Source organism: Rhodnius prolixus, unplaced genomic scaffold (genome assembly GCF_049639745.1).
Source record: "Rhodnius prolixus isolate KJV_2025 unplaced genomic scaffold, Rpr scaffold_8, whole genome shotgun sequence".
NCBI classification, from domain to species: domain Eukaryota; kingdom Metazoa; phylum Arthropoda; class Insecta; order Hemiptera; family Reduviidae; genus Rhodnius; species Rhodnius prolixus.
In genome coordinates, this window is record NW_027411593.1 from 31,902,383 (window position 1) to 32,046,561 (window position 144,179).

General features: G+C 35.1%; 1 protein-coding gene across 1 annotated transcript; it reads left to right on the forward strand.

Moving 5' to 3' along the window:
• Positions 1–126,478: 126,478 nt before the first annotated feature.
• LOC141451205 (uncharacterized) lies at positions 126,479–129,193 on the forward strand. Its single transcript, XM_074122405.1, has 3 exons — positions 126,479–126,777; positions 126,859–126,930; positions 127,007–129,193. Exons 1-3 carry the CDS (start codon positions 126,757–126,759, stop codon positions 128,345–128,347), a joined length of 1,434 nt encoding a protein of 477 aa, XP_073978506.1. The 5' UTR covers positions 126,479–126,756; the 3' UTR covers positions 128,348–129,193.
• Positions 129,194–144,179: the final 14,986 nt, after the last annotated feature.

A 144,179-nucleotide genomic window follows, 5' to 3' on the forward strand; every position in this document is an offset into this window, starting at 1 on the left:
AAATTGTGTTGCATTGCTCGTTTGGATGGAGTGAACAACAGAAATTTTAAAACAACCCGTTCTGAGTACGTACTTCTACGCTAGATCTGCATGAAGTTTGCAATCAGCATTCTAACCAAGTAAATTAATTTAATTAGAAATATCTACGAAAGAAGAAACAGTCTATAAAATTGAATCCTCTCCTCCTCTTTGTGTAGTTTGCAATGAGGAGGAGGATTTCAAACATATAATAATCATATGTCCACGTTTTGTAGTAGAAAGGAAACGAATGTTTGACGACATATACAGGTATTTAGATGCACCATTTCGCTACGAAGACATAATATTCTCCACCAACATCTATGTGCTTAAGTCTATAGCAGAGCTAGCAATGAAATATGAATATATTTAAAAGTTATAGCCGATTGGAATGAATGATAGAAAATGATTAGAGAAGGATTACGTGATTTTAATTTCGGTTAAGCTATAAGGATGGCAGGAGTATAGAGTACTGATCCATCCTTTAGCTGTAAGTTTGTATGTAAATAGTTGTTATATAGTAGAGGGATGAATGAGTGAAGCGAATGTGTTTATAAGTAAGAATGGAGAGTGAGTGATATTCTAGTGATAAGCACCTAGACGATGCTGGATGTATGGCGAAAGCCAATGCCAAACTCCCCCCCAAAATTGAATCCCGTACAATGAATGAGAAATGGATCTATCAAAATTAGATAAAGTAAACAGCTTTAACACTCTGATTTCCTGTACCCAAGTGGTAGGTTACATCGGCAGTAGAAAAGTGAAAGAGTAAGCTTAAGAAGTAACTGGAATGTTGAATTTTGTCTTATGCATCACAGCATTGAAAGACATATTTACCTAGCAGTCAGTAATACCAAGTATCGTGTATTTACGCCCCAGTACTTAGCGCAGAGAATATTGTTCCACGAGAAAGATCCGCAGAGAAAGGAGAAGAAATATGAAGATAAGAACAGTGAAAAAGCAGTATCAAAAACAGATATGATTCCGCTAAGTGAAACGAATCCTTGGGAATATAGTGAGTGCTTAAGAATGTAATCAAGATTGATGAATTCTGTATTGACAATTTTAAAGTATACAGTAAGTAAAGTGAGTTCAACTTTCACAAAGTATAATTGGCGAGTTATGGGGAAGAAAACATCTCTCTCGGCAGAATTCTAAAAATTTTATGAAGTTAAATAAAACTAAAAAACCCACGAAATATTACATCTATTTCCAGTTTGTTAACAATAAAACATATAATATTACAATCACAAGAACATATTCCAAAATAATGTCATTTGTCAACTTTCTAATGTCACGATATACATCCTACACCTTCTTTTGATGGCCTCGTCTATGTATGTATATATATTGTAAAAGCTGACATTATCTCGCAATAAATAACAAATTATGATAATCGTATTCCGAACAAGCAGGAGAAAAGATCTAGAATACTGTGTTGTATGCCACTTTAATGGTGCACTCCCTGCCTACATCGGGGCTCCTTCTTCCACAGCCACCCCCTAATTTCTCCACTCAAAATAAGAAAATGTACAAAATATTCAGAGCATTATTGTGTAATGATACTTTCTTTTTTTTTTTTTGCAACAGTTCCGTTACAAAAGGAGACATTCTTTTGGTTAGTACTGCCATTTGAATATATTATTATTTTCTAAAATAACAATCAAAGAGCAAGATTCCACTCAGAAGTCAGTATGTTAATAATTTTAAGTTTAATTTCAACAAACAGAAAGTAATAAACTCAAGCAGACAAGGAACAATAAAAAAATAAGTTCGAATTCTATCTTGAATACAGTTAAGACAAATTATCGTTATTTTTAATTTAAGGCGCGTCAATACGAGGTGTGGCTATTAAATAACGAGACTGATGCAGCTACAGAAGATATGCATACGCCAAATCCTAACGACCGATAGCTGTGCAGCGTAAAGCCTTCTCTTTCGATTGCAGCGTCTCACAATGTTTGTAGAGAAATCTGTCTGACCGGAACCGTCGTTTGTGTAAGAGCTGTTAGTTTCGTTTTGCCGAAAACATAATACTACACATATAGTAGAGCCAGAAGAAGTCGGAGATGATGACCGCCCGGGTCCAAAACGGATGAAAATATCGATTATAATTAATCAACATTACTACCGTGATGTGCTTGCTTAACTCCTTGAAAGAGTAAGGAAAAAATGACCCGATTTGTGGAAGAACAAGTCATGGGTTCTCCAAGACAAGACATCGCGCCGGCTCACACTGCATTGTCTGTCAAGACGTTTCTAGCCAAGTACAACATCCCAGTTTTAGGCCATCCGCCTTATTCGCCTTACCTGGCCCCATGTGACTTTTATCTGCTCTCCAAAGTTAAATCTGCATTAAAAGGAACCCAATTTCAGTCCGTTGAAGCTGTGAAAGAAAAAGCAGCACGCGTCATGCAGGAGCTCACAGAAAAAGACTTCCAGCACTGTTTCGAACAATGGTAAATCCGCATGGAGCGTTGTAGGTATAGGGGAGGGGTGTATATTGAAGGTGATAATAACTAAATATGTTTAAATTTAAAATAAAATGTTTTACAGCAATAGTCTCGTTATTTAATAGCCACACCTCGTATATGACTTCGTTGACGCACGGAGCCTTTTTCAAAGCGAACAATGTTCACCCGTTTTCAGACAACAATTTCTATCATGGGACAGTGGGGCTGAAAGAAGATACTTCCTAAAACAAAATTTAAAGGCCGGAGGTTACGAAATTTGAATCCGGAATTTCCGCTTGGGAATTCACCACTCTACTTAGCTAAAAATCCCTTTCCCTTCAAGTCGTTGCTACTTATAATTCGATTTACGCCTCCCCTGAGATCGAAAATTTTATATAAATATATATAAAAATTACCAAAGAAAAATTATTGTAGTAAGTTTATTTTAACGGATAATTTAAGAAAGCACAATCGATTAGAATCAGGTTCATTAAACTACTACATCCTAGCCTGATAGTTCACATCTTCTTAACAACTTTGAAAAGATGGAGCCAAGAAGTTGCATTATTCAGATTTTATGCAGGTTCAACTTAAAAGTAAAGACTTACTGAGAACAAAGAGTAGATGCTATTATTCTCGTAAACTATAATACTGATAAGGAAACCTTTTTTTTTTTTGAAGGTGCCTACATTTAGTAGAGTATTATAAAAATATACTCAACCAACTATGTTAAAAGCATGTTTTCTATTGTGTAAACTTTATTGAATATACAAGTCCATTGTGTTCATTATCTTGGTTCAGAGAAAACGCTTCTATTGTGGAATATATTTAAAATTTTAGGCATTAAAAATAATGGTTCATCTATTTAAAATATAAAAAACTACTTCGAACGCCCCAAACGGCATTCTCCTGCTAATAATTCTGGATTTTACTACATATACTATACATTTTTTTTTAGAATTCTCCACTATTAAAACGAACTAAATTTATACCTCCTCAAAATGTCCCTAAAACTAATTTTCCTAAAAACATTAGGCCAATAAAATGTAAACGTCTGAGTGCACGTTTTCGTAAAAGTATGATTTTAGCGAAACAAATGTTCTTTAAAAGTATAAAAAGTGCAGGATCGTACATTATGTTGAAATAGTGCTTCAAACGAAGGTATTTACCCATCTCCCAAATGTTCCTCTAACAAACTTTTGCGAAGAAATCTCAAATATACTTTTTTGATAGACTGTATTACAGGGTAGTATAATATAACAAAATATATGAGCCATTAAACTGAGTTTATAACTGAACAGAACCAATTCTTCGTTTTCTCTCTTCACAAGTTTGAATTATTTGACCACTTGTCAAACTTAGCGAGGCCATTGGAGTTGAAATGCACATTACACTAGGCTCAAACGAACTTGCACCATCAATCAATGTTTTAAATAATTACTTATAGTTAGTAACCAAAGTGTAAAACTAGATTTTATGAAGTAAACTGTGTACATTACTATGTAGTGCAGCAGGCTAGAACTGTGTGAAGGAACGAAATGGATTTATTAACAACAGAATTCAAAACATGCTCTGGACTAAACTATGCACAAAATACATTATTTACAGAATATCTAACTAAACTCCTACACTCAATGGTATGACACAACTAAAAAAAACGAATCAATAACGATCTCACTGCTTTTGGCAAGAGGAATTAAAAGAAGTCTTTTCAGGTGTGTGACTTTGAACAAATAGTGAATCATAGGGTGCAGGAATATTACATTTAGTTTGTTAAAAACTATAGTGAATCATAGGATGCATATATACTATATTTAGTTAGTTAACTACAATCGATTTTCAACAAAAGAGTGCAATGATGTATGATGAGGTTTCCAAAATCTCTATTACAAACCTTCCAATCCAAAAAAAAGAGTCACAAATACCACCCTTATCTTGACTCACACAGAATCTACTTGCGTCCTAATAAAATTCTGACATCAAAGACGCTATCAGTTCTTATCCTTGACATAGGACAGCCATCGCACTTTTGTACTTCCTCCGGTGTATCCCTGTGCGTATTTCATCCAACTTTTACTGATTTCCATTTCAAGTTCTTTTACTTTATTTTCAGTATCAACATTGTAGGATATACTGATACGTAAAAATATCTAAACCTTATTTTAATTTTCACTACAATCATCGTCGAATTTGTTATCACTGCGGAATGTTGTTAGTAACAACACGTATTTGTTCTTAGATTTGTAGGAAAAAAGGAGTATCTTTTGAAAAGTCAAAGATTTTTAAAACATGTTTTCTTTTACAGTCAAAAAAGATTCTAGTATCTTTGAGAAGGAGTACCAACTATAGATATAGTTGTTCTCATTTGAAGTAATTTGAAAGACAATTTGTTGATGTTAATAAAACAACGCAATAAAACAAAAATGTGGTACACAAAGAGTGTTTCTACCAGGAAAACCTTGCTGTGGGTTACTGGTTACTAACAAAACTGGCGTAATTATCTGCAACAGACCCGAGCATGAATGAACATGTTTCGACAGGCCTTTCCACTGTCTAAAGTTTCAAGTTCAGTTAAAATATAAAAAAAGAAAAGTACAATGCATTGAGTTGTAATTACAAGCAAATTTGTAATCTGTGTAAAGGATATACTCTTAGGAGACACCACCCGGGGGTTACCTCATCTTAATCCACAAGATTTTTGATCAATATCTTTCCCAAATCAAATCATACCCGATACAACATTCAAAACATCTGATGCGCCAGTAATGAATGGTAATATAATGTTCAGAAAAACATTCTTTTTTTGGAGAGGCTCTTATTTCTTTTTTAGGTTTGGAATCATATGAAGACTAAGCGCAGACATTCTAGAGCTAGAAATACTTTATAGTTCTAATTTTTCGGCAAAATAAAACGGTAGAATTATATAAACTAACTGCAATTGGCTGTTGAATCATCAGCTCCCTCACCATGTTCTTACTTCATTTAAATTCATTTCATTAATGATCTGGTAGTTAATTAGGAAACAGGAAAATGCTATCAACTTGCTACACTGCCTCTTAAAGTAATTATATACTTATATTATCAAGAGCCTATCAAGAATTGTTGCACGCCTTAGGCTATATAAGGCACCTGCAAGGAAGGTTTCCGATGAAAGAGGAAAATAAGCAACATCCGGTGTCACTAGGAAAGCCGTAACAAAATTAAGTTTTGATATTTTAATAGTGTTCTTAAGGAAAACTGTTCTTTTTTAAAAAAATAAATATTTTAGTATTTGTTCGAAATTTGAAGGATTTTATAGTGGTTTAAAATGCAGTAGGAGATTATTCTTATAAGGCAGCGTTTCCAAAACTTTTTTGGCTCTCGTACCACTTGTAGTTTATCATGCTAAATTGTACCACTTCGTAAAAATGATTGTGTTTCGTGAAATTTGTTGTTCCAAGTGTGTTATCTTTATTTGTATAGAGATACAATGTATCTGTTACTAAGGAGTTCATGTTCATTTTATAAACTTTGTAAAGTTTAAGATCTTAGTTTTAGAACTTTTTTTTAAATAATTAATAACTGCGTACCAATTTTTCTCTTCAAAATTATTAATTAATTTACAAAGTTCTTCTTTAGAATTATTATATTTGTGCCCAAATCTTCTAAATTAATATCTTTTAAGCATTCAACTACCTGTAAATATTAATTAAATTTAATGTTGCTTGGATAGAGCTTACTCATTACAATCCAGTCTCTTTAAGCAGATTTTTTCAAAGTTATTCAAGTTCTGTCACATGACAATTCTATTAAATTTTCTTTATCTTTTGTTTATACGATGTAGCTTTTCCTAAATTTTCTTTATAGAAGGGGTTTGAAATCAAATTATCATTTGTGTTTTAGGATTTTGGAAAATTCTCCTTGAAAGACAATTTTAATGTACTATTACATTTTCTCGTATATCTTGAAACAGACCAACCTTATTACTGTACATATTAACAACTTTACTGTATAATATTATTAATTAAAATAATTTGTATGTATTATAGGGAAAAACGTTTCTATATTTTTGATTTTGATTTTTTATGTCCGCCATTATAGGTTATTTTTCGCGTACCACCAACCAGCAACTCGCGTACCACATGTTGGAAAACGCTGTTATAAGGAAAAACCTTTCTACGAATTAATAATTAGAAAAATTTTCTCATTGTAAAAACAAGATAAAACTCACAAAATAATGCAATCTGACATTCAACTTATTGCTGTCTTCTTGAAAGTTTGGGTAAAGTTATTTTTTTAAAAAAAACTTTTTAAAATTACAAAAACTGTAAATAAGAAATTCATCCCTAGACATTTGGGTTTTTAGGCAGATTGTAATTGGAATTGCTTCAAAATGTTTAAACAGCAAAAAGCCAAAAGTACCACATGTTGGTTGGTAACGTGTGAATGAATGAATAAAAAAAAAAAAAAAAAAAATACGACGGATGGCCTAACATTGGAACTCTGCCATCTCATTTCCGTTTGGACGAAAACTCAGTTGGTCATAACATCGTGTTAAATTAACCCTGGCTATATGTGAGGCGCTGGCCAACTTAAAGAAAACAAAGACGATATTCATTGCATCAAAAGAATAATAATTTGCTTTGAAAATTGGTGTCATCACACATTTAGAGCTATAGCTAACATTCGAACTCGGTATTCTTATTAGGTAGAACGCTTGAATTCTGTTATTTGCTGAAATATCAGCGCTGTTTAGTTTATAAAAGAGATTTTCTTAAGCAGACCAACGCTTCGGCCAGAACTTGGTTTCAGTATGATAACAACGTCGAAGGGAGCACCTTTTAAAATATTTAAATGTAATTCTTCCGAAGTACCTACCTTTTTGCTAGCCCAAATTTTTCTCTTCATTTTTTTAACTGTTATGAGAGCTCGAAATAAGGCAGCTGGACTCTATAAGTTTCATAAATTGGGATTTGAGTTTGGTCCATGCTTTGAGAAAGGCCAGTAGAGAATTAGGAAAAATGAAGAATTGTACCAGATGTAAAAGGATGAACATATTGTGACCTTTATAAAGAAAGACGTCTCTGCTGGTTAGATCATGTGGAGAGAATGGAGGAAGACAGACTGCCTAAAAGCTTCCTTCTTCCTGTATGGTCGAACCAGTGGGGCTGGCCAGAGAGGAAGACCTCGCTTGCACCGGGCTGGACAATCTCAAAGAAGACCTCTCCAATGTATTGACAAGGGATGGGACAAGTGATTGACAACAAGTATATTCCTGAAACGACCTAAAAATTCAAAATACCTAAATCAATGTAAAGTAATCGCCTACTTTTTCAGGCGGGGCTTAACGTCCAACTACTAATCAGGTGTCATGGACGGAACCTAAATCACTGTTCCACTCAGATTTTTAACCAAAAAAAATCAACCTTATTATTCATAATTAATAACAATCGGTTTTTAAATTGGCCTACCTAAATAATGTAATATTTTTCAACATTACGCTTTTTCATGCAGATATTGACGATCAAACCTTATACAACTATCCTACCGGAGAGTATTAATTTCGTTCAAACCTTCTAGGGCATCTGCGCCATTCAATTATCGAGAAACTTCATTATACAAAATGTTCAAACTACGTAGTATTGGTTACTTTGGCTCAAGAAACAGTTCGCTTATCCTTCTTGCAATGATAGGATGACGGTTCCGGAATGCTTTCTACCAAGATCTAGCTGGTAGGTTATTATTGAAAGGGTTCGGTATATCTAGTTTTTTAATAAGTTGCCACACACTCATCAGTAGATGGCTTTTATTGATGAGAATCCCAGCTCTGGCAACGGACGTGATCCACAAAACTAAAAAAAATCCACTTCCGCAGAGGAGAGTACACTACATGGCTCCATTCGTCTGCTGACTGTAGATTTACCTTTCACTTTGTACAGTAGGGTAACTCGAGAGACTGGGTGCTTTTTAGCAGCTTTACTAATTGATGTTCCTTGACCTAAAACTACCTCCCGCAGTTAACAACACAATATTGGCATGAAATTTTGTTCACTTATATACTACACTTTACTGAGTTATAAGTTATATGCTGAAGTTTCCTTGGGTATAGATCCGTAAGTTGAGAAGATATTGAGAGTTGAAATTTTTTTGGGTCATGGTTTTGCTGTGAAATGGGGCCCACAGTAAACAACAGATTATTCGTATGAAACTTTCTGCTCTTACACACTCTGTTTTACTGAGTAGTATGCTATAGTTTTCGTAAGTACAGATCCATTAGTTCAGAAGATATTGAGAGTTGAAATTTTTTTGGGTCATGGTTTTGCTGTGAAATGGGGCCCACAGTAAACAACAGATTATTCGTATGAAACTTTCTGCTCTCACACACTCTGTATTACTGAGTAGTATGCTACAGTTTTCTGAAGTACAGATCCATTAGTTCAGAAGATATTGAGAGTTGAAATTTTTTTGGGTCATGGTTTTGCTGTGAAATTGGGCCCACAGTAAACAACAGATTATTCGTATGAAACTTTCTGCTCTTACACACTCTGTTTTACTGAGTAGTATGCTATAGTTTTCATGAGAACAGATCCATTAGTTCAGAAGATATTGAGAGTTGAAATTTTTTTGGGTCATGGTTTTGCTGAGAAATAGGGCCCACAGTAAACAACCGATTATTCGTATGAAACATTCTGCTCTTACACACTCTGTTTTACTGAGTAGTATGCTATAGTTTTCATGAGTACAGATCCAATAGTTCAGAAGATATTGAGAGTTGAAATTTTTTTGGGTCATGGTTTTGCTGTGAAATAGGCCCCACAGTAAACAACAGATTATTCGTATGAAACTTTCTGCTCTTACACACTCTGTTTTACAGAGTAGTATGCTATAGTTTTCATGAGTACAGATCCATTAGTTGAGAAGATATTGAGAGTTGAAATTTTTTTGGGTCATGGTTTTGCTGTGAAATGGGGCCCACAGTAAACAACAGATTATTCGTATGAAACTTTCTGCTCTTACACACTCTGTTTTACTGAGTAGTATGCTACAGTTTTCATGAGTACAGATCCATTAGGTCAGAAGATATTGATAGTTGAAATTTTTTTGGGTCATGGTTTTGCTGTGAAATGGGGCCCACAGTAAACAACAGATTATTCGTATGAAACTTTCTGCTCTTACACACTCTGTTTTACTGAGTAGTATGCTATAGTTTTCATGAGTACAGATCCATTAGTTGAGAAGATATTGAGAGTTGAAATTTTTTTGGGTCATGGTTTTGCTGTGAAATAGGCCCCACAGTAAACAACAGATTATTCGTATGAAACTTTCTGCTCTTACACACTCTGTTTTACAGAGTAGTATGCTATAGTTTTCATGAGTACAGATCCATTAGTTGAGAAGATATTGAGAGTTGAAATTTTTTTGGGTCATGGTTTTGCTGTGAAATGGGGCCCACAGTAAACAACAGATTATTCGTATGAAACTTTCTGCTCTTACACACTCTGTTTTACTGAGTAGTATGCTACAGTTTTCATGAGTACAGATCCATTAGGTCAGAAGATATTGATAGTTGAAATTTTTTTGGGTCATGGTTTTGCTGTGAAATGGGGCCCACAGTAAACAACAGATTATTCGTATGAAACTTTCTGCTCTTACACACTCTGTTTTACTGAGTAGTATGCTATAGTTTTCATGAGTACAGATCCATTAGTTGAGAAGATATTGAGAGTTGAAATTTTTTTGGGTCATGGTTTTGCTGTGAAATGGGGCCCACAGTAAACAACAGATTATTCGTATGAAACTTTCTGCTCTTACACACTCTGTTTTACTGAGTAGTATGCTATAGTTTTCGTAAGTACAGTTCCATTAGTTCAGTTGATATTGAGAGTTGAAATTTTTTTGGGTCATGGTTTTGCTGTGAAATGGGGCCCACAGTAAACAACAGATTATTCGTATGAAACTTTCTGCTCTTACACACTCTGTTTTACTGAGTAGTATGCTATAGTTTTCATGAGAACAGATCCATTAGTTGAGAAGATATTGAGAGTTGAAATTTTTTTGGGTCATGGTTTTGCTGAGAAATAGGGCCCACAGTAAACAACCGATTATTCGTATGAAACATTCTGCTCTTACACACTCTGTTTTACTGAGTAGTATGCTATAGTTTTCATGAGTACAGATCCAATAGTTCAGAAGATATTGAGAGTTGAAATTTTTTTGGGTCATGGTTTTGCTGTGAAATAGGCCCCACAGTAAACAACAGATTATTCGTATGAAACTTTCTGCTCTTACACACTCTGTTTTACAGAGTAGTATGCTATAGTTTTCATGAGTACAGATCCATTAGTTGAGAAGATATTGAGAGTTGAAATTTTTTTGGGTCATGGTTTTGCTGTGAAATGGGGCCCACAGTAAACAACAGATTATTCGTATGAAACTTTCTGCTCTTACACCCTCTGTTTTACTGAGTAGTATGCTACAGTTTTCATGAGTACAGATCCATTAGGTCAGAAGATATTGAGAGTTGAAATTTTTTTTGGGTCATGGTTTTGCTGTGAAATGGGGCCCACAGTAAACAACAGATTATTCGTATGAAACTTTCTGCTCTTACACACTCTGTTTTAGTGAGTAGTATGCTATAGTTTTTATGAGTACAGATCCATTAGTTCAGAAGATATTGAGAGTTGAATTTTTTTTGGGTCATGGTTTTGCTGTGAAATGGGGCCCACAGTAAACAACAGATTATTCGTATGAAACTTTCTGCTCTCACACACTCTGTATTACTGAGTAGTATGCTACAGTTTTCTGAAGTACAGATCCATTAGTTCAGAAGATATTGAGAGTTGAAATTTTTTTGGGTCATGGTTTTGCTGTGAAATGGGGCCCACAGTAAACAACAGATTATTCGTATGAAACTTTCTGCTCTCACACACTCTGTATTACTGAGTAGTATGCTACAGTTTTCTGAAGTACAGATCCATTAGTTGAGAAGATATTGAGAGTTGAATTTTTTTTGGGTCATGGTTTTGCTGTGAAATGGGGCCCACAGTAAACAACAGATTATTCGTATGAAACTTTCTGCTCTCACACACTCTGTATTACTGAGTAGTATGCTACAGTTTTCTGAAGTACAGATCCATTAGTTCAGAAGATATTGAGAGTTGAAATTTTTTTGGGTCATGGTTTTGCTGTGAAATTGGGCCCACAGTAAACAACAGATTATTCGTATGAAACTTTCTGCTCTTACACACTCTGTTTTACTGAGTAGTATGCTATAGTTTTCATGAGAACAGATCCATTAGTTCAGAAGATATTGAGAGTTGAAATTTTTTTGGGTCATGGTTTTGCTGAGAAATAGGGCCCACAGTAAACAACCGATTATTCGTATGAAACATTCTGCTCTTACACACTCTGTTTTACTGAGTAGTATGCTATAGTTTTCATGAGTACAGATCCAATAGTTCAGAAGATATTGAGAGTTGAAATTTTTTTGGGTCATGGTTTTGCTGTGAAATAGGCCCCACAGTAAACAACAGATTATTCGTATGAAACTTTCTGCTCTTACACACTCTGTTTTACAGAGTAGTATGCTATAGTTTTCATGAGTACAGATCCATTAGTTGAGAAGATATTGAGAGTTGAAATTTTTTTGGGTCATGGTTTTGCTGTGAAATGGGGCCCACAGTAAACAACAGATTATTCGTATGAAACATTCTGCTCTTACACACTCTGTTTTACTGAGTAGTATGCTATAGTTTTCATGAGTACAGATCCAATAGTTCAGAAGATATTGAGAGTTGAAATTTTTTTGGGTCATGGTTTTGCTGTGAAATAGGCCCCACAGTAAACAACAGATTATTCGTATGAAACTTTCTGCTCTTACACACTCTGTTTTACAGAGTAGTATGCTATAGTTTTCATGAGTACAGATCCATTAGTTGAGAAGATATTGAGAGTTGAAATTTTTTTGGGTCATGGTTTTGCTGTGAAATGGGGCCCACAGTAAACAACAGATTATTCGTATGAAACTTTCTGCTCTTACACACTCTGTTTTACTGAGTAGTATGCTACAGTTTTCATGAGTACAGATCCATTAGGTCAGAAGATATTGATAGTTGAAATTTTTTTGGGTCATGGTTTTGCTGTGAAATGGGGCCCACAGTAAACAACAGATTATTCGTATGAAACTTTCTGCTCTTACACACTCTGTTTTACTGAGTAGTATGCTATAGTTTTCATGAGTACAGATCCATTAGTTGAGAAGATATTGAGAGTTGAAATTTTTTTGGGTCATGGTTTTGCTGTGAAATGGGGCCCACAGTAAGCAACAGATTATTCGTATGAAACTTTCTGCTCTTACACACTCTGTTTTACTGAGTAGTATGCTATAGTTTTCGTAAGTACAGTTCCATTAGTTCAGTTGATATTGAGAGTTGAAATTTTTTTGGGTCATGGTTTTGCTGTGAAATGGGGCCCACAGTAAACAACAGATTATTCGTATGAAACTTTCTGCTCTTACACACTCTGTTTTACTGAGTAGTATGCTATAGTTTTCATGAGAACAGATCCATTAGTTCAGAAGATATTGAGAGTTGAAATTTTTTTGGGTCATGGTTTTGCTGAGAAATAGGGCCCACAGTAAACAACCGATTATTCGTATGAAACATTCTGCTCTTACACACTCTGTTTTACTGAGTAGTATGCTATAGTTTTCATGAGTACAGATCCAATAGTTCAGAAGATATTGAGAGTTGAAATTTTTTTGGGTCATGGTTTTGCTGTGAAATAGGCCCCACAGTAAACAACAGATTATTCGTATGAAACTTTCTGCTCTTACACACTCTGTTTTACAGAGTAGTATGCTATAGTTTTCATGAGTACAGATCCATTAGTTGAGAAGATATTGAGAGTTGAAATTTTTTTGGGTCATGGTTTTGCTGTGAAATGGGGCCCACAGTAAACAACAGATTATTCGTATGAAACTTTCTGCTCTTACACACTCTGTTTTACTGAGTAGTATGCTACAGTTTTCATGAGTACAGATCCATTAGGTCAGAAGATATTGATAGTTGAAATTTTTTTGGGTCATGGTTTTGCTGTGAAATGGGGCCCACAGTAAACAACAGATTATTCGTATGAAACTTTCTGCTCTTACACACTCTGTTTTACTGAGTAGTATGCTATAGTTTTCATGAGTACAGATCCATTAGTTGAGAAGATATTGAGAGTTGAAATTTTTTTGGGTCATGGTTTTGCTGTGAAATGGGGCCCACAGTAAACAACAGATTATTCGTATGAAACTTTCTGCTCTTACACACTCTGTTTTACTGAGTAGTATGCTATAGTTTTCGTAAGTACAGTTCCATTAGTTCAGTTGATATTGAGAGTTGAAATTTTTTTGGGTCATGGTTTTGCTGTGAAATGGGGCCCACAGTAAACAACAGATTATTCGTATGAAACTTTCTGCTCTTACACACTCTGTTTTACTGAGTAGTATGCTATAGTTTTCATGAGAACAGATCCATTAGTTGAGAAGATATTGAGAGTTGAAATTTTTTTGGGTCATGGTTTTGCTGAGAAATAGGGCCCACAGTAAACAACCGATTATTCGTATGAAACATTCTGCTCTTACACACTCTGTTTTACTGAGTAGTATGCTATAGTTTTCATGAGTATAGATCCATTAGTTGAGAAGATATTGAGAGTTGAAATTTTTTTGGGTCATGGTTTTGCTGTGAAATGGGGCCCACAGTAAACAACAGATTATTCGTATGAAACTTTCTGCTCTTACACACTCTGTTTTACTGAGTAGTATGCTATAGTTTTCATGAGTACAGATCCATTAGGTCAGAAGATATTGAGAGTTGAAATTTTTTTGGGTCATGGTTTTGCTGTGAAATGGGGCCCACAGTAAACAACAGATTATTCGTATGAAACTTTCTGCTCTTACACACTCTGTTTTAGTGAGTAGTATGCTATAGTTTTCATGAGTACAGATCCATTAGTTCAGAAGATATTGAGAGTTGAATTTTTTTTGGGTCATGGTTTTGCTGTGAAATGGGGCCCACAGTAAACAACAGATTATTCGTATGAAACTTTCTGCTCTCACACACTCTGTATTACTGAGTAGTATGCTACAGTTTTCTGAAGTACAGATCCATTAGTTCAGAAGATATTGAGAGTTGAAATTTTTTTGGGTCATGGTTGTGCTGTGAAATTGGGCCCACAGTAAACAACAGATTATTCGTATGAAACTTTCTGCTCTTACACACTCTGTTTTACTGAGTAGTATGCTATAGTTTTCATGAGAACAGATCCATTAGTTGAGAAGATATTGAGAGTTGAAATTTTTTTGGGTCATGGTTTTGCTGAGAAATAGGGCCCACAGTAAACAACCGATTATTCGTATGAAACATTCTGCTCTTACACACTCTGTTTTACTGAGTAGTATGCTATAGTTTTCATGAGTACAGATCCAATAGTTCAGAAGATATTGAGAGTTGAAATTTTTTTGGGTCATGGTTTTGCTGTGAAATAGGCCCCACAGTAAACAACAGATTATTCGTATGAAACTTTCTGCTCTTACACACTCTGTTTTACAGAGTAGTATGCTATAGTTTTCATGAGTACAAATCCATTAGTTGAGAAGATATTGAGAGTTGAAATTTTTTTGGGTCATGGTTTTGCTGTGAAATGGGGCCCACAGTAAACAACAGATTATTCGTATGAAACTTTCTGCTCTTACACACTCTGTTTTACTGAGTAGTATGCTACAGTTTTCATGAGTACAGATCCATTAGGTCAGAAGATATTGAGAGTTGAAATTTTTTTGGGTCATGGTTTTGCTGTGAAATGGGGCCCACAGTAAACAACAGATTATTCGTATGAAACTTTCTGCTCTCACACACTCTGTATTACTGAGTAGTATGCTACAGTTTTCTGAAGTACAGATCCATTAGTTCAGAAGATATTGAGAGTTGAAATTTTTTTGGGTCATGGTTTTGCTGTGAAATTGGGCCCACAGTAAACAACAGATTATTCGTATGAAACTTTCTGCTCTTACACACTCTGTTTTACTGAGTAGTATGCTATAGTTTTCATGAGAACAGATCCATTAGTTCAGAAGATATTGAGAGTTGAAATTTTTTTGGGTCATGGTTTTGCTGAGAAATAGGGCCCACAGTAAACAACCGATTATTCGTATGAAACATTCTGCTCTTACACACTCTGTTTTACTGAGTAGTATGCTATAGTTTTCATGAGTACAGATCCAATAGTTCAGAAGATATTGAGAGTTGAAATTTTTTTGGGTCATGGTTTTGCTGTGAAATAGGCCCCACAGTAAACAACAGATTATTCGTATGAAACTTTCTGCTCTTACACACTCTGTTTTACAGAGTAGTATGCTATAGTTTTCATGAGTACAGATCCATTAGTTGAGAAGATATTGAGAGTTGAAATTTTTTTGGGTCATGGTTTTGCTGTGAAATGGGGCCCACAGTAAACAACAGATTATTCGTATGAAACATTCTGCTCTTACACACTCTGTTTTACTGAGTAGTATGCTATAGTTTTCATGAGTACAGATCCAATAGTTCAGAAGATATTGAGAGTTGAAATTTTTTTGGGTCATGGTTTTGCTGTGAAATAGGCCCCACAGTAAACAACAGATTATTCGTATGAAACTTTCTGCTCTTACACACTCTGTTTTACAGAGTAGTATGCTATAGTTTTCATGAGTACAGATCCATTAGTTGAGAAGATATTGAGAGTTGAAATTTTTTTGGGTCATGGTTTTGCTGTGAAATGGGGCCCACAGTAAACAACAGATTATTCGTATGAAACTTTCTGCTCTTACACACTCTGTTTTACTGAGTAGTATGCTACAGTTTTCATGAGTACAGATCCATTAGGTCAGAAGATATTGATAGTTGAAATTTTTTTGGGTCATGGTTTTGCTGTGAAATGGGGCCCACAGTAAACAACAGATTATTCGTATGAAACTTTCTGCTCTTACACACTCTGTTTTACTGAGTAGTATGCTATAGTTTTCATGAGTACAGATCCATTAGTTGAGAAGATATTGAGAGTTGAAATTTTTTTGGGTCATGGTTTTGCTGTGAAATGGGGCCCACAGTAAGCAACAGATTATTCGTATGAAACTTTCTGCTCTTACACACTCTGTTTTACTGAGTAGTATGCTATAGTTTTCGTAAGTACAGTTCCATTAGTTCAGTTGATATTGAGAGTTGAAATTTTTTTGGGTCATGGTTTTGCTGTGAAATGGGGCCCACAGTAAACAACAGATTATTCGTATGAAACTTTCTGCTCTTACACACTCTGTTTTACTGAGTAGTATGCTATAGTTTTCATGAGAACAGATCCATTAGTTCAGAAGATATTGAGAGTTGAAATTTTTTTGGGTCATGGTTTTGCTGAGAAATAGGGCCCACAGTAAACAACCGATTATTCGTATGAAACATTCTGCTCTTACACACTCTGTTTTACTGAGTAGTATGCTATAGTTTTCATGAGTACAGATCCAATAGTTCAGAAGATATTGAGAGTTGAAATTTTTTTGGGTCATGGTTTTGCTGTGAAATAGGCCCCACAGTAAACAACAGATTATTCGTATGAAACTTTCTGCTCTTACACACTCTGTTTTACAGAGTAGTATGCTATAGTTTTCATGAGTACAGATCCATTAGTTGAGAAGATATTGAGAGTTGAAATTTTTTTGGGTCATGGTTTTGCTGTGAAATGGGGCCCACAGTAAACAACAGATTATTCGTATGAAACTTTCTGCTCTTACACACTCTGTTTTACTGAGTAGTATGCTACAGTTTTCATGAGTACAGATCCATTAGGTCAGAAGATATTGATAGTTGAAATTTTTTTGGGTCATGGTTTTGCTGTGAAATGGGGCCCACAGTAAACAACAGATTATTCGTATGAAACTTTCTGCTCTTACACACTCTGTTTTACTGAGTAGTATGCTATAGTTTTCATGAGTACAGATCCATTAGTTGAGAAGATATTGAGAGTTGAAATTTTTTTGGGTCATGGTTTTGCTGTGAAATGGGGCCCACAGTAAACAACAGATTATTCGTATGAAACTTTCTGCTCTTACACACTCTGTTTTACTGAGTAGTATGCTATAGTTTTCGTAAGTACAGTTCCATTAGTTCAGTTGATATTGAGAGTTGAAATTTTTTTGGGTCATGGTTTTGCTGTGAAATGGGGCCCACAGTAAACAACAGATTATTCGTATGAAACTTTCTGCTCTTACACACTCTGTTTTACTGAGTAGTATGCTATAGTTTTCATGAGAACAGATCCATTAGTTGAGAAGATATTGAGAGTTGAAATTTTTTTGGGTCATGGTTTTGCTGAGAAATAGGGCCCACAGTAAACAACCGATTATTCGTATGAAACATTCTGCTCTTACACACTCTGTTTTACTGAGTAGTATGCTATAGTTTTCATGAGTATAGATCCATTAGTTGAGAAGATATTGAGAGTTGAAATTTTTTTGGGTCATGGTTTTGCTGTGAAATGGGGCCCACAGTAAACAACAGATTATTCGTATGAAACTTTCTGCTCTTACACACTCTGTTTTACTGAGTAGTATGCTATAGTTTTCATGAGTACAGATCCATTAGTTGAGAAGATATTGAGAGTTGAAATTTTTTTGGGTCATGGTTTTGCTGTGAAATGGGGCCCACAGTAAGCAACAGATTATTCGTATGAAACTTTCTGCTCTTACACACTCTGTTTTACTGAGTAGTATGCTATAGTTTTCGTAAGTACAGTTCCATTAGTTCAGTTGATATTGAGAGTTGAAATTTTTTTGGGTCATGGTTTTGCTGTGAAATGGGGCCCACAGTAAACAACAGATTATTCGTATGAAACTTTCTGCTCTTACACACTCTGTTTTACTGAGTAGTATGCTATAGTTTTCATGAGAACAGATCCATTAGTTCAGAAGATATTGAGAGTTGAAATTTTTTTGGGTCATGGTTTTGCTGAGAAATAGGGCCCACAGTAAACAACCGATTATTCGTATGAAACATTCTGCTCTTACACACTCTGTTTTACTGAGTAGTATGCTATAGTTTTCATGAGTACAGATCCAATAGTTCAGAAGATATTGAGAGTTGAAATTTTTTTGGGTCATGGTTTTGCTGTGAAATAGGCCCCACAGTAAACAACAGATTATTCGTATGAAACTTTCTGCTCTTACACACTCTGTTTTACAGAGTAGTATGCTATAGTTTTCATGAGTACAGATCCATTAGTTGAGAAGATATTGAGAGTTGAAATTTTTTTGGGTCATGGTTTTGCTGTGAAATGGGGCCCACAGTAAACAACAGATTATTCGTATGAAACTTTCTGCTCTTACACACTCTGTTTTACTGAGTAGTATGCTACAGTTTTCATGAGTACAGATCCATTAGGTCAGAAGATATTGATAGTTGAAATTTTTTTGGGTCATGGTTTTGCTGTGAAATGGGGCCCACAGTAAACAACAGATTATTCGTATGAAACTTTCTGCTCTTACACACTCTGTTTTACTGAGTAGTATGCTATAGTTTTCATGAGTACAGATCCATTAGTTGAGAAGATATTGAGAGTTGAAATTTTTTTGGGTCATGGTTTTGCTGTGAAATGGGGCCCACAGTAAACAACAGATTATTCGTATGAAACTTTCTGCTCTTACACACTCTGTTTTACTGAGTAGTATGCTATAGTTTTCGTAAGTACAGTTCCATTAGTTCAGTTGATATTGAGAGTTGAAATTTTTTTGGGTCATGGTTTTGCTGTGAAATGGGGCCCACAGTAAACAACAGATTATTCGTATGAAACTTTCTGCTCTTACACACTCTGTTTTACTGAGTAGTATGCTATAGTTTTCATGAGAACAGATCCATTAGTTGAGAAGATATTGAGAGTTGAAATTTTTTTGGGTCATGGTTTTGCTGAGAAATAGGGCCCACAGTAAACAACCGATTATTCGTATGAAACATTCTGCTCTTACACACTCTGTTTTACTGAGTAGTATGCTATAGTTTTCATGAGTATAGATCCATTAGTTGAGAAGATATTGAGAGTTGAAATTTTTTTGGGTCATGGTTTTGCTGTGAAATGGGGCCCACAGTAAACAACAGATTATTCGTATGAAACTTTCTGCTCTTACACACTCTGTTTTACTGAGTAGTATGCTACAGTTTTCATGAGTACAGATCCATTAGGTCAGAAGATATTGAGAGTTGAAATTTTTTTGGGTCATGGTTTTGCTGTGAAATGGGGCCCACAGTAAACAACAGATTATTCGTATGAAACTTTCTGCTCTTACACACTCTGTTTTAGTGAGTAGTATGCTATAGTTTTCATGAGTACAGATCCATTAGTTCAGAAGATATTGAGAGTTGAATTTTTTTTGGGTCATGGTTTTGCTGTGAAATGGGGCCCACAGTAAACAACAGATTATTCGTATGAAACTTTCTGCTCTCACACACTCTGTATTACTGAGTAGTATGCTACAGTTTTCTGAAGTACAGATCCATTAGTTCAGAAGATATTGAGAGTTGAAATTTTTTTGGGTCATGGTTGTGCTGTGAAATTGGGCCCACAGTAAACAACAGATTATTCGTATGAAACTTTCTGCTCTTACACACTCTGTTTTACTGAGTAGTATGCTATAGTTTTCATGAGAACAGATCCATTAGTTGAGAAGATATTGAGAGTTGAAATTTTTTTGGGTCATGGTTTTGCTGAGAAATAGGGCCCACAGTAAACAACCGATTATTCGTATGAAACATTCTGCTCTTACACACTCTGTTTTACTGAGTAGTATGCTATAGTTTTCATGAGTACAGATCCAATAGTTCAGAAGATATTGAGAGTTGAAATTTTTTTGGGTCATGGTTTTGCTGTGAAATAGGCCCCACAGTAAACAACAGATTATTCGTATGAAACTTTCTGCTCTTACACACTCTGTTTTACAGAGTAGTATGCTATAGTTTTCATGAGTACAAATCCATTAGTTGAGAAGATATTGAGAGTTGAAATTTTTTTGGGTCATGGTTTTGCTGTGAAATGGGGCCCACAGTAAACAACAGATTATTCGTATGAAACTTTCTGCTCTTACACACTCTGTTTTACTGAGTAGTATGCTACAGTTTTCATGAGTACAGATCCATTAGGTCAGAAGATATTGAGAGTTGAAATTTTTTTGGGTCATGGTTTTGCTGTGAAATGGGGCCCACAGTAAACAACAGATTATTCGTATGAAACTTTCTGCTCTTACACACTATGTTTTAGTGAGTAGTATGCTATAGTTTTCATGAGTACAGATCCATTAGTTCAGAAGATATTGAGAGTTGAATTTTTTTTGGGTCATGGTTTTGCTGTGAAATGGGGCCCACAGTAAACAACAGATTATTCGTATGAAACTTTCTGCTCTTACACACTCTGTTTTACTGAGTAGTATGCTATAGTTTTCGTAAGTACAGTTCCATTAGTTCAGTTGATATTGAGAGTTGAAATTTTTTTGGGTCATGGTTTTGCTGAGAAATTGGGCCCACAGTAAACAACAGATTATTCGTATGAAACTTTCTGCTCTTACACACTCTGTTTTACTGAGTAGTATGCTATAGTTTTCATGAGTACAGATCCATTAGTTGAGAAGATATTGAGAGTTGAAATTTTTTTGGGTCATGGTTTTGCTGTGAAATAGGGCCCACAGTAAACAACCGATTATTCGTATGAAGCTTTCTGCACTTACACACTCTGTTTTACTGAGTAGTATGCTATAGTTTTCATGAGTACAGATCCATTAGTTGAGAAGATATTGAGAGTTGAAATTTTTTTGGGTCATGGTTTTCCTGTGAAATAAGGCCCACAGTAAACAACCGATTATTCGTATGAAACTTTCTGCTCTTACACACTCTGTTTTACTGAGTAGTATGCTATAGTTTTCTTAAGTACAGATCCATTAGCTCAGAAGATATTGAGAGTTGAAATTTTTTTGGGTCATGGTTTTGCTGTGAAATTGGGCCCACAGTAAACAACAGATTATTCGTATGAAACTTTCTGCTCTTACACACTCTGTTTTACTGAGTAGTATGCTATAGTTTTCATGAGTACAGATCCATTAGTTGAGAAGATATTGAGAGTTGAAATTTTTTTGGGTCATGGTTTTGCTGTGAAATGGGGCCCACAGTAAACAACAGATTATTCGTATGAAACTTTCTGCTCTTACACACTCTGTTTTACTGAGTAGTATGCTATAGTTTTCTTAAGTACAGATCCATTAGTTCAGAAGATATTGAGAGTTGAAATTTTTTTGGGTCATGGTTTTGCTGTGAAATGGGGCCCACAGTAAACAACAGATTATTCGTATGAAACTTTCTGCTCTTACACACTCTGTTTTACTGAGTAGTATGCTATAGTTTTCATGAGTACAGATCCATTAGTTCAGAAGATATTGAGAGTTGAATTTTTTTTGGGTCATGGTTTTGCTGTGAAATGGGGCCCACAGTAAACAACAGATTATTCGTATGAAACTTTCTGCTCTTACACACTCTGTTTTACTGAGTAATATGCTATAGTTTTCTTAAGTACATTTCCATTAGTTCAGAAGATATTGAGAGTTGAAATTTTTTTGGGTCATGGTTTTGCTGTGAAATTGGGCCCACAGTAAACAACCGATTATTCGTATGAAACTTTCTGCTCTTACACACTCTGTTTTACTGAGTAGTATGCTATAGTTTTCATGAGTACAGATCCATTAGTTCAGAAGATATTGAGAGTTGAAATTTTTTTTTGTCATGGTTTTGCTGTGAAATGGGGCCCACAGTAAACAACAGATTATTCGTATGAAACTTTCTGCTCTTACACACTCTGTTTTACTGAGTAGTATGCTATAGTTTTCTTAAGTACAGATCCATTAGTTCAGAAGATATTGAGAGTTGAAATTTTTTTGGGTCATGGTTTTGCTGTGAAATGGGGCCCACAGTAAACAACAGATTATTCGTATGAAACTTTCTGCTCTTACACACTCTGTTTTACTGAGTAGTATGCTATAGTTTTCATGAGTACAGATCCATTAGTTCAGAAGATATTGAGAGTTGAATTTTTTTTGGGTCATGGTTTTGCTGTGAAATGGGGCCCGCAGTAAACAACAGATTATTCGTATGAAACTTTCTGCTCTTACACACTCTGTTTTACTGAGTAGTATGCTATAGTTTTCATGAGTACAGATCCATTAGTTCAGAAGATATTGAGAGTTGAATTTTTTTTGGGTCATGGTTTTGCTGTGAAATGGGGCCCACAGTAAACAACCGATTATTCGTATGAAACTTTCTGCCTTTACACACTCTGTTTTACTGAGTAGGATGCTATTAGTTTTCATGAGTACAGATCCATTAGTTGAGAAGATATTGAGAGTTGAAATTTTTTTTTGTCATGGTTTTGCTGTGAAATGGGGCCCACAGTAAACAACAGATTATTCGTATGAAACTTTCTGCTCTTACACACTGTGTTTTACTGAGTAGTACGCTATAGTTTTCATGAGTACAGATCCAATAGTTCAGAAGATATTTCGAGTTGAAATTTTTTTGGGTCATGGTTTTGCTGTGAAATGGGGCCCACAGTAAACAACAGATTATTCGTATGAAACTTTCTGCTCTTACATACTCTGTTTTACTGAGTAGTATGCTATAGTTTTCTTAAGTACAGATCCATTAGTTGTGAAGATATTGGGAGTTGAAATTTTTTTGGGTCATGGTTTTGCTGTGAAATAGGGCCCACAGTAAACAACAGATTATTCGTATGAAACTTTCTGCTCTTACACACTCTGTTTTACTGAGTAGTATACTGTAGTTTTCTTGAGTACACATCCGTTAGTTGAGAAGATATTAAGAGTTGAAATTTTTTTTGAGTTTACAGTGGGATTTAAAGGGCCCCATTTCACAGCAAAACCATGACCTAAAAAAATTTCAACTCTCAATATCTTCTCAACTTATTGATCTGTTAGTTTCGTTGTTAGTTAGAAAACTAACAACGAAATGTTGCATATTGAAAGCTCGTGACTACTTGCGCTATCTTTGAGGCACTGTTTTACTTAAAATATTCTACTTTTTCATTTGGAGGTTACAATAAATACGATAGGTTAGTTTATTTACGTACATGACGGCATTTTCTTTACTAATCGTTCATTTTTAATGCAGAAAATTCTAATGACGTAATAACAATAATTTATACTTCTAGATAAGGTGGCCATTTACTTATCCTTAAGGTTGCAAAGCGATATTTTATTATTATTTGATAACTACTAAACTTAACTTTTTATACAGAAAAATATTGCTTTTTTTTTGTTATTAGTTAATAATATTTAATTACATTGATATTCTTTTTGTTCATCCAGCAATACACTATCGATACTCAGCAAAACGGATATTTCGATTAATTCTTAAAATCGGAAATTATATTAGTTATATCTAAATATCTTAACTTAATTGGTATGGTCAGAAGAAGTAAACAAGATTTTGTTTTGATGAAAACTTTAAATGGGAAGAAAGAAGTGTTTCAAAAAGCAAGTTAAATGAAAAATGTTGAAGCTAAGAACCATCAACAAAAAAAATTTACTTTTTATTTCAGAAGTTTGAATGAAGCGATAAAACAAAACAAAAAGTGAACTATGTTACAACAATATATATATGGCAGTGAAGGTGAAGGTATACTATAATTCAGAGTGGCTCGTGTGTATGTGTATGTGGGTCCTTTGCCCATTTATTGATTGGGTCAATATTGGGGTTTCTATGTGTACGTACGTATGATACCCGTTTGCACGACTTAATGCACCACCCTTTCCGCCACAGCCCCTTAGTTGGTAATCTACAATAACAATAATATCTGGCAGAAAGTTGGCGACATTGTAAGTAAAATAACTAAACTAAAAACATAATTTAAAAAAATATTTTTTATTAAAAAATATTTAATAAATATTTTAAAATCAAAAAAGTGATTCACTCTGAAAAAAAAAATAAAATAAAAAAGATTTTAAATACTTAATAAGAACCAATTTGCTGACATCCTTTCTAACAAACAAGTTTAACTACGTAATCAAAGGACAAATTGTTTGGATGGTTTTGATCAACGTTTCAGTTAACACCACCTTTTAATTACTGCAGAGTAAATATTAGAGATAGGAAATTTAATCCTAATAAATTCACCCTTTCATCTTTTAAGAACATTATTTGCCAAACAATTAAAGTAACAGGTATAACTAATTATTATCAATTAGCCTGCTATTAAATATAATAAACACAATTATTATTTAATTTATTTTATTCTTTTATTGTTTTTAAAGTCTCGCATTTCATGTGATTTTATTATAAATAATATAACAATTATAGCTCTTTGAAGAAAATGTTTGGAGTTCTTTTTTCTCACATTTATACTTACATTTTCGGTAATCAGATTTGAGTGCGAACAAGGGGCGAGAGTCTCCCATAACAGTAAAGTGGCAATCGATACCCTGGACTGTCTGAATTTATCGACACATTTTATGTCGGGTCTCATGGTGGCCCCTTAACCATCAAATTTGAGTGATTTCTCTGTCAAACTCACGAGTTTATAAATATTTTGTAAAGACCAACTTCTTTGTTTTAAGAAACTTTAGAACGTGCTTTCACACACCCTTTTGACTTTCAATATTTTTTTCACTTTCACAATTTTATAATACAAATAGAAGCATTTGAAAGACAGCATTTGTAATCAATGTAAAAAGAGCATGGGCGTTTTGAAAAGTATTACCTAATTGACGAATATTTTAGTTGCAAATAGTTAGCTTATAATTTTTGGTTTCAACAATACCACAATATCAAACAGTATTTCTTTCAACAGTAGTTGGAACAAATCTAGCGATCCAAAATCTCAAATGAAAGATTTATTGAGGAGGAAAGCATAATTTTAATAAAATATCGGGAATGATCTCAAGAGATTAGTTTTTTTGGTGTACCAAGAACAGAACACAAAAATCTCCACCACATAGATCATCAAATTCCACAGTGTTTTTCACTAAAGATTGCTTATCGAAGCATTGCGTCTTGAATTTTAGCTACTGATTCCCCTTAAAAGAAACTTAATTTGATAACAAGTTGTTCTGAAAAGTAATTGATCAAAAATCTCCAGGCACCTACTGGCATGAAGTTGAGTCCAGATCAAATCCTCAAACCTTCAAGATTATTTTCAAGATTTGCAAACAGTAACTACGTTGTCTGTGTCAGGCCAGAGGTCGCCGAAGTGGTCTACGAGGTCTGTAAATTGAGTAATGAGACTGATTTTTTTAAATTTTTTTTTATTCAAAAAGAATTATAATTCTATATTGTCACCTTCAAAATAACTTCCTTCTGAAGCCACACCTCATAGCAGTGCTCGAACTCCGATACTGGAATAGCCTTCAGCTGGTCGGTTACAGCCGTTTGAATGTTTTCGACTGTCCTAAAATGAGTTCCCTTGAGGTGATTTTTTAACTTCGGGAAGAGAAAAGAGTCACAAGGACTCAAGTCAGGCGAATAAGGAGGCTGAGGAGCCACAGGAATGTTTTTACTGGCCAAAACACGTTTATTGAAATTACTGTGTGACAAGGAGCATTATCGTGATGCAACACCCACTTGTTTGGTTCCCACACGTATAACCTTTTTTCGAAGTTTCTCAAGAACCTCAATCAACACTTTTACCGAGAGTTTTTGCTATCGAGCACTGCTATGAGGAGTGGACAGCGCTGTGTGGCTTCAGAGGGAAGTTATTTTGAAGGTGATAATATAGAATTGTAATTCTTTTTTAATAAAAAAAATTAAAAAAATCAGTCTCATTACTTAATTTACAGACCTCGTATATAGACCCCTAGGGGTCTATTTAACAAAAGTAGGGGTCGATCTGAGCCAGGGGGGTCGAAGGAAAAACAATTTCGAACCCAATATAGCGAACCTTGCAAAGAAACACCAGGCACACCCATTTCATTAATTAAGAAGCAATACTGTAGTTACTTTACTTATTTATACGAGTAATTACTTATCATTTAATAAATATTAAGGTATTTAAATTTCAACATTAAGATATTTTTTATAGAACTATTGTTACAAAACGTAAAATTACTTTAATAAATGTTTAAAATCATAGAATAAATGTACAAACACAGTACCTAATAGATAGTTTTATTTTAATTAACTGAATATTACTTTTATGGGGGTCGATGGAGATTTCGAAAAATTATATAGAGGTCCATGATCAAAAACGTTTGGCGACCCCTGGTGTAGGCAAATCTTTGCAACGTTTTTATAAAATATGTGCCTACTTTAACTAAGATTTTATCTCTTACTGCTTTGCCCAATGCAATGCTGAAATAAACCTTTTTCAATAGTCAATTAATTACTTCATTTTTGTGGCCCTTTTCTGTCAATAATGAAATAAATATGTCTTAACTGATAAAAACAATTATTTTTTCTAGCGTAAATATTAAATACTGTTACATTTTCTGCTCTGATTAGAATTTAAAACATGGCCACTTCTTGTTTTAGTTTTTTATTTTTAAATAGTGCGGTTTACTTCTTCGCCATGGTTAAAGTCATTTCAAATTTACAGTAAACTGTCATTAACTGGTTTAAAAGTCAGTGACCCAGAGAAATTGTTTTAAAGTATGGTGGTAACGGTTCGCCAATTGTTCTCTTCATTTGCACATTAGAATTAGTGGGTCAAACTTTATTCTATTTTTTGCAAGTTAGAAAACGTTCTTGCGCTAGTTTTAATTTTTAAAAAAAAAAAAAAAATGAACAATAGATTTAATTTTGAAACTTTAAAAAATGAGCTGATAATTAAATATTGAAAAGTCCTACAGAACTTTTTTGTACGAATATTCAAGAAATCAGGAAATAGGTAACGAAAAACATGAATACAGAAACAGCACGTTTCTTTTTTTAAACAGGAATTTTGTTGCGAATTATTAAATTCATGCTGCATTTTAAGAAAATCAATTAAGAGCAAGTTTAGTTAATTAAGGGCTGAAAATGAAATAGTTAAATGGTTAAACTCCAAGAATCAGCTGGGCTCAGTTATTAAGGACCGATCTGAGGAACATTCAATTTTCAGGACCGCCCATCCCTCCATCCTATGATTAAATGTTTAATTTATGGCGGATTACAAACTAATTAATGGAGTCAATTTAGTTACCAGCGCGGCTAGATCAGTTTTACAAGAAGTAAATCTTTCACCCTCTCTAGTAGAAAAGTTTACAACAAAGTTACTTAAGAATTAGAGCAAACAATTCTTGAGTGCTCTCCTCGCTAGGGGAATTAACTCAAAAAAAGTTGTTGTTCTTTTTAATGAAGACAGTGCAAGAATCTTGATGAGAAAGTGTTACTTTTCTTGATAGAGATGAAAACAAAAGCATTTTACTTAAAAATATACTTTCAACTCGAATAATTGATTTTATGATCAGTATGGCACTGCGATTCTAATTGACGTGAAAAAGAAAATGATATCGGTATTTCTGCCAGTTTTCTTGAAACTCATCTTATTTTCATATAAATAGCTAATTACTCAAAATATCTATTCCAAAATTAAATAATAATGGCCAATTCTCTTCAAATTCGAAAGTTATGTTAAAAGCATTTTATTTAAAAAAAATATACTTTCAACTCGAATAATTGATATCATGATCAGTATGGCACTGCGATTCTAATTGACGTGAAAAAGAAAATGATATCGGTATTTCTGCCAGTTTTCTTGAAACTCATCTTATTTTCATATAAATAGCTAATTACTCAAAATATCTATTCCAAAATTAAATAATAATGGCCAATTCTCTTCAAATTCGAAAGTTATGTTAAAAGCATTTTATTTAAAAAAAATATACTTTCAACTCGAATAATTGATATCATGATCAGTATGGCACTGCGATTCTAATTGACGTGAAAAAGAAAATGATATCGGTATTTCTGCCAGTTTTCTTGAAACTCATCTTATTTTCATATAAATAGCTAATTACTCAAAATATCTATTCCAAAATTAAATAATAATGGCCAATTCTCTTCAAATTCGAAAGTTATGTTAAAAGCATTTTATTTAAAAAAAATATACTTTCAACTCGAATAATTGATATCATGATCAGTATGGCACTGCGATTCTAATTGACGTGAAAAAGAAAATGATATCGGTATTTCTGCCAGTTTTCTTGAAACTCATCTTATTTTCATATAAATAGCTAATTACTCAAAATATCTATTCCAAAATTAAATAATAATGGCCAATTCTCTTCAAATTCGAAAGTTATGTTAAAAGCATTTTATTTAAAAAAAATATACTTTCAACTCGAATAATTGATATCATGATCAGTATGGCACTGCGATTCTAATTGACGTGAAAAACAAAATGTTATCGGTATTTCTGCCAGTTTTCTTGAAACTCATCTTATTTTCATATAAATAGCTAATTACTCAAAATATCTATTCCAAAATTAAATAATAATAGCCAATTCTCTTCAAATTCGAAAGTTATGTTACGTATTTAAGCATAATTAACATTTAATAGTAATCAAATCTATAAATTGCATTAAAATGTTACTTTAAACTGAAAATTTACTAAGCAACCCGCAAAATGGTGCCATTAATCGATTTTTTTCTAGGATAATATTTCAATTAATAGTTTTCCAGAACTACGAAAGAAGTAATTTAAGTACACCAATTAAAAAAAACAAATAATCTAAAAATTGTAGAAGCCATGTTTAGAAATAATTTTCAGTAAAAAGGCACACATCCAATTGGCAGTGTTCTGCTGAAGCTTATTGTAAATAAGGCCCCATTTTCGTATCTAAATTTTATAACCAATTTGTGCTAGCTAGGGTTATTCGTTTTTGAGTTATTCTTTGGAAAATACCCAACATAGGCCACACCACTTCACTTTGTAAAAACCACTTGCTCTTTTTTTTTTTTTGGACTCCGGAAATCTCAAATCGGTTATTTCTGGTTAATAATCGCAATTTTGGCACGATTACAGTACTTGGGAAAGCACGTCTTACGGTTGAAAAACTATGATTATTAACATGCCCCATGAAAATGCACAAAAAAGTTTAAATTTCTGCGATTTTGAATACACTACAATTTCAGACTCAGGAATCTCAATACATAAAAGAAAATTTTAATTTAAAATTGTTTAGAGAAAGTAATTAGTAAAATTAATAAAGAACAATCAGAAATTCCTTGTAAACTATCGCCTTCTTGTAAAAAATAAGACGAATTAAATGTAGTTTGATGACCATAACTCCTAAAAGAAACTAGATTTCAAACTATTTGCAAATACATCCCAATGAAGCAGATTATAAAGGAGAAAAACAAAAAACCAGTAAAATTAAGAACGCTATGGGATGTCCGGAACAAGACGGCGAACAACAGTTCCCATAGTTACGGAATAAATGTTCTACAGACGTCACTGTCTCTGCGTAGCATCTCTACTACGTGATAACCCTGATATCTATCTCAAACTCACCTTTATTTGTCTGTCTGTAACTTCGGATTTTTTTTTTTTTTTTTTCCTACGCTCGGTGAAGGAAGCTTTTAAGCTCCACCAAGGGAGATCCTCTCTCTTCAGAGCCACCAACTCCTCAACATCTCTGTATAAAAAGAGAGAATTTATGTTATGACCGTGGGAACAACCAACCAACAGCAGGAAAACAATAGTTTACATGGTTTTTTGTTCCTCGTACTTTTTATTGTACCTAAAACAAAATATGAAAAAAGTTGTAGGACAAAATTTTAATATTAAAACGGATTTACAATGTGCCGACAGGATAAAAAAACGTTGATAGTTTTTTAATTCTTAAAATCGAAGCACGAAGGAAAAAGATACAAGATTCCTTGGAGTATTGTCCAAGTAGTGGGTTGAAGACAAAACAAGCACAAGTAAACTTGGAAGACGATAAGGCGATAACTTCTCAAAGAAATACAAAAAAAACATGCATAACAACGAGGACTGAGAATGAAAAATTGCGCTGTCAATGATAAATTATAAAAAATTTTAAATTTGAAATAAATTTTTTTAATTTAAGAACCAAAATGCACCCACTCACAGTTGACTGGTTGTATAAAAAAAAAAGAAGCAGAAAGTTATTTATGGTAGAAAATAAATTAATGTGTAATGTAAATTACATATTGCAGACATACGACAGCACAAAATGACATATGATTGACAGTGAATAATAGATTTAATATAATAAATAATAATACACGTAATTAACCAGATTGGCTACTGTGGAGTTCACGTAATGAAGTTCTGTCAGTTTTTTTAAAAAAGTAATACGCAATCAAATAAATCTATCATCTAATTATTTGTGAACGCAAATTATGTTGTCATTGTAATAATAAGTATTGATAACGTTGTAATTGAAAATTTTGTTGTTAAATTAAGTTATTATTCAGAATTACGAACTAGTCAAGTTTGTCGCAGGAAGTCTCGTTCCTGCGTCAGTACGATTCTTTAGTTATAATCAACCCCTAAGAAGAATTGAGGCTTATTACGAGGACTAACCCCAGGTTCATCGACTTGTAGTTTTTGCGAATTGTCACCTGAAGTATATAAACACAATACCTGTGCAGTGTTCCCTCTAATTTTTTGTGACCTGTGTGCGCACTTTTTAAGTGTATGCAGTTTTTTCCAAAATAAACAAATTTTGTGCAATTTAAAAAAGTGCATATAATAAAAAAGAAGACAATACAATAACAGTGTGAATATTCAACCAAATTTTGTTCCTACTTAAACGCAATGACTTCATCCTACAGCATACCACACATTACAACGGAACGCAATGAAAAAACTACCCTAAAATCAAGTCAAATCATTAGATCGTGAAGACAGAATTTAGCTGATTTCTGTGGCTTCCCTTTTCCATTCAAATGGAAAATAAGAAAATTTAAATACTTACAATGTAATAACGTTGTCTGCTTCTAATTTTTTAAATTAAAACATTCGTCAAAACAAACAAACAAGAACGGCAATTCACAATTACTTATTATTGAACAATTTTAGAATTAAGGATTACATTTTTTATGAATGGCATTTATTTTATAACTTCTCTCCCCAGCCTTTTGGTTTTAACCATTCAGCATAAACTTAACTTAAATTTACATTGTTTCCGTCAATCGTATATGATTTTACTCTCATCAGCATATCCATATGTTCCTGCAATCGATTTCTTTGTTTCGTTTTAATCAAAAAATTTTTGTGCGCGCAAATATTTTTCATGTGCGCTATGTTTAAAATTTGTGTGCGCGCGCACACGCGCACAGCTTAGAGGGAACACTGTACCTGTGTCATGCGACGACTCTTACACAAATTAGCGATTGCAATGCCATCTAATAGTGACAATAGTGTAAATTTCCTTTCCTAATATCATAGTCTACACAGGGATTCGAACCAATTAACCCTCAAACCACAAGATGCGGGTCGGATCCGACCCGAGGCGAAAACCTATTTCCATTGTTCCCTCCACCATTCTAACTCTTAGCGATTAGACTCGGTATACCCTTTCTTTGAGTCCTTAGGAAGAGACCACCACACTGTTTCCGCCAATTCGGTTAGTGTCACTCCACTCTCTAGGTTTTTATTTCTTTCAGTAAGTCAAGAACCTTGCGTTTGCCTTGACGCATTCTCTAATAGAAAAAAACGACTGAAAAACGAGCGTTTTCCAAAGGAATTACACCTTACGATTGGAAAGATGTTGGGAAAAAAAGAAGATTTGGAAAAAGCCACAACCTCAGAGGATCCTAAGAGGGAAGCGCACTGTAAGAAAAACGAGGAGGTGTGATTTTTGTGACTCCTCACGAGATAGGAAGGGGAATGCTTTATGCCTTAAGTGTAAAAGTATGTTATGTGGAGAACATAAAATTGCTCACTGATAATGGCGAACAATCAAATGATTTTTTTTCCATAACGATGTGATAATTTTGTTACCACACCACTATTTTACTTTAATTTTCATTCATGCATTTTGTAAACTCTTTTATTATGGACACAAAGATCCTTTTTCAAGTTCATTTCTTCATGTAATAGTCTATTCTAAGTTAATTATGCCATATTGCCACAAAATTATACAATTTATTAAAAAATTTATAAATTTTATATAGAAATAAATGTGTTATTTCGCGTTATATTTGAGTTTTTCACTGTTAGCAAGAAAATATAGTATCGGGTCGGATCTGTCCCTACCTCAGTGTTCGTGTCAGAAAAATTCATCTTGTGCTTTGAAATTAAATTGGAATACCATGAGGGGAGCTGTTCTTGGTTTAATTTGAAACCTTCATCTCAGAGAAGAATAGAATGTGATTTTGAAACTGTAATATCTTTTCTTTAACAGCAGTATTTTCATAGTTTATGGTAAACTAATTTATATTGGAGTCAATTAAATTTCTAGGACAAATTATAAGTTTAGAGAAAATGTAGGTAATTAGAAAATGCAATTTTATACAAATGGTGGTCAAATTCCATTGTTTTTTACCGCAAATACTGAAGCCTTAAAACGATAAGACGCATTATTGGGTTCAACAACGGTTAAGTTGGATTGGCTATTGCATATTAGCATCGAAGTTAATATTAGTGATTTAGATTTAATACAGTAAAGCACCAATAGTAGCAATGATATAAATAAATTTATTATTTGATAAACAAAAAAAATTAAAAGCAGAAATAGAGTTGGTTAAAAAAAATAACAATTCTTGGGAGTCGTAAAACGCTTATTTGATAGGGCCTGTTAAATAAAAAAAAATATATATGTGCGCCATATTTTACACAATAAAACCATCAAAATGAAATCGCTGTAATAAAATTTTATAGCCACCGGCTTTGATCCAAGCCAACTGTCACATTCAATAACTCCTCCCCACGCCCTTAGAATATGTCCACCCTGTTTGGCCACGTTTCACAGTTATTACAAAATTTTGAGACTATACAATTTTTTGATATATTATAATGCGGTTGTGTTTTGATACTTTTTAAGTATGATGCGTTTAAAAGAGTTAATACGAGTCAGTAAACTGAAAGTAACTCAAAAGATGGTAAATTCTAATTTGTTTAAAACGTTTTTAAGTATTTTAAAGTATTTTAAGTACTTTAAGTATTTACACAATCTATACTGCGGACTTACCTTCTAACCTTAATACCTCTATTTACACCTTCGCTGACAACACTGCCATTCTCTCCACACACTCTGACCCTATCCTCGCAGTACGCTCACTACAGTCCCACCTTCACTCAATAGAACCTTGGTTAGAAAACTGGCGAATAAAAATTAACCCAACTAAGTCTAAATACATAGTCTTCACACTCAAACGTCAAACTCCACCACCTGTCTTCTTACATCATACACCTATCTCACCAGCCGACCATGTGCGGTACCTTGGAATGTACCTAGACAAGAGACTTACCTGGAACCCCCATACGAGACTTAAACGTACCGAACTAAACAAACGATACAAACTTCTAGCCAGACTACTCGACAAATGCTCAACGACGACTCTATACAGCTCTTCTCACACCAATATGTACTTACGGACTCGAACTTTACGGAACAGCTAAAAAATCAAACATCAATAGACTGTGCAAACACTCCAATCCAAAATACTCCGCCGCATAGCAAACGCTCCATTCTATGTTAGCAACCACACAATACAAACAGATCTCCAAATTCCACTCATCTCCGAACTTGCCAAAATCCGATATAAAAATTTTCACCAAAAACTCTCACTTCATCCCAACCCTTTAGCTGCAAACATATCGTCAACTACGCTACCCTCCAAACCACGACGACGGCTGAGGCGCCGTTGGCCCCCGTGACCAACTGGGGTGACTAATGGCGGCCATCACTGGATGACCGTCATTCATGTCTGCCACGCTATTTATTTATACACTTATCGCATTTACTTATTGTACCCTGTAGGTATAGGTGTAAATTACAATAAAAGGATAAATAAAAAGTATTTTAACCTATTTTTGCATGATTTTGGCATTCCTTTGTTAAAATTAAAAAGTGAACTTAAATTAAGTCGACTGAACGGAAGCAAATTTTTACTGAAGAAGTTCTGAAGTATTTTTAGCGTCGACTTATTCGCATTTTTTTGCATAAATCCAAAACTTTCTTAATGACAAACTTCGTGAGAGTAAAACAAATTTTAGCAAAAGTTCGGTTTTTCATCGCAATTAAAAAACGGAAAATTGCAGAAAATTCCAAAAAAAAAACTGCATACCGGAAAGGCCCATTTTTTGCTTTATTATTTTGTTAAAACTTTCTGCATTATTATTTTAGATGTAGACATGTAACTTTAATTTGTAATATTTTTCTCGTAAACTTCGATTTAGACTGTTTTTCTCAATTGTTATTTTTGAGTAATGTAAGATCCTCCGACTTGTATCCAGCTAAAAAAGGATAAATATGTTACAAAAATTTCGAGATTCAAAAACTCTTCCGGAAATGCCTTTTCAATAAACGGATTTCTCGAAAACAACTCCTTCAATTTTCCGTTAACTTCGTATACTTCCGGAAAGGGGTTATGTTAAGGTCTCCTTCTTTGCAAGGTTACAATTACAGTGTAATGTTACTGGTTTTATGAAAAATGTTCAAAATTATAAAAAAAACTTGCAGAACATAAATGAATTGAAAATAGAATTGAACAGTTATATTGTATTAAACACAATTAGAATTAAATTTAGAATGACGTCACCATCGTTAATTGAGCATTAGAGTTTTAACAACTGCGGTCTCATCCCAAAGAACTAACTAGGAGGCAGCGGGTAGTTAGTCTCCCCGGCTGTATTGTGTGTTTGGTGTTTTGTAAACTGTGGGCACAATGAAAAAGCATTTAACATCATTTAAATTGACATTGGGTGGTTTAATGCCATTTTAAGAAAAACGGACATTTTTCACAATAAAATATTTATATAAAAACCTTTATACAACTGTCCTAACTGGTAGTTTTAATTTATCAGTTTTCTTTTTTTATGGTAACATATTTGAAGATTGTTTAATTTGAAAGAAATCTGAAGTGGAGGAACACATTTACAAGAGATTTGCTTCAAACAATTTTCAACGTTTTAACACTTCTTAAAACCTTTTTTTTGTAAAGCTATGCATCGAAATGCGGTAAGGATACGAACAATTCGTAAAAGACGCGGCTTTAAATAAATGGAAGCTACACTTTTAGAACTATTGGCTTAGCTTACCTTTCCTCGAGGCTTCAAAATTGAGTCTACCCCCAAAAGAAAACAAAAAACTTTAATTTAACTTTTAAATCTACCACATCGACTTAGAATAATAATAAATCTGAGGACCCTAAGGCTGCTGGCCTTTCGGCTAACTCGGAGATTGTACGGAGAGTTAAAAACAACTTTAAATGCTCTGCATACTTAGTATGCAGACCAATAATATTCAGTCAAAAATTTAGTTCGTCAATTTCGGACAAGTGTGGCAATATTTTTCGCTACATGAGTTTCCATTTTTTACGCGAGGGATTCTGCGATGTGTTTGTTATTGTCAGAAGAAAAATGAAAATTAATTGTAATAACGGCATTATTACATTAATTACGAATGAGAGAGATCTCATTTTGGTTTTAATTAAAAGCACAAATTTAACAAGGATAATTCACTAGAATCTCCACCATAATCTGCCGGAAACTACTACAAAGTATTCAAAATTTTACATTAATTTTGATTGCTGTCATGAGAATCTAAAAAATTGCTATCGAATTTGTTTTGGACAAAATCGATTATCAGTTAAATGCCTTAAATCGATTTTACAATTTTTGCGATTTTCTGAATATAACATATGTCACATCAGGGAATTCTACTGCTCTTCTGTAATAATAATTAGAATTACACGTATTTAGGTATATAAATATCTTTTTGTTAGTCACTTGTTCATGTGTTTTTTTGTGAAGGTTCTTTGCACATACTGAACCACCATTATGTGCGTTTAATTATTTGCCTGTTCTGTACTTAATATAAAGATTCATTTATGCCTTCGATCGTTCTCCCAAACATACAACTTCGTCCACACATTCTAACCTACCTAAGCTGTCCACGCTAATACGTTCAATCAAATAAAATCTTCTCACATTATACAGAAGTTCTAATCAAAGTTACAATATTCAAAAATAAAATTCCTCATAATTCGATTAGATTATTTCCTAAACTACCGATGTTTAATATTACTATAATTTGAAAAAATAACAATTGCATTTTTACGTTACTATATTTTAACAAAATTTCTTCCTCATTTGGAGGAATGATATGTTTACCAGGAGTTAAATGTTGTTCTATAATAAAAATAACCTTCCAAAAATAATAAAAGATAGTTTTGAGAGTATATTTAAAAAATATACTTATACATATTTTTTGGTATTCACCTTCAATTTAGGAGAAAACAGATCTAGAGTTGAGAACAAAATAAAATATCAGCGGTTGTCAGAAATGCGCCGAGGAGAGAGAAAAGTTGTTGGGAAAGCCGGTGAAGCGCATCAGTCACCTGGCGATAGAGGTGGCCTTTGCGCTGTCAACAGAGCGCAACATCGGCTTTCATTTCAACTCAACACAGCGCTACTTTTATATAAACTTTAGGATATTCTATTCCTTCTGCGCTAGAATTTTTTTTTTTTTAAACAGAAAATATTATTGATAAAACGCAAAAAGTTTGTTGTTATTTACTTTTTAAAGTACCTAAAGCGTGAGAGGAACAACAAAAGATTGGGTGCGTTTACTCAAACGACTTTCTTTTAAACTCCGAATTTTAGTAGCTCTTCCTTATGAAAGGATAATAATTCCTAAAAACATTTTCGGCAAGCCCAATAACATTCTTATACCGGACAGGAAGGTTTTGAAGCTTTGGAAAGCCAGTTTCAGGAACCAAATAAGATTAGAAAGTCTGGATAGGTTAAGCCAAGCTTTGACCTCTCGGAAAGCCTAGGTTTCAACTACGAGCAAACAAATGGTTGTGTACCATTCAGAATTGACCGTTCTACGTTCCTCTAAAGGCACTGTTGCGAAAAAATAGGCGACCATTTGTTTCGATGTGCTTCGAGCGCGAACAACTTTTGTTAGATTTGGTTCATCTTGAAATACCCATACAGTCGACTGCTGTTTAGTTTCCGGCTCATACGCATATATCCATGATTCGTCACCTGTTACAATCTTATACACGTCTTTTGAAGCACCGCCATTTTTATTTCTTAAGCATTTGTTTGCACCAATCGATACGAGCATCTTTTTGAGATTTTGTCAGATTATGTAGGATCTAACGAGAACAAACCTTTTTCACGGCTAAATGATCATGCAATATTTTATATATGCTAGTGGAACTAATGCCTAAGGTTGCCTCAATCTCACAGTAACTATGTCACATGAAGATCTTGCATTATTAGTTTTTGCACAGCATCAATGTTTTTTGACACAACAATTGATTTTGGACGACCTTCACGACTTTCGTTGGTGAGCGAACGACGACCACGATTAAATTCGTTATACCAGCGTTTCACAGTGGCAAAGGATGGGGCTTTAAAGGCCAAAAGTGGAAGTAAGTTGATCGATGCACTCCTGTCTTGATAATCCACATCGAAAGTCGTAATAAATCATTGCACGAAAATGTTCACGAGTTAATTCCATTTTTTCGCTGGGACACAATTTTCAAGTGACTGTAATAATAATAAACAACACAAACTTTCAAGTGGAAACGTCAGACACTCAGTGTTGCCAAGGCTCAAAATATAAGTAGTGCCCCCTCATACCAGAAATTTTCCCTTGTTACATTAAACTAAATAAAATTACCATCTCTATTCTTACGTGATAAAACTTTTTTAGATGTCTTAAATATGAGCAGCAACCTTTAGATACAACGTTGATATAAAAAAATAGATGATATTTTTGTTAGATAAATAAGTCGATTAGCCAGTCCGATCCGGCATGCAGACGATATCAAGAACAATAAATATCAGCAGAGTGTGCTCATGAACTATTTCCCCATTCCCTTCTTTTTTGAACCCAAGTCCTTACTAAAGTATTCTTGATATTAAAAGTGCCCAGAGTATAGATAGTCACTTTAATTTCCTGTAAAACTGAAGTCTTTCCCATTCTGCATACTAATATCCAGAGAGCCCTTCTGCTGCTACCAACCATTCCCTCTATATAACCCATCTAGCAGGCTATGGGCTGGTTCTTCTTTTTTCTCATTCTTGGTAGAATGGACAATTTTTCTCCGCTATTCCTAATTCTATCCCTTTACCCCGGGAAATAACATTAAACACACTTCCCAATGCCACTACGATTTCGTCTTTCTAAGACTCCACCCAAAATTACTCTTATTATCTAGGTATCACCAAAAACTCTCGAATTCTGTCAATTTTTTACACCTGAATTTATTTAATAGAGAAATTCCTAGAGAACTAAGTAAAATCAATACCCACAGATATGTTTTTTTTTTTTTAATTTAATGATGGAAGCCATGTTTTGCTCCAACAAAAAATGTATGTATTAAAAAATAATTAAAAAAAAAAATCAATAATAATTCACAAGAGGAAGCTGTATTGCCATAAAATAAAACTATCTTTTTCATTCTAAAATTTATGATTTGACAACAAAAATCATTTTTGGTTATAAATACCATCTTAGAAAGTTCAGTCGAACCTCTCAATAACGGACACTGGCGGGGGAAAGCAAAGTGGCCGCTGTTTGGAGGTGGTCGTTAGAAGGAGGTAGGCAAGTTTCATAATGAAAAAATATGGGTTTTTTTTTCCAAACATCTATTTAAAAATTGTTTATTATTAATAGATTTAAAAGCGTACATAATTGCATAATTATTTAGCTATACGATATGCATCAAATTTTTCTTAATGAGCCAAAACATTTATTAAAAAACTACATATTTTTGACTTAATTAGTAATTGTTATAATAATCATCACATTTATTCATAACAACAATAATTTATGGTAAAATTATCATCATACTATCATCTATTATTAGAAAAATAGAACAAATCTTTCGGCAAGTTGACAATGGCTCTATTTGGTTTTTGAAAAATCTTCTAACATATTCATTTTCTCTTTAGAGTTAACCACTTTCGTTTGAGAGTCATATCGGAAAAAAATAATATTGTTCGTCCATAGTTATATGGAAAAAATGATTAAACTGGTACAAGATGTAGGAGCTTTTATGGAAAACTTTAGGAAAAACCAGAAAAAAACAAAAACTTGAGAGGGGATAATTCTTTTTATCACCGCGTCAAATGAACTTTTAATAATTCGGTGGTCGTTGGTGGGAGGTGAAACATATAATCCGTTCTCCAAAATCAATGTCCGCGGTCGTTATGTAGAGTGACCGTTAGACGGGAGTTCTTTTATATAGAAAGTGTATAGGGGTAAAAACGGGGAAATCCAAAAACTGTCCGTAAATAGAGGTGGTCGCTAGTGAGAGTGTCCTTCATGGGAGGCTCGACTGTATTATTAAAAATCATATCTACGAAAGGAGACTTTTCATAAGCATTACACAGTTTGAGGTAAACAACCCTCAAATATTCAACCCTTCAGGGTTTCCTTATGTTACAGAGAGTTAAACTTAATGGCTTTAAATTATAAATTTCAGATATCCTTAAATTCAACAAGGGCTTGAATTTGTGGTAAAAGAAATAATTTTTTGTATAAGTAAGGGATAATCTACTTTTTAAAATTTCAGATTCTAGTTATTGGGATATTCATTCCAGAGAATTTTCCTATTAAAGTTGTTAAATGTGTGATGAAATTGAGAAGCGAGCGATCTATTGGAGGTGGTAGAATATTCAGTGGTTGATGTGCAATAAGCTGTAGATGTTACAGGAAAGGATTAATCGATTGTATCGCTTAATTTAGCAGGCAGATTGGTGGAAAAGCCGGTTGAAGTGTAAAGCGATAGTAGGATGCACCTCACTGCTTATTATGTTCCCAAAATGGTTAAAATTCATTAACATGGGGGGGGGGGGGTTTAAAGGGATTTTGACTCAAGAATTAAATTGAATTTTGGAACTAAGTTTGTGATTCGGAAGAATAGCTCCAACTCAAAGTCAAATCGAAATATAAAATTATTTAATCGCTAAGCAATCAATAAACAACATCTTGGATGCCCCTGATACATTGTTGAACAGAGGGGGTCTAGCCTGGGTCTAAGGATAGAACTCAAAATATTTTTAGAAAAAAGAAAAAACTGCCTTTCATTAATATGACTACTTATAGTTTAATACACAAATGCGGATTTGTAAAACCATACACTATGTGAAAATTTGTGGCCCACAAAGAAAAAACGAATCCTGAACGTTCAATAATTACACTTAAGGCTGCCGCATTATGCAACCTTATGCATTTGCACAGTTTAATTATCCAGTTAGTATTACTGCTTGATTCAAATGAAGATAGTTAGTTGTAGTATAAACGAGGCACGCACGACTTTAACCACACTGCCATTTTGATTAGAAAAACCTTATTAATTAACTCTGTTACTTATTTCCAAAAATAATTATGGATTTCTGCCAGGTAATTGGGAGCAAAAAAAAAGTTTAGTTTTTTCTGCAAAATTAGAAAAATTTTTGGAAAAGAGTTTCAGCTAGAAATTGTAGTTTTATTTCGGCCATAGCCTACCTTAATAAAATTAATCATTAATCAGTAACCGCTGACGTAGTCTTAATGTGCTAGATTCTCACTCGGGAGTCTCCTATTCCAGTTCTACTGTTAGATTTTCACTTTCTAAGAGCCTCTAAAGCAATGGACGACCAATAGATGTTAGACCGCGTCTTAATATTGAACAGAAAGAGGGATTTCGACGAAGAAATATGACTATCGTTGCTGCAATATTTATTCTGTCAGTTTCTTCGAGTCGATCTTGCTATCGATCATCTTTTCTAAAAAGAATCAAATTTTCACGATCAATGAAGCGTAAGAGGAAGTACTTAGTGGTCCTCAATTCCCTCAAATTCTAATTCTGAAAGAAAAAGAAAGATAGCAGACATTTTTTTCCCCCATGGAAACCGGGGTAAAAAGAGATGTAGAAGCTTAAAATTGATGTTGTGTTTAACCTTAAAACATTCTTGGTTGTTAGGGAATGCAGAAAAAAAGTATGAGAAAAACATAATTTGTCAAAGAAGTTAAACCAACCAAGGCTACCGTTTTTCCTTGAAAGAATTCCGACCGCAACGCTAATCTTATGGCCAACTAGACCAATCGGGAAGGAATCCAATAACCATTTATCATCGGCTTAGTTGCTATTTATTCTTGAAGACTTTATTGGTGACGTTTTCAAGAAAAATATTCCGAATTAAATAAAACTTAATAATAAATAATCTATTGCAAGTAAGACTATGAAACAAGGAGAGGAAACGTCTACAAAACCCTGTTATAATTACTTTACAACAATCACTTAAGATATGAAGATCACAAAGTATTTTTAAAAATAGAGTTCGCAAATTTGCAAAATTTAAGAGCAGCTCTGGACCAAGGTACCTAGAGGTTTTCCTGTTTGAACTGTAAGGGATCATAACATAGGATTCGTTTTAGTTTTAGTCTAGGTGCATGTTTTTTTTAGAAAGAGTTGGGAATTGTCGTCAGCCAGCGATGGAATTACTTGACTGTGGTATGATATCTCTGGCTAGATTAGACCAGAGAAGATCCAATCGCCAATTCGGCTAATGGTTAGAATATTGGACCTCGTATAGTGGGATAGCTTTATCAACTAAAATGTTTAAAAGAGATGGTGTAATAGGTCTCGTTAGCTGCTGCGGTGCCTTGGGGAACAGAACCCGGCCTGTGTTCCGATAATATTATTTAATTAATCAGTATCACAATACTTATTTATAAAGTAAAAAGTACAGCTCCAATAACACCAAATAACCGCTATCCTCAGTCAGCAGGTCTAATGTGTGATAGAAAAACCATTAGTGGAAAACTTATTGATGGCTCAATCACTGATTAAAATCAGAATACCTTCTAGAAAAAGGAAAAACATTCTAAAAACAAGAAAAACTTGCTTGATTAATAAAATCAACGCTATTATCTAACGTTACTGACCCACATATTCTTCATTTCTTTTAACTTCAGTTAGTTTCAGACAATTAGGGTGTCCATGGTAATGTTACTGAAGAAAACTTAAAATACAACATATTTCAGCACGGAAAATATGTTTTTGAGAATTTTTTGATTTAAAGTAAAATTGATATCAGTAGTAGCAACAGCATAATTAAGGAAGAAACTTCTATTATTAATTAATTAATCATTTTACAAGCAACAGACCAATTTTCGTAAAATTACTCAATTATGTAAAACTATCCAAGTTTCATTAATCATTAAAATTATTGAAGATAATCAAGTAAAAAATAGATATAAACAGGCTATCTATTGATAAGGACAATAGTAAACAAGCATGGGGAACTATTAAAATAGGAATATTTATTAGATGAGTCAGAGCCCACCCTAGTTACTATTGTATTATTCATTATCCGTGGTCTGGGGGCAAGTCGAGAGCCATACAGCTGTTCCACAATATCGTGCAACAATATCACCATCTACAGCTGTGGGCTGTTGACCTCTATATCTTCGGCACTAACTACTAGAGTCTCACACATGCTCTTCACGAACATTAACCATATACAGATTCTTAGGAAACTCTACATCAATACTTTAGAATAAATGATCAGTCACTATCGATTGGTGCGATTTGAATACATTAATATACAGATCAACAGGTTACTTCTTATATTATTTATCAGTTCACTATTTTCTTTTGATAAACGTCATTTTTCTATTTTTGACTTTTCCTTGTACGAAGGAAAGAAATGAGTATTTTTTTCAGCAGTACTTACATATTTCTGCACGTATTATGCAAGTGAAAAGTAAATGAATGCCTATATTATTCATGCGGACTTACCGTCCAACTACCAAATTAGGTGTCTTGGACAGTGGTGATTAGCAAACATACTTTACTAATAAGTTCTTATATTAAACATCAAATAAAATCCAAGGCCTAGACCGGGAATCGAACCGAGTACCCTCAATACATACTCATATTAGCTTTGCAGGTCTCGCCTCTTACGACGTGGTGGTATACTGTAGTATGCAGAGTATATTTATGACAATACTTAATTACCAAGACACAAGTCTTGAAATGTCTACTACCCTCTGCACAAGATACAAGCCTTGAAATGTCTACTACCCTCAGTACAAGATACAAGCCTTGAAATATCTACTACTCTCTGTTCAAGATACAAGCCTTGAAATGTCTACAAGATACTAGGTTTTACTCACTAGTCACTTTTGCTACATGATGTTTAATCACAAGATGCCAAAGATCTCAATAACGCAGCCAATAGCGAGGCCATTTTCAAATCACCTTTGACCAAATCTACATTATTGGGCTACAGTGGCACTGAATGATCCCTTGCAGTTCTTTATAGTAGTAAACGAGATTCAATGTTTCTCATCAGTTGTTTTTGGGTATTGACTCTTTTGATCTCCAAGTGGTAGAAGTTTCCCGTATCGCAATCTGACGATTACAGTGCTATCTGTATATACATCAATCTCTACAGATCTAGATTCATTCACATACGCAATGGAGCTGTTTTCATAAGGCTTTTTTAAGACCACTATCTGGGACAAAACCTGCCATCAGTTTCCAAGAAATGTCACAGAAAGAAGAAGACAAAGAAGAAAATAAACTTAGCTCTACACGCATTGAGTATTTCCAGTTAGCGTTTAAGACAAACATGGCTGCGAATCCACCACTTTTAAGACACGTAAACTGTTGATATCCAGGATTACCCAGAAGTACCTTTGCAGATCACTTATTACTTATATTTTTTAACAACCACACGATCGCTTGCACAACCAGCCTAATTCTTTTTGCCGAAGAATTGAAGTTTAGGATAAAAACATTCTCCATCTCAACCCCACTTTCTTGCAGTGGCACAAATCATATACTATATAATAATATACTATATTCTCCTTCAATAGTAAAGTCAATGTTCTATTGAAGCTCTTCCTTCACAAGTCGATGAACTCAAGATTCCTTGCTGGAATAGATCGTTCAAAAGATCTGTAAATATCGTTCTTCTAGTAACAGTGGAGACACGATCACAATTCAATTAATCACGATTCCCATTCAACCACGATTCTAATTATAATGTTTGTTTACAGGAACTTTGTTAACTATTAAATAATAACTTTATTGCTTTGTTTGTGAAATTAGGGAGGTTATTGATTTTGTGTACGCGCTTGTGTTTATCACCAGCTATGGGCTGGCTGCTTTGCAAGATTTAAATACCAATAATTCATGGCACTCTGCAACTTGACATTGCCTTGCGAGACATTTATTTAAACTTTCACAATTAGAACATTTGACCAAATAGAAGCGAGTTAAAAGCATACCGTAATAAAATTGCGAATTAGTACAGTTTTATTACATCAGTGATATAAGTTTATTACTAAATGGAAGTTTTATTCCTTTCATTGCTTTTATCTCCTAAACACTATAAACATTTCTAACAGAAGAGTTTGAGTTCCAAAATGTGCCCAACGGGGGGTTTTTTAACTCTGGTCATTACTTTTAAGTATGGCAAGGGCGGATTTAGCCTTGGCTAAATACTGGTATCGTCAAATTTTATTCGGCGCTATGGGTTCAACCAGTTTACTTCTGTGGAGGGGAAATTTCCCCCTCACACTGCTTCGGGCATGACAAAATGGAGGATGAAAAAGGAGATAAAAGTTTGTTTTGTTTACTTTCTCTTTCACTTTTAAGAAGGTATTATTGTAATCATTCAGAACTGTTTTGGAGTTTCCTGGAGTTTGTTTGATTAGTGAGCAATTTAATTCGAAACTGCAAAACTTCCGGATAAACTCACGATACCGGAAATGCGTGTTTAATAAATAAATTTCACAGCTTTTTGGAATTTTCAAGAAAATGGCTTTAACTGAGTTTACTCCGGCTCTGATTACTCCAGGAATCTCAGATCCTAGTTCGAGCAGGGAGCTAGCAGATCAGGTAGCCTAAACCTGGTTGGTGCCAGACCCCCAACTAATTCCTCCAGGAAGCACTTATCCGTTTACAACACCTGGTAAGCACCCAAACTCAATCAATATCAAATATTAGTTCTTTATTAGAAATAGTTACGAAACAGTAAACCAACTAGACTTTTTACGCTCCATCAGGCTGAAGATTACTCTGTCCTTTCCTGTTGCAATTGACTGAGCGAAGTAAAAAAAAATAAATGATGAGCACGAGTCCCCAAAGTTAGTACTATATTCATTCAGATACTTCCAAAGGGCAGAAAACGAAAAGGAAACGATTCCATCAAGAGTCCACAAAAGGTGATTAAAATCCATTTTTAGGACTAATAACTTTTGATGGGCACTTCCTTCTCCAACTAGCCACCTACGCTCTTTCCTGTAAAAGCAAAATAAAAAACTATACTTTTGAACGAATGATGTGACGGCGCTTATGAAGCCGTCTACACCATTTTACTGCAATCCCCAAATTGCCAGTCCCATCTAGGGGTATCCACCATTACCGGCCAGTTCTAGCTATTAAATATTTAACACTATGCTAGAGTAAAAGAATAGAAACCCTATTAACTGAAGACATTGCGTTGGATTACGTTTTTAGAGGGACACTTAACAATTTAATTTCTCTTTTCAAGTTTATTTTCTAATATATATTTTTCTTTTTCCTATTGGTTTGCGTCAGTAGTTTAGATACATCCAGTGCTGGTGATAGTGTGCATTTTAATGTATAAAACTATGCATTATCTTCGTGTGTTTTTTTAAGGTATAACAGGAGTGAAGCCATCGTGGAAGGCTTTTTTGATAAAGGGAACCTAAGGGCAATTACTTCTTGCTTGATTCTTAAAAATTGTATTTCTCTTTGTTTTGTTTTTTTTAAAGAACAAGTTTAGGTTATTTTTAAAATGATACTGAACACTTTTCAAACACGAACTGACAAAGATGAAATCAAAAAGATATTTTTAATATGACTTCTTTTTTAATACACATATTAGTAATTAGTTGCTATAACTCATCCTAAATTTAAAAAATGTCTAGCAAATACATTTTAGAAAATTACATTAAAATAGTTTAGTTGCAATCACAAAAACAAAAATATTATGACACCCTGGTATTGCTGCATAATTTACACAAATTTATGTCAATATATGTGGTTCATATGAAAGTTAATAATTCCAAATTCCGCAAAATTTTTCCAAATGTCGAATCGATAATCGTGACATACATTTAGTTTTTTTCTTCATACAAGAAGATGGCAAATTCCCACAAATACGTTTAAACAAAAAAAATATGAACAGAAATATGTATCAACATTCAAAATATATATCTCTGTTTATTGATTTGTCTTTGAAGCTTTAAAACTCTTTTCTTTATTTTTCTTTTAGAGAAATATCGTGCAGATTTTCAATTTTTGATTTTTTAGCAGAAATATAAGATCTGAATAGTTGATAATGTAGTCAGGTCTGTAAGACTGGACATAATCGCATTCAGAAAGTTTAGTGAACGTCATAAACATAGCCGAAGACAAATTCTCAGCACCGAACTGTTTAATCTCTAGTGATGAAAATCCAAAACCGATCAAGATAAAAAACGGATAAAACTGATCTGAATTTAATCATTATAAGTTATTAATAGTCGATATGCTGAAAAGAAAGCATAAGAGATGTGGCTATTAAATAACGAGACTGATGCTGCTACAGAACAACTATGCATGCGCCAAATCTTAACAGCGTAAAGCCTTCTCTTTCATTGCAGCGTCTCACGCTCTTGTAGAGAAATCTGTCTGACCGAAACCGTCGTTTGTGTAAGAGGTGTTAGTTTCGTTTTGCCGAAAACATGATACTACACAATGTAGTAGAGCCACGAATTGTCGTGAAATTTCACATGAAACTTGGTAAAACCGCTACTGAAACTTATCTTTTGTTAAAAGAAGTTTATGGCGATGAATTTTTATCAAGTGCACGAGTTTTTGAGTGGTTCAAGCGTTTCCAAGATGCCCGAGAAGATGTCGGAGATGATGCCCGCCCGGGTCGCCCTTCCACGTCCAAAACGGATGAAAATATCGATTATAATTAATCAACATTATTATCATGAAGTGCTTGCTCAACTCCGGTGAAAGAGTAAGGAAAAAATACGACCCGATTTGTGGAAGAACAAGTCACGGGGGTTCTCCATCAAGACAACGCGCCGGCTCACACTGCATTGTCTGTCGCAAGACGTTTTGTAGCCAAGTACAACATCTCAGTTTTAGGCCATCCGCCTTATTCGCCTGACCTGGCCCCACCATGTGACTTTTATCTGTTCCTCAAAGTCAAATCTGCATTAAAAGGAACACGATTTCAGTCCGTTGAAGCTGTGAAAGAAAAAGCGGCACGCGTCATGCAGGAGCTCACAGAAAAACAGCTCTGTTTCGAACAATGGTAAATTCGCATGGAGCGTTGTAGGGATAGGAGAGGGGTGTATATTGAAGTTGATAATAACTAAATATGTATAAATTTAAAATTAAATGTTTTACAGCAATAGTCTCGTTATTTAATAGCCACACCTCGTATATTATAAATGTTTACGTCAACTTCGACTGAAACACAATTTATTATGTTGTTAAATATTGTTAAACAATGAACTGATTAATGAATTTAAAAAAACAAACAGAAAACATCGATATTCATCATACCAAACTGGTTAATGCAGGACATGCATAGAAGTAAAACATCAAAAATAAACGTTCCGCTGTAATCAGTTAATCAGTGCAGGAGAAGAAGCAGAGGGTGTAGAAGCACAGTTTAATGTATTTAGCGATGTTTTGCAATGCTGGCCATCATCTATTTTTGTCCTGCATACTTTGCCACCAACGGTTGTTTGTACAGACCGTTCTGTTTATTAAGTTAAAACAACGTGTACTTCGGTTATTTGTCACTTGTAATTAATTTGCCGCCGCAATACTACATACAATCCCTGGGAGATTAGGTAAGCTTATGTTTTTTAAGTCAAACTCAATATATTATTTATTTATACTACTGGGCGAAAGAAATAAAAATTGAATTTAACTGGGTTGTAATACTTTGGTCTGTGTCGGAATTTCATCTATCATTAGAGGTTTGTTTAAACACACCAGCTGGGTAGTGCAGAGAGTTCCGCTTCAACTATATTTCCGATCTACAATACCCTGGTTGACTGTGATAACGCCATTCTTTCAACGAAAAAATTGATTATACCAAGAAAGAAAACAAAGTTGAGATAAGTTCCGGCTCTTTTGCGTTTTCTGTCAATTAAAGGAGTATGACTGCTTGGATGGACATTCTGATGTGTACTGATTCATGTTGTCTATTGTACACGCATTCACGACTTAACGGTAATGAAATGGCACTTTTCCTAGCCCGGGAAATCGTAAAGTTTAAGTCCGTACGCAGAGATTGAGGCTAGAGAGGCCTGTTTAAGAGTTTCTTTTTGTACCTTAGGTCAATTTGAATCGTTTGTCGAATAATCTTTTAATAATAATCTTAAAGTACACGGCCAAGAACAGGAATGTAACCAAGAGTGATGAAAGGAAATGTAATTTCATTGTTCCTGAAGCCAGAAGGAGTGGGGGCTTTTACTACCAGCAGAACATAAAGAAGGACACGCTTCCAATCCTTAGGTCAATTTGAATCGTTTGTCGAATAATCTTTTTGATTATTTGTAAACATAACTTTACCACGTTGCGTGCCATGTGTTATTCAATAAATATCTCTCAAGCACTAGGATTTCTCAGAAGATATCGCGAAGCCTTAGGAGTGTAATCCTAGGCTGGAAATATCCTACAAGAAAAGTGTTCATGCTTGTTGGATTCAGATGAGATTCATAGTTAAAACTGGGAATTAACCAGTAACGGGGCTTACTGGATTAAGGCGAAGAAGTTTCAGATGTCAGTGAACAGTTGGATTGGTGACAAAAGTATGAAGAGTTAACGATGGTATGAAGAGTTATTGATTTGCAAGGATTGGATTCTTTGAAGAGACCTAAACTGGTTTTTATAGAAAAGTCCTCAGTTCTACATCTGATTTAAGGTTTATCAAATAGTGCAGCACTCCCTTACCACATTCCGCGCCACGTGTCCCACCAATGGTACACGTTAAACTTGATCTTCAGTCCACGTGTTGTACCACCGGTGGTACACGTAGTCATATATTTATTTAATGCGTCGAAAACATTTTATTTTATGACAAATGTAATGCTATAAAATATATTTCTACCAAAAAAATGTGGCATTATACAAGATGGAGTATAGAACAAAACACATAAGTTTATTTCATTGTTATCTATATAATAATTAATAATCACTTTTAATAATGGATTTTGTTAATGCAAGGGAGGTAATAAAGATGGCTATTTCGGGGCAATCGCTGCAAAACAAGATCACTCTTATAGTTTTCTCTCTTGCTGCTTCAGTACCGAATTTTGTTTACATTTTGTTTGCAGCAAGAAATGCAACGTTCGTCTTGCTGGCCTCGCTTTGCCCTTTTCTTTTTTCAATTTCGTGGTGTCTTCTAGAGTTTGTCGCAGTTTCAAGAAGAGTTATTTACATACCACAAATGGTACACGATGTGATGGCTACTCTAAGCAAGAGTAGATGTAATGAAAGATTGTATGATAATATATCAACCTTTAGTCAAAATATCAAATGGTCTGAACGACAAGTGCAGGCAAAAAATGGCTTGGCACGAAACTTCATGTCGCCCAAGTCGGATGTGGGAGATCCCACAAATGTGGAGCCCTACAGAACTGCCGAAGGGATAGGAGTTAGGTTGAGAAGCAACATTTCTTACTAGCAGATGATTGGAAAAACATTTTTTATATATTTAGAAGCGACTGACCCCAGAAAACTACTTATTGGGGCGCCAATTCTTAAATAACTTTTTTGACATATTCTAAGTTTTAAAATGAAATTACCTAAATTGCAATCTTCTGATAACCGATATAAGTTTGCATTAATAAATATTATTACTGATACTTGAGGGCGAGTGTTTGTTAGAAGTGTTCTTACAATTAAAGTACACGGCCAAGAACAGGAATGTAACCAAGAGTGATGAAAGGAAATGTAATTTCATTGTTCCTGAAGCCAGAAGGAGTGGGGGCTTTTACTACCAGCAGAACATAAAGAAGGACACGCTTCCAATCCTAATGTGATCACGCCGACAATACTCCTAGTGGTGCTTGTGACGGGCCAGCTGGCAACACCGACACTCGAGGACTTCCCATTCTTTTATTCTACTTTCAAAATTATTTAAATCTCTTTTAAAATAAATTGCAACCGGTAGCAACATTTTGCAGTACCAAAGATTGGGTGAGCTAGTCTGGGACATGCCAAACTACGCATGAGAAAAAAAAATCTGTGCCATGATTTAGCTCTTTTACTGTTTTTTTAAAAAATTAAATTGTGCCCTCATTGACACTTATTTTAACCCACAAATAGTATGCTTAAAATAAAATACAGTTAAGTAAAGCAGAACGAAGTCCTGCGTACAATTAAGTCAAGCAAATCTCAGGATAAATGATTTAATACTTCAAAAAAGGTAAACATGAGTTTTTAATTTAGAGCGATCCCACTCCGATCCGGTGCAAGCCAGTCAGAACATTCAAACTCACTTAAAGCTTCTCGAAACCTGGTTCCGAAAATGGAAAATAAAAATTAATGAACCAAAATCAGTGCACATTACTTTTACATTACGAAAATCTGCGAGTTCACCAGTTCAACTGTACGGTGTAACGATTCCTCCAGCTGACGTAGTATGATACTTAGGACTGTACATTGACAAGAGACTCACATACTCGACTGAAACGACAAGACGTGAACAGACGCTGAAAGCTACTTACTACACTACTTGACCGCAGATCCAAACTCGACTTGAATAACAAACTGACAATTTACAAGACACTGTTAAGACTCATATGGACATACGGAGCTGAAGTGGGGCCCAACCAAACCCTCTAACTCCAAACGCCTGCAGACACTACAATCTAAAATCTTAAGAAAAATCCTGAATGCTCCATACTACATTTCTAACCTTACCATTCACACTAACCACATCCCTTCTGTCACTGACCTAATAAAGTCTCGCTACCGCAACTTTCACAGCCTCCTAGCTCTCCATCCTAATCCTCTTGTACAACAACTCTCCTCTTCTTACCTTCCAGACAATCCTCCTCAACGCTTCAAGCGGAAGTTGCCTAGGGAGCTGCTGATGTGAGTGTAATACCACTGAGAAAGAGTTCCATCACTGAGTGGTTGCTCTTACATGACATTCATGAGAACTTAACCAGTTTCATCAAATTTACTTGTTGCAACATTTGTTGCAGTGGTGATAGTACTAATAAAGTGAAAAAAATTTAGAGCTAAGATAAAAAACTAATTTTCTTCACTTAGTGTACCACAAAACAGTAGCTGGAAAAAAATACCTTCAAATAACCAGCTGAGACTCGAGCTTCTATTTCGGGTTTCTGAGTTAGGGGCGTTGCTGGTTGCACAAAAACAGAAGGGTTTTGTGGTTGATCCACGGGGCCCTGAGGACTTAAAGTGGAGAATCAAAGTGAATGAATTAAAATCTAAGTACATAAGTATTCACTTTAAACAAGAAAACTCTCCCTCCTCTCTCCTTCCACAATACTTCTATACCAATTACTAACCAAGTACGATATCTCTGACTACATCTTGACAAACGACTAACATGGAACCCTCACACGAGACTCAAACGAACTGACCTCAATCTGAGGTATAAAATGTTGAAAAGACTACTCGACAAACGTTCTAAACTGACCCTGAAGAACAAACGAACACTATAAGCTCTGCTTGCCCCAATATGGACGCACGGAATACAGCTCTACGGAAGTGCCAAAAAATCGACTTCAAACCTTACAGTCTAAAATCCTGATAGCACTAGTTAACGTTCCCTTCTATACTCATACTATACACTCTTATCTAAACATTTCTCTCGTCTCTGAAATAGCCCCAATCTCGCTACACAAAACTCCACTCAAATCTACACAGTCATTACAACCCACTGGATCCACAACGTGTCTACAAAACTTCCTTCAAATCCACAGCGCAGACTAAAGCGGCGGTGGCCACGCGATCATCTCCAAAATATAACGCCGATCTCCTAGGATGGTTGCTGTGTAAGCTCTGCCAACCTGGCGAACTAACGGCTTCCATCACTGGATGGTCGTCGTTCACTCCACTCACGCCCTTGGCGCACATGCATGTGCGCGTATATGTATGTAAACATATATATATACGTGCATGTGTATTTGCGCTATCCATTATCTCTCATCTCTTTCGCTTATTGTACTGCATACAGTTGCAAAATAAACAAATTTAAAAAAAACAAACTAGCAATTGAAATTTATAACTTCCTTCACTAAATTTAGCATAAAAATTGGTCCATTATTTAGTAACTGCAAGAAAATAAAAGTTAGAAGTTTGTTATTAATTGTTGAAAGTATAATATTTATGATACTCAGAAAACAACTTTAACGACAACAATGTTCTTCTAAAAATCGAAATAAAGTAATAAAAGTAAAACCACTAAAGAATGGCGTATATAATAAATTTGAAATCAAACAGATGGACATTCGACTTGACACTTAAAGAAGTTAACGCAAAGTTTAGACAACAATCACAAAGGGTGCTTGCTCTAGTTGAACTCCCGAAGTACCGCACCGTTCCTGGCCACCAACTTACTCCTTGAGCTATTCCTCCGGCCGAACAAAGTAACTGTACCAAGTCAATTTAACATCTAAACACAACTAGTTAAATAAACTTCACCATTCTTACACCATCTACCAAAAGCTTGGACAAAGTACCTTTATCTTGACTTTAATAATGTATTTATCACAACCTTTATATCTTTTTCTTCCACTTTCTTATTTTTTTCCAACCTTTCTTTCAGATAAAAACAATGGTTAGTTATTTATCTGATGGTAAACTCTACTGAATCTTTTATGTTTTATTTATATTTTTACTTTTTACTCTTTTCGCTTTAAAGAACATTAAATACAAAAAGCTGTAACAATGTCTAAAACTAGAGTTAAACATTTTATAATCTATGGTTTAAATCTTCAAAGCATCAGTGACCAAGAAAATAATTTATACATGAATAAATTTCATTTTGCACTTAAATCTTTACTTCTTTAATGTAATTAGTCATAAAAAATATGTGTAATAAATAATAAATAGTTAAAAGTTCTGAAGGGAGGCTTGTAGTTTTTGTGGTGGTTATAAACGTGAAATTGCAAGAGATAAGTTCCTTGTTCGAGACTTGCTTGTAAACTTCGGAGGTAATTCGAATGAAAATCTTAATTATTCATTGTGAAGCAAATAAATGGGATTTGTAAGGGGCTCAGTCCCTTCCGCTGACATTGTCATAATAATGAGTGGTCAGCGAATAATGGATTCCAACGCGCAGGGGTTCGAACCCAGCGGCTGGCCTTTAGATTTTCTCTTTCTAGAAGCTTCTTACAGATCCACTGTCCGGTGATTGGCAGTGTTTGTCTGTAACGAGAGAACACTGTGCGGAGGCCGTATTTACGAGGTGTGGCTATTAAATAACGAGACTATTGCTGTAAAACACTTAATTTTAAATTTATCACCTATTATTATTACGGGCGATCATAATCTCCGACGTCGTCTCGGGCCATCTCGAAAATGCTTGAATCACTCAAAAACTCGCGCACGTGATTAATATTCATCCGTCATAAACTTCTTTTAATAAAAGATAAGTTTCAGTAGCGATTTTCATCAAGTTTTGATGTGAAATTTCACGACAATTTGTTGCTCTACTAAATGTGTAGTTTTCGGCAAAACTAAACTAACATCTCTTACACAAACGACGGATCCGGACAGACAGATTTCTCTATAAACACAAGAGACGCTGCAATCGAAAGAGAAGGCTTTACGCTGTACAGCTGTCGGTCGTTAGGATTTGGCGTATAAGTAGTTCTTCTGTCGCAGCATCACTCCTAGTTATTTAATAGCCACACCTCGAACACTGGATAAAAGCTTCTAGCTTTAATAACCTGTATATGTTTTAACTTTTAAGTGGGCGCTATTGACCTTTAAGAATGCTCATGGGGCTTCGCAAAACTCGATATAGTATCGTTCACAACCTGGGCCCATGGGATTGGTGTTAAGAAGAAATAGTAAGGAGGCAAATGTTTGGATATGAAGAAAAAATGAACGAGGTTTGAAAAAATGGTGCATCCTCGCCCTTTGAACGACAATAAGTGACTAAAATATTTAGAAATGAACATTTATTATTTAAATTGATTTAATACTTACATCATTAAATGTAAAATGGGCCACCTTTAATGTAGGTATCAACCTGAAACATGCAACAAATAATATTAATTTTTAATATCCAAAGCATTTTTGAAAAATTTGGAATTGATCGAGTTAGCATAAGGAAGAAATAATTAATTTAACGCAACAAATCATGGTGACAAAACAAACGAGTAGACATAAATAATCTTTAAATAAAATTTGAGGGCTTAAGTGAAAGATGGCAGTTGCCAGTCGCGTTGATTGCCTTGAAATCAATGTGCACTTTTATTTTAACTTAGGAAGATTAATTCGATTATATGAGAGGGCCTTACGAAGATAAACGCTTATTATTAGTCAGTGAACGAAGATTTTTGATTTTTTTTTACGTCCAACTAACGATAGATATATCATCAAGATGCATCGATTGTGTCGAAGGAACGATATTTTCACAGGTATCTAGCGCGAATCGCTAACTAAGAAAAGACTAAATTTAATGTAGATTGAATAATGAAAGTGTCTTTATTCCATTCGTTCGAGTAAGGATCCTTTAGGCCTTCAATGGGCCTAAAAAACTGTTCGTCATGGTTGCTCTCCAATAACGTACACCTAGAACAGGGGTCCCCCTAAACTTTATACACGGGGGGCCAGTTCACTGCCCCTCAGACCGTTGGAGGGCCGGACTATAAAAAAAAAAACTATGAACAAATCTCTATGCACACTGCACAAACCTCATTTTAAAGTAAAATAACAAAATGGGAACAAATACAATATTTAAAATGAAGAACAAGTAAATTTAAATCAACAAACTGCCCAGTATTTCAATGGAAACTATGGGCCTGCTTTTTGGCTAATGAGATTGTCTATGTCCGGTTTAGTTTAGAGAGCTTTGACTTTCTTCCTACTTCTGGCTGTTATTTCACACTCCTACCGGAGCCGTGACGCGTGCGCCCCTTGTCACCGGAAGTAGTACTGTACGTGAGCGACGCCGCCACATACCACCAATGAAAGAGGTACCCTCCCGGAAGTGAGCTCAAGGGACCGCATGTGGCCCACGGGCCGTAGTTTAGGGACCCTGAGCTAGAACGTTTCCATCTATCATCTCTCGCACCTTATTCACGCTTGTAAATTCCACAGATAATGAAGAATACAAAAATTAACAATTGATGCAAATGAAGGAAGTTGTTTAGTAGCTTTTAACAAAATAAATAACTGCAATTACAAACTTCGGTTTAACTTATCAAAATAAAAAATATGGATGATAAAACAACACCTGGACGTACCACACCACCACCATATCTATGTAAATATTCAACTAAGTGCAGATGTACTCCGGTCCTACCGACAATCAATGTAAACAAAAAACAAAAAAATTGTCCATTCTTTGTCGAGCCCAAATTACAGTTAAATTGACCTGGCAGTGATACTTTTCCCAATATTAATGCTTAAAGCTGCCTGTTTAATCCTATATCCCCGAATGGGGATTGTACAGATGATTAATGCCATAATCAATAATCTCCCCTTCATAAATTACAAGTACTTCTAACTAGCTACAACCACGTAGAAGAGGGTGGAATCAGAGCAAGGCCACATTGTCGATATTAACAAATCCAGGATAAAATAGTACTTTATCAAATACAGATGTTTCTAAAACATAATTAAAGTTGCAGCTACAATCGCAAGGTATTTTACACCTCGTAATGATGTATTATTACAATCAAATTTCGATCTCTAAATGATTGATTTCGAGGCCAACAACAACATGCGAGTAGTTAGGTTTTAAGTTTAATACTTGATATAAGTGCCATCAGGTGACACGGCAATAAGTTTTTCATTAAAATTGGGTAAACAAAAGTACCATTTTACTGTTTCGTACAGTTTCTCGTTGACGGCTCTGTAAGGGTTTTCTCTAAACTCGCACAAGAACGAGATACGAATAGATCGCATTACCTTATTTGTGATATATAACTTAAGACTGTGTGAGAAAGATTACGCGATTATGTATGCGAGTGTTTCTTTAAAATGTTAATTAACAGTAAAACATTTTTGTAAAAATAGTGAAATAAAACTGATGAAATCTACTATTCAAGGAATCTGAGAATGTTTTGGGCATGGATTATTTTTAGAATTGTAAAGTTACAAGTATTTTATGGGAGGAAAGGGCGCTCCAAATTTAAGCAGGATTCACATGGCAAATAATCTGCTGAAAACAGCTTTAGATTTTAAAAATTAGTTTGTCCTCTGAACTAAGAATAACAGAATGTGATGGGCGCACATCAACCACTTACAGGACTGGCTTATCAAATGGCGAATCAAAACTAACGTTACGAAATCAAAATAATATATAGTATTTACTCTAAGACGAAAAATCCTACCTCCCATCATCCTAACCAAACTCCTAAACCAACTGTGGACAAGCACCTAGACGATGCTGGCTGTATGGCGGAAGCCAATGCCAAAAAAAGAAAACAAAAAAAAAAAAAAAAAAACTGTGGACAAAGTACGCTATCTTGGACTACTAGACGTGGAATCCCCAAACTAGACTGAAAAGACAAGAAACTAACCAACGCTTTGTACCAACGAATTGTAAAGTTACAAGTATTTTATGGGAGGAAAGGGCGCCCCAAATTTAAGCAGGATTCACATGGCAAATAATCTGCTGAAAACAGCTTTAGATTTTAAAAATTAGTTTGTCCTCTGAACTAAGAATAACAGAATGTGATGGGCGCACATCAACCACTTACAGGACTGGCTTATCAAATGGCGAATCAAAACTAACGTTACGAAATCAAAATAATATCTAGTATTTACTCTAAGACGAAAAATCCTACCTCCCATCATCTTGAACCAAACTCCTAAACCAACTGTGGACAAAGTACGCTATCTTGGACTACTAGACGTGGAATCCCCAAACTAGACTGAAAAGACAAGAAACTAACCAACGCCAGACTACTTGACAAACAATCTAAACTCAACCTACAAAACAAAAGACTCTTATATCTACTGTTACTGTGACCTATTTGGTATAAGGCATCGAAGTATGGGGATCGACTAAACGTTCCAATTCTTTACGCATTCAGACTTTACAATCAAAAATACTACGAAAACTACTTAACGCTCCATTCTATATTTTTAACCTCACCATCCATAATGATCTCAAAATCCCTTTCATTAACGACCTTACTAAAACTCGTTTCTTAAAATTTCCTTTACAGCAGCTCATCCTAATCCTTTAATTGAACACTTATCTTCTTCCACATTACCAGGTAATCCTCTAAGGAGATTGAAGAGAAGATGGCCCCGCGACCTACTCTCCTCATAACAGTACAGTGCATCTGTTCACGTTAATGGAGTGTCGCCTTCTCCTCTCTTCATTCGCGACATTATATTGCATCGCGTTTGCAACGCAAATTTCATTAAAAGATTTAAAAAAAAAAAAAGAATCGTTTTTGAGAATTAGTCTTGAGTTCTGCCGTAGTTTCAAAACGGAACAACGCAGAATTCAAATTAATGATTTCAATCCCTATGTCGAACATTTATTCGAAATTAGTTTTTTTTTTATTTTAGAAACCCTATTTTCTTTTTCCTTTTTAACACTAATTGCGCTCATGTTTCGCCTAACTTCTCGTACTAGTTGAATACACATCGTCGATACAGATTGAAAGTTTGAGATGTAAAATAAGTAGTTTTTCTTTATCGCTCTCAAACTGTTTGTTTTTACTTTAGGAACGGTGCGAAGGGCCGCAAAAAGTCTAATCTCGAACATGTATACATAGTTGATGCTCTAATTATACTTTAAAATCACACAGAAAATCAAAATTACACAACAAATCTGTCGCATTATCTCCGCATTTATTGTACATGTTATTTCCTTTAATTACCCGTTCGCTTATTAACTTCGTTCTCCGATATAAATGGATTGGTTTAAGAGGTGAAAAACTATGCCAAAATTTGCATGTTTGACTACATAGTCTTTAGCTATTATTTCTCCCCTTGAGATGGGATGCAACTTTCCCTAAAGTAACCGCTTCCGAGCGATGAAAATGAAGAAATGCGTCTTTTTAACATATTATATAATTGCAATTGAGACGAAAACATATTTGACTGCAACTTCATGTATTTATACAGCAGAAAATTAGCAAAACAATGGAGTAACCGACTGAAGGACAAATATGGACAATGTAAGGTAGTCGTATGACCAAACGTTTCGGGTCGTTTATTTTCAGCTTTGTTTTTAACCATGGATTCTTCAACTGAAGATCAAGGTACGTATAATATCTCTTATTCTCTGATCTAATTGGTGATGAATTACTATTGTTAACTTGTTGGACAATATCTAGGAAAACCGCCATTTTTGGAATATCTAATAAATAATATTAAAGAGGATTGTGAGTTGTAGATATCGTACATTCGGTCATTACATTTGTTAGACCTATTGGGGCGAGTGTTGGTCTGGTGGTCAAGAGCGTGGTTTGGTAAGTGGGAGATCACCAGTTCGAATCCTGCGTAAGACTACTTTTCATTTGTTAGAGAAAATTTCTTTAAGTATGAGCTTCCGCCCTAATTGGTAGTTAGACGTTATGCTTGGTCTGAAAAAATAGACGCTTATTTCACATTTAGACAAAGTTGTGAGTGAAAGAAATTTGTTGGAACCTTGAGCACTGCAGCCAGGTCATGAGAGTAGGCTCATCAGATTCTTTAGTTTTATTTTTTAAATTCCACAGAGAAAGAGATAAATTTATTAGATTACATTTTCTTACAAGTTAAATGAAATTTAAGAAAAATGAGTTGCCTAGCTGTAAGTAGGAAATTACACCATGTTTATTAAAGTTAGAATATGTAGTTGTATAATATTGCTTCCGTTTCAGTGCAGAAGAAGAGGAAGTTAAATTTAAACTAGTGACATGATAATGAGAACACGAGCGGAATGTTGCCCGCCATCAGGCTCTGAGCCTTGGACGCGAAATGAGTTGGCAAGTTCAGTATGTGGTGGAATAGCCTAGGCAGGACCGAGTATAGAAGGGGGGCTTGATGTGAGATGAGAGTGTCATTCTCTCTCTTTCTCTTTCCATCCACAGTACAAATATTTAGCCACCCCCTAAAAGGTCTTGCGGGAGAGGGGGGCCTGGAAGCCACCACCTCCAAGCAGTACTACCACCAACAACTGGGAGCGGCTACACTAGACCACTACGCCTAAAACCCAGGTGATTCATGAATATTGAACAGCTTCTGCACCCTTTCTCGCCTGGCACCTGTTTCCCTGGCTGGGCGGGCTCTATCTGCTCTCATATCCCCTGGGCATGTACTGGGATAGGAAGGAAGACGGCACACTGGAGGTACTAATAGTGGGCGCATATACTGGAGCCCCAACATTTAGGTAGCACCTACTCTATCCCAGCCAACTTTACTTTCCGATAATGGATCTGTCAGTATTGTTTACGCCAATTTCCCTCCCTTTAAAGGAAAACAGGCGGAAAAGTTAGGCTGAAAAAAGTAAATAAATTATAAATATTGATTTCTATGCAGTCGTAAAAATCTAAATATAGGTTTCAAAAAAATAAAAAATGGAAACCAAAAATGTAAATTAAGAAAAAATAAAAACTTATAATGAAAAACCATTCCAGAAGACACAAATCTCGTAAAGTTATAATGTGCGATTATTTACTTTAAATACAACACGATAAATTGAGCCGTTGATTTTGAAAGTGAGACAACTCGATTTGTATGTTATGGCTAGATATTTAATGATTTGCGTTTGGAGGGCGTTGAAAATATTCACAAGCAGCAATAGACTTATTTCATATTTTTTGTGGTCTTATTTCATGTACAATTTAATATGCAATAATGGTTATCCATGTCAGCTGGAAAAAAATCAAGGTTTTGGTATGTGCCAATGGGGTTGTCTCATTTTCAAAAGGAATGATTTGGTGAAATCGTTGATTTTCTTATACTGGAAGTAATTACGAGGGTCGTTTGAAAAGTCCGTGCAAAAATAAAAATTACTTAATTTTTTGGGGTAAACCTATTTTATTTTTCAACATAGTCTCCTTTTAGGCTTATACACTTCGTCCAACGCTGCTCTAGTTTGTTGATCCCTTCCAAATAATAGGATTTGTCCAAGTCTGAAAAATAGCCATTCGTTTCTGCAATCACCTCCTCGTTTGAATAAAATCTTTTTCCCGCCAGCCATTTCTTCATATTGGGGAACAAATAGTAGTCCAAGGGAGCCATGTCTGGAGAATAGGGGGGATTTGAAACGAGTTGGAACCCTATTTCCATTAATTTTGCGACCACAACTGCTGAGGTGTGAGCTGGTGCGTTGTCGTGATGGAAAAGGACTTTTTTGTGGGCCAATCGTGGGCGTTTTTCTTGCAGCTCGGTTTTCAAACGGACCAATTACGATGAATAATATGCACCTGTAATAGTTTTACCCTTTTCCAGATAGTCGATGAGGATTATTCCTTGCGAATCCCAAAAGACAGTCGCCATAATCTTTCCGGCCGAAGGAACGGTCTTCGCCTTTTTTGGCGCAGATTCCCCCTTGGTAACCCATTGTTTAGATTGTTCTTTGGTCTCAGGAGTGTAGTGATTTATCCATGTTTCATCCACAGTGACGAAACGACACTTAAAGTCCTGCGGATTCTTCTGGAACAGATGCAAACCGTCCTTGCAACACTTCACACGATTTCGTTTTTGGTCAAGCGTGAGCAATCGCGGCACCCATCTTGCGGATAGCTTTGTCATGTCCAAATGTTGATGCAAAATATTATGTACCCGTTCATTCGAGATGCCCACAGCACTAGCAATCTTACGCACCTTCACTCTTCTGTCATCCATCACCATATCATGGATTTTATCAATTATTTCTGGAGTAGTAACCTCAACAGGGCGTCCAGAACGTTCAGCGTCACTTGTGCCCATATGGCCACTCCGAAAATTTTGAAACCACTTATAAACTGTTCTAACCGAAGGTGCAGAGTCACCATAATGTTTATCAAGCTTCTCTTTAGTCTCCTCAGGCGTTTTGCCTTTCATAAAGTAGTGTTTAATCAACACACGAAATTCTTTTTCGTCCATTTTTTGAAAATCACTCGACTTCCTCGATTCAAACGAATGCCAAACACAAAGAAATAGACCGATCTGGCTGAAACTTGGTGTGTGTTCTTCCAAGAGATGCTACTAACTAAACATAACCTCGATACGCGCCAGTGGTGCTATCTCTCTGACTCTGCACGGACTTTTCAAACGACCCTCGTATAATAATAAAAAATTCAATAGTTTATTTACTTATATATTTTATTTTAATATTATTTCATTCTTCTTTATTCCAGTAAAACAAAAACAAAAAATAAAAGTGTAATTAGTAGTTATATTTATAATTTATTTTTATTTATATTTATATTTTATTTATATTTATAGTATTTACTCTCAGACGGAAAATCCTACCTCCTATCATCTTGAACCAAACTCCTATACCAACTGTGGACAAAGTACGCTACCTTGGACTGCAACCTAGACAAACAGTTGACATGGAATCCCCCATACTAGACTGAAAAGACAAGAAACTAACCAACGCTACAAAACTTCTCACCAGACTACTTGACAAACGTTCGAAACTTAACCTACATAACAAAAGACTCTTATATCTACTGTTACTGCGACCAATTTGGTCATACGGCATCGAAGTATGGGGATCGACTAAGCGTTCCAATTCACAACGCATCCAGGCATTACAGTCAAAAATACTTCGAAAACTTCTTAACGCTCCGTTCTATGTATCTAACCTCACTATTCATAATGACTTCAAAATCCCTTTCATTACAGATCTAGCTAACACTCGTTTCTTCAAATTTCATTCCTCTACAGCAGCTCATCCTAACCCTCTCATAGAACGCCTATCTTCCTCCACATTACCAGAGTAATCCTCTAAGGAGATTGAAGAGAAGATGGCCTCGTGATCTTCTCTTATCGTGAGAGCAAAGCACGTTACTGGAGTGGCACCTTCTCCGCTCATGATTTTCTTTTATATCTTTTCTCTTTTACCATATTTGCTTGTTGCAACAACTGTTGCAGTGGTAAATTACAATAAAAGATTTTTTTTTTAAAAAAAATGTATAATTGAATGTTACTTACTGGTTTCACTATCAGGTTTATCTTATTTACATTTATTTTATGTTAATAAAAACAGTTACAGTGCATCAAATGGCGAATACCCGAATTATGCTGAAAAAAATCGTTCACCAATGTTGCCAACTTACCACAGTTGCAATATAATTCCCTAAATTCTGTTAGCGCTTCTTTATATTTTGCAATAAAAATAAATAGTTCTATTCAAAATGGACGTACCTCACTTTCAAAATCAACACATTTGAAATATTGTTGACCAAATGAATTTCTTAATAAAAAATTTACGCTGGATATTGAGATAATATTGATTGTTAATTGATAAAAAATAAAAAATTATGTTAATTTGTAATAAGATTTAGCTTTAATTTTTTTTTACAAAATAGGAGTTGTCTCACTTTCAGAATCAACGGCTCAAATGTTCATGAGAACTGCATAACAGAAATGGCCTGCGGGATGCTGTAACCAGTTTGTACAGGAAGATGAGAATCCGCTTGTGAATAAAAACAAAAAAGCAAAAAAAGAAAAACCATCTTAATGCTTCAAGTTTACAGTTGGCTGCTTCAAACCGTAATTCTTTTCACTTTGCCCTTAAAAAATAACCTTTTTCCGGCTTGTTGCTTCCGCCGTCTTATCTGCCATTGTTATTTTGTAATGCCCCCCAAAAAAAATTGTGGAAGAAAAAGATAACTTACATATTTTATATATATACATAATTAAAATTTATACCAGCCAATTATTTACTAACACACCGCACCATCCAACCGCAATAATCAAATGGAGAAGGGTCAAAGGTTGTTCACTGACATTTACTGTTAATATGTTTCTTTCGAGATGTGCCCTTTATTTAGCCCTAAACTAAACAGCGTGTAACGATTTGTACGCTGGCGGTCAGCATTACGTGGGTGAATCAAATATGAATTGGACTTTTGCTTTAGAACATTTATTCGTATAGTAAATAAAATTTTGAATACACCTTATTTTTTTCTATATAATCTCCTCTTTTATTTATAAATTTTTTAAATCCGTCATCAAAGAATGAATCTGGTCATGTCAGTAGCCAATTGCGCAAAAACGTTTCTACACCATCGTCGTCGTCGTCGTCAAAGTTATGACCTCCCAGGGGTGTAATGATGCACCCACGTCTCATCATAGGTGACAATGTGCCTCAAGAAAGCATCCCCATCTGTTCAATATCGTGTCAAAAGTCTTTCACAGACGGCAAGACGGTTTGCTTTCTGCTCTTCGTCAAGAGACGAGGGACCCACCTTGCCGTCACTTTTCGGTAACCCAAATCATCGGAAATGATTGAAAGGCACTCCTTCAACGTTTGCAGCGATTTCCCATATTGTAAGGCCGGTGGTCTCCTCCTTCAATCATTTAACGTATCGCAAGAATAATTCGCGTCACTGGTGCTTGTCCGAGTGCATGGCTGTCATTTTGCACTGACTCTCGGCCATCGGAAAATTTCTTTGTGCCAGTCGTAGACTTGGGTCCCTTGAAAACGAGTTTTCAGCAAACTGGGCAGTTAGTCGACGCAAAATTTCGGCAGGTTTTACGCCCTGACCGGGACAAAAATTTAATAATAATGCGTTGCTCAACAGACATGACGCTACTAACAGCCAAACTGCTCTTGCGAGCCGGACCGACTTACTCCGCTCCTCTTTACAACCCCACCCAACATATATTATGACGTCACGTTACTCGCTTCACCTAAGGAGCGTCAATGAGAAAAGTCCGGATAATATTTGATTCACCCACTTATATTGGGCCATCCAATACTATTTACGATGTTTAAAAACAACGAGCAAATCAGAGATTGTGTAAGAATTACAATAAATAAAATACGAAATATTAATACCTAATTACTAGCTCAACAACCGAAGCAAAAGCGTCAGGTAACTTTGTTCACAGTAACTATGTTTTGTGTAGTTAAATTTCAACTATTTGGGTTCAGCAAACCCACTGAGCTGAACTCTAGCTCTTCATAACTCAATCGCACATTAAAAAACGTATCACTTTGCAACCTCCTCAATAAGTAATTCTAAAACGCTTCAGATTCATGCCAGTTTCAGGAAGCGTTTCCACACAGTTTTTGTTCTAGTGAGATTAAAAATAATAATATTTAAAAAAAATCAGATAGTGAAAATAAATTAACTCTTAAAACAAGTGAAGTTTTTTTGAAGTGAAAATTTTGCCCTAGGCTTCTTTCATTTAATAAATTTTTGTATGTAAAAATTATCACTCACAATATTGTTTCAACTGGTTTTTGGACTCACTTCTCAAATTACTTTCCAGATGGGTTCTCTTTTTAGATCGTCAAAGTACTTGACAGCAAAAAATTAACAGCAAAAATAATTACTGTAATTAATTAAGGTAATCTATGAGGAAAGTGGTGTATGTTTATTATAGCATATTATATTACTAGTTAAATTCAATTAATACGGATAAAATGTAATTACCTAACTTGGAACCTAACTGGAAAACTTGATTTGTATTTATTAAGGATTGGGCTGGAAAATGGGTTATTGTTATCCTGAAATAACAGAATTCATTATTTCTGAATACTTTTCAAATTAAAGTAGATTATTATTAATTAAAATCACATTACATTACAAACTGATTTTATTACTTATTTTCCTATAAAAAGAGGTGGAAACGAAAATTAAACTGCATTTTACAAACATCTAGATGTAATTGAAAAAAATGCAGTACAACTGCAATACGAGGTGTGGCTACTAAATAACGAGACAATTGCTGTCGTTCGAAGCAGTGCTGGAAGTCTTTTTCTATGAGCTCCTGCATGACGCGTGCCGCTTTTTATTTCACAGCTTCAACGGACCGAAATCGTGTTCCTTTTAATGCAGATTTGACTTTGGGGAAACAGATAAAAGTCACATGGTGGGGCCAGTTCAGGCGAATAAGGCGGATGGCCTAACACTGGGATGTTGTACTTGGATAGAAACGTCTTGACAGACAATGGCAGTATGAGCCGGCGCGTTGTCTTGATGGAGAACCCATGACTTGTTCTTCCACCAATCGGGTCGTTTTTTCCTTACTCTGTCACGGAGTTGAGCAACAACATCACGGTAGTAATGTTGATTAATTATAATCGATATTTTCATCCGTTTTGGACGTGGAAGGGCGACCTGGGCGGTCATCATCTCCGACGTTTCTCGCGACCATCTTGGAAACGCTTGAATCATTCAAAAACTCGCGCACGTGATAAACATTCATCGCCATAAACTTCTTTTAATAAAAGATAAGTTTCAGTAGCGGTTTTATCAAGTATCATGTGAAATTCCAAGACAATTCGTTGCTCTACTAGGTACATGTGCAGTATCATGTTTTCGGCAAAACGAAACTAAACACCTCTCACAAAAACGACAGTTCCGGTCAGACAGATTTCTCTACAAACACGTGAGACGCGGCATTCGAAAGAGAAGGCTGCACAGCGTTCGGTCTTTAGGATTTGGTGCATGCGTAGTTCTTTTGTAGCAGCATCAGTCTCGTTCTTTAATAGCCACAACTCGTATTTTTTGATTCATTCTTCATCGACTGAAGTAACATTTTTTTTTTTAGGGGTTGAAGTTGAAATAAAATTGTTCGCCCTTTAAAATAGTCTTAGTGCAATTTAAGTTATTGCACAATTGGATCTGCAGCAAATATGGTGCACTTATTTATACGCAACTTCCCATCCTTGGCCTTGAATAGATGACGGCATAGAATGTACGTAAATGAGTTGCACCAAGGCAATACATTATACAATCGTCTCAGCTGTATAAGGCAAGTGGGGGGAAGATGCAAGTATCGTCAGATTTTGCATATCTACAACTGGATGACAGCAATTCCTACGTTAAAGTGTGTAGTAAACAACTGTGAATACCGTGCTTGTGGGTATTTCTATTTATATCTAGTTGAATCGTCGTTAAACTGAAAATTCAACTCTTTGAACTTGGTGAGTACCCATGTTATAATATTTCGTTGTCGATACTTAAGGTTTGGTGATGGATTGACTAGATTAAACGTAATAATTCCGTGATATTTGTGTCGTGTACATCTTGGTGAGTACGTGTTAGCTTAAAACAACATGACTGAAGCCTTAGTACAAAAATAAACCTATGTGGCGTCTTCCTCCATTGCTTGGGATAAGATGCCACCTATTGAAGTGTTTCAATTTCATATTGATTCTCATTCATTATTACATTATAATGATATATTTTATAATATAAAATCGATATAAAACAATTACTGACACACGAAATATAGTTTTTGTATAATACATTAATATTATTAACCCTTGAGCCGTAACCTTATGTGAAGTGCCATAAGCCGTCACCTCGGGTCACATTGACCCAGCATTAAAAAATATTAAATAAAAAGGAGAACTAACTAATATCATGTAATAGGGAATAAAAGTCAAAGACAAAATTTTTTGGCAGCAGGCCCTTAACAACTGGATCCATTCTAACCCGGGACGCAGAATCACCAGACTTCAATTTGGGTCTTCGCTGAGCGCCGCGTGGAATAGGGCAGCCACCGTTGGAAATGGCAGCGTGGGATTTTCCGCATGCGGAATTTATCCATGCGATCCGCAAAAAATTCCAGAACATGCTTATACCATTTCTGACAATATGAAAGAAAATTTGAATGCCACACAAGAAGTTAACGCACCTCTGGCAATAGCTTCAACAAGCAGCAGCGGTGCCATCACTTCTTTTGAAGAAATTAGTCCTATCCCCAGATTTCAGAAACCCAAGCAAACTCGAGGAAAGAAACAAACTGCTGAAGTCCTTACGACGGTGGAGAAACGGGAGACATTGAGAAGAAAGGCTGCTCTGCCGACAAAAAAGGGGGAAAAGTTCTGCAGAAAAAGAAAAGGAAGGACAGTTCATCTTCAGCATCCTCCGCTCCCGATAATTTGGTAATGACCAGTGGTGAGAGTGACATTGAAGAGGAGGACGATGATTTTTGTATTGAGTGTAAAGGATATTTTTATGATAGGAAGGGCCCAAAATGCGATTGGCTTCAATGCATAACATGCAAGAGATGACTACATGATATTTGCAGCAAAGACAATTTGCATTGCAAAAAATGTTAAAAATTAAACAAAAAATGTCTTTTGTTCGGTGTTCCTTCCCCTCAGTGTTTAATGAGAATATTTTGCTGTTTCCCTAACATTAAATTTGTAATTTTTTCTTTCTCAATGTATATCTTAAGATATTGTTGCATCTTCCCCCGCATCAACTGGCATCTTCCCCATATGATGGGGGAAGATGCCAGTTTTGACAAATTTCATTCAAATGCATTTTTATCGGTTTTGCATTTAATTAAATAAACTAATAAATATATGTAATTAAAGAATAAAAAACAACCTAGACGTTGATACATTTGGTGTTTTTTTCGATAACCCAGTTTCCTACAAAACGGAAGTAAGTGTTAAGTGTGGCATCTTCCCCCCACTTACCTTATATGTGTAATTTCTATATCGTTAAGCTAAATGGTAACTGAGAATGGAGGTGGTGCATATTTCCCGTCAAAGGGTTTTAATTAAGTCCCATAATTATTATACATATTTAGATTTGTTAATGAGTCTTGATAGTTTCTTCGAACTGCAAGCGTAACAAGTAAACAAGCTTAAGATGGGAAACACACTCAATCTACTGGGTTATTCCACTTCTTGTGGATCCTACAAGTGGTTGACCTATTTAGTCCTAAGGTACCGTACTGTACACACTTTTACAAGTCGTGCTTCTACTCATTACCGCCCTGAAGCGTCAAAAAGAGCATTTATTTTCGGTTTATAGAGCACATACAAAAAAACATTCTATCTTCAAGATAGCCTAAGCTAACTAATAACGAAAAACTAATGCCTCTAATAGTAGGAGAGAAAGGATTTAATACTAAGAGGTTAGTTAAATTGTACCGAAGGAAGAATTTAGCTTGCTACCCTTTGATTTTCACTTCCAAGGAGACTATACTCACTGATTAGAGTTGGAAACGCTGCCTGTGAAAAACTGACAGTGCACGAAGAAAGCACAAGAGATCTCAGACGCTGACGTGTCTATAAAGAGAAAAAAGATCTGCAGGGATAGTTAATATAAGTGCTTAAGTTTAAACGTAACCTCTGGCATTCCTTTCACCTTATAGAAGAGGAAAAGGTTTATCTCGCGAGACATAAGATCCGATTGGAGAGATCTTTTGTAACGGACTTAGGTGCCATAGCCGATCAAAAAGTTTCGGAAATCGTTTAGTAATATTTCCGGACAGCACCGCTTCATGGGAGCAATATCCGCAGCGTAATGCTCTAGCTGGATTATCGAGTGACTATTTCTAAAACAAAAGTCATATATTTCGAGACGTTATTTCTATTTGGGTTCTACTTAAGTGGAAAATTATTCTATTACTTTTTTACTACTAGAAGAAGAAGGCAACTTGGGAGTTTTCAGATTTAAAACGGAAATCTACTTAACAAAAAAATTACAGTTTAAAAAGTTAAACGCCAAAATGTACACAAATCAGCAAGTACCTAACATTTCATTCAATAATTTAACTCGTAATCTCAGTTATATAGAAATATTAGTAAAAGAATGTGATTTATGACATTTTATTACAATTGACAACACTAAACTGTAGTAATTTTACTGCATTAAATTTTTTTCTCAAAACATTACTTTCACTCTTCGACGCATCACTCTTCCTCCTGTCATTTACAATTTAATTCCTTTACCAGTAGTCAACGTAGTCCGCTACCTTGGGTTTATCTTGACGGAAGACTTACATGGAACCCTCATACTCGAACTCAACAGACGCTTCCGACAACTGAAAAGAATGTTAATAATTATAGTTGTACTTTGCAGTAGGCTAATTTTTATTCCCAAAGTTTACAGTCGGATTCGATAATGGAACTTAAATCACAAATTGAATTTTAACACCTTGCGGATTTCTCATTTTTGAGTTTTGCTGACCAAAATTTCATAAACGGAAACACACATACAGAGCTATTTCTTTAAAAAAAAAAAATCTTCCGATTCAAGGGATGTCAAAACAGATATTTGCGGTGAGAACTCGACATTGGAGAATTCGTTTTACCTAATATATTAAATGAAAGTAAAAATGTCAATTTGTTAATATTTGAATCTGAAATTTTGGCTTTATATTAAAACGAATTAGTGATATATCGGAGATTAGTCATTAAAATCAGTAAATAAAAACCTACGTCCTTCTCCAACTCCATCCCCACTACTGGTACATAATCATTAGAGCTATGCATGTAAAATAGAGTGGAAGCAACATCATTTTCACCTTCTAATTACAGTAATAAAACGGCTAATTAATTAGCTAATGAGTTTATAATAATAGTAATAAAAGAGAATTATCTGGATACGCTGAACATCCCATTTAATATTAGTACAGAATTATAATGTATGCAGTGTTGATGATAAATTGTTAATGAAAGATAAAAGCAAGTAATTGGTAAAAGAGAAGGAAGATGAACACAGTAGAATGGGTGAGATTAATGAAACTTGGGTTAACTGACAGTAAAATACTCGTTGTAAGTATGCAGCACGCAATATGGTACTTTGTAAATGGTGTACTTATTTAAAGCCTCTCTTTACAAAGCTACATTACCAGAATAGTCAAAATAGGATTAATTATTCTTTAAAATTAAAATGACTTCTCAATTGAAATTACAGAGATTTATTCATTAACTTTGTTTTCTGTTATTAACGCAGAGAAAGATAAAGCAACAGCAAGCATTTAGGAAAAGTTCTGGAAGTCGGGATTTCCTAAAGTACTTACTCTAACTGGTGGTCACTGGACACTGACACGGTCCATCACTGGACAGTGGGCAGTAAGAAGCTTCTAGGAAGAGAGAATCTAAGGGCCAACAGCTGGGGGATTCGAACTTGGGAATCTCCGCGTGAGCTAATGCCTTCCCTAACAGTTATTCTTGCTTGATAGTATTATCTTAGTTAACTGAGGCGCCACGGTAGCCGAGACCTATAAAGGAAATATTTGTTGAGGTACTGGGGTTCGATTCCCAGTCTTAGGCCTTGGATTTTATTCAATGGTTAATAAAAGAAATTTACAGTAAAGTATGTTTGCTAGTCGTCTCCGTCCACGACACCTAATTGGTAGTTGGACGTAAAGCCCGCCAGAAAAAATAGGCAATTACTTCAATTTTACTTTACTGTTTGAACTCATTTCAATGCATCTGATGGATTCTTTTACCTCCAGACTAACTAATTGCGACTCCCAAGACAGTTCTGTAATAAACTTTAAAATTTTCTGAAAAGGAAACCTTTGAGGAACTGGCAAACAGAGACCTCTGGTGGTACGTAAGGGGATCACCAAATTTCAACTTTTAGTTTTCCAACACATTATTTGTTTTTGAGTTCCGAGGATATGCGCAAAATTCCAAAAAAAAAGTCACGATCACAAATAGTGAGAGAAGGTAAATTGTAGTCATCAGTAAGACACTGGTGCCTTGTGGGTATTAAGGGGTTATAGGCAGTCAGAAATTTGAAAAAATCGATTTTATATATATATATATATATTAAAGTATAGTATCTCAGGAATGTTGTCCTAAAATTTCAAGTCGATCCGAGCAAAATTGTAAGAGTGAAAGTGTTTACAAGCCCCGACCGAGTTTACAAGCTGAGCACAGAGCGCAACTTGCTACGCGGGAGGCAAGAATCCTACGCAGACAGCAGAAATCGGAAAACTTGGATATTTTGGAAGACATGGAGGACTTATTTTATGGACCTATATAAGAGGGAATCTTCCATGCTTCATTCAAAATTTTTTAAAGCAGCGTTTGTTTAGAGTAAGGGTTAATGGAACATTGTCATCTCCTTTTGTACAAGAAAATGGTGTCCCTCAAGGAAGCATTTTAAGCCCAACTTTGTCCCTTATTGCTATAAATAGCATTTTGTACTGTATGGAGACTTCGGTCCAGGGAATACTGTATGCTGACGATTTAGTAACCTTCTGTACCGCTCCTAACCCCTTAGCCGCAGAAGAAAGACTACAAACTACATTCGAAGGTTTGGAACGTTGGTCAGGAAAAAATGGTTTGCGTTTCTCCCCCAACAAAAGTACTTGTATGCACTTGTACAAAACACTCTGCGATTTCTGAAAGATATTAATGTTTTTAATTCAAAGTAACAATAGACACTTTACTACGCGACGTCACTTTTAACATACAAACTTATAGAAATCGGTATTTTACAAAAGTTTGGTAGTAGTAAAAATAACAGTAGTATTTCATAATAGTAACAATTTAGGAAGGAGTAGGTTAGGCAGTGTGAAAGAGGTGTAGGGGGGCCAATGCCGGGGCAGGGGTGGCAAACTTTTGTCTTCTTGTCTCGCAGGACGTCTTCCTGCACTTTCTCGTGAGCCACTGCTTTCTAGGACGGGTGGGTCTGTGTCGGGATTGGCACCCTGGCACGCGTATGAATGGGCTGCGTAAATGTAAATAGATTTAGGATTGTAAATGAGTGAGAGGAATATAGAGTACTCCACTCAATGTATATATAGGAATATAACTATTAGGATGAATGTATTTATTAGGATGATTGTATTTATTAGGATGATTGTATTTACTAGGATGAGTGTATTTATTAGGATGAATGTAATTAATAAGATGAGTATATTCTACAGTGTAGTTTAGTTGCAAAGGACCCTTGTTGTTGAAAATTAAAAATTCAATTTTTTTCTAAATCCTTCGTTCAAGTACGAGATAAAGTCATCTACTAACGAAATCTTTTCGAAATTTTGATTTCAGATGACCCAGTCTCAAGATATCATGTCCACGAGAGGGTTGCATTTTTTTGGCGTGTTGCATTAAAATATTCGCCATTAGTACAATTATTATTAATTTGTAACGAAAAAATTACAATAAGTTCTTTAAACATGGACTGATATGACGCAAAAGTTCCCGAATAAAACAGTAAACACGTTTTCCCCCAAAAAAATTTGAAAAAATGACTTTTTTGGCGCCTCTGACTGCCTATAACCCCTTAATGCAAGTTAGGTTAGTTTGAATCTCTACATTCTTCACAAAACTTTAACTTCAGAATCGTAAATTGCAAAAATACCAAACATTAATTTAATCTGGTTAATTTGAAAGGTACAGAAATTGAACAATAATATTCCTCATGTATTCCCAGCTTGTCCAAAAATATCTATCTGTCAATATTCGCATTAATTCACTCACCATGAATAAACAATAACCCAATAACTCATATAGGCAGCATAGACTACTTACTATATTGGGAGAACTCATCCCTTAAAATACGTGACATACTTGCATAAAAGTAAATAAACTAAATTAAGCAAAATACAGTTGCAATCAATCCTACATAAAATACATATACAAATATAAAAGTGATTTTAAAAAAAAAATAATATTAAGAAGAACACTGGTGGCCCCTATCGCCTTCAAAAGACAATAGTGTCAGTGTCTGCCGGCACAATTACATACAGAGAGTACCGAAAACTCGTCAAGTGCGTAGGCTACAGGTTCCCAGTGAGGTAAATAAATTTAAAAGACAGCATCTGGAGATTTGAGAAATATCTTTGATCTTCAGATTAAAAGAAAAATGCAAAATTTTCCTGGAATTTCTCTTTCAAATATACTGAAAATGAAAAATGAACGAACAAAGAAATCTTTAAGAAAAAAAAAGAACATAAATCTATTCAGTCTGTCCCAAGCTGAAACTAAACACAGTCAGTCCCATAATCTTATTGGTTAATGTTAAAAAAAAAAGTCTTCACAATCCCACAACTAGGCACAATGACACTATTAAGTCCAGCTAAATAAACAGCAAAGAAAGGATTATTTGAAGAAAATATTGACAACGAACCAGACAACATATTTACTCAAAAATTTTACATTACATATCCGTTCCATATTTATAAGGAGTCACCACCCACAACTGGCGGCATCTGTACAAACCAACTAAAACAAACGCAAACGAATAAATGTACAAACACCTAGCTAGAAGAAGAAAGTCAATACAAATATAAACACGAGCTTTATTTGTTAGGAAATCATTTAAAAAAAGGGACTTATGTATTGGAATGACCCATCAGTATTGAAAAAGCTGATACTTCCGTCAGATACGTAAGCTTTATTGCGATACTTAGGCGGCACTAACTTCATCAACAGGCATTGACGAATCGACTGGATATCCTATCCGTTTGCGTTTTCATTTCCAGTTAAATCATTACACTTAACATTGTGATCAAGTTTTAAGACAGTGAACTATAGGAGGCTACTTCTTCTGAGGCGTTGCAAGGGCCGTTGTCGTTAGGCTTATGGAAGGACAAGCTCCTATTACCGTCAGGCATGGAGGAGCATATCAAGAGTTATATGAGGAGCTGGAGGCCGATTCTATTTTGGGCCTGCCTTCGGATTCTATGACTCCCAAATATAACTTCGACAAGCCGTTCAAAGTCTGTATTGGAGACCGGGAGGCTTGGAGACGTGGACCCCCAGTGGTGGGAGATTCAATGTGGTACACTGATGGCTCCAAGATGGAGGAGTGAGTGGGAGCGGGAGTGTACGGGGTGAAGCCGAAATGTAGCTTTTCGGTTAGCCTAGGGAAGCTAGCTACAGTTTTTCAGGCTGAGCTGGCTGCAATTAGGTTCTGTGCTACCGAGATTGAAGGGCGAGGAATTATTAATTCTAAAGTCGTAATTTTCTCGGATAGTCAGGCTGCTCTACGGGCAATTAGTTCCTATCAGGTTAACTCAAAACTGGTTTGGGACTGTCTGGGTGCCCTGAAGGAAATTAGTGACCAAAATAAGGTCTTTCTGGTCTGGGTACCTGGTCATTCAGGACATAAGGGTAACGAAGCGGCAGATTTATTGGCCCGGGAAGGCTCTGCGAGATACTTCGTTGGCCTGGAGCCCTGTTTTGGGGTTCCGAAGTGTATTAAGACTGCGACCATTAACTTATGGGTGCAGAGTAGGTCTCAGAAGTGGTGGTCTGCCACCACTGGGCAGAGACAGGCGAAGGAGTTTATTAAAGGCTATTCGCCGAGGCTGACTGCAGAATTAATCCGCCAAGGCCGTGGGGCTATTAGGATGATTGTAGGTCTATTAACTGGCCACTGCAGACTCAGAAAACCCATGCATCGCATGGGCCTGGCAGATGATAGCCTCTGTAGGTTCTGTCAGGAAGAGGAGGAAACAGCACTGCACGTATTGTGCCAGTGTGAGGGGCTTGTTTGGCTAAGGATGTTACTTCTCGGGGAGGAAAAACCAAGGCCTGTGAGCTTTACCCAAGAGTCGCTCTCCAGCATTAAGAGTCTAATTAAAAGGACAGGTCTGGAGGGTGAGCTTTAAAGTTAGGGGAGCCACAATAGACCCAAAGGGGTCGCAGTGGCGTAGGCCCTGAGGCCGCCCTAGTCCAATCTAATCTAATCTACTTCTTCTGAAGTTCGTCTTCAGCCTAGAAATGATGCACCCTAACAGCAAATTAAGGGTAACTATCTCTCTTAAATTATCCAATACTTCAAGTAACTTACTAGTCTTCCACGCAAAGACCGATGAAATTCCTTTTCTATAAAATATTATGAGCGATTAACGCGAAAAATAAAAGAATTTAGAAAGAGTTTTACTGTCCAAGTGAACAGGTAGACAAGGAGTTCCGCCGAAGAGTAAATGTTACATTTGTGGGTTCATTTAAATTCGTCCAAGATTCTACTACAAATTAGTGAGTCTGTAGCTAGCATGTGACGTAGGGTGCATCCTTGGCCGTGTCATCTGCATATGTACAGAGCAGTTTGGAGGAATGCAAAGGTATGTCTTGATGTGTATAATAGAAAGAAGATGGGGGTCAAGTAAACTCCTCCTGCGGCACTCCCATCTCCACCGATAGGAAAGGAAAGATTTACAAAAGAGAAATGTTTAAATATCTAAAACAATCGTCCAGAAACTAACTAAATATTGTATCTCTCTTAAATACATAGAATGAACTATGCGGATTGAAATTAACACGTTTGTCTGTTGATAAATTACTAAAAGGTGCTCTTTAGAAAAGAAGCTAAGAAATGGCCTTAAGAGAGAGATAAAATATTTCTTTAATTCACAAAGAAGTGTCTAATGAAGAAATAGCGGCAGTAATTTTGTTTTTATTCTTTCTTAAACAACTTAGTGTTCTTCCTTTTTTTCTTTTCTTTTTTTTAACGGCTGTCACAAATATCTATTAAAGGACTTGCCAACACATTTGTCTCCTTAGAAGATATTTCCAAAGTTGTAAGTCACTAGGACAGACTGGTCATTAATCAGGGCTGGTGAAGAAGAAAGAATAAGGAGAGACTGACAGATAGGAGCTGAAGAGAGGCAAGACCGCTTATATGACTGATCAGATAAATTAGAATGGAACGACTTAATTCTATGCGCTAGATATCATCTTCGGTGTGTGTGTGTGTGTGTGTGTGTGTAGAAGAAGTTGAGGGAGAACGGCATCACGATTCGCCTGGTTAGTTTATTTTTTGTGTTTCATTTAGCCACCTTTCCGGTTCGAGAGTGAGGAGAAGGGTGACTTTAAGGCTCGCTTGATGAACGCGGCCACCCGGTGAGTTATGACACTGTGCCCTGAAGTAAGGGAAACAATATCACGCAATTGCCTACTTTGTAATGTAGAAGAAGAAGAAGAACCTCTTACTCTTGTTAACAGAATTACTCTGTCCTAAATTAAATTATTTATTTATTTTTAACTTTCCTTTTACTAAAAATAGTTATTTTTTAGATTTTTTGAAGTTATTGTACTTGGGAGAAAGTGACCAGTGACAACTTCCTGGGAAGGTTATTCCTCTTCCTCTATTAAGAGTTCTTGAGATCAATGGCACTTCAAACGGCTGGAAAGATGGCTACGGAGGACATGTCTTGAGTTTATCTAGATTGTTGTACCAATTTTTTAAAAATTTATTGTTAGTCTCGTACAAATGGAATATTAATTTTGACAAAGTCGTGTTTGTGACATAGTAGGGGCAGAGTGTGATAGTACGAGTACATCAAAATTTTGTTCAGTACAGCTTTTAATCCCATTCAGGTGGGTTTAGCTGGGCAGTTACCCAAAGTTGGTAGTCCTTCAAGTTCAAATCCTATTTTGGGAGACACTTATGTCTAGTTCGGATCGTTTGTCGAATAAATGTTCAACATGAAAGAATATCGTTCTCAACGATTGACGAGTTTTGGTTACATGAGCGTTTAAAGTTCATTCATCTGTATAAGTGGCCAGCAGAGAGCCAGTTTGCCCACGGTACTGGTAGAATACTGAGTTTCGATCCAATTTTACTTCAATTTTTGGTAATCCACCTTTATGGTGAGCTCTGTAGAATATTCATTGCTACAACTAATGGATAGAAAGAGTATGTTTGTTAGTAACTTCTTATTTCGCGATATAGACCAGTCAGACATTACAATTTTAAAACTTATTCTTAAGATTCTAAATCCTAAAATTTATTCAAACACGGAATAATATATAGTATTTATGAATATTGAAAACGTTTGTAAAATCGTTAATTACAATGAAATGAATCGGAATACAGAGAAATCTAACCAACTCTTCCTGAGGACGGCCCTATTACGAATTTTTCTAGAAAAATCATTACCAAATTACCACCTGACTCTAGTTTCCCAAAAATGGTAAAGTTGAACTTTCAAAGATACCGACCAGACCTATACTTAGGTTCGACACATTAACAGGAGATCACATGGGCTATCTCCTAAGTGAACGAAAACAGGTTTCAAATTTGGAAAAGAAAATGCTGGGACGTATCTACGATACTGTAAAAGAGGATATAAAAGAGAAAAATCATGAATTGGTGCTTCTCTTTCAAGAAACCATCACACATAGCAAGGATGGTAAAGAGACGGGTTGTTGTTAAAGGAGAAATTTTACCAAACCAGATGTATTGGGTGAGGCCTAAACCTTGAGAGGACTGTTGGAAGATGTCTGTTAATGAGATATCTGTTAAAGAGCTTGGTTACAAAAGCGTGGCGAAGACAATGAAAATGACCTCAATAGGTCAAGGCTGTAGCAACCTTAATCATGAAAGATAATCAACAAAAAAAGGACACATTCGAGATGAGAAATTTGCTCTAAATTCGTAATTTTAACAAAATACATGATCCTTCTTAAAGGTACAAAGAGATCTGGACTTCAAATTACACAATAATGGGACTACGCAAGGAAACCTAACCACACCATTTCATGGAAGTTCCCTTCAACGAATAATTGGCTCCATTTAGTGGCCCTATCACTATACTGACACTTGTAAGTTGTTTAAATTAAATATAAAAGGGTTAATTACAAAAAATAATGGAATAGATTAAACATTTGTAAGTATGAATGAGTTATACAGTGGTTATTTTGCCTGTGGGTAGGTTACAAACCAAATAGTTACCCACACTATATTTATCTCTGCGGTTGGAGCTTTAGTTTGGGTTAATTACAAAAAAATAAGGGAATAAATTAAACATATGTAAGTATGAATAAGTTACAGTGGTACCTCGGGATTCTCGACCACAATTCGTTCCGGAAGTGAGGTCGAGAACCGAAACAATTTATCCCATAAGAAATAATGTAAACTATGTAGTTTATTTCGTTTCTAAGCCCCAGAAATATGCCGTTTTACTGGCCTAATTTTTATATTTTGTGTAAAAACATGTATCTAAACAAGAAATAAGATCTAAAAGTGTAAATATAAAAACAACTCGGCTCATCTCGGGTGTTCAAGTTCCAAATGTTCGTTCGGATTTCAGGAAAATATTTTCTCGAATTTCTTGGTCGAATACCGATTTGTTCGAAAGTCAAGTCGTTCGAAAACCGAGGTACCACTGTATACAGTGGTTATTTTGTCTGTGGGTAGGTTACAATCCAAATAGTTACTCTCACTACATTTATCTCTGCGATTGGAGCTTTAGTTTAAGTGTGCTAATGATAGAAAAGAAGACACAAACTCCGTGAAAAATGTGGGTAGATCCAGTATCAGCTAAAGGGAGCACTGTAGTAGAGCCACTTCATCAATCTCTCTTAAATCGCCATGGATTTTTTAATGCACTCTCTAAATTCATTTCTAAAGAATTACCTAAAAGCCATGATAAACCAAAAAAATGATGAAAGAGAATAAATTAAAATAGGCATAATCATTTGTAAAATGTCGTATAGAAAATAAAAAAATATAAAAACAAGTTGAATAAAAAGCGACAGGCAAAAAAAAGTGACAATAAAAACGTGGAACTAAAAAGTAGGGAGAACACAAACGGTGGAGACAGGGATGCGAATAAGTAATGAGAAAAATAAATAGGTTATAAAAAATGAGGAGTATATAGAAGCGCAGTTCGGAGATTGACCTACACTTCGGTGGTAGTACAGCTAATGTTTGAACAGTATGTATAAATAGAAGTGACGTTTTGCAGTTATACAGCGGAATATCTATCAGCTTTATTTCCATTTGTTTTTTTTTACTTTTCTTTCTAATCGCCAGAGTAAATCGTAAAATGCTAAAAAAAGAGCTAACAACATTAACACAGAACTGTTTTTTAAAAATTCTATTTCTTAGGCAAGAAGAGAGGAGAAACAATCAAATCAACGCTGGCACCAGTTCTGACGGTCACTTTATTTAGAAATACTGATTTCTGATTTGTACAAACCTTTAACTTATTCTTTTCCTTTTCCAATTTTTTAAACGACTTCCTAGACTTTCGAGATGCAATAAGAGGTTTAATCATCGTTCAAAGTTTATGTGTTCAGGAACATTTTCTTGTTTCGTTCATTAGTCAACTACATAAGTAAATAATTTTGAACATTAAAGCAATATTTAAAAGTCACATGAACCATTGGCGAGAACTTGTCCACTGGCTAGGACTTCACAAAAAAAAAAAAGTGTGCTAATGATAGAAAAGAAGACACAAACTCCAGGAAAATGTGGGTAGATCCAGTATCAGCTAAAGGGAGCATGCATATTGCAGCTATTTCATCTATCTCTTTTAAATCGCTAAGGATTTGTTTTGTTCCTGCTAACTCTTAAAAACTCCTTCAAACGAATTTCCAGGCTATGTCAGTCGCCTGGGCGGTTTATCTGGTAGAGAGAATAAGGAGGAACCAGGTTGGCGGACTAGTCGAATGAAGGGGGGATGTTGAGGTCTTGATGCAAAGTAATTTAAAGTAAATTTAAGTTTGATTTGAACCTTTAGTTTAATAAGGCTATGACCTTATAAGGTTTCAGTATCATTAAGTATAATGTAGTTCAGTAATTGTAATGTAGCGATAGTTTTGATCGTCTTCCAAGTAAGAGTGATATTTTAATTTGTATTTGGGTTCTTATCTTTTCAGTCGGGAATAGAGTCAGTCTCTTGTCGAAGTACTAGAATTTGTATAGCTTTAAATAGCGTTCCCAGTCAGCAGTCAAATGAGAAATTTCATTCAGACATATTGTAGGCAATAAAAAGTACGTCTTAATTTAAAAAGTTAAGTACTTGATTTTTTTTGTTCCATTAATTGTTATTCTCCATTATTAAGGCCATCTTTCTAAAGCGCTCTTAAGGTTTTAAAGATTTCTTAAGGCAGGATCGCAGAGAGGAAAGAGGCTGGACTGTGATGTAAACGAATTAGATTGAATGAAAGATGGGTGTATGTCACGACAGCTGTTTAAAATGTGTTCAACTGAGAACCTAGTGTGCTCCTTTGCGGAAGGAACATCTTCATGGACAGCACAAATGGAAGAAATGGCCGAAGCATGGTTTACTCAAGAAATGATGGCCGGGAAGTAACGAAACAAATAAACTGTTAAGTACTAAGTAGGAATGGTACCAACCGTGAACAAAAGCTTGAGGCGACATCAAGAAAATCACCGAGACAAAACTGCTGTAGCTCAAGGGAGATGGTATTATGGGTTAAAAGGAATTGGTCCTTTGGATACTTGGGATAAAGACGTTTAAGCAGAAAATTCTTTTAATAAATTGGATCTTCATAAGACAATAATTGTAATAAATTAAGGTGCAAATTATACGGGGGAAAAAAATAATGAATATAGGGTGTAGTTTTTTTGGGCAATTTCGTCAAAAATTTGGCCCGCATGAAATAATAGTACTCATTAACTACCTCTCTGGCATTTATAGTATGGGGTATGACAGTTCTGGGAGCCATCACGGATGTCAGAAGAAACCTCAAGGCCTCTTAAAGAAGTCTTTCTCAGTACGAGGTAAACGAAAAAAGTACTACTTGCTGCAATTAAAAAAGCCTCCAGTCGTCTACATTATATTTTCAAAACAATCAAACTAGCCAGGGAAGGGATTAGCTATTTGATTAGCGTATTGGATTCCCAAGCGGAGATACCGGGGTTCGAACCCAGCTGCTGGCACTTAGGAGTTTCTCTACCTAGGAGCTTCTTACAGCTCACAGTCCGATGATGAACAGTGTTGTCTGTAACGAGAGAACAGTGCACTGAAAAAAAAAACTCCGGGCGCCAATAACCTCAGATTTAAAGTAAAGTAATGCCTATTTTTTCAGGCGGGCTTTACGTCCAAATGTCGTGGACGGAGGCGACTAGCAAACATACTTTACTGTAAATTTCTTTTATTAACCATTAAATAAAATCCAAGGCCTAAGACCGGGAATCGAACCCAGTACCACCATACATATTAGCTTTAAAGGTCTCGCCTCTAACCGCTAGGCTATCGTGGCGCCTAATAACCTCGAATGTTGAAGAGCCTTTAATCATTAAAAAAAAAATTAAACTTGCCAATTATCTTTACTAATTACTTATTAAGAATTACATGTCGGACAAAAAACCACAAATCTTCAAATTAATACAGTAATAACTAATTAAATCAATTTATACTATTTAAACTAATCAAATAGTGTTGGGTAGCCACCTGCAAACTGTGCCGAAATGGCTGTGATTATTACTAACGCTAAACTGAAGCCTACAACTTCGTTAACAATTCTAACAAATTCACTAATAAAATCCCAAATTTTTTGCAATCTTCGTAAAGACCATGAGAATTTGGAGATTATTCTATTTTAAGATAAAGTTAACCGAGAGAGAAAAAAAAAAAAAAGACAGAGCACAAAGTAAGTGGCTCGTAAGTTAGATGAAACAGTCTGTAGAGATTTCACAGTTAGGAAGTTCCAGTAAAAGAGTTAATGGAGAAGTTAACTTGTAACTTTTCTCTACTTTACCCTAGTTTAACTTTTATCTATGGCGGCAACACCTTAGTTTAAATTCACGCCAAACTAAAATGTGTAAAAATTCTTTGCAACTGTTCACATATATCCGTATATATGAAAGTAGCCACGAGGATGACATGAAAAAAGCGAAAAAAAAAGAACATTTAAAGGCACTAAACCGGTCTTTTGAAAGCTTTGCCACTGTTTATACTTTTATAAATTAACAAAAAATTGTTTTTTATACGTGTAGATACTTAATACAATTTCTAATAACGTCCCAACTGTCTATCAGCTTGGAATTATTCCATTTTATTTTATTTCTACTCGTCCAAAATACTGATAAGAGAAGCATTGCAATCGTACAGAATTAAGATCAACAGTTTTTATCCGTAAAATCAGTTTTGAGAAGTTTCTTTGAGTTTTAAAAATTACGATTTTTGCAAATCTGTTCCTTTTTGTGTTAACCAGCAAGTACTCGATAAAAGTAATTACTTAAAAATCAAAAATTCGATACTTCCAATCGGTCCCCTCGATAAGACTTTGTTGATGATAGCTTCAAAACTTTTAAAAGAAATCACGTCAAAAAAAATATAAAAACTTTTACAGTATTTTTGTTTTCTTTTTTGGGAAAGTTTCTCGAAAAAGGCTCACAAAGACACTTCCTTCTCACTTCATCAGCTTTTGAAACATTTTCTTAAAAACGTGTTTGCGGTTACATGCAGTTATGGAGGAGAAGTAAGGTTCCTAAATGCACTGTACGACCTTAATTTCTTTATAGGAAGTCATCTACGTAAATTTTTATTGAATTCACTCTTTTAAAGCACAAATTAATTTAAGAATGCTTTATTGTGTAAATTGCTATAATACAAAGTTGTACGAATGTTTGTTTGTAAATAGGAGCAATAGGAACAACAAGTCTCTTAAAGGTAAACCGCAAAAAAATAATTACAAGATATCCCCAGCACAAAGTAATTCAAAGAGGAAACAAAATATGCAGCCAAACGGCTACACGAGGCAATGAAAGGTTTTAAAAAGAAACTGCCAGCTGTACCACACATCTCCCTGAGACGGCTGGCATTGACAGTGCACGCGTACTTCTTTACTTTTTTAATTAATTGAATAATCACATAATTAAACGGTGACTGAAAATAGTAATTTATTGTAAAAATGGGAGCGTAGCGATGGCCACAAACTAGACAAGGAAGTGAAAACAGTTTAAAAAAAAAAGTGAGCCACATTCAAGTTATTTTAGCTGAACTAATGCAATAATTTAGACCATGAACGCCTACATTTAGACGAAAAGGCTACTCTCTGAAGATGGAGTCGGTTAATTAATTTAGAACGTTAGATTTTAGATTAAAGTGAGCTTTAGAAGAGTAAACATGAAGAAACAAGTTAAAATAGTTAAGATACACTCTCAAATGTATTCTTAAATGGCAGTGGAAGGTTACCTTGCTGTTAAATAGGTGTTATATTTTTTCGGCGCACCCACTGCTGAGGTTGTTAGCGCCTGTTATATTATAATTAAGTTTTAATGTCAGCTAGTATAGTTGTGGGACGGAAAGGTAAGTGAAATCAAAATCTTTACACCTAATTGATTAATCTATCTGGGATAATGAATGAGAATCTGAATCCGGTCAGAGATACGATAAACATGCGAGCAACGACGGATAGAATCAAAGAGATATCCACCATTTTGTACTTAACTGTTATAATTTACAACTTTAGGAGTAAAGCTTACTACTACCCTGTTACTGATAAATCTAGTTTCTGATTCAATGTTTGGTGGACCTTGCAAATGAGTCATTTATTGACTTTCGCCACCACAGTCGAGAGTTAAGGGTTGTTTAGAAAAGTCAGAAGTTCAATAAGAGGGCTGATAAATATTTAAAAATGAAAATTTTTTAAGCACAAATAGTAGCAGAGCAATAAAAGAGCGATTGCAACTTGTCCATACACTACTAACTGAAAGTAGTGATTGTTTAATAAAATGGCTACTATTATACGTAATTAATATTACGATTAATACTACTATATAGGAGGAAGAGGATTGGCTACTTGTTTAGCACCTTGTTAGTAATTAGTAAGGAACAGATTTTTATGTATTTAAAAAAGCCAAATATTTAATTAAAATATGCATTTATTTTCGTCAATTATGTGGAAAATATGTGATTTTCTTAAAATATTTTCTGGAATATTTAAGTAAAATGGACATTTTCTTTTATGAAAATGGATTTTTTTTGGGGGGGGGGCAAGTTATAATTATTTATAGAAGAAAAGAACATTTTTACAATTTATAATAATTTATTAGGAACAAAATAATTTGTTTTTACAAATTATAATGATTTATACAGCAAAGAACATTTTTACTATTTATAAAAAGATGTGTTTACATTTTCAATTTTGAGAACTTCACTCTTCGAAATTGTTTGCAACCACATGAAATTTCAAATGTTGGAACGTAAAGTGACGACGATCTGGGCGTAAGATGGACTTGTAACGACTAAAAGATCGTTCAACATCTACAGATGTTATAGGTGTCTTGCTGAAAGAAGTTATCTCGTTGGTTGTAAAGGGTACACGATGTTCTGAGGTGACTTCTGTTCACCTGATAATATCTGAAATCTGGCAGATGGTCTCCCACCCTTTGTTCTTGCTCAGTACTTCTACCAGTTTTGATCTTATCACAGATCTCCCTTACTCCCAGGTATTCCTTCTACCTTTTCGATGACTTTTTTAACGTTGGACACGTTTTCTGTCAGTCGAACATTTTGGGACTCAAGTTGGGTAATGGCTTGTGCAAGAAATACGCAATTGTCAGAAATGAATGCAAGGTCGTTCCTTAAATTAGGTTTCTCGAATAAAGACTTGGCTGTATTTATCGCTACTGCTTCGTCTTCGAGATGTGAAAGGACATTCTTGATTTTATTGTAGTTTTCATAGTAATACTGAGCTGCTTCCAGCCAAGTACCCCATCTTGTCAATATTGGTTCTGGTGGAAGGCACAAGTCTGGATAGAGATCTTTTAGCATTTTAATGCGACTTGGTGCTTGTAAGAACACTGTTTTTACCGAGGAGATTAAGGAATCTACGTCACTGAACAAAGATCGGACAGCTTCTGCTACTCGATGCAAGGCATGAGCAATACACGTCACATGAATTATCTTAGGATAAAATACCTGAATAGATTGCCCAGCCTTGACCATGTTGGGGGCAGCATCAGAGAGGAACAAAAGAACTTTTTCTTCAAAACTCCACTGGGCCATAGGATATGCATTGAGGCATCGAAGAATCGATGTAAGGAAGGCTTGATAGGACGTCCTCTCTTTCTTTCTGTTTTTATTCTCTATGTGCGATCCGGTGGCAATATGTTGGGTGACTTGGGAACGTTGAGAGCAAGAAACGCGCTTGTCACAAGCTGTGCAGTACAAAATGTCTCCATCACTTCTAAAAAGTTCTGCTGGAAACTCGCGAAGATATTTAGCAACCAGTTGTTTGTTTGAGGCCGATGTTCGTGGCATTTCACCCAAAAAAGAAAACACTAAGTGACCGAACGAAATGAATTGGACACTTCAACGAACGAGCTGAAAGAACAGACAACGTCAGACAACTTCAAAGAACTAACAAGTGCCCGTCACTGTTTAGCAGCATTCGGTGTAAATTACAATAACCATTGTACCCACTGTGATTCACAGCCCTACAGTCTGTGGTTCACAGTTCCAGTCAACCACCTCCCAATTATGAAAATATGCCCAAAATGAAAAATATGAAAAAATATGTACATATTTTGATTAAATATGTAGAAATATTTATTTATTTTAATCAAATATGTATAAATATGCGATAACATCCAAATATGTGGAAATATGTGAAATAAAAGTAGACTCAAACGGCTTAAAAAGTGTCAGTATGAATACTTCTAGTTGAAAAACGTCTGTAAATTGCCTAGAAAAAAATATGTAAATACATACGAATCCGTTACCTAGTAATTAGTAATTAAAATTTGAAGTATGATATTATTGGGCCCAATAATTAGCGATTGCGGTAGATAGAATTAGAAAACAGTTAATTTTATTAATTTTTAATAACAGTAAGTTAGTGCGAGACATAAATGAAGTCGAAATCTCCACACCTAAATTGATTCATCTACCACTGAAAATAGATGAAAAACCACTAAATAAACTGCAAACACTTTTAAATATTTAATTAACATTAATTGCAGAATGGGGCTAATCTATAGAATAGCGCCCCGGAGGCGTGGCCTGTTTATTTTTAGGGAGTGGGAAGTACAGCGCACCTACCGGTGAAAATTTAAACTACTTCCCGCCAATGAACTGTTTCGGATTGTGCGAATTTCGTAACGCTTATGTTTCGCGCGCATGCGCAGTGCACTTACTGCCTAGCAACTGCTTCCTGTTTAATGTATTAATAGTTCCCGCGAGTGCTCTGTATGTGACCTGAGGTGCCGTTTTTTTGTAACTTTATGAGTATGAGCGTTTTAAATTTAGAGATTATCTGGAGGGAGTTCGACAGGTATACCCTCCTCAGGAAAAGGACTCCACAGAATAAGGTAAGTTTCTTTTGTGTTGTTCTGTGTAATTATTGTAATGAATCTTGTGACACAAATAAAAAAATTGAGGGTGATTAGGTACGTTAGGAGGGGGTATGGGGGGCGAAGCCCCCATTAAGAAAAAATCAGGGGGTGTGGGGGCGAAGCCCCCCATTAAGAAATAAATAAATAATTCGAAGTGATTCTGATTCGCTGTTACCATATAACCCGCTAGATTTAAGTGTAAATATAAAATAAAGAAATAGTTTTATATTTATATTTGAATATGGCGGGTTCTATAGTAACAGCGAATCAGAATCACTTCGAATTAGGCCACGCCTCCGGGGAGCTATTCTAAAGATTTACCCAGAATGGTTAAAACCAAAAGACAGGAGAGAGAAGTTATAAAATAAATGCCATTAATAAAAAATGTAATCCTTAATTCTAAAATTGTTCAATAATAAGTAATGGTGAATTGTTCTTGTTTGTTTTTTTTGACAAATGTTTTAAATTGAAAAAAATTAGAAGCAGACAACGTTTTTACATTTTAAGTATTTAAATTTTCTTATTTTTCATTTGAATGGAAAAAGGAAGCCATAGCTAGATTCTGTCTTCACGAACTAATGATTTGACTTGAATTTAGGGTAGTTTTTTCATTGTGTCCAGTTGTAATGTGTGGTATGCTGTAGATTGTAGATTGTATTAGAAGGGCGGTTCCACCAAAAAGGGGAAGGAACGCAGGCAATCCAAAATGCCCATTGTTCCCCGGCCACCCCTCATCTCATAAGAGACATCGGGGTTTAAATACAAATCCGGCTAAACGTTGCCAGATGCTAATATAATAAACTAATAAATTGGTAACAGGACACTAGGAAGCATGGCGACTCAATCGCCCAGTGCACTGAATAAACCTAGAAAGTTCTGGTAAACATTACCAGATGTTACAATCTCCAGTAGGGAGACATTTGACCACCCGAAAACGAGGAATCTAGTTTTAGAATAAACTGGACACACCTCTACAAAGTGCTGCCCAGTCTCATCGGACTCACCACAGCCAGCGCAATTTGGCGACTGGATAAGGCCGCATTTGAAAAGATGGTACGCTAAATTCACATGTCCACTCAACAACACCTTATTAATCAACCAACTGGCGTATCCGGGACCTGCTAAAACCAACTATAGCCGGTTTTTGACAGGCCAAGAATTTGCTGTTCTTACTTACGTACGAGTCAATGCGTATAAGTAGGTACAAAATTTGGCTGATTTTTTTTTTTTTTTTTTTTTTTTTTTTTAAGCGCATCAACAGCTGAGGTTATTAGCGCCCGGAGCTTTTTTCAGTGCACTGCCGGCCTCCGGACAGTGTTCTCTCGTTACAGACAACACTGTCCATCACCGGACAGTGAGCTGTAAGAAGCTCCTAGGAAGAGAAAATCTAAGGGTTAGCAGCTGGATTCGAACCCGGGACCTCCGCGTGGGAATCGAGTACGCTAACCACATAGCTAATCCCTCCCCTTTGGCTGAATATTAAAACTATTATTGTATTGTCTTTTTTTTTTTTTGCCGCACAAAATTTGTTTATTTTGGGAAAAACTGCACACACTTAAAAAGTGCGCACACAGGTCACAAAAAATTAGAGGGAACACTGATCGTGACACGCTCCAGAAGATTTCATTTATCTCGATATTGTTTTTAATTCAAGTGCCTCAAAAAATTCATCCATTTTCGGCAATGTAGCATTATTTTAAGAGAGAAGGATGTTCAGCAATTGCGAGAGAATATCTTTTTTTTTTAATTGGTGCTCAACATTTCAGGAACCATCACAGGTGCTCTTAAAGCAGAAGCTCTTAGAAATTGAAAACAGAATTTGTATAAGTGCAGGAGATAGATTATAAATATACAAGAAAAAGTATTTTAAAAAAATACAATAAAAGGTGACTGATTCCTTAAGAGAGCCCGGCAGGAAACAATTTATAAATAGTAATTATACTTAAATTTATGATGAAGCGCACCTAATGGTACGCTCAAACGTAGAGCACTAATTAAAAAGAATTATCTTTGACCGAACGTCCTCTCTCTTGTAATTTAAGACCTGAAAATTTATAAAACATTAAAATCATTTTAATTTACTACTTAAACACAAACACCTTGTTAGAAATTAATTTAGACAAAATTTAATTTGAAGTAAAACTTACTAGTTTATGTATACAAAAAAAGTATTACAGAGGGCAATAAAAGAGCGGAGAAGTGAAGAACTTTGCCCCCAAGCAACGTAAACTTCACTTCCTGTACTTACGACTGTGCGACAAAGATATAACCAGTAATTACCTATCCTACAGTTTTACAACCCAAAACAAAAAAAAGTGGAAAATTCATATTTACTGCGATGGAGAGGGAAACAGGAACATGTAACAATGTAGAAACCTACTCTTCCACTGGATGATGACGATAATAGTAATTTTATGATGAAATAAAACGGCTACTATTATACGTAATTAATATTAATTGTATCTTGCCAAAGGTGGAAGAGGATTGGCTACTTGTTTAGCACCTTGACGTTACTAATGTAGGTGTACCAGGCTTGAGCAATTCTCTTGGCTATGCACCTTAAAAAGAAAATGCAGAGGACGTTTGCTATGGGCAATTATTTGACTGGGTACAAACTCGTAGATCAATGTACTACATTTCAATGCAGTGAATACATTTCAGACGGCCGGAGTCTTCGTAGGAGCTAAGAAAAGTTCTTTTAGACTGCAGCAGATTTAGGGCGATACATCATTGACATCTGGAGTTTGCTAATTCTTTATTGTATATGTAAAGTTTTTTTTAAAAAAAATAACGGACAAATAACAGACGCTACAAGCTACTTACTAGACTACTTTACGGCAGATCCAAACTCGACTTGAATCACAAACTGACAATTTACAAGACAATGTTAAGACCCATATGGACATAAGGAGCAGAATTGTGGGGCTCAACCAAACCCTTTAACTCCAAACGCCCACAGACACTACTATGGAAAATCCTGAATGCTCCATACTACATTTCTGACCTTATCATTCACACTGACCTTCACATCTCTTTGGTCACTGACCTAATAAAGTCTCGCTTCCACAAATTTCACAGCCTACATCTAGGTCTTCACAGTCTTCATCTAAATCCTCTTGTACAACAACTCTCCTCTCCTCTCCTCACCTTCCAGACAATCCTCCTCGTTGACTGAAGCGGAAATGGCCTAGGGACCTACTGATGATATGAGTGCAATCCACTAAGAAAGAGTTTCACCAATGGGTGATTGCACTTACATGACATTCATGAGAACTTAAATAGTTTCATCAAATTTACATGATGCAACATTTGTTGCAGTTGTAAATATACTAGTAAAGTGAAAAAAATATAATAAATAAAACAAAATAAATGTATTTGGAAATTGACAATCAATTGAGCGCAGAACACAATATGTAATTAAGAGAACATTGGTACTCGTATATTTTAAGACGTGAAGAACAGGAGGAAAGAAAATATCCCATTGGTATCAGTCTCGCGACAGAAATCAGGGGCCACTGGCGCTTCAGCAGAGATGAAGAACTGGCAGAAGTGGCTAGAGACTGTACTAAAGGATTAGGTCAATGAGGAAAGAAGTGTGGTATGGTATTTCTGGTATTTGTCCTAGGCTATTCTCTTTGATTAAAGAAATATGGAGATCGGTGTGTATTCTCGAGGTTTATGATTATGGGGCAAACATTTGTCGCAGTATTTTAGGACTAAAGTGTCTGTATTGTCCGTAAGTCTGTCTGTTTAGTTAAGCCCTAGAGTTTTTGGTCCGAATGTCCATATAAGTTTGATTACAGAGCTGTATTTAAGTCGGTATTTCAGATCTTCGTCTAAGTAGTCGGCCAAGAAGTTTGGCACGTTCTATCACGGCTTTTAAGATAGTGTGTGGTTTGCCCTATGAACAGCTCAAGGTACCTCAGCTTGTTATTGAAGAAGACAGAAGCAAAGGAATCCCGCCGTAGAGTATTAAAATTGGTATTCTATTAATGCTCATAATAGAGCAAGTATCAAAAAGTAACCTCATACTCGAACAAGAGATCGGCTGGGAAAATTGTTGGCCAAGAACAGTGTTCTCAGGCGTGGAACACACTTTTCTGGTGATCTTCCAGCGACTACAAGAAAGTGTTTCGGCTGCAGAAGGAAGTGTTAAGAATCGATATCATTGGGTACGTCTTAGTGGGCCAGCTGCAAACCAGAGTCCAAAAGGTTTGTAAACACTGTGCTAGGATGTGTGGTTTTTATTTTTATAAAAAACATTCAAATAAAATAACAAATACTATAGTACTTCGTAAGAAAGTGTAACTTTTTAATTTTTTTGGCATAAACGATGAGATCATCAGCGTCTCTCAACATTTCTTTTCACTTCCAGTATTCTGACTTCCACCTTCAACTTGTTCTGCTGTTAACGCGTCTCCTCCACAAATTTGAGCATTGTCTTAAGAGAAAATGGTGCGAATACTCCGTGCAAATTTCCGTTTTCCTTTTACTCATTCATATGACTACAAATATCTGAAGAAAAGACACTTTTTTGGATCATTTCCAGAGCTTTAAAGATTCTATCAGTAAAGAAAGCTACAAAGTTGCAAGCTGTAAAATTGTAGCAGCAATAAATGTATATCTGATAATATCAAACCGCCAAATCCTTTCGAACATACAATGTTGAAAGCGGTGTAATAATAAAAGTTTTAAAACGACATGTGTTTTAAAAAGGAGGAAGGTTAGGATAAAACAGTAAGGGATTGTTGCATGGTGAAGAAGAGGTAGGATTCGTGAGTCGACAGCTGGTTAAGAAGTGGCGGCACTAAAAACACATTACAGGCAGGAAATCTGATGTAGAAGCCGACAAGAGAACTAGGGCTCGTGCTGCTGGTAAAACCTTCCCCTTCACAAGTGGGAAATTAGTGTTATAACGAGTGCAGGGCAAAATAGAACAAGTATATAGGGCAATGTGGTCTAGCGTGCGCGTGCGCGTACAAGTCGTTTGCATGATTAATCTATGTTTCCCCCTGCACCCCTCCGGGCTATAACACTAACACATTCCATTGGAATATATAAATGTATTTTAGCCCTTAAACTAACACCAGTATATGTATATACCTTTAAAGTGAAAACACTAATACTCTATTTTGTAACTAAATTCAGACAGAATTTTGTTTTACAAACAATTCTACATATCCATCAATCTATTTCCTAACTTTGTCAGAATACTAAAAGATAAATAGTTTAGTTCAGAATAAATTTTATAGGAGAGAAAATTTAGAATTCTATTCAAAAAACATACAGAATATCCTCCCGGAAATCTTTTGATTTATTAATTTTTAGTTTTCCAAAAATACTAGAAAATGTCAGCAATAGTTAGTGAACAAACAAAACTATTTGAATGAAAAACAAATCTGGTGAAACAAAATTTCGATTTTATCAAACGATTTTCTTTTACTGAAAGTGTGGACATTCTAATTTGAACATTTTTTGGTTATGAATTTTTTTTTTTTTACCTAATTTATTTTCACAACTGCAGTATAATTCTGCAACGAGTGAAGCTGATACAATATGATAATAGAATAGATACATGAATATATGAGGGGAAAATTCACCGATTGGTGAAACTCCTAAAGTGGTGCTCTATTGTACACTGGCTCTTACCTCATTTAGAAGATCGCATGGCCACCTGCGCTTCAACCGCGTGGGAGGATAGATATCCTGGTAGAGTATTAAGATGGGATACTAGTGGATTAGGATGTGAGGTGATTGATGTGTGGAATTTAATATAACGGAATCTTGTAGCTTCTGAAACATAAGGAACAAGGAGATCTCGGTGCAAGGTAGAGTTAGAGAGACACAGTAAGGAGCATCAGCGATTCGACGGAGTGTTTTTAGACTGGAAGGATTGGATTTTTATAGATATTGGAAGCTTTGACTGAGCCCCAAAGTTTTCATTCCGCATGTCCAGGCAGGTTTCAGTTATCATAGTGTAGATAAGTCGTTTATTGTTTAGTGAGAGAGTTTAGATCGCTTGTCGAGAAGTCTACAGAGAAGTTTGAATCGTCTGTTCAGTTTTTTTCTGTTTGAGTCTAGTATGTGGATTCCCAGGTTAGATGTTTGTCCATGAAGAGTCCTAGGTACTTAACCCAATCTGTTGTGGGAAGAGGAGTGAGGTTTAGGTAAACAGGTGGAAGGTTAGTTCGCCTGAGGGAGACTGTAATGTAATGACATTAGTTTTCATTAATTTTAATTCTCCATTTCTTTAGCCAAGGCTCAAGAGAATCTATATGGGATTGAAGGGAGCGATATGCAAGGAGCGGGTCTTTATGAGCAGAGAGGATTGCAGTATCATCGGCATAAGTAAAAAGGAAGGTATGAGGATTGGTAGAAATATCAGCAGTGTATGTGGTGTAAAGTACAGGCCCAAGGACAACTAGGTCTCGTGGACGGTGGCGACTAGCAAACATACTTTCTGTAAATTTCTTTTATTAGCCATTAAATAAAATGTAAGGCCTAAGACCGGGAATCGAACCCAGTACCACAATACATGTTAGCTTTAAAGGTCTCGCCTCTAACCGCTCGGCTACCGTCATGCCTATCATCATTTCTAAGGGAACATATAAATAAATGTCCTCTGAACACTCTAAAACCGAAATTCCTCCAAAAAAAAATATGTCTTGCCTTATCAATCAAGCTTTACACTAACTGACAATGCATAGGATATTCCTAGAACGACAAATCGATTGTAATAGAATAGGTAAACAATGAATAGAAGACTTGCAACCATTGCATGTAAATGCAATCGACATATTACATCAAGGATCTTTCTTATGAGAATAAAATCTATTCGATATCAGGCATCAATAACGTGCAATGTCTAGTAAACTATGTAATTTTATGTAAATAGTGTTTAGGGAAGTCCAAGTGTGATTACATTCATACTTTTTATAGTTTATATGGTGACAAAATTTATTGTCAATAATAAATGTGATGATGATCTCGCAATGAAAAACGAGCGAAGGATAATGAATATTACAATGAAAAAAGTTGCTAAAGATTTGTCGGACAAGAAAATGGGAAAAAAAAGAAAAATTAAAATGGATTTCTAAAATAAATAAACATTAAAAAACGAAACGCTAACCTTCTTACAAGTCGTGGGTTTATTGGCCCAGACAGTGAAGAATGATATTTCACGTTTGTATCAGATAATTAACAGAAAAATTTTGTGATGAGTCACTTTAAATTAAACAGAAACCTTACAAGATTTATGGAATGTCTATCAAATTTATATTTAAAAAATTATTTTGTGACAATCATTGGGAACGAACAAAATTAGAACAATCCAAGGGCAAGTCACGATAATGTAATTACCGCTGATGACTTTGTTAACGCTGAAACGTTTTAAGAATATTATTTAGTAAAGTAAATGTTTCTTTTAATCTGTAGCCTTAATCAAATTTTTGACTTTCATTATTAATATTTTTGATAAATTATTATTAATTGATCCTCTTGATGAATGAACAAAAAAGGCCAAAATCCACCAGAACTTGCGCGGTACCTTACAGCCTCCAAAATGAGAAGTGAAGTCCATCTCTGAAGCAGCAGCTCTTACGGAGAATTCCTGTGCAGATTGGCAAAGGATTGGTATTTGAAATTTTCAAGATAATCCAAAAATAAACAGTAAATGCTTAAAAGAAAAGGAAAATCGCTTCTTGAGAGTTGTTGCAGAGAATTTAGTGGTCCGAGTAACGTAAGAAATGGTAACATCTGACGCAATTGGGGCAGTTAGACTTACAACACTAGCTTCCGGTTCTTGGGAATTGTACTCACTACTCTGGTATTGATTACTCGAGAGTAAAGAATGAAATAAACTCCGACAACTGGAGAAAACGAAGGACATCTGCTTTGAACTTGGGTCTCAGTATTTTATAACTATTATTATAGTTTTCGGGGGAGCTAAAAACGCTATACTTCCCTTAGAAAACTTGCAAAAACGAAAAAGTGGCAGAATCGCAATAGAAATAGGAAATATTAAAATACAAACAAAAATTTAATAGACATACGAGGGTCGTTTGAAAAGTCCGTGCAAAAATAAAAACTACTTAATTTTTTGGGGTAAACCTTTTTTATTTTTCAACATAGTCTCCTTTTAGGCTCATACACTTCGTCCAACGCTGCTCTAGTTTGTTGATCCCTTCCGAATAATAGGATTTGTCCAAGTCTGAAAAATAGCCATTCGTTTCTGCAATCACCTCCTCGTTTGAATAAAATCTTTTTCCCGCCAGCCATTTCTTCATATTGGGGAACAAATAGTAGTCCGAGGGAGCCAAGTCTGGAGAATAGGGGGGATGTGAAACGAGTTGGAACCCTATTTCCATTAATTTTGCGACCACAACTGCTGAGGTGAGAGCTGGTGCGTTGTCGTGATGGAAAAGGACTTTTTTGTGGGCCAATCGTGGGCGTTTTTCTTGCAGCTCGGTTTTCAAACGGTCCAATAACGATGAATAATATGCACCTGTAATAGTTTTACCCTTTTCCAGATAGTCGATGAGGATTATTACTTGCGAATCCCAAAAGACAGTCGCCATAATCTTTCCGGCCGAAGGAACGGTCTTCGCCTTTTTTGGCGCAGATTCCCCCTTGGTAACCCATTGTTTAGATTGTTCTTTGGTTTCAGGAGTGTAGTGATGTATCCATGTTTCATCCACAGTGACGAAACCACGCTTAAAGTCCTGCGGATTCTTCTGGAACAGCTGCAAACCGTCCTTGCAACACTTCACACGATTTCGTTTTTGGTCAAGCGTGAGCAATCGCGGCACCCATCTTGCGGATAGCTTTGTCATGTCCAAATGTTGGTGCAAAATATTATGTACCCGTTCATTCGAGAGGCCCACAGCACTAGCAATCTCACGCACCTTCACTCTTCTGTCATCCATCACCATATCATGGATTTTATCAATGATTACTGGAGTAGTAACCTCAACAGGGCGTCCAGAACGTTTAGCGTCACTTGTGCCCATATGGCCACTCCGAAAATTTTTAAACCACTTATAAACTGTTCTAATCGAAGGTGCAGAGTCACCATAATGTTTATCAAGCTTCTCTTTAGTTTCCTGAGGCGTTTTGCCTTTCATAAAGTAGTGTTTAATCAACACACGAAATTCTTTTTCGTCCATTTTTTGAAAATCACTCGATTTCCTCGATTCAAACGAATGCCAAACACAAAGAAATAGACAGATCTGGCTGAAACTTGGTGTGTGTTCTTCCAAGAGATGCTACTAACTAAACATAACCTCGATACGCGCCAGTAGTGCTATCTCTCTGACTTTGCACGGACTTTTCAAACGAACCTCGTAATGGTCTCTGAATGAAGTTTAAACGCTGATAATTTATAAACTAAAAGCCTCTTTCTTCTTTTTTTTTTTATCAGAAAAATTGAATTAAATAATTTTTTGGGGTGGAGATAAGCTTAAACTGTTAATAAGCACACATACACTTGATTAAATTTTTTCACACTTTCATCGCAATGGTGGATGGGGTTCTTTGAAATGTAAATTTCTGTGTTACCTACGGCATTTTTGTCCTGTGCTTCATTAAACCGTTTTTGTAACTGATTTTATTTTTTTATTCTTTTTTTTAAACACAATTTTGGGCCATTTTTTTTCTTTAAAAAAAAACACTTCTTATTTATTGAAAGAATCAAACAAACCATTTTTGGGGTTCACTTTTAATGGTTAGAAAAACGTACATTATTTTGTTATTAATATATTTTAAATCTAAAAAAATATGTCTTTCAAAGGAAAATATCTGTCACCAAAAAAAGTGTTGATTTTCTTTTAAGCCAAAAGCTTTTGCTTTTTTAAAAAAAATCTAGGAATGGAAGATCCAAGGGTCGGGGCAGCTGGATTCTATTTCCACGTGGGAATTCAGTACTCTTAATTCTAGAACCAAAAGCAGAATGAAAATAATAATAATAATAATTTGTTAATAATTGAAAAGTTGTACAAATTGATAACGGTATTGCCATGCATGTCGAGCAACAGATATATGAGGTTTACAATTCTCAATTAGAAGATAAAATAAAACTGAGATCTTGATAAGAAGCGGCTACCACCCAAAGGAGACATATCTCGTTGAGGATCGAACATTCAACATTCAGCCACAAAGTGGAAAATGTCCTCCTTGGGCTCCAGAGTTGCACAATGAACAGGAATCTGTATCTCTAACATACCACGGGCATGTAGTAGTTCAGTTATAGCAGCTCTCCTCGCAACTTGAACAATCAGCGAAGCCTCAATAAGGCTTAAAGTGTCAGCTAAGCTACCATTAAAACTAAAGAAGCGAGACGGTATGATCGAGCTCTTTATATAAAAGAAACCTGGTAGAAGACTGGGCAGACCGCAAAGACTCCTCCTGAAGATTAGCACTAATTTTAAGGTAGTAGCTTAGGAGATACTAGACCGCCACAGCGAAACATTCTCCAAGGAAAGATCGAACTCCAAGTTATATTTTTCAATAAGGGAAACCAAGAGGCGTTTTTACTTATTACTTCTGATGCTGTTATACAAGGAAAACGGGAAATAGGGAGTGAAAACACTTTTCTGACATAATTGAAATGGAGTTTCAGAGTAATAATAAAAATCAAATCAACTGAAGTCTCCAGGTACAACATAAAATTGGGGATAGAATCAGGGAGCGCAAACAGCTTCTTTTGTGGTCTACGAGGGTCGTTTGAAAAGTCCGTGCAAAGTCAGAGAGATAGCATTACTGGCGCGTATCGAGGTTATGTTTAGTTAGTAGCATCTCTTGGAAGAACACACACCAGCTCGCCTCAGGAGACTAAAGAGAAGCTTGATAAACATTATGGTGACTCTGCACCTTCGATTAGAACAGTTTATAAGTGGTTTCTAAATTTTCGGAGTGGCCATATGGGCACAAGTGACGCTGAACGTTCTGGACGCCCTGTTGAGATTACTACTCCAGAAATCATTGATAAAATCCATGATATGGTGATGGATGACAGAAGAGTGAAGGTGCGTGAGATTGCTAGTGCTGTGGGCATCTCGAATGAACGGGTACATAATATTTTGCATCAACATTTGGACATGACAAAGCTATCCGCAAGATGGGTGCCGCGATTGCTCACGCTTGACCAAAAACGAAATCGTGTGAAGTGTTGCAAGTACGGTTTGCAGCTGTTCCAGAAGAATCCGCAGGACTTTAAGCGTGGTTTCGTCACTATGGATGAAACATGGATATATCACTACACTCCTGAGACCAAAGAACAATCTAAACAATTGGTTACCAAGGGGAATCTGCGCCAAAAAAGGCGAAGACCGTTCCTTCGGCCGGAAAGATTATGGCGACTGTCTTTTGGGATTCGCAAGGAATAATCCTTATCGACTATCTGGAAAAGGGTAAAACTATTACAGGTGCATATTATTCATCGTTATTGGACCGTTTGAAAACCGAGCTGCAAGAAAAACGCCCACGATTGGCCCACAAAAAAGTCCTTTTCCATCACGACAACGCACCAGCTCACACCTCAGCAGTTGTGGTCGCAAAATTAATGGAAATAGGGTTCCAACTCGTTTCACATCCCCCCTATTCTCCAGACTTGGCTCCCTCGGACTACTATTTGTTCCCCAATATGAAGAAATGGCTGGCGGGAAAAAGATTTTATTCAAACGAGGAGGTGATTGCAGAAACGAATGGCTATTTTTCAGACTTGGACAAATCCTATTATTCGGAAGGGATCAACAAACTAGAGCAGCGTTGGACGAAGTGTATAAGCCTAAAAGGAGACTAGGTTGAAAAATAAAAAAAGGTTTACCCCAAAAAATTAAGTAGTTTTTATTTTTGCACCGACTTTTCAAACGACCCTGGTACATCACATATTTTCATAAAACTATAAGTAAAACTGCTGATTAAATTCTTGTTTCCTAAATCTCTTGAAATTAATAAAAAAAAAGATGTGCGACGATATTTCTTAAATATTGTTTTAATTTAAAAATTTGTAGCCCCTACTTTGAGATGTGGCTATTTTAAATCTTAAATTTATTCAGGGCCTCCTTGATTCAGACACTTCAAGCCATCCACGTTTCGTTCACCAACTTGGTTTAGTAAAAGTTTCCATTTTGAAAAAAATGATTCATGAAAATGAAAATTGTAGCAAGAGATAGTCAAATGTTCTGATAAAAAAAACGCACAAAAATCGCGTAAATCTATCTTGTTTTTATAAAGGAAAGTTATGATTTATACCTTAGCGATTAGATTTATCTACGAAAAGAGGGAACTTACTCCAGGCAGTTATAACTCATCGAGGATCTAAAACTCACTTCAATATATCTGCAATTAGTATTCCATACATTCTCACATAAATTTCAGCAATCAACATCTCATAAGTTTATATATATGTTTTCCTGTTTGTTTATATATATTATGCTTATTAGTGAAGCCTATAAATAACATCAATTGAAAACAACTCATTTCCTCAACAATATGGAAAAAAACAAATACTAATTTTCACACAGAGCTTGAATCAATCAAATGGCAAAGCGTAAACAATGTCACATACAAGAAACTGTTCAGCATTATTCATAAAATTTGTTCAAGTTTAAACAAAATATGTTCATTGATGAAATTCTTTGGTTTTTCCCAAGTGATATTAAATTTATTGAAGAACACTTTTATTAGAACAGTACGAGAGTAAATTCAGAAAAGCGCCCCATGAAATCGTAGACTAAATTTAAAGTTTATTCTGATAGGCATTTGTTCCTGTATAATACCAGGAAGCTGAGACCAAAGAACAATCTAAACAATGGGTTACCAAGGGGGAATCTGCGCCAAAAAAGGCGAAGACCGTTCCTTCGGCCGGAAAGATTATGGCGACTGTCTTTTGGGATTCGCAAGGAATAATCCTCATCGACTATCTGGAAAAGGGTAAAACTATTACAGGTGCATATTATTCATCGTTTTTGGACCGTTTGAAAATGGAATTTCCAATATTTCACTGGCAAGGAATTCATTTTTTTTTTCTTGATCAAATCAAGATTTAAAAAACAGATTTGATATTTTTATGATGGAATGTTGAAAGTGTTAAAAGAAAATGGAAATCATAAAAATTTGAGAGAATAAAACTTGAGTTGTTAAGAATTACAAGAATTATACACACTAATAAATTTTTACAAGTTTTTCTTTTAAACTTTTAATGAAATTTGCAACTGCAATAACTGTTGCAACAAGCAAATGAGATATACTATGACAATAACAGGAATATGGATCGAAGAAGGCACCCAGTAGTGTCACTTCATTATCGTGAATAAAAGCCCTATACCAGCTCTTATGAGGAGAGTAGATCGTAGGGCCATCTTCTCTTCAATCTCCTTGGAGGATTACCGGGGATTGCGGAAGAAGATAAGTGTTCAATTAAAGGATTAGGATGAGCTGCTGTAAAGGAAGGAAATTTTAAGAAACGGGTCGTTAATGAAAGGGATGTTGAGGTCATTATAGATAGTGGGGTTAGAAATATAGAATGGAGCGTTAAGTAGTTTTCGTATTTTTTGATTGTAAAGTCTGGAGGCGTAAAGAATTGGAACGTTTAGTCGATTCCCATACTTCGATGCCGTATGACCAAATAGGTCGCAGTTAAAAGCAGGTATGAGTCTTTTGTTTTTTTGTAGGTTAAGTTTAGATCGTTTCTCAAGTAGTCTGGCGAGAAGTTTTGTAGCATTGTTTACTTTCTTGTCTTTTCAGTCTAGAATGGGGATTCCATGTCAACCGTATGTCTAGGTACAGTCCAAGGTAAGCGTACTTTGTCCACAGTTGGCAATGAAGTATTGGATGAAGATGAAGATGATTTAGTACCTTTAGTTTTGATTCGCCATTTGATAAACAAGTCCTGTAAGTGGTTGATATGCGTTTGAAAAGTTCGTGTAGCGATAAGAGGATCGGAATGAGGAGATAAGATTGTAGTATCATCGGAAAAGGTGGAAAGAACGGTATTTGAATGTTGAGGAATATCTGCTGTATATAAAGGAGAGGACTTAAGACGCTGCCCTGGGGAACACCACCTCTGGCTAGACGGATGCCAGAGTCTGGTGTAGTAAAAGTTAAAAGACGAAATAGGATAGAGAAATAATAAAAATACAAAAACTCACCCTTAGAGTCGAACAATTCATTAGCAATCTTCAACAAAGAAGAGAGATAGAATCTCCTGAAACAAAAAAGTGTTTTTTGAAAAGTGTGAAATGTGGAACACTTTATTATTACATTAAATTGTAGTAATTATTATTAATGACTTTAATAATCTATTCAACATAAAATTATTACGTTATTTTGATCGTACGATTAATGTACAAATGAGAACTTCCCATGTACACTCAATAGTGGTGGATAAAACAATGGAATGTAAAATTTTCTATCTCTATTATTTGAGATAGTGTACAGCCCTCTGTTTAGCGACTATTGGTACAATATTTTATCGTATACGAGGATCTTTTGAAAAGTCCGTGCAAAAATAAAAACTACTTAATTTTTGGGGGTAAACCTTTTTTATTTTTCAACATAGTCTCCTTTTAGGCTTATACACTTCGTCCAACGCTGCTCTAGTTTGTTGATCCCTTCCGAATAATAGGATTTGTCCAAGTCTGAAAAATAGCCATTCGTTTCTGCAATCACCTCCTCGTTTGAATAAAATTTTTTTCCCGCCAGCCATTTCTTCATATTGGGGAACAAATAGTAGTCCGAGGGAGCCAAGTCTGGAGAATAGGGGGGATGTGAAACGAGTTGGAACCCTATTTCCATTAATTTTGCGACCATAACTGCTGAGGTGTGAGCTGGTGCGTTGTCGTGATGGAAAAGGACTTTTTTGTGGGCCAATCGTGGGCGTTTTTCTTGCAGCTCGGTTTTCAAACGGTCCAATAACGATGAATAATATGCACCTGTTACTAGTTTTACCCTTTTCCAGATAGTCGATGAGGATTATTCCTTGCGAATCCCAAAAGACAGTCGCCATAATCTTTCCGGCCGAAGGAACGGTCTTCGCCTTTTTTGGCGCAGATTCCCCCTTGGTAACCCATTGTTTAGATTGGTCTTTGGTTTCAGGAGTGTAGTGATGTATCCATGTTTCATCCACAGTGACGAAACCACGCTTAAAGTCCTGCGGATTCTTCTGGAACAGCTCCAAACCGTCCTTGCAACACTTCACACGATTTCGTTTTTGGTCAAGCGTGAGCAATCGCGGCACCCATCTTGCGGATAGCTTTGTCATGTCCAAATGTTGATGCAAAATATTATGTACCCGTTCATTCGAGATGCCCACAGCACTAGCAATCTCACGCACCTTCACTCTTCTGTCATCCATCACCATATCATGGATTTTATCAATGATTTCTGGAGTAGTAACCTCCAGAACGTTCAGCGTCACTTGTGCCCATATGGCCACACCGAAAATTTTGAAACCACTTATAAACTGTTCTAATCGAAGGAACAGAGTCACCATAATGTTTATCAAGCTTCTCTTTAGTCTCCTCAGGCGTTTTGCCTTTCATAAAGTAGTGTTTAATCAACACACGAAATTCTTTTTCGTCCATTTTTTGAAAATCACTCGACTTCCTCGATTCAAACGAATGCCAAACACAAAGAAATAGACCGATCTGGCTGAAGCTTGGTGTGTGTTCTTCCAAGAGATGCTACTAACTAAACATAACCTCGATACACGCCAGTAGTGCTATCTCTCTGACTTTGCACGGACTTTTCAAACGACCCTCGCACAACCCTAACTCCTCGAAAACATGGTGATAAAGGTCATTAAATGCTACTCGAAACGAAACCACCAATAAAATATTTGATTAATAGAGTTTGGGCATTGCAGCTCGTTTTTCCTATTAACGAACATTATTTCGTCGAAAAAATGAAAAATGAGCTGTAATTTAGATAATGACAAACAATATTTTCTATTGGGGTTTTAAATAAAATAAACTTGATTTTTCCAAATACAATAAAAGCGATTTTTCTTTTCAGCTATTTATTAAATTCTTCATCCAAAATTTAGTTAATCAGGTTAGTGAATCCAAAAGTTAATTTTAATTCTTCCACAATCTTTTCAATGTTAAATCTTAAGTCACACTTCCGCTTGGGTTAAGTTTTCAAGTGGTCTCTCTGTGAAGTGATCTCTGCCAGACCACCAAACATCGATTAAGCCCGTCTTATTTATAGCTCTTCTGTCCTTATTGGTTAGTCTCTTGTACACGCACAGCTATTCCCTCTAATAAATTTAAAAAAAAAATTTAACGAGTGTCTGGAACTAGTTAATTTGTGATAACAAAAGTTTACGTAAGTTATTCAATAAAAATATTTATTTTTTAAACACAGGTTTAAAATGTATCAATTTCTGGGCCATTACATCACAGACTACTGGACTGAAAAAATTTTGCAAGCTGAAGGATACGTAATTTCCCGACACCAAGAAAATGTTTGGATGGAGAAATTAGTAACTTTAACTTGCAGCAAAGATTGTAAAATGTTGAACAGATTCCATTAACTAATCAATTGGTTCATGAGTTAGGTGTTGGATAAGATAAAGCTTAAGATTGTGGAGGTCTCGGGTTCGAATTCAACTAACTTGCGCATGGATTTTTAAAATTAAATATATTAATTCCAAATTTGAAGGGAATCGGTTGAGCGTGCACCTCTTAAATGAGCAACTTCTACGGCTTTTTGCCCATAAAACAGTTCCAATAAAAACTACTATCCGTGATTGGCGGTTAAGAGATCAAGTTTTACGCCAGAATCTAATTTTTTACTACGATCAATTAAAAATCCATTGAATTGCTAACAAAGTGATATCACAATTTATTCTTTTATTAAAGCGATATCATCATCTGCTCATTAAACTATGTACGATATCTTCTATCTTCGTCCATCAGGCGTTTTGATAATGAGTCATTTATTTATACAAATGATGTAAGTCATCTCCATACATGTGTTTTCCCAAGTGTTAGGTTTGTTTATTTTCATTCTTTTTTAATTACGGGAAAATGTCACATTTTGTATTAAATAAAAGTGCGAAAACTCCCAAACTTTTGTAGCTTTATTTGTAAAGAGATTGGATAATCAATTATTGGGAGTTGACCATCTTAATTAAGATAAATAATACAGTGACAATGTGGCTTAGCAAGTAAAAATTTAAATTTTACGTAATTTGGACTCCTGGGTTGGTTGTTAAGATGTAATAAATGGAAAATAACGTTAATTTACAAAAATATTTATCTTCCTAAAGAATTTCAGATCAAAATTTACAAAATTAACGGTTACCAGTCGCAACTTATACCATTCTTTCAGAGGTACCATCTATTCTAGAAATCATAGTCTTCAAAATGGAAATTATCGAACATCCCTAAATCCATGGCCAGTCAAATGGACTTCACATTCCAGCTAAACATATACGAGGTATGTTCAAAAAATAAGGTGAATTTTCAAATTTCGCGGGCTACGTACATTCGAATTTCGATTGTCTTTTTTTTTTTATGTTGGTACACTTGTCTCGAACATATTTTCAAAGTTGTAGCTATATAGCATGTTTAGTTTGTATGTTAGAGGCATAAATAAGACAAGTGTTTTGCGAGTTCGGCGATTTTCTTCTGTCGAAAAAAATGGATCAACGAATTTGCATCAAATTTTGTGTAAAAAATGGACTTAAGTGCTCAATAACACTTGAAATGTTGAGAGTGGCGTACGGTGAGAGTACTCTGTGTCAAAAAAATGTTTACAAGTGGTACAAGCTTTTCACAGAAGGTCGAGAAGATGTGAATGACGACGCTCGCCCTGGACGCCCCAGCACATCAACAACCGATGAAAATGTTGAGAAGAATCGTCGTATCACAATTAGAGAAGTTGCTGAGGTTGTCGGCATATCGGTTGGCACATGTCCTGCAATTTTTTTCGGAAATTTTGGGCATGAAGCGTGTAGTAGCGAAGTTCGTTCCAAAATTGCTGAATTTTGATCAAAAAAACCGTCGCATGAGCATCGCTCAGGAATTGTTGAATGACATTATCATGTCTCAGCCACCGTATTCACCAGATTTGGCGCCCTGCGACTTTTTCCTGTTCCCATGATTGAAGAGACCCATGAAAGGACGGAGATTTGCGACGATTGAGGAGATAAAAACCGAATCGCTGAGAGAGCTCAAGGACATACCAAAAAGTGCATATCAGAACTGTTCCGAGGATTGGAAAAAACGCTGGCACATATGTATTATATCTGAGGGGGACTACTTTGAAGGAGACAAAATAAAAATCGATGAATAAATAAATATTTTTTAAGAAAAATGAAAATTCACCTTATTTTTTGAACACACCTCGTATCTAAGGTAACAGAACCAGAAAATTGTCAAAAGTTGAATGCATATTGTAAAACTTGTTAATTACTAGTTTCTACGAAATTAGCATCTATCGAACAATTATGGACTTCATCTTTTAATTCGTCAGACAAATCGAATTTTGATTTAACCACCGCTATATTGATTTTATTTTTCTAGCGTGGAAATGCACAGCAAAACTTATGTTAAAGAACTACCACAGGATAAGGGCACATTAAGGAATAAACAGAAGGAGCGCCTTAAAATGAAATATTCTAAAGGCGGCTGAAAGTCGAAAAGAAAAATTACATCCAATGAATTTGCTTCGTTGTAACTAATTTTTCTAAGGTGCCAACTCTACTAAATTACTTAGAAGAGAGAATGGATCTTCTAACAATATATTACAGCTTCTTTCTTTGGGAGGGAATAATCTTAGACGAGCAGGGTGCAATTATGTAAGGCCAATATTAAGATGACGTGGAACTTCCCTTCTTCTTTTGGGGAAACTTAAAATACCAAAAAATTTATGAAAGAGCTTCAAAGCAGAAAGATGGATAGAGGAAAATTCTCTTGATGTCCAAGAGAATGAACACCACCAGGCAGCTATTTAGGATAAATGAAATTGAAGGTAATACCTCAATTCCTGGATTCATCAGTCTTTCGAAGTTATTGTATAGGGAAGAAACTCGAAATATTTTGAGAGATCTTTAAACCACACCTTCAAGAGTTTTTCTGCTCCTATTTGCTGGGTAGTTTGGGATACGAGGGTGTGGATATTAAATAACGAGACTGATGCTGCTACAGAAAAACTATGCATGCGCCAAATCTTAACGACCGATAGCTGTGCAAGCGTAAAGCCTTCTCTTTCTACTGCAGCGCCTCATGTATTTGTAGAGAAATCAGTCTGACCGGAACCGTCGTTTGTGTAAGAGGTGTTAGTTTCGTTTTGCCGAATACATGATACCACACATGTAGTAGAGCAACGGATTGTCGCGAAATTTTACATGCAAATTGGTGAAACCGCTACTGAAACTTATCTTTTATTAAAAGAAGTTTATGGCGATGAATGTTTATCACGTGCGCGAGTTTTTGAGAGGTTCAAGCGATTCCAAGATGGTCGAGAAGACGTCGGAGATGATGACCGCCCGGGTCGCCCTTCCACGTCCAAAACGGATGAAAATATCGATTACAATTAATCAACATTACTACCGGTGAGGTGCTTGCCCAACTCCGTGGAAGAGTAAGGAAAAAACGACCCGCTTTGCAGAAGAACAAGTCAAGGGGTTTTCCATCAAGACAACGCGGCCGGCTCACACTGCATTGTCTGTCAAGACGTTTCTAGCCAAGTACAACATTCCAGTTTTAGGCCAACCGCCTTATTCGCCTGACCTGGCCCCATGTGACTTTTATCTTCCCCCAAAGTCAAATCTACATTAAAAGGTACGTCACGATTTCAGTCCGTTGAAGCTGTGAAAGAATAAGCAGCACGGGTCATGCGGGAGCTCACAGAAAAAGACTCTCAGCACTGTTTCAAACAATGGTAAATTCGCATGGAGCGTTGATAAATGTTTTACAGCAATAGTCTCGTTACTTAATAGCCACTTAATAGCAGTTTGTGAGCAATCAAATAGATCAGTTTGGTACAGTTAAATACAAAAATGAGCACAGTCTTTATCACAACGCCAATAATTTAGTATTCCTGCACACATAATGAGCAAGTCCAGACATGTTTCCACTTACTGTCGAAATAAATTTTATAAATAAAAATTTAATAATAAAAACCAAAAATAAATCTTTAAAAAAACTCAAAGTAAATGAAAATTATTTTTTGTAACTTACCAGTTATGTATTTCATTTCTGGTAATAAATTATTATCCATAATAGAAGGCAAGACTCAAATTAGTCCTTGCAGGAGGCAAATGTATTCTTTTACAATCATTTACAAGTTGGAATTAGCGTAAACGCTTTTTATTTTGATGAATAACATTGACTTTAAAATCAAGTCAAGGCAGAGATGGGTGATAATCTCAAGAATATTAGGTCACGCTTAACAATTCCAGTTCGGGCCTCAGATAAGTAGGGCACATTAAAACATTAAATGTCATACTAACATCGACGGAGTTGTGATGGGGATAAACGGAACACCGACGCGTCACGGTATAATCAATCAAAAATACTAACAGTACTGTCTCGTCTCACTTATTGAACTGAAGATATAGGGCGGGAGGGAGCAGGCCCCCACAAACTGAGAGGGGGGAATATGCGCTACTCATCTGCAGTCAATTATCTTTGTGAGTCATAAATATGATGATGAGGTGAGTCTGTGTGTATGAATTTATTATATTAAATCTAGCCACCTACAGCATCCTCTATCTTTATGTGCAACTCGTAACTGCATATCTATTCTTGTTGATTCATTCACATAAGTGTTCTCATATAATAGATAGTCTTCACATTAAAAATCATGGTCCTGTATTTTAATTCTGGCGTAATTTTATATCAGTTATCTTAAGCGAAGTGAAGCACTTTAGAAATAGTAACATCACGGGTTGTGAAACTGTTTGAGAGGATGGTCCATCTCTTCTTCCAAAAAAGGCCGTTAATCAAATTTTGCAAGCAATATTTTCAAATCAAACTGAGTCATTCTTTCTTTTACCTTCAAAAATTGAACTACCATCATTTTCTTATAGAAAAAATAGTTTAACTTTTATGCAGTACAAATGTGTGACAGAAATTGTATTAATTTACTGGAATAATAGATAAATGTGCCTCACAAACATCAAATAATAACTGATAAAGGATGAAAATCTGAAACCAGTTGGAGATACAATAAACATGCTAGCTAAGATCGATATAATGAAAGATATTTTCCAGCACTACGGAACTGACCACATCTTTCAATTCTATAATTCGATTTTATAAGAAAAGATGATCGATCATTTGTATTTGCACTTGAAATGATTGAAGAGTTGATTACCATTGATTAAAAACGTAAATATTTTTTAAAAAATGGAAAGGTTAGCGGCGAAATAATCGTGCACACAGTTACCCAATGGGCTAAAGAATAATCGCATCATTTGAGTAAACCTGTTTCACGTAAGAAGGATGTCTAGTTTCTGGGACACTTAGCATAATAATACCTACAAAACCCATAAGTTCCATAAATTTTAATTATCTGCTGCTCAAAAGTTTTGCAGAAATAGTCCCTTTACTAGATACAGAAATGATGTTTTGACTAATAAGTAAAATGGACTGTACCGATTTCAGTGTTTCATTGCTTATGTTTGACAATAAGTAGCACTGAAAATGAACATTTGTGAATTGAACTATACTCACTCAGGATAATAAAGTTGCAGGCGTCAAAATTGGTCATTGACACCTTTCGCTTTTTTAAGTGCACAGCTGGTAACCGGAAAGTGTTCCCACGTAACAAACAACTCTTCTTTCCATGGACAATGAGCAGAAGACATGCTCCTAGTAAATCTAAAGGACCAGCAGTTGAATTCTCGAACACGAGATCTCCAAATTGGAATCCAGAATAAGCTAACCCACTTCCTTGCAAAATATTACTTTTTAGGCTCATAATTCGACCTTTTAATGAAACAACATATTAACGCCGACATTTACAGACATTAGCGCTACCAAAAATGCTGAAATATTCACTAAACTGCCTCAATCGGTATTCCTAATTAGCAGTATTTGCTTTTTAATTATTATTCAATAACTTGCATTCAAACAAACAAAAAAAATCTTTCAAAAAGTGAAGAAAGAAGCAATCAAAATCAAAGCGATTAAAGGTTTTCTGCAGAAAAAGCGGTTCATACCATTTAAATAATAATTATATATATTATGGGCTTAAAATTAATCAACTATAAAATATAAACTTTATCAGATTACGGGGGAAATTGCTATATAATAAATAGATTAGCATAAAGCCCACGCTGTTCAGTCTATTTGGTCATAAATACTAGATTTGTTTTGATGTATACTATTTATTACTCAAACTCCAGTCTTTCTTTTTCAAGAGATGTGACTCTTAAATCTTTGCACCAACAATTATTGTGAACAATTATAATTTACGTAAATATTTTACAAAGATATATTTAAAATTATAGGAGCGGGACTAGCTAGATTTGTCAGATAACCAGTTTGTAAGTATATATGTATGTAAAATGTTTCATAATCATTTCTTTTTTGCCAATGCCAAGGTGCAATTTGCAGTGTTTGAAGTGGTTAGCCCACGTAATTTTCCTTTTTAATTCTTATTTTTATAAAAAGTCGTGCCACTTCTTTTTGGCATAACCAACAGAATTCTTGACGAGCACTTTAAAATAAAAGTAACATACCAGATATCCACGGTTTGGATATAATCAAAGATATTATCCAGAACTACAGAGGATAATAATTTATTGATAATTGTTTTCGCAGTTTCCTCTAATGGTAGAGCACTGGAACTCGTAAGCGACCTTTTGAAGGAAGTCCATAATATGAGAAGTTTATCTTTTTTGAGGTTTTAAATATTTTCAAAACTAGTGTCAAAATCCATGATAATTCAGGTTAGAATCTTCTTCAAATTCGATTTTGCCAATTATGTAATTCTCCAACTTACACTAGTTATAGAACCGTACATCGCACAAAAATGCCCTTTAGAGAACCTAAAGTTTCCGTTAGACTAAATGCCAGCAAATATGTTTCAAGTTTCAGATTTATACAATTTGTGATTACTATAAAATGTCAATACTTTTACTCGTATTAGTCAAAAAAACTTCAATTTTCACAACTGAAGTACATTTCCGCATCAGGTGGTTTTTTTTTTTTTTTTTTTTTTTTTTTGGCGCATCAACAGCTGAGGTTATTAGCGCCCGGAGCTTTTTCCAGTGCACTGCCGGCCTCCGGACAGTGTTCTCTCGTTACAGACAACACTGTCCATCACCGGACAGTGAGCTGTAAGAAGCTCCTAGGAAGAGAAAATCTAAGGGCTAGCTGCTGGATTCGAACCCGGGACCTCCGCGTGGGAGTCCAGTATGCTAACCTCATAGCTAATCCCTTCCCTGTTGATACATCATGATGCATGCAAATAAATGAGGAAAGAAATCACCCAATGACGAAAAGAAGAGCAATTCATTATTTATGCAATTGGCATTCCATTTCATTTAGATCACATGACCAATGGCGCTTCAACCGCCTAAGAGGATTTCCCTGGTTGAGAAACTAGATGGTTAGGATTTGAGAAAACTGTGGCATGGAACTTACCACAGGATCTTGCAGCTTCAGAAACGAAGGGAACTAAGAGATCTCGGTGCGAGGTAAAGTTAGATACAAGGTAAGGAGCAATAAGGAGCATGGATGGATTAGAATCTTTAAATATTGGAAAAATTGACTGAGCCCCAAAGTTTCATTCCGTATCTCCTGAAAGGTTGGAGTATCATGTTTTTTTTTAAAATGAAATATTCGATCGTTTGTCGAGAAGTCTAGAGAGAAGTTTGAATCGTCTGTTTAGTTCTTTCCGTTTAAGTCTAATATGTGGATTCCAGGTTAGGCGTTTTGTCTATGAACAGTTCAAGGTACTTAACACCCATCTGTTGTGGAGAGAAGATTGTGATATATAATATAAAAAGTAGGGCGAACAGTTCCCTTTAGGGAGAATTGCATTCTTCGAAACCGTTTCCGGATCATCTCAAAAAAACTCAAAAATCTGGTTAAGCAAAAAGTGGTATTTCGAGCCCACCGACTGTGCTGAAAATCTTAACTTAAGCTAAATATTGAACTTGAACATTCTCCGATTTTTCGTTTTCCGAATTGCGATCGATACATACTCACAGACTAAATCGTAAAAAAACTATTTTTTCGTACTAAGAGAATCTCAAAAACTGGTATTTTCGATGACAACTCAAAATTGAAAAAAATGAACATCATTAAATTACTTTATTTCTAAGCGAAGTAACAGAGAGTAAAAAATCCATTTAGTCATTCATATTTTATTTTAGTGTGTGGTAGAACGCCCCAACGTTGTGTTGTAGCTGTAGACGACGGCCATTGTTTGACGACCATCTGTTATAATATAAAAATGTTGGCACTCATTTAATAACACTGATTGTAGATAGTACTGTTGTTCTCGTTTAGATTCAAAGTCGTAATTTTTATAAATAGTAAGAGATAAGAATACCACCAACAATAGCTATAAATATTTGAGAAAAGAAATATAGAAAAAAAAATAAGAAATAATAATAATGCAAGTATTTTTAAAAAGCAAAAAAAAAAATACAAAAAATTGGAAAGAAAGTTGGTAAGACTGTAAGAAACGGTTGGTACGACCACGTGTTACTTCCACTGATGAAAATAACTCGACCGAAATACCGCTCAAAGGAAACATGTGTTTCAACAAATTTATTTTTACAAGAGCGTTTTTTCTTCTCTTTTTTTTCTAGGAAACTAGATAAACATAGTGCAGATCATGTAATAAAAGTGTGATTCATTAAATGATACATACCAGTTATGCTTAATACAAATAAATTCTAATGTAAGCAAAGTTGATTTAATTTCTATAACATTAAATTATTAAATTAAATTTAGTTTTTCTGTTATCTCATTTTGATTCGAGAATTGAACATCCACATTTGAAGTGCAATAACTGAAATAATTTTTTAAAAAACTAATTCTGCATCACTCTAAAATACATGGTTACAATGTGGTTATCAAGTATTCCATGAAGCTAAAGACAATTGGCAAAAAAAGAATTCGAATAGATAAAATTAGATGTCAGATAAACGCTTACTTTTGACTTTCTCACATCGCAATCATCAAAATAAACTTATTGAACTTCGTTTTTAAGCTATTTTGTATAAAAAAGATAAACCCTACAACACAAAATTTATCCTCTAAAGCAGTTGTTCTTAACCTTTTCAAAGACGCGGAACACAATTATGTATATATTTTTCTCGCGGAACACAATTATGTATATATTTTTCTCGCGGAACCCAATTATGTATATATTTTTCTCGCGGAACACTAGCATTAAAAAATTTGAAAATAAAATTAATGAATAATAAAAAATCGAATATAATTTTCAAAAAAGATATATGTATTTTTATTTTTTTTTTACTTTATTTGTATATTTACAACTGCAACAATTGTTGCATCAAGTAAATTTGATCTTACTGTTTCAGTTCTCTTGTAATGACATGGTTAGAGCAATCACCCACTGGTAAAACTCTTTCACAATGATTTAATCACAATAGATCTTTAGGCCACTTCCGTTTCAGTCGACGAGGAGGATTGTCTGGAAGGTGAGGAGAAGAGAGTCGTTGGACAAGAGGATTAGGATGGAGAGCTAGGAGGCTGTGAAAGTTGCGGTAGCGAGACTTTATTAAGGTCAGTGACAAAAGTCAGTGATAAAATTAAAAAAGATAAATTATTACATAGTTTTAAAAAATGAACGATTTTTCCCATCCTAATTCACTTCCACTGGAAAAATGCTGTAAAAGACTATGACTTAAAAAGACAGGCCAGCTTTGATAGTAGAAAATTCAAATTTAAAAAAAGAGGAAAATTTTTTTTTGTTTTCGTATCTTTCTTAAGTTTCTAAATTTCAATACATTTAAAATTGAAATTTCGCGGAACACATAAACCATATTCGCGGAACACCGGTTAAAAACCACTGCTCTAAACCAAACATTTAATCTAAACTGAATTCCTTTAAAACAGGAACCTTAATAACATAATTATTTGCTACTAATTCCACACAGGTAATGAAGCTCACAAAACTTTAAACGCTTAAAAAAGAAGCTTAACCCAATCATCCCTAAATTACCTTAAAAAGCATGTTCCCTGGCTAAATGATTTTATCAGAAGTATATAGATCTACATGAAAGCAACGAGTTGTACTTACGTTGGGAGCTGTTAGAGAGATATGTAATACCAAAAAAACTGAAATATTAATTGCGTTAAGTGGCACTTCCCGTTTCCTGATTTTGTCCATTAAGCTTTATTACTGAGTCCTGTGATGGGGTGAAATTCAATAACGCTTAGGATGAGACAAGGATACAAATATGTGGGGAAAAAAGGTTAGAAAAACATGCAGCTAGAGGGGTAAGTTAAAGAAGGATATGTTTCAATTTTTTTTTACCTGTAGAGAGTGAAAGGATCGTAGGAGGTTAAGTCGCGGCAGAGTGGATTAGGATGACAATCTTGGAGTGGAAAGCGAGTTTCAGCAGATGATTTTTGGATAAAGGAGTGTACGGAGCATTGAGGAAGCTGTCTCTAATGACAAGAAAACTTGAAAAAAGGTTATTTCCAATAAACGGCTGATATCAGAAAAAAATTGACCAGATTCTCTTTCCTCTAGAGCAGTGATGGCGAACCTATGACCCGTGGGTCAGATACTGACCCGCGCAAGATTTTTCACTGACCCACAATTGCTAGGCAACCATTTGTTTGTTTACGCGGGTTGATTTAGATTTTCTAATTGTGTGGATAATTTATATTCTATCTGTATTTTTTTTTCAATCACGCATTGACACAATGCAATGTATCTATAACCTTTAGTTTGACCATTACAATTCTAAAACGTAAATGACGACAAAAAATGCTTTTGTAGTATTTGAAATAAAGCAAGTGTTTACAAAATATCAGATAAAATGTATAATTTTACTCATATTTTGTTTGTTAAAAAAATCGATAACCCAAAGCAAATAACCATATTGTTTAGTTTTTTCTTCAGATAAAACACACACTTTTGTAAGGTTTTGTTCAGTTATGTTTGTAAAAAGTAAGGGTATTAGTGACCCAAGAGCTAGTACTAAAAAAAAATGAACAATATTTGACCCACGTCTCAAAAAGATTCGCCATCCCTGCTCTAGTGTAACCATACTCTGGATCAAAAGTCTCAGACTCCTGATCGATTCTATTAAAAACCTGTACGTAGTTAAAGGGTTTAATCGCTTTTGTTTGAAATTCTTTTATCTGAAAATTGATTTTAAGAAGAGGTACCACGTTTCAGAAGATCGTCGCTTCTCTCCAAATACTGTTTTATAATAATATTGTTGAAAAGTGAATAACTTCAGTTTAATAAAAATTAAAAAATTGGCATGAAAACCAGAGTATGGTAACAAACAAGGGGAGACCAGTTGGTTTATACCAAGATTTTTTTATTTAAGTTTTATTCATTTCTGCAGAGGCATCAAATTCTTTATCTTTAAATATATTTCTCTCTGCCCTCTCTCTATCTAGTGAAGACTAATGAGAGCTGGAAACAGACAGGTAGGAAATTTGGAAATACAGCGCACGTTTGAAAGTAAATACTTTGTTTGTCTGTCAGTAAGAATCGTTATTTTCAACTAAGAATAGAAACTTCTTAAATGTCAACTGTTTCGTATTGTTTTTTTTAATTCAAAATAACTTTAAAATTCACACGTTCTAGTGCTTTGGAACTTGTACTTCAGTTGCATGTGGGTTTTTTCATTCCAGTACTGAACTGAAAACAAACTAAAGGAATATTTTAGGATGCATTCAAAGGGACAGTTTAGTAGAAGAGGTCGTGCTAAATTTTACTGGTAGTCACGATGAAGTTGTCCTGGTATTACTTTTTCTAAAAATAGAAGCCCATTATTGATTGTTTTACTTGGTATCATTGTATTCGAGTTTTAGAGCTACCTTTATGTGGCTTCCAACCAACAAGCACAATTCTAGTACGGCAAAGGTTCAAAAGACAGCACCTATTAAGTATTAGCCAACTAATCCGCCCACATTTTAATTCCAAGAGACTGTGAGAAGCCTAAAGTGCTAAACTATCCTTCACAGATTCATTCCCTACAAGATTTCTGCATTTTTTCCTTTGATAGAGTGTCACTGTGGCCAACATTGTGTAGAAAGATTGTGTCTGACTGATAATCTATCAGAATAACAACGCGTTTTTTTTTTTTTTTTTAACCAAAGTACATCTTGAGTACTTCCACATCAAAATTAGAAGCATTTCGCCCCAAAAGATAGGTCACCCTGGTACTCTCAACGCTAAAAACACCCGAGAACCAGGCTATGGTCCTTTCTTTGCGCCATTCTTCTTCCAGATATCTTTCTTTAATGGTGGCCAACGCAAAAAAGCTTTTACTTCCATTCCATACGTTTTTGACAGCTTGTTTTATACGGGAGCTGTAGCAGTACTACTGAAGAGAAGTATTTGGGAAGACTTCAGGTACATTTACCATGGGATATTATACACTCAGTTAATAATGATAATTGATATTACATCCATTTCTCTCGGTACCTCTAACCATATCTGGAAAACCTATGACGGTAGTACGATTACCGACGGTGTTACAAGTCAGGGACTTCACCCAAAGAAAAATAAAAGCAAACTGAAATGTCTTTCCCCTATATTCTCTTTTAGAAGAATTAAACAGCACAGAGTACTTTTATTGTATCCCAATTCGATCTTCTGGTTTCCCCCAACAAAGGTTTGTATCTAATGAAATTGCTTCCCCAATCTTTCTATCTCAACATTTTTCACCTTATTGAAAATTAAACGGCAATAAAGAACAACCACCAGCTAAGTTTATTGCAATAAAACCGTTTATCAATGGAGAGGTTCAGAAATGCAGTAAAATATATTTATTGATAAATAAAAACCTTCACGCTATAGCCAGCCAAGAAACGGTTTATCTCCCTGTGACTCCATGTAATTTAATACAAATATATATACTCTATCTGACGGCGCCATGCGCGCGCACATATGTCATTGACCAAGACAAATTATTCTTATTACTATACATAAATAATATGAAAGGTAAAACATTGTAAATAGGTAATATTGTGGGCATTTTGGCTTTAAAAAAATGTTTTTAATTTATTTCATTATTTTTATAAATTACTTCCGGTATTACATGGTTTTTCTAATCATTAATTTAATTATAATAAATAGCAACTAGTAAAAACCACTTTTCCGTTCTCAAGAGGGAAGTTCAGAATGAATCTTTCGTGTTAACACTCCAAACAGAAAATCTAAACGATAGCAAACCTTCAATAAGGTAATTTGAAAACGTTTTTAGAATAAAACTAAATCTTACAATAGTAATAAACAAAGAAAGAAAAATCCTACCAAAATAAAAACTAGGTAAGCACTTTTAATTGTAAAAACCATTATTTATGACGTCAGTAAAATTACAACAAATACCTCTTTGTAGGAAATTTAAATAGAAATAATGAAATCTCACAAATAAAACAATGGAATAATAATAAAAATAAAATAAGATTTTGCTGAATTATTTGATTTTCAAATTAGGAAATTTGTACTGAGTTGGGTATCAGTTTAAATAAAATGAGGTTAAGTAAAAGCAGAAAATAATTTATTATAATATCTTTCATAAAACTAGTTTTTCCAAAGAACCGGTTTAAAAACTGCCTTTGGCTAAACGTTACTCTAGTTTTTTTTTTTTTTTTTATAAAATGAATGTGCAACATCAATGATATATTTTTGTAGGGAAATGGAAGGTGATTTAAGGTGTCTGACAGGAGCAATATAGGGACAAATGGGACAGTTAGAACTATCTCAAGGTCTATACTCATTAAATAATTATTGATATAAGCAAATAACCGTTAGCAACTATAGTTGCTTTTACTTGTTTTAAGACACGTTTGTCTTTTTTATTTTCCTGACCTGTTTCAGGCTTAAATACATTCTCAGAAGTTGATTCATCATTCTGAAGTAGGGAATTTGATATAAGACATCTATCACTAACTGGACATGCCAAACACCGCCAAAACTTAAAAAAACAATCTCTGAGGATGGTTGAAAATCCGTAAACAGTCAAAAAGAAAAAAAAATAAATAAATAAAATTAAAAACATCATTGCAGATAAAATCAATCATATTATCTACCAGTGCACAAAAATCTACTAATCTAATCAAATTTTCTACTAATTACCTATCAACTGGTTGTAAATGCAGGGCGAATATGCAAGCTTGGATGATAATTATATACGAGTACTGGAAAAATAAGTATTATAATTGTCCCAAATTAGCGATACAGTTATAATTCAAATTTTTATTTTGGCAAACATATTTAAATTAGGAAAACAAGTGAACAAAGACTACACTAATGGTAATAAAGAGAAATTCTATAAAACTATGGCAGATCAGTTACCTTGACAACCATGGTTTAAGGGAACTGTCACTAATAAATGGGTTGTTATGACAATAAGCAGGCTGAGAGCGAACCACAGGATCAACAAAAGGTCCTCTCCTCTTTGCGTACATTGCAATGAGGAGGAGGATTTCAAACGTATAATAATGATATGTCCACGTTATGTATTAGAAAGGAAACGAATGTTTGACGACATAAATATTTAGATGCACCATTTTGCTACGATGACATAGTTTTCTCCACTATCATCTATGTGTTTAAAGTCTATAGCAGAGCTAACAATGAAATATGAATGTATTTAAAAGTTGTAGCCGATTCGAATAAATTGCAAGAAAATGTTTAGAGAAGGATTACGTGATTTTAATTTCGGTTAAGCTATAAGGATGGCAGGAATATAGAGTACTGATCCATCCATTAGTTGTAAGGTTTATGTAAATAGTTGGAATGGAGAGTGAGTGATATTCTAGTGATAAGCACCTAGACGATGCTGGCTGTATGGCGAAAGCCCATAAGACTATTCTGTCAAATATACAATCTGTCTTTACATAACAAAAGAATGGTAACCACTTAAATACTAAAACCCATCTTGATGTACACTATGGGGTTCAATGAAACTATTAAATCTTCAGCGAAAGCTCCTTAATCGTTAAAGTTCCCAGTTTATATTTCAAACCAATCACTACACGACTTCAACTTGCCACATTCCAAGAACATCACCGATTAAAACGCCAGTAACCTCGCGATTTTCGGTCTCTCGATGAACGCAGTAGATAATAAGCATGTAATAGGAGCCAGTAATGTTGTCAGTAGAAATGTCACTGCCGTAAAGTTGGTGTAGCTTTCAAAATTAATAAAAATTGAAAACACTGGAAAGTATAACAACACTAGACACGCAAAATGTAACAAAGCACAGATAAAATTTTTGGATAAATTATCTCAGCTACTATTTATGAAGTTGCGAAATGTGTGAAAAGATATGAGTGAATGAATGGACGGCACAGATTGAATGCAGAACTACACTATGCAGTATCGATTTACAGATCGACTGAAATAATTAATTAGCCTGATTGGTTTACAATTATTTATTATAATAATTGTAATGCTAATTTGTCGGGCATAAAACTAGATGGATTCGGATAAAATTAATTGTTTATTATCCATTATTCAATTTATCACAGCTAGCATTAATGTAATTAATAATATTGTCGATTTTACTGATCAATATAACAATTGAATACTGTTCACGTTGGTAATTAATAAGCTTAGATTTCATTTAACTCAAAGTTTTGGTTGATTAGCATTTTTATTTTGTAGAGAAATAAAAAGAATATACCGTGAAATAGATAAAGAAGGCAACAATACGAGGGCTAAAGCCCATCTCCGTCGAGATCAGACAAACTTACTGTCATACCTCTTTGTTAGACGGCAGTTTAACCGCAAAAAGGTTTAATTTTTAGAGTAATGTATGTACGAGGGGTGGCTATTAAATAACGAGACTGATGCTGCTACAGAAGAACTATGCATGCGCCAAATCCTAACGACTGACAGCTGTGCAGCGTAAAGCCTTCCTCTTTCGAGTGCAGCGTCTCACGTGCTTGTACAGAAATCTGTCTGACCGGAACCGTCGTTTGAGTAAGAGATGTTAGTTTCGTTTTGCTGAAAACATGGTACTACACATGTAGTAGAGCAACAAATTGTGAAATTTTACATGAAACTTGGTAAAACCGCTACTGAAACTTATCTATTATTAAAGCGCAAGTTTCTGAGTGGTTCAAGCGTTTCCAAGATGGCCGAGAAGACGTCGGGGATGATGACCGCCCGGGTCGCCCTTCCACGTCCAAAACGGATGAAAATATCATTATAATCAATCAAACATTACTACCGTGAGGTGCTTGCTCAACTCCGTGAAAGAGTAAGGAAAAGACGACCCGATTTGCGGAAGAACAAGTCACGGGGTTCTCCATCAAGACAACGCGCCGGCTCACACTGCATTGTCTGTCAAGACGTTTCTAGCCAACATCCCAGTTTTAGGCCATCCGCCTTATTCGCCTGACCTGGCCCCACCATGTGACGTTTATCTGTTCCCCAAAATTAAATCTACATTAAAAGGAACACGATTTCAGTCCGTTGAAGCTGTGAAAGAAAAAGCGGCACGCGTAAATCAGGAGCTCACAGAAAAAGACTTCCAGTACTGTTTCGAACTATGGTAAATTCGCATGGAGCGTTGTAGGGATAGGGGAGGGGTGTATATTAAAGGTGATAATAACTAAATATGTATAAATTTAAAATAAAATGTTTTACAGCAATAGTCTCGTTATTTAATAGCCACACTTCGTATTTTGTTTATTGCCCTGGAGAGAAAGTTGTATGCAGTACTATGAAGGATCTGTAGTACACCAAGATACTGGTACTGCTGCAGAAAATTTACTTAGAGGAGGGGCAGACCAAAGATGGTTCAGCCATCCATCCTCCTTGTTCACACTTAAAAATCATAATCGAATTAATGATCGGTTATCCTGCCAGCTACCTGATCATGCAAAATAAAAGGGCTTCGCGGATCACTAGAGAAATTGAATATCTCTGGCAAGAACTTTAATTCAACTACTGGAAAAATAAGTTCAGGGCGCCATAACCACAGATATTGATACGCCTTAAATAAAAGAAATAAACAAAAAATACATCTTATGGTATGCTAGTCATTTGTTTTTACAAAATTTTCTGAGTAAATTATAAATTACTGCCTGTTTTATAATTTCCTAATTGTATACAATATTAATTACGGATCGCCAAAAAAAATGGAGAAAATTAAAAAGATTAAACCCGTCAAATCTATCTCTGAGATTAATTACTTCTAGTCAAAGAGTTAATTGATGATCTTACAGTCCAAACCAAAGACTTTATAGCTTAGAAAATTAAGTGAGTAGTACGGAAAAAATAAAAAAAAAAAATTAATTAAAAAAAGCTTATTTATTAACTTTACCAGTGCTTAAATTAAAAAAGAAAAGATAGTGTTCATTCGAACTCATCTTTTCGCGGCGCCCCCATCCTTTTAAATTTCGCGTCATGCTTTTCCCGCGTTTTGGTTCCCGCCAAACTTCTGTAGCCTCGCATCTTGTAACCTTCATTGTGTTTTCACTTCTCTTCTTTCAGGCTACAGTGCATTCTTTCAATGCAAGGCTTTCAGGCCTTGACCCCACTTGGTGTCCAACCTTGTCGAGTTGGTGGGGCTTACGCACTAAGGGCACTAGAGATTAACCGTCTCTAAAACTATCGCGTTTTCCGCTTCTGGGTGTAGGCGTCTTCGCGCGCCTACAGATAGGTTGCCAACATTTCCATTAGTATCATTTTTATATGAAACATTTTTCCGGGAAAACTTTATTTTTTGGCGGGAATCTTTAGCAAACTTCTGCCATTTTTAGCTTTTCTTTAAATTGGAAAAAAGCGAAAGGAATTGGGAGCCATATTTTGAAAGGTTCTAAAATCAGCTATAAGGAAAATTTAATTTAAAATCTATTAAGGTTAATGGTTTGTAGAATTTTATTGTTAGATCTATGGTTAAAGATAAATGAAAAGAACCTGGTGTGATTGGTCCACACGTACTTATTGTAAGTTAGGATTTGTATAAGAAAGAATCACAAAAAAACAACTAACTTTATTCATGGTTTAGTAATTTAGTAAGGTTACCATGAATAGTTAGTTACCAGTAAGCTAATAAGTAGTTACTACTCAAGAAAATCGCGCTAAGTAAACAAAAAAATTCAAGGTTTCCCTAAAGCCAAAAAATGCTAAAAGTTTGATGATTCGAATTAGAGACACGAATTAGAGATAGAAAGCCTTTCCATTTCTCAGATCAGATTCTCGCATGACCTAATCGTGGCGAGCAACCCATTTACGCAGTAGTAGAGTGAAGATGGGTTTCATGCACAGCTCGTTGATCTTAAGTAACTCCTACTTTAGCCCGAAAAACTCTTTAAGGAAGTATATGAAGCTATATTCCCCTGGAATCATCGCCAAAGTGCCAGACTTTATGAAGATCACCTTGTGGATGATCCAAGTAGCTCCGCAGGATCCAGGACATCAGTACAGAAACTAGGTAAAGCCGAAAACTTTGTACATCACTTAAAAAAAATTAAGAACGTTACAAACAAAATAACCACAACAGTTTCTATAAAAAAAGAAGTTATGTGCAACTGAAATAATCAAAGAGGCCGCAAAAACACTGTCAACAGTAACCCGTGATTGTAAAAGGAAATTTGTGAACATGATACCTCGAAAGATTTTAGTGAAATTGTGTTAATTTAAAAACCAAATAACTAACAAAGAAACAAAATAAAAATCACCATAGTTTGTACGACTAATCGTTTACAGGAAAGGAATAAAAACCAGAGAATAAAATGGGAACAAAAAAGAAGAATCTTAGTAGAGATGTGAATGAACACAAAGGTAATAAAATGGAGGAGGATCTAAAGATTCCGAAGAATGCGCTATAGTGCACAGTAGCGGTGGTGGCTAGCAGGTAGAACATTAACTACATCGCCGCTTACGTTTTATTGTGGATACGTTAGATGGGTCTCGTATCTAAAACAAGAACAAAACAGAAGAGAACCATTAATACAGCAAAGATGCGTGAATCAGTCATGTTTTTAAACGTTAATTTCTACTTTTACTAACACTTCTTTGTCACACAGAAGATACTGGAAACGTGCAGATTTTCAATTATAAGTTCTCGACAGAAATATCCGTTTTGATGTCTCCTGAATCCATAAAAGTTTTTTTGAAATCAAGAAATTACAGAATGTTTTAATATTTCGGTTAGTAACCATAATAAGGTTATAGTTGAAATGAACCGAACCTACCTACCGCAGTTCTGTAACCTATTTGAACAATTATTCCAAAAAATCGATTAAGGGCCACTTTTGGATGAGAGGATGATTCTGGCATCCCTTCAAATTACCGTTACTATCTTGACAGGCTTGTCCATGGGACATATTTTTCTGTCCCATCCCATGGCAATTTATGCCTGTCCCATCCCATCCCACGGGATTCCCATTATAATATTAATATGGAATACAGTTCAAATAAAATTATTAAATTTATGAAAGTTTACGTTTAGTGTCAACTAAATAGGACTAGGGTGAAGGGACCAGTAATTGACTGCTTAAGAAAAAATTCGAGTTTAAGGGAGAATAACTTCCGTTATTTTGGCTCCAGGTGTAGGTTGTAAAATTGTACTGCTCCAGTAGGATGTATTTTATTTTATTAATATTTTAAAAGCAGTAAATTCGATCTTTATGTCAACCAAAAATGATTTTTTTTGGAAGTATGTCAATGACCCAGTAATTGACATACCGAATTTTCGGTGGAACCAGTGTTTGACATGGGGTGGGACCAGTAATTGACATACAAATATATTCATGAAACGACATAAGATATGCATTCAAAATCACTTTTAAATCTAAATAAATCACTTAAATCACCTAAATCACTTTTTCAATTGGGTTTATAACAAAAATCGGTCTTATTCATAATTAATTACAATCAGTTTTTAAATAGGCAAACCTAAATAATCTAATATTTTTCAACATTACGCTATTTTATACAGTTTTTGACGACCAACCCTTACACAACTGTCCTACTGGACAGTTTTAATTAAGTCCCCAAGCCAAGACAGGTAATTTGAATAATAGCCCTTGCTTTCAATAGTACCACGGAGATATTAGCTAACATACTTGTTAGATTGTACACAATGTCTGTCGGCTCGCTTTTATCTCTTTCTCTCAACTCTTCCGCTCTCTTATCCTTTCAAGTTTCCGCTAAATATTTTGTTACCTAAACCTCTTTTTGGGAATTTTTTTTTTGGTTCTCACTTTACCAAACTCTCTACTTCCGATTAGACCAGTGATGGGCAAAGTACGGCCCGCGAAAGTATTTAATATGGCCCGCCGAGGGTCCATCGACATGGATAGTATATGGCCCGCTATAATTACGTTTTGACGGTCGAGAAGTATAAAGTAGATTCTACTTAGTAGAATAATAGATGCATAACCTAAAGTTGAAGCTAAACTAGCCGCGTAGTTACACAAGTGTGTAATGCTGTAATGTTTTTATAATATTATGATTAAAAGCTTTAACACAAAATGCATTTTTTCTATAATTCTGGCCCTCCTCTAGAATTTCTTAAACTTTGTGGCCCCCCATTAAAAAAGTTTGCCCACCACTGGATTAGACTATGTGGTCACATCCTTGTTTTATCCATTCCGCCTATAACGTTGCTACTGATGGCATCTACGCGTCCTTGAGTTCGAGTTGTTGGTACTTTCTAGTGAACAAAATTTCTCCTACGCTTCCCTTCTTTTGGAGCGCTTCACTAATATTTTCCACAATCTGTGCTGCCAGTGTCATTTGCTTCGAAACCAAACTATCTGAATGTAATTCATTCTTATTTTCTGCATCTAAACAGTATTTGGTTGTTTATTATTACTGAGTTACCTCTTGGGCTCATGTATAAATACACTGTGCACGTTCATTGCGCCCCGCCTCAGGTTGTAAGCATTCGCACTTACAACAGTAATAAATAAATGAAACATCAATGAAAAAAAAACTAGATTAAAAAGTAAGAAATGTGTAACATCACTAAGTCACCAACTTCTCCACTTATGTTTAATTTCGCACCTGGTACTTCTCTTGAGGGAGCTTCATTTTTCCCCTGGCCGTTTTATTTGATGGAATTCTATGGTTCAGCCATTTCCTCCCTTTCTTCTTTGGCATGTGGCAAGGACCCAAAACTGAGGGAGAATGAGAGATTTTCAAACTCCGATAAGTGGGCGTCGTTTTTATCAGTCACGTTGGCCTCGTGAAACTGTTCGGCGATCTCGACTATTCCAGTTTGTTGTTCATACATTGTTGTTCTGTACAGAATAATCATTCTGCATGCCCTCTTGAAATAAGGCGTACATTTGCTAATTCATTAATTTAAACATATTTTGTTGGAAGTTTTACTATTTATTTTATGTTGCCGATTTTTATCAATGATTTTATTTTACAATGTATTGAATTTTTAATTATAATAAAATTTATCAACCTATCTTATCATTTTCCCTGGAAGTCAATCACTGGTCTCAAACAAAAAAGCTGTAGGACTAGTAATTGACATACATGTCAATTACTGGGCAGATTGCCGTTTCAAGGACCAGTGATTGACAGCCCCATTTTAATCCTCAATGCTTCTTATAATTAAAACAAAAACTACATAAATGAAAGCTACAAGTAATACTAATTATAACAGAACATTGATAACCTCACGAATATATGAACAAATAAACGAAAAATAAGAAAAAAGAAAAATTATTTTCTTATCAATCCTCCTTAGCAACGGCTTGTTTTTTCCTTGATTTTGAAATTTTTACACAAATAACCTTCCACAGATACCAAGGAACCTTCCAATAATTAATATTTTTCTGGAACGGCTGCCCAAAGGCTTCTCAATAACGAAATTGAAAGAATCACCACTAAAAACGGCACATATCCCTTATAATACCAGTTTATTTCTGGTATGTCAATTACTGGTGCCCAGTCAATTACTGGTCCCTTCACCCTACATGTTCAAAGAGACTTGCAAAACGACAAAATTTATTAACTTTAACACTCAAAAGTATAATCTAAGTATGATAATTCAGTATCATTCTGACACTCTCATTCTATTTCTGAGTCACTCTGCTCATTCAGCACACTATCAATTTCCTGCTCATCGACCGTTTCTAATAATTCAGTTAATCCAGGTAATCCCTGAACCATTTCCACAATTTTCATCTTACATGCAGATCTGATATATACAGAGTTTATAACGACAGCTGGTGACATCCGTTTTCGTAACTTACTCAACAACAATCCAGTCGCACTAAATAAGCGCTCTACTGCTGACGATGACACTGGTATGACTAAAACAGAGCCTTCAAAAAATCTAGGAAGACCTGAATTATTGTTTAGACTCGAAATCCTCCTTCTCATAGCACCATGCAGTTACATAGATGATGAATGAATTCTATTTTGTTGCACTTATGCAACTGCAAATTTCAGCCTAAATTTATTTCAATATCTATGTATCGACTACCATGGGAAATACAAATGTGTGCTGTCCCATCCCATCCCATGGGACGTTTCCCATGGGAATAACATTCCTATGGACAACACTGTATCTTGACACGTGTATAATGGTAATGAGAATCAAATTTAGGGACTAAATTTCCAAAAATTTTAAATTAAATCAGCCGGCTGGAAGAGCCCAGTATATTGAATAGACTTCTCAGTATTTTCAGAGTTTCTCCAAAAACGATTCTTACAGTTTTATGGAAATAACGTACTACAAATCTATAAATGCAGAACTTTGATTTGATACAATATCTCCGGGATAACTTAGTTTAGAGGTACTTCTAGAAAGTATGAGTAAATTAGATTCCCTTTAAAGTACCATTTTTGGGCAATTTACGATCCTATTCCTTGCTGTATCGATTTAGTTATTTATTTATAACTAAAACCAATATAGTAAGAAAAAAAATTTTAAAATGGCTATGGGACAGAAATTGTAAAACTTTTAATTGAATTAGAAAATTTTCCGTCAGAGAGTAACCATTTTAATTAATAATTATTTAATTTATTATACAGAAGACTATGAGATACCCGATTTAGAACAAACCAAGGACATCAACTACAAGTAGACACTACTGGAATACAAAACCTACAATTGTATTGAAGTTTTTGCGTTACAATTAATAGTCGTCTTTAAATTATAAGAAAAAAAAATCAATATATTATAACTACAGAATGTTCCAAGTTTAAAATTTGTTAGTATTATTTTAGTTATTTTTGAGGTAATAGTCAACAAAACTCAATTTTCTCGAGATTTGTAAATTAATTCCGACTATATAATAAATAATCATCGAAGAATGTACTGCAGATAATAAAGAATTCGTATAGCAATTATTATGTAAAGAAAATGGTCAGATGAAATAAAGAGATGTTAAAAACAAAAAAGTTCGAAGGTTAAATCATAAGTAGATTTTACAACATTCACGAAATCGACCAGTAGCGATTGAAACTTAAGAAATGAGAGGATTTCTGAAAATTCTAGGTTTTAGAACTACGTTTTTGCTATCAAAATATGGCTTTAGAATGGCATAAAAACCATTAGAAAATAAGAATTGTCAGTACAAGATACAAAACAACACTGTTAAAGCTGTTTCAAGCAGTGTTGCCAATGTCCGGGTAATTACCCATTTTTCGGGTAATTCAACATTGAATGGGTAAGTAAGCAAGTAATTGAACTTTGACGGGTAAAATCGGGTAATCATCTTACTCAAACGAAATAATTTTTAAATATCAAATAAGTAAGAAATATTTTTTCACATATTCAAATTCATATTTTACCGCTTACAATTATGGCGTGCGCTTGCGCAGTACGAGAACATAAAGATTGAGTTATATCGATAAGCGAGAAGATTAAATAGATTGACTGTCCACAATATGAATAATTGGCTAATTAAGGTACGTAAAATAATAAATAAAATGTAAATTGGATCCATTTGATAAAATTTAGTTCTAAATTTAGTTAAATTAATTTTTTAGAAAACTCCAAACACTGATACGTCAAAGTCAGATAAACTGAGTAGTGCTACTGAAAATGAATTAATAAATCAGGTATATATATTTTGTTGTTTTTTAATTGACATAAAATGAAAGCCATTACTAATAAATAAATTTTTTACTTTTTTAGAATGATAGCTCCGATTCACCTAGTGATTTTGAATGTAGTGGTCAAAGGTCGTCCAAAAAAAAACTAAAAAGACTAAGTAAAAAAAAAATTGGAGAGCCAAAATTTTGTGATGCTTGGCTTCAGAATCCAGACTTTAAGGAATGGTTGAAAAAATCAGTCCATAATGATAAGCATAAAGCTTTTTGTAAGATATGCTTAAGTGAAATAGTTTGCTACAACAAGAATAGTCTCAAACGACATTCACAATCAGCTAGACATAAATCAAACTTATCAAAACCTATTCAAAATCGTACAATTAATAATTTAATTCAAGAAACTCCATTAAATCGTCAAGTGAAACGAGCGGAATTAATATTGAGTGCTGTAGTAGCTTCGAAATGTTTATCTTTCTCATTAATGGATGTATTGGGACCTGTAATTACAAAAATTTTCCCAGATTCTAAAATTGCCCACAAACTATCGCTGAAAAGAAGTAAGACTACAGCAATGGTTGGAAGTTTATCAAAATCATTGATAAAAAATTTTTGTGACCATCTAAGAACTCCTGGGTCTTTTTTTTCATTAATAATGGATGAATCCACAGATGTTAGTCATATCAAGCAGTGTGCTTTTACCATTATCTACTATGATGAATTTAGTCAAAAAGTTGCGACTAATTTCTTTGATTTAGTCGAAACAGATTTAGGCAACGCTGAGGCATTATATTCAATATTAGAGAAAGTTTTGGTAGAAAAAAATATCCCTTTAAATAACTTGATTGGATTTTCTTCTGACACGACCAATGCCATGGCTGGTAACAGTAAATCAGTGTTTGCATTGTTGCAAAAAAATATTGAAGGCATAGCAACAATTAAATGTTCATGTCACATGATACATCTGGTTGCTTCTCATGCATGTGCCAAACTGTCTACATCTGCTGAAGAACTACTTCGTAACTTGGCTTCTTATTTTCATCGTAGCTGGAAGAGAATAAAGGAACTACAAGAATTCCAAGAATACTTTGAAGTAAGTCCACACAGGATCTTATCACCAAGTAATACACGATGGTTGTCGTTAAAAAGTTGTGTAGATCGAGTGCTCGAACAATTCGCACCTCTAAAGGTTTATCTCCAAGGTCAATTAATGAATGATCCATCTCCAACATTACAAACTATGCTTAAAACTATGGATAATCGGTTTACCTTCATCACTTTGCAATTTATGAGTTATGCATTAGGTATTTTTACTGATTTTAACTTAATGTTTCAAACAGAGAAACCCATTTTACATAGGGTAAAACCTGAAATTGAAAAAATTTTAAAAAGACTTGTGTTCAAATTATATAGACATTGCTCATATTAGAAAAAATGACATTTACAATTTAGATCATAAAAATCCTAGATTTTTTGTGTCAATAGATAATATTTACGTGGGTCTTGAAGCAAATGAAAGTTTAACAGACTTAATTGAAAATAAAAAAGTACAAAAATGGGACATTATTGAATTTAAAAAAAAAATTTTAAATTTTTACATTGAAGCTGTCAGTGAAATTAAAAAGAAATTTGATTTCAGTGATTCTATGTATGCATTTTTGCATATATTAGAACCAAAACAAGCTCGTGCTTATATCATAAAATCGTTGGGTGTAGTTTTACAAAGATTTCCAAGTTTAAAAAACTATGTTATGCTGCAAGAATTGGATAATGAGTGGAAAAGACATGCGTTATTAAATTTAAAAGATTTTAATATCGATATAAATTTGGACACTGAGGATTACTGGGCTAAAATTTTTAATATAAAAAAAGCTGATGGTGAACTTGAATTTAAAAATTTAAAAAAAGTTATATACTTTTTGCTTGTTTTACCCTTCTCTAATGTATCTGTTGAAAGAATTTTCAGTGACATAAAAAATATAAAAACTGATCACAGAAATAATTTGTCAACTAATACATTAAAGTCTATTTTAATCACCAAAAATTTTTTATCCAAAGATAATGATATTATTAATTTTGAACCAAATGAGGAAATGTTAAATACTAACATTTGGGACAAAAAAGAGGTTTAAAAGTTTATTTTCTGTTTAGTTATGACTATTATAATAATTTTAAATATAAAATTTATAAAAATGTTGCTACTAATTATGTTAATACATAAAAGCTGTAAAATAAAGAATAAAATAATTTAATCATAGTTATTATTTACATACTGTTTATAACCTTTAAGCTTACGAAGAGTTTTTTATATTTCCCGCTTATAAAATATAGTTGGTAACGCTGGTTTTAGTATCGGGTAAAAACGGGTAATTGAACCTAGTGGAGAGGGTAATTCTGATTTACCCCATCGGCAACACTGGTTTCAAGTTCAACAAAAGTAGCTAAAGACGCAATAGTTTGAATATTTCTTTGAAGCTCAAATTTTTAAATTTAAATTCTCATTTAACAAAAATAAATTCTTCTTTTTATACTTTTGCAGTCATATTTTGAGTTTTTAAACTCATATACTCAAACTACATTGCGTATAGTTTGTACAGATATGCCTTGCTGTTTCATTTTTTCTGATATAACAACAGAAAATTGGGCGAACATTTCTGTAGATTGCAAAAATCTTTCTCCGGAACGAAGCGGCAGGTAAAAAAGCTTGGAAATAGAAAAAAAAAAAATATATATTTTTAACAGAAAACATATTTAGAGAAACTAAAATTAAGATTTGTTCCCTAAAATTTCAGAGTGGAAATTTGGGTTAAAAAAGAAAATTGATCAGCCCTACTCCTTAATAAAATTGATCCGAGAAACTATCCGACTAGCTTTGAACACGAATTTCCATAGGGCAAAGAATCCGAGAAGAGTCTTTTGCGTCCACGCTTACAACCCCGACTGACTCTTAAATCACAAATTCCCATAGAAGAGAAAAGGAAAATGATTAATTTCTAAAGGGAAAATGATCCATGAAAAGTTTGTGTCCACACTTAGAATACTGATCTTACAAGAAAAGTTCTTGTCGACTTGGGAGCAGGAAACACAATACTTGCCAGATAATTTGGCTGCATATATTTATTACCTCATAAATGCCTTCACATTTTTACAAATATTGATTAAATTTGAACTCTAGAGGGCATCGCAAAATCTTATTTTGTTTGCAGATGCTTCCTCTGAAGGTCTAGTTACCATGAAGAAACTTTTATTTAAGAGTATGACCTCAAATGAAAATGATTCGAGGATCTGAGTTTGACAAGTCTATAAATCGGCTGTGATTTAGAAAAACAAAAGTCTCATTGGGTAGCCGAAAAGTATAGTTATTCTTGCAAAAAAATTAATTAAGTTGGTAGAAATTAAATTTACATCACTTTGTTGACATTTTAATGTAAACGACGTCACACCAAAAACAAATAATTAATTTGTAACATTAATGCAAGAAACAGGTGTTCGATTAAACATATGGAATATGTCTTTCAAAACATGTTTTGAAAGTAAAATAATAAAAGTGAACTCATTAAGCGTGTTTTGAGGTGAGTGAGGTTGGCCAGAACATGGGCGATATAGTGTACAAGTTGGAAGGTATGTTGGTTAGATGTGGTTAAGAGAGGATGGAGAGAGACCAGGGCAGCTAGTTGTGAACAAGTCGTGTGGAATGGGAAACAATGACGCAGGACGGGTCCTGGAATGGAGGAGGATGAAGCACACTGGTGAATGGTAAAAAAAGGAAAAAAAAAGAACGCGATGCACTCGTGAAGCCCTAGGTTGGCCTGGGGGCTCTTCTCCACACCCTCTGGTAGGCTGTGAAACTGAGCAGACAGCCAGGGGAGATACGAGGTTTAGTAGAGGAACGATTCGCCCGTAGTACCGGCTGGCGGTGACATCAGAGTGTCCACCTATTATCTCACGTTACACAAAACTCGCAAAATTAAATCGAGAGGGAAATTAATATTTCATACCAACAGCGGGCGTTATACCACGTGTTACTGACAATCTCCTATCTTCTATGTACAGCTGCCTCTACTGGCGTCATTCCACCACGTTACAAAATCGTGTTGTTTACTATAAATTATATTTTTCATTTTAATTATTTATTATCTAACGAATACTACAACATCTAAAGTCTGCAATAATATAATAAAATTTAGAAATACAATCTTGACAAGAACAGTAACTGCACGCCGCATGTATCGAAGCTCTAATTACAAATGTTACATAAAAAATGAATTTTAGTAAGTGTTGCCTTCAAAATCAAATAGTTTCATCGTGACAAAACTATTTAGAAGGCTTCCCAAGATGGCTTATATAATTAATAACTTTCTGATAGCACATCATAAATAATTTATAATAAGACTGACGTTATCCGTCTTAATTATGGATTGAATATTACAAATTAAAATATTCATTATGAATACTTCATTCAAACTTCTAATATTAAGGAGTTTTCTAAATATTTTACTTTTCATTAAAACTGCCTGATAGGGCAGTTGTGTAGAAGTTGATCGTCAAAAACTGCCCGAAAAAGCGTAATGTTAAAAACATCCAAATTTGACAATTTTTTTATCTCTTTGCTATAAAAAAATAAAATTCCCTAATTTTCTTTAAAGTGAAAGGTAATATCCTCGTTTACAAGTGCAATTTTTAGCCACAACACAGATTTCGAGAACAACGTTGCTAAAAATGGGCAAAAACGGAGTTTTCAAAATTTCTTTTTCTTGTACTACTTGTTTATACTACTTAAGGGCAAGTAATACAAACGGGCCAAATTATCGGAAGAAGAAGATGGATATTCTATTGAAGGATAAGCATGAGCAGCCTGTAGAGGAATCGAGTTTTCAGTTTCAGTTTGAGTCTAGCTAGAAGTTTGAAGCGTTGGTTAGTTTCCTGTCTTTTCCAGTCTAGTGGGACGGATTCCATGACAACCGTTGGTCTAGGATACAGTCTACAGTTGGTATAGGTGATTGGCTGATGAGAAGTAGGATTTTTCATTCGCCTTTTGTTAAACGAGACCTGTAAGTGGGGATTAATGTGCATTTGAAGTGCCCTAGTAAACTTTAAAGAGCAGATAGGATTGTAGTATCATCAGCAAAGATGGTATTTGGATGCTGAGGAATATCTGCCGCACAATAAGAATAAAGAAGAGGATCTAAAAACCCTGCGGAACACCAGCACTGTCTAGTTAGATACCACGAGTCTCTGGTGCTCCATAGTTGACTCTAAAATATTGGATCTTGTAGGTATGAGGAAGGATATCCTTCAGTTTGCAAAAGCAGACCCTCATGCCACACCCAGTCGAACTATCACATTTATTTGATGAAAATCTTCAGGCATTAATAAGGGGTTGTTAGAGAAGAATGATGTCTAAGGTAACATTTGTCACGACATGATAAGATCGCAATGCTTTCCTTATCTAGTCTCGAGAAAGGAAAAAAAAAATTGTTCTCTTATAGAGGAAAACCATCTTTGAATTTATGGTCGTTAGCATAGCTGCTTCATGAATCGTTTTCAATCGAGGATCTAAAAACTCACAAGAGAAATCTGAAATCTACTCAAAAGATACATCTCATAATTCCATCTTGAATAGATTATAGATGAACTATTATAATAATTGAATAGTTTCTAGTAAGTTAATCTGTTGAAAGTTTAACTACGATAAAATGTATTTCTATTCTATAAGTTACTAGACTGTGTAATCACCTAAATCACTAAATACATATATAATTTCATGTTAGCATAAATAATTATCGCTTTTGAATTTTTTTGTAAAATGTAAAGAGAGTATAGGTTTTCGTGAAGTATGATTTTATAAATAATCTTTTTGTATGAATATAAGATGGCCCTTATTTAACTAGTTCTTACTCCTCTCTCCTTCTCTAAGAACTCTCTCTAATGCAGCTTATCTACGTTAATAATACAAAGGTTTGGTTGTTTGAGAATATTTTAGCACAGAAATTTCTCGGGCACTGTTGAAATATAGAGAATAATAATGGAAACTTAGAACCTCGCGTGCGAAGAAAAAACTTATAATTCTTATTTCTGTTCCTACGTCGGATCTGAAAAAAAAAAAAATTAAGAAATCTTTTTCGAGGTTATCGAACCACAAAACGGATGTATCGTGTGAAAATTCAAAATTCAAGGCCTGCTCGATCTTTATATAATTCCTTCCCTTACTAGGTGAAATAAAACAGGAAAATTAAGACACCTCGAGTCGTGATGACAATTTGCTAATTTTAAGCACTGAAATCACATTTCTACAATTTCAAATTTCACACTCATTCACTACTCATTCACACTCATTAGCAAACACTTAAGAATTGACTTAACAAATACTAACGAATTTTTTAAATTATACGGTGGCCGTTTGAGTTGTTTCTAAGTATTTGTGCATGCAAGTTGTGAGCTGTAACTTTGTAGCGTTTAATTAAATATAACCTGAAATTCCATAACAAACTGCACTCTCATTCAAGAATTTAACAAAGCCCTTCTAAATGCTAAATCTTCCCAAGAACCCAACGAAACGAAGCTGGCCGCACGGCTATCAGACGTCGAATAAACAGAGAGACAGTCTCACATACTAACTCCTTAATAGCCAAAAATCTATTTCTTATGTACTGTTGCGCTATGAATCCAAACACAGTTCAAAACCTCTAAATTAAACTTCCATTAAGCCACTTCACATTCCTCATATCAATATGAAATCTTGAATAATTATAGACTATATCAGTCTCTCTACACGGCTAAAATATAATGACAAACGATCTATTAGTTTTGGAGAAAATGGCGGATAAACTTAGAGGAAAGAGCGGTCTACAATTTGCTTAAATTACAGACAAAGTTAAGATAAATAAGAGACAATCTTTATACAACACGTTAGAAGTATCGCTAAAAGCTAACAAATCCAATGAAATAAGTGCAACAGGTAAGTGTTGTATCATTGGGCAAAGTTCAACAAGTATATAGGTAAGTTGCATTTCTATTCAAAATACAACCAAACCGTAACTATGGAACGAATAAGTCGCAGGTCAAATACATAAATACAAAAATAAAATGAATGATTTATAAAGCGAAAGACTTAAGTATAAATCTAATTATAGTTTAGTATATGGTTAAATAGTGGATAAATTTTTTTAATTCTAATAGCTGTAGGAATCATTTGAAATTATACGGGTAATTAGCCAAATTAGAAGTACTTCAAAAAGCTTTCGGAGTTCTCCATACTAAAGGAGACATCGTTTGAGGTTAATAGCTAGGATCTAAGCCCGATTTTTAACTTTAAAGAAGACAGTTTAGCTCTCTAATCTTTATTTACAAATTGATTTACTTTTATTTTCAACCATTAATTTTAAACGTTGGATAAACTTTAATTATTTGCTTTCTTAGGGATATTTTGATTTATGTATTTACCACAACTGACGAAGGCTTTAAAATGTCCTATTAGTTTGGTTGAATCTTCTTAATTTTGTATCATATAAAATAAAGTTGTATCTTTCTCAATTATTTTTCGTTTTACATGATGCATGAAGTTGCAAATCATGCATATGTCTGAACTTTATCTCTGTAAATTTACCAACTTGTACCTAACAATGATGTAAAATAAACACCCCTTAAATGTCTCGTCACTTCTGAGGAAACCTCTCCGGCACTCAATATATTTCTATTTATAAGGATTCAAGAAATTCAAAAAGCAGAACTCATTCACGCCAAAGAGTGTTCACAATAGACAAACAAAATTATTTAATTTTAAACCTCTGTTTTATCCATTTTCTTGGGAAATTACTAAAATTCACACCACCATAGTATTATGGCACTTGACTTAAGTATTATGTCTTCTTGGCGATAGCGACCAAACGTAAAACAAATGTATTTTTGGGTTTTATTGTTTGCCTTACAGTCAGTTCTTAGTATACTGCTGACGCCTGAGTTATTTTCCTCTAAACTTTAAACATATTCCTTGTTCTTTTTAATAAACTATATTACGTTGTAGCGTAAAAAATGTTTCAAACTATAGTTCTCTGAATCTTATTATTTATTTATATTTTTAAAGGTTTATTAACGAGTTCTCTATTTCTTTGAGTTTGAAATTGGGCACAAAATGTTGTACTTTTTACGCATTTAAATTTCACACTACAGTCACTTTTTATTCTTTTTATGATTTATGTAAAAATTTTATGTTCTACTCAACTTTGATGTAGGCCTTTTAAATTTATATCGAATTTAAGTACATTGCAATCTGTTTTCTGTAAAACATATGTTCCACAGCCCTGAAGATGACCTGCTCCCTAGATCGAAAGCTTAGAAAAAAAAAGGAAAAATAACCAAAATTATGACTGAAATTGCCTATAATCTTTCCTCCATTTTGAATTGATGTAACGTTCACTAAAAAAAAAAAGATGAAAAATACTCTACAATCTAAAGAGTATGGCTTATTTTGTCATCTTTTCTCTTTGATCTAACAACTGATATCAGATGTCAACTTTTTTTTTTTAATCATTTATTAATTGCCACAAGAAAATGTGTACATAAAATGAAATTTGAAGAGGATACCCAATGGTATACCTCCATGGTCTTAGAGAAGATGAACATAAAGCGCTTCAGTCGTCTAAAGGTGAGTATTGGGTACGGTCAGAATTGAAAGCTGTCGTACAAGAGGATCATGATGACATGATAAGGCGTTTTGGAATCTTCTACAGGGGAATTTTATCAGATCGGACACCATAGGAAATAAATAGAACATCATGAATGTAGGGTTTAATTGGAGACATAATAATGGCTTTTCTAAAGATTTTGGATTTTCAGGATTCGACCAAGTTTAGAAATACTTAACAACACTTCCAGACAGTTGGTCCATGTGGATTGCAGCAAAGTTTTGTACAAATTTAGTGTAGATCAATTAGTCGAATTGTCTTAAAGACAAGAGAAATCTTCGTCTGTTAGTCACCACCCATTCTTATCAGTTTTGATTTGAGTTTTTATAAACACTATTTTCACAACTGAAGTAAATTCTGCAACAAGAAGTTGATTCGCACAACAGTAAACTCAGCAAAATGGCATCTGTAAGTCCTATTTAACTTAATTTTGGGAAGTCTTTAGAGCACGATTTCATTAGTACTCCTTAAAAATGAGCTGAAATTAGCTAAAAACAAATAAATGAATATGGAGCCACAAGACAGAATTGGAATCATCCCATTTTGAAACGCGATCTGTTTAACTCATTACAGCGGTTGCATTTTAATTATTGAAACTGATACTAATCTGAAGTATATTTACAAAATGATTATTAATTCCTCTGAGCTACAAGATGCCAATATATAAACTGCTCCACAAGAAAAGTGGCGCACTTTGAAATAAGCGTTTATTTTTTGTTTTATCACATTTTGGGGAAAGATTATTAGTTTTAATTGTTTTCATAAACTGTCAGGGAACAATTAATCGAATCAAGGTCCAAAGTTTCTTGGAAATAGAGAAGCAATGCTTCGTTTAATCCCCTTCGGTCTTTTTGTGTAAAGAACAACATGAACTTTACCTCAACAGTAAATAAATTTATTGACCTCTACAGTCGCGTTTCGACTTTTTTCAAGCTGAAAGCATTGCAAACTCTCAATTACAGCAGAGCAAGTGGCCTGTATTATTGCATTAGTTGGGGATGGACGGAGTCAGCGGTACGCAGCACGAACCGTTGACCACCGTCCGTAGAGCCATCCATCGTTACCGGGAGACAGGCCTCTGCAGTCGCAGACAAGGTTCGGGTCGACCAAGAGCCACAGAAGCACTAGATGACCGATTTATTAGAATTCACACTCTAAGAAATCGTACATCAACTGCTTCTGAAACAGCTCAAACACTGCTTACTGTTCGTGGAGTTTTAGTCAGTGCCGAAACCGTACGAAGAAGGTTCGCTGAAATGAATTTACGCTCTAGGAAGCAAGCCACAGGACCAATGCTCACCGTAGATCATCGGAGAGCCCGTCTAGAGTTCGCTAGGGAACACCGCAACTGGTCTGAGAACGATTGGAGAAACGTTCTCTCTTCAGACGAGTCCCGTTTTGCTCTCTATGCACCTGATGGGAGGCGACGGGTTTACCGAAGGCCTGGAAAGCGCTACGCTCCGTGCAATATTTCTGGTAGACTACCATTCTGAGGTGGTTCAGTGCTGGTGTGGGTTGGGATTTCTATGGAGGCTAAGACTGAGCTCCACGTGTTCAACAGGGCAATCTTGAATGCAGATTTGTATGTGAGGGAAATTTTGCAGCAATATGTGATACCCTATGCACCATTTATTGGGAGAATTTTATTTTTATGCAAGATAATGCCCGACCACACACTGCCGCCGCCTGTGTTGTTTAATATCTCCACGATACTGGCATTCGTGTTCTGAGATGGCCAGCACGCAGCCCGGATTTAAATCCAATCGAACATCTTTGGGATGAGCTGGGTAGACGATTAAGATGGAGAAATAATCCTCCCAAGAGCTTAGAAGAGTTGCGAGGTGCTCTGGTGGAGATATGGGAGGAATTAACACAAGATTTCGTGAGAAATTTAATAAGGAGTATGCCGAGGAGATTGGATGCAGTAATGCGAGCAATACAGTTACTAAAATTCTTTTTCTCCTTTTTTAATCGGAAGAAATACTTTTTTTTTCAAATTCATTTTTTGCCGAGAAGTACTTTTTTTGTTAAATTAAAGGTTTTTATTTCTTTTAGATCATTTTTTATTTTATTTTAGCCCTCCCGTAACTTTATACTTCTTATATTTGCTAACTAAAATAAAATGTAGAACAAAAAAGTTACAGAGAAAAAAAAATAACGCATTTTTAAAGTGCGCCACTTTTTTTGTGGAGCAGTGTATATATATACATATTTCAATTAGAAAATAAACATATTTTTTAATTGAAAATAATGTTCTCATTTAAAGGAGGAATATTTTTTAAAAAATCCTAAGTGCGTAAAGAAATTAGTTCCCACTAGAACTAATTAGAAGGTACGGGAACAACTCCAAAAGAGAACCTGGGGAGATCTAGATAGAGCAAAGTTCCACGGTTACCATCCTGACGAAAAGTATTAAGAAGTTTCTAACATTAAACTCAATTCTGTACCCTTTGCGAAGGTTGAGGCCCTCTTTGCTGTTGAAACAAACAAGCTAAGGGTTGCTAAGGAATTCTCTCGCCTGCTCGCTCATCGTCTGAGGTTTTTAGGTCTAAACCTAGTAAATCTAGTTTATTCTATCAAATAACCTACAACCATAGATAAATATATCGTTTATAAAAAACATTCAGGGATTTGTAATTAAATAATCATTTTAGGGAGACCCTTACAGAATGAGCAAATAACTAGAATAACATTTCGTAAATGTTAGGTTCAGAGATTACTCTATTCTATCATTAAACACAATAATCACAGTTTATTTAGGAGAAAACACATTCTGGGAAAAGCGAGGCAAATCAAGGTAGCTGTGGTGATTAATTGCGAGGTACCACCGCCTTGCCAAGCAAAAAGATATTGTGGCGATTTCTGAACATGGCTGTGGATTGCTTTTGAATCAGTTTACTGTAGTAATATTTTGTTCAGATGTTTGTGCGCTACATTGTTTACAAAAAGAAAAACAAATGATCAAGAATAATGTGAACTTGATTTTTGGCCACTATTTTCTCAAAATCTTTTTAATCAACTTTATTGCGAACAATTACTCTTATAGTTAAAACCAGGATATGACCAGTATTTTAAAGAAAATTTGGGAAAAAACGTTACGTTATTTTTCAATAGAACGCTTTTTTCTTTTTGTGCATTTCTTGACGATCAACCATTTTTAAACTGGAAAATTTAATTTTGCACGAGTAATTTCAAAACATAAAAATATCAAAAGAAGACTACAACACAGCTCTATTATAAGTAACATTCAGGGTACCACAAAACACCACTGTAGTTACTGGGTGGTTCTAGACAATCATTGTCAAGCTAAGATGTATTATATCGAATTCACATCATAGCATTGAATTACGATGAATCAGTTTATATCAAAAAGTTGTAATTATATAATTCGGACTGATTTCTGAGGGTTTTATTCCCTTCCAACATTTCCGTATTAAGGTATCAAATTTTCTTGAAAATAGGCATTTTTACTTCAAAATTGATTGATACTAAGATTATGTAGGCGTTAGAACTGACCAATGTACTGGTACTACACTTCATTCGATTTCCTAATAAAACATCGCGTTCATTTTATTACAAAATACTTTAGACATTTCTTAGGGAGATGGATGTTAGATAGATTAAACTAGGGCGGCCTCAAGTCCTACGCTACTGCGACCCCTTTTGATCTATTGTGGGGCTCCCCTCACTCTAAAGCTCACCCTCCAGACCTGTCCTTTTAATCAGACTCTTAATGCTGGAGAGCGGCTCTTGGGTAAAGCTCACAGGCCCCGAGAAGTAACATCCTTAGCCAGACAAGCCCCTCGCACTGACACAACACGTGCAGTGCTGTTTCCTCCCTCTTCCTGACAGAACCTACTGAGGCTATCATCCTGAGCCTGCAGTGGCCAGTTAATAGGCCTACAATCATACTTATAGCCCCACGACCTTGACGGATTAATTCTGCAGTCAGCCTCGGCGAATAGCATTTAATAAAACTCCTTCGCCTGTCTCTGCCCAGTGGTGGCAAGCCCCAAAACAGAGTTCCATTTCTTAGGGAACAATGCAACTATTATTATTTTAAACCGCACCCTGTTCAACAACGGATTTCCTGTTTTTCGGCCGCCTATTTGTTATAGAGAGACACAAAAAAATATCCCTTAGAGAGGATTACATTAGATATTCATTAAAACTGAAGCGCGTAAAAGCGGCTCTCAGTTTCGTGGAAGAAGCGAGTAGTCTATTGGCCACCGTAATGTACACTAATCCAGTGTAAACATTCTCTAAACATAAACGCCATGTTTAAAAGAGGGCCGTCGGCTAGTTTTATAAGGATCTCTTCTCTTGTCTTATCTATTCTCAAGTATCTAAAAGATTGTATGATACTTCAAGCAACATGAATAACCAACTTCTCGTCTTGCTGCTCTCTCAGGCCAGTTTTGTTACTTCCTACATAGAAGAAGATACGTAAAAAGAATCTTCAGTGTACTTTTAAAAAAACAACAAAACATTACAAAAAAAATCTTGGACGCTCCATATACAATTAGTGACCAAATTATCGAGTCATAATGTTCCTGACAAAATAAAAGTTCAGTTACAATATAAGTACCTACATACGAAAAACAATTTCATTTAAGGAGCAATATTTTCAAAATTTAGTTAGGGTCTTCAATGCTACATAATACACATTAGTTGAACGTATGTCAAAGTAGAACACGCCTGTTTATAAGCAATTTCAAACTGGCGGTCCGCGGTCCCCGAGGTAATTTTTTGGGGCCCACGATGTCATTATATTGGTGTCAAAAAATTACAAGAATTTTTATTTATTGGGCCTTTTTCCATTTGAAGCTGCAAATTGCTCCCACATTTCGATACAACTGTAATTAAATTGATTTCCAGAATGGTTCGGTTTTAAAAGACAAATAGTTTAAGATATAGGAATACCCACAATATATTCTTATTTAGGTTAAAAATACCCGAAAAAGTAAAAACGTTTGTGGCACAAAATTGTATGTTATTTTAGGAGTACGTACGAAGGTCGTTTGAAAAGTCCGTGCAAAGTCAGAGAGATAGCACCACTGGCGCGTATCGAGGTTATGTTTAGTTAGTAGTATCTCTTGGAAGAACACACACCAAGTTTAAGCCAGATCGGTCTATTTCTTTGTGTTTGGCATTCGTTTGAATCGAGGAAGTCGAGTGATTTTCAAAAAATGGACGAAAAAGAATTTCGTGTGTTGATTAAACACTACTTTATGAAAGGCAAAACGCCTCAGGAGACTAAAGAGAAGCTTGATAAACATTATGGTGACTCTGCACCTTCGATTAGAACAGTTTGTAAGTGGTTTAAAAATTTTCGGAGTGGCCATATGGGCAGAAGTGACGCTGAACGTTCTGGACGCCCTGTTGAGGTTACTACTCCAGAAATCATTGATAAAATCCATGATATGGTGATGGATGACAGAAGAGTGAAGGTGCGTGAGATTGCTAGTGATGTGGGCATCGCGAATGAACGGGTACATAATATTTTGCATCAACATTTGGACATGACAAAGCTATCCGCAAGATGGGTGCCGCGATTGCTCACGCTTGACCAAAAACGAAATCGTGTGAAGTGTTGCAAGGACGGTTTGCAGCTGTTCCAGAAGAATCCGCAGGACTTTAAGCGTCGTTTCGTCACTGTGTATGAAACATGGATACATCACTACACTCCTGAGACCAAAGAACAATCTAAACAATGGGTTACCAAGGGGGAATCTGCGCCAAAATAGGCGAAGACCGTTCCTTCGGCCGGAAAGATTATGGCGACTGTCTTTTGGGATTCGCAAGGAATAATCCTCATCGACTATCTGGAAAAGGGTAAAACTATTACACGTGCATATTATTCATCGTTATTGGACCGTTTGAAAACCGAGCTGCAAGAAAAACGCCCACGATTGGCCCACAAAAAAGTCCTTTTCCATCACGACAACGCACCAGCTCACACCTCAGCAGTTGTGGTCGCAAAATTAATGGAAATAGGGTTCCAACTCGTTTCACATGCCCCCTATTCTCCAGACTTGGCTCCCTCGGACTACTATTTGTTCCCCAATATGAAGAAATGGCTGGCGGGAAAAATATTTTATTCAAACGAGAAGGTGATTGCAGAAACGAATGGCTATTTTTCAGACTTGGACAAATCCTATTATTCGGAAGGGATCAACAAACTAGAGCAGCGTTGGACGAAGTGTGTAAGCCTAAAAGGAGACTATGTTGAAAAATAAAAAAGGTTTACCCAAAAAACTAAGTAGTTTTTATTTTGCACGGACTTTTCAAACGACCCTCGTATATTCTTATTTAGGTTATAAATACCCCAAAAAGTAAAAACGTTTGTGGCACAAAATTGTATGTTATTTTAGGAGTACGTACAACTTGTGTGGGCAAATATTTTCGTCCACGAAATTAAATAAAACTGCATTCAGATCAATGTTAACTAATAAAACATCTGCTTTAATGAAGATTTTTCAGTTCTCAGTCTTTGTGTTAGGAAAACTGGTACGAGGAAAGCGCTGGCCAAGTTTCGGGTAAAAAAAAATAATAATTTTAGTTTCATAAATACGTAAGATAGAATATCTGTTTCAATAAAAGCAATTATATAGTTTTAATTATTCTATCGTGTCTATTTTCCGGTATAGTTCAGGTGCAAAGGACCTTCGATGTTGTGCACCTTTTAAACAAAACAAAAAATTATTCTATCCATATTCTTGAATCCTCACTTCAGAATTTAAATTTAACGAAATTTATAAATATGTTTTGGCCCGCCTGAATCTTGCCTGTTACACTAAATGGCACGTATATTAACCAAGTTTGACACCCCTGCCATAGAAGATTGGGTTTCCACTATAGATTTGTCACATAACACAACAATATATTAGTAAGAAAGTGTTACAACCTAGTACTGAAGACCCTAAAAGCTGGTAAGACCATACATTAAATTGAAATAGCACTTCAGAGAGAAGTACAAACATCTAGCAGTAAAGTAAAAGTAATCACCTATTTTTTCAGGCAAGCTTTACGTCCAACTACCAATTAGGTGTCGTGGACGGAGGCGACTAGCAAACATACTTGTACTGTAAATTTCTTATTATTAACCATTAAATAAAATCCAAGGCCTACAGACCGAGAGAATCAAACCCAGTACCACTATACATGTTAGCTTTGCAAGTCTGCCTCTAATCGCTCGGCTACCGTGGCATCTAACAGTACACCTAATCAAAACCATCGTTAAGTTACAAATAAAAGTTGTAAAAATAGAAAAGTATATCAAGTCTTTAATAAACTTATTAAAAAATAACAGCAAAGTGTCCTGTTGGCAGATTTAGTCTGAAACCTTATTTGTACGATGATGGGTTCAAACGAGCGCTTTTTCGTTTAAGTTATGCTGAACTGGCACTCCACATACAAGAAAGTATTACACCAAAACATGGGTTCAACTATATGTATCCGAAATTTGACCTAACCGATTATTTTCTGTTAATAGAGAAAGTAAATATATAAAAATGTTTTTTATATTAATCTTAATTAGAAATTCAGATTTATCAGTAATAAAATGCTTATCGGATGAATTTATCAGCGAAATAATACTTTACTGGCATAGAATATTCCATACATAAATTTCTACGTAAAGGCAGAAATAAAAAGAGCGAATAGTATTGGCAAAATATAAAATATGTTTTACGATAAGAGACAGAAGTGAGTCCGTTAATATCCGTGTGTAGCGCGCGCGTGTGTAAAGAAGGATGGGGTTGGCGGGTCTGCGGGGGGGACGAGGTCCGTATATATCTTGCCGTTCTATTTATAGAATACAACATTAATCTGGTCCTGCATTGAAAAGTAGAACCTCAAGGCTTTGCTTGCTCTCTCTTCAAACTGTTCTTCCTTCGACCGCTCGTTCGCTCGCTCGGCCGTTCTCTTTCTCACAACAGAACTACAACGCTCGTTCGCCATACCTATTTATATTCTGATTTCTCGTGTTATTATATTCATTCAGGATGCAATTTTTATATACTGCAGCTGTACTTGGAAGTCCCTTTATCGCATACAACGGAAGGCTGTATTTACTGAACATTTTATCATATAACATTCACTCCTTCAATGAGTGCTCTATTCAGTTTATATAAAATAGTTAATGGTACAAACACAATTTACAGAACATTCAGTTCCTGTTATTCTCATGCTTTCATGAATGAAAGCATGAGAATAACAGCACTCGAAAGTCTCTTCAAAGTCCAAAATTTTAAACAAATTTAATTCTTCCCTCCTAAAACTAATCCAAAACTAGTCACAACGAAATTTATGTTTATGGGTGTAAGAAAATACGAAATCAATAATAAATTGTAGGAGCCATAATAGAAACATCCCAGAAAATTAAAAATTAAACAATAATTTTTACTTTCTGTTGATTCAAACTCAATTTTGATAAAAAAAAATCAACCTTATTTAATAGAATACACAAGACAAGGGAACGACATTGAAATTTTCCTTTACACTGAACTCTACCTACCAACTCGCTTTGACCAGATGTCTCCTTAATATTTCAGAGTCAACTGTGGAGCAGCAGAC

Coding starts and splice junctions, on each gene's coding strand:
- LOC141451205 (XM_074122405.1), top strand. CDS start 126,757: ATGAATAATTGGCTAATTAAG. Junction 126,778..126,858: donor TGAATAATTGGCTAATTAAG/GTACGTAAAATA, acceptor TTAATTTTTTAG/AAAACTCCAAACACTGATAC. Junction 126,931..127,006: donor AAAATGAATTAATAAATCAG/GTATATATATTT, acceptor TTACTTTTTTAG/AATGATAGCTCCGATTCACC.